At 38.3% G+C, this 144179-nt stretch overlaps 1 protein-coding gene across 1 annotated transcript; it reads right to left on the bottom strand.

Annotated features, from left to right (window-relative positions):
* Window positions 1-80007: 80007 nt before the first annotated feature.
* si:ch211-216b21.2 (heparan sulfate glucosamine 3-O-sulfotransferase 3A1) lies at window positions 80008-128956 on the bottom strand. The gene is made up of 2 exons (XM_052112928.1): window positions 128026-128956; window positions 80008-82228 (listed from the first exon to the last, which is right to left on the bottom strand). Exons 1-2 carry the CDS (start codon window positions 128613-128615, stop codon window positions 81607-81609), a joined length of 1212 nt encoding a protein of 403 aa, XP_051968888.1. The 5' UTR covers window positions 128616-128956; the 3' UTR covers window positions 80008-81606.
* Window positions 128957-144179: the final 15223 nt, after the last annotated feature.

Genomic DNA, 144179 nt, shown 5'->3' with positions numbered 1-144179 from the left:
TCTGTGGGGATTTGCCCGGCGAGACCGCCTCCATTGAACTCCCCTAATCTCCTGCAGCACTAGCCAGGCCGGCTTCGTACCCTTAGGTATAAGGCGTAGAGTGGGGGGCGGCTGGAGTGGCTTTCCCCCGGAAGAAGGAAAGCCACGACCGCAACGTTGCCATGGTCATATTCTCATAATGAGAACATGAACCATCCACAAATTCTGCCTCAGTGTGATCTGCCCAGACACGTGAGGCAGCACCCGTTGCCGTCAGAGGCAGAGAGATAACGACCATATCCAGGAATCACACAAAGACGGAAAGGCATCTTTATAAAGACGCATCTTTGTAAATACGTTCACGTCAATGTGTTATTTTAAAGAGGAAATATACTCTTTCAGCAGAAATATACTATCTTAGTAGCGCTGTCGAAGCATCCAGGGGCGTAATCTGCACAAGAAGGAGAGAAAGCCGCTGGAATGCAGGTCAAGAATAGTGAAGAGTAAAACACTCATAAAAGACCACACACTTTGTCACAGATATGATGATTGTTTAACAAGTTTTAGTCCCATTCAGAAACTTTTGGTCATCTTTGTTTAATAATAATAATAATAATAAAAAAGACAAAAGAAAAAAAGAGTAACAAGTAACCAAACCACTGAAATCTACTTTATCAGCTTAAACCAACCCTTGCATTTTGGCTGTACTTGTGAATTGAGGCAGGAAAAATGAAGCAAATCTTGGGTATAAAATATCAAGTTAAAGCATTTTAAGGACATAAAGAAAAATGGAATGACAAAAATTAAAGCTTATCTCATGGCCAGAATATTGTGTTTCTATACACCTGGCTTGAAAATCCTCTCTGGCAGCTCACACTCTGATGGAGATACAATGTGTTATTAAACAGATTCATCAGACTCAAACATGGCTAAGATGGCTTTTCACTACTGATCATCTGAGTCTGATTTCAGCAAGACTGTTGTCTTTGGTCAGGGCACTGTTTATTCAAACAGTAAAGAAAATTAAGCCTGTTTTTTGGACCATATATATATATATATATATATATATATATATATATATATATATATATATATATGTGAGTTGAAAAGAAGTGAGTTGTTTTAGCTATAATGTAGATTTGTATTAGTAGATTTGTGTATATATATATATATATATCTATAGTTTGTAATGTTATAAATATGGATGTTTTTCTTACAAAAACACATTGCTTCACTTCAGAATGCCTTTATTAACCCCCTGGAGCTGTATGGATTACTTTTCTGATGGATGGATGCACTTTTTCGGGCTTCAAAATCTATGGTTCCATTCACTCCCATTATAAAGCTTGGAAGAGCCAGGATATTTTTTTAATATAACTCCGATTGTGTTTTGCTGAAAGAAGAAAGCCATATACACCTAGGATGGCTTGAGGGTGAGTAAATTATGGGATAATTAAATTATTTGGATGAAATAACCCTTTAAGTCTTCGTTATCAAATATTTTCACACAAGATTAACATTGAACCCCTATGTGTTTTTGTTATATTACCATATGTGCGTAATTGGGTTGTTAATTGTCATCAATACATTCAAAATGCAAACATTCTTTTAAATAAAAATATATAAAAAATATATTTAAGGTCATTAATGCAAAATATAATTTATTTTAATTTGGGGGTGAAATGTGTCAGGTTTGTGAGATATTTGATGGCTGCTTTTGTACTGCAACAAAAAGGTATTCTTCCCATAACCATGCTAATTAAAGCCACATAATACATGTCTGTCTAATCCACAATTAATAGAATAGATGATCCCTGATGGTTAATTGCAGTCTTACTAGTATGAATTTTAATAACCGAATATGTCATTCAAAAGCTTCCTCTTTTAACTAGAATAACTTGAGCCCCCAACTTGGTTGCTCTGGTGAACCAGAACAAAACATTGTGCAGTGTATGTTCTTTAAGCGTTTTCCTGGAGATCTAGACATTGTTCAATAAGCAATAAGCCTTTGTTCTTTAACAATACCACCCACAGACCACGAAGGCTACCTGATGAGCAGCCACCATATACTTTCTCTGTCTCTGCAAATTCAGCAGTCTCGTAATGGGCTTTTACCTGTGATCAGGGCTGTCTGGGAAACAGGAAATGCTCCTAATTGCAGGGCAGCTTTGTACCCCGCATGAGTGGATGGCAGGCTTAAAAAAATTAGGATGTGCCATTGGCAATGTTCCACAATGTTGCTTAACAGCGGTGGTCTCAGCATGGACACGTGGAAAGTAAATATTGCCCTAAATATATATTTTTACTGGTTGTTGCAAAATGTTACAAATATATGTTGCATATACAGTGTAGCCTACTAAAAATAGCGATGTGCTACAATTTGTCCTATGCTGAAAAAAACAGGAAAACGCAGGTTGTCCTATTTAATAAATAATTTTTCATCTACACAACGAAATTGTGTTTCACTTCTAATCTTATTCTCTTTGCATTCTATTAATGTAATTCTCTACAATGTGCACTCTACTCGACTGCATTATATAGGGTGAATGTGAATGTGATCCAATCAAGTATGTTCAACTACATTTTTTATATTGTTTACAGTAAATGTGTTCAGGTTTAGTGGTAGGGTTGTATTTGACAGTCTAACATAACTATTTATATATATTTATATGTATATTTATCTATACGTATAATGAGACTAATTGCAGTTTAAAAACATTAACCCAAAGATTACCAAGCCTATAATGGAATCCTTCAAACGCAATATATATATATATGAACATTAGGAACAAATACCAAGGACAAGATTGATGACCTCAGGGCAAGTCTTCAGCAAAGATGGACAGCCAGGGGACAAATGACCTTTAAAATAGACTTTCACTAGCTTTTCATTGCTAGATATGTTTTTCAATTCTACTGTCTTCTGGCTCAACCTAATCCATGACAAACCCCAACTGGTATGATCACCCCAACCTGTTGATGGTGTATGCAAACCACTCCCTCTTCATAACCACATCAGAGAAGAGGATTCCTAAGGAGCATACTCAGTATGGGACTGTCATCAAGACCTGGATGAAAAACAGCCATAGACACAAGTGGCTGCCAGAGATAAATAAGCTTAGCATATTTAGGCAGGAGATGAGTGTGTATTAGTTGGTGTTAAAGTCATCCGTCTAGTCACCTGCTGCTAGCGTTGATATCCTGATGGTGTGCTGCTGTCTGGGTTCGGCTCATACATCTATGCATGACACCACAGGCTCTAATACATACATCAACCTGAACTGCTCAGATGATTGGGCTGTCAAGTAATCAGTCATGGCAGACCAGCGGTGGCCTAATGAGGGCTTGACCTCAAGGTCATGGCCTCCTTTGACCTCTGACTTAGCTAGTGAGCTTGGCTAATTATCATCACATGTAGTAAGACCGTTAAATGTGATGGGAGATTTTGAACATGAAAAATTTATTAAGATAAAAAGATTCTCAAATGCATACTATTTTTTTTTATACAAATTTCCCCAAAAATATCAGGATCTTTGAAAATATAGTGCATCAGTGCCCACTCACTTGTCACTCATTTTGGTTATAAACGTGTTTTCCCATTAATTTCTTTCCATTGAAATTTCATTGAATTCTTCATTAAAAAGTTCTAAACCAAAAATCAAATCAACCATCTCTGAGGTGAATCAGAAGTTTACAAACTTTTATTTAAAGCAAAAAAGTGTTTAAAAAAAATCAGACAAAAAGACATAGCCTTGTAGACTGTGTACTTAAAGGGTTAGTTCACCCAAAAATGAAAATCCTTTCATGATGTACTGACCTTTATGCCATCCCAGATGTGTATGACTTTACTTCTTCAGCAGAACCAAAGTAAAGATTTTTATAAGCAGATTTCAGCTTAGTTTGTCCAAGCAATGTATGTAAATGGATGTCATCAGTTTGCTTGATGGTTTGATGGTCCAAAAGGCACATTTTGTCCAAACAACTCCAGTCAATCAAATAATGTCTTCTGTAGCAAACCAATAAACAAATACATAATTCAAACTTTATTAGCTTAAATTGCTTCCTGTCAGCAGTTGACGCATCAGTGATGTAAGCGCAATGGCACATTCACACGAGAAGTCAGAATCGCATGTGCTTTGTATGCAAAAGAGGAACGAACATCACGTGAGCGTTAGTTCTTTTCAAACAGAAATACAGCACTGGGTGGAAGCAACAATTTAAAGTTAAAAACACTTTTATTAGCAATTAGTTTCTTACACCAACCTATCGGTTTGATCGACTGGATCGACTTTGATCCCTCAGACACCCTAAACCAACCACTACACCTAAACTTAACCATACCATATAAAAAAAATAACCATGGTTTTACTACATTAACCATAGGCTCACCATGGTATTTTGTAGAAAAATCATAGTACCAACAAAATTAAATATGGTTACTATATTAACAACATATTATTGTAGTAACACCATGGTTAAATGCATCAAAACTATAGTTTCCATCAAAATACATGATTACTATAATATTACTACAGTAAATAATGGTTAATTTTATCCAGGTCAAACCCTTCCCTCAACACCCGACCTTCACTGTGACCAAATCACTGCGATAAATAGTATTATATTAAATATTAAGACATGAGACAAAGTATGACAAAAGACAGGATTCAAACCCAGATTATCAGCATGAAAAGTCACATTCACACCATTTTTACACCTTGAGCCACAACAGCAACACACAGGGATGTAGTTTGTCTTAAACTCTTAAAGTGTTTGTCAAAAACGCTGTTGAACACGTCTACATTTGGTCAGTGCAATCAAGTTGCACCCTCTGCAGACCATTAGCTAAAAAAATACTTTTTTGTCTACCCACCCACATGTCGCTCAATATATAAACATATACTGCACACACACAAACATGTAATTTTATTGGGATTTAAAAAATAAACAACATGACACCCCTGATACCACTCCAGACTTTTGAAGTAACCACTTTATAACTTAATAAAGAGCCTTTGGTTTTGTCCACATTATCCTGACAAACTGTTTGTGCTTCTTGTCACTGTCCCTAAATTGTTCCATAAATTGAAAAAGTATTGCCTGGCAGACACTCACACTGTCTAAAACCAGACAACACTAGAGCCTTAATTACTCCAGACACCCTGTTTCAGCAAGTTATACTGCCAGAGAGAAAAAAACCCTCTTAATTACATAATAATGAGAAGCCCTGCTGTCACAGTCTACGAGGGACTAGACACTGTACCCATATCTGGTTTTGAAACAAGCCACAGATGAAAGACATATAAATGATTCTGGCTACTTCTCCATTTAGGCATATGCCATCAAATATGTTGTTTCTCTGAAATATATTAGCCGAACACATGGCCGATTTGCCTCATTCTATTTATTTTACAATTGCAACTATCTCTAGTGTTATACAGTAGGCAAGGGAAAAGGGTCAAGAACACACGTTTTTTAACAACAGCCAATACACTGTCATATATGTCATTTAATGATCATTACAAATATTTTTTAACCACAAAGACTACAATGTAGTTAGTCTTTAGTTTTCAGCACACTCTATATTAAGGTTCTATTGTGTGTTGTAAAAGGCACTATTCTTTGAAAAGCTGTTTTGGAATAATTATGTATTGTAAAATACGGTACAGAAATAAACACATTTTTAATTATTACTACAGAGTAAAAGCAAATTCACAGCAAGCAATACTCCAGTTGATAAAGATACCAAAAACTGTAAATATGTACAAATATAATTGGACTTTATTATTTAGATTTATAATTGAAAAAAGTGAGTTCATTTACAGGCACACCGATGTGCTGATAAATATAAAAATGTGCTTATTCAAAAAATCTGAAAACACAAAAAACATGTGTTTACAGGAGATTTTAAATCATCCATTTATGCTCTGCTTTTGACTTCAAAACAGAAACAGGTATGTGCACAACAATTGGGCACATGGGATAAATTGGTAAGAATGGAATGGAAAATCAGAGTAATGGTCAAAAATCTACCTGTGTTGATCTTCTGTGTTAGCTTTATCTTCAACTGTTTATGATCTAACCCAGGTAATGGAAAGCCGTTTCAGAGGTTTACATGACCTTACACATTGTCATCCCAATCGTGCATGTAAACACGCTTAATGTATTAAATTTGACATTATAAAACATTGTTCGTCAGGTTAGTTATATTGCAGGATATTTTAAATAAGGAGGCATAACTGTACAAACAAAGTATTGAAGGAATAAAACTCAAGAATTAAGTGTTTTTCAGCAAACAATACTCAAGAGTATGAGCTGTGATACAGAACAGTGGCTTATTAGTTGCCATTTTACAAAGCTGTTGTTTTATTTCTAATGGACCCCCTTGAGATACTGTCTGTTTATGCCTTCCACAGCTTGACATTTGAGATGAGGTTTACAAGTCCCCCACTTGTCTGTTGGCTCCTTGGGTAAACTTCAAGCCTGAGCTGTGGCCGTCTCAAGTTCATACAGAAACATGTTCTCCTTAGTCTAACCTTTAGCTGAAACCAATGATTGGAGATTGATCTCTTTGATTCCAGAGATCTGTAGGTAGCCATTGGCTACTGAACTTGTCCAATGAGAAGATGGGTTCCCACCTGTTTGTCCCAGCTGTTGGAGGACAAGAATGTAATCTGGTCATGTGAGAAGCATGTTATGACAAGGAAATCCAACAGACAGGAAGAGACTTTCCAGATTCCCCATTGTGGCATTGGAGATTTGCATGCTGGATTATTATCCATGCTTAAAGACACATATACAGTGTGTTCTTGTCCTTCTGGTTGTTTTATTTTGTCACATGTAATTAAAGGCCAGTGAATGGATGAGTTTACTGCGACACCCAGGCAGGATTTTCTGGTGTCACTTTTGCACAACTTGTCTCTCAGCTGTCTTGATAAGACCTTTTTTAAAAAGACATGGTTTAATACAGCTGCCTTATTCCTAAAACGCATACATTTCCCTGCCAGAATGCATACAGGTATGTACCATATACAATTAGATGCATATTCTAGATGCAAAGTAATTGTTTGTTTTTTACCAAGAAAATCAATTTGAATGATATCTGAGATTGTGTGTGTCCTCCCATTTGGGACTCAACCTGGGGGTTTACCCAAAAATGAAGATTGTCCTAATTTACTCACCCTCATGCCATTCCAAACCCATATATAAGTTTTCTTTCCTTCATAGAACACAAACTTAGATGTTAGGCAGAACGACAGTCTCATTCACCATTCACTTTCATTGTTATAAAAAAAGACGCAATGAAAGTGAAAGGCAACTTAGACATCAATCAATCCATCTAAAATGTAATTTTCTTTTCCACAAAAGAAAAGAAGTCATAGGGGTTTGGAAAACATGAGGGTGAATAAATGATAACAGAATTGGGTGAACTGTCTCTTTAATGCACTTTAGTTTTAAAACTTTGCAAATGAGATCAATGGAACTGAAATCTGTGATAATGGCTTTGTATTGACAAATTAAGAACTAATAAAGAAATGGTAGTAGCCAATAATCCAGAGCTAAAGACCCATTATGTGTTAAACTAATTGTTCATCTATCAGCCTCAGTTACATTGCACTTATGAGCATGGGCAAGACAGGAGGGGAAATGCCCTGTAAGGTGCCTGTACATTATACATCTTGGGACATTTTTACATTACGAGACAATCTGTGGATGACTTATAAAATATATCTCGCACTTTTTGCTTTAATGCAAAGAAAGCCACTTCCTAAAGATACTTTCCTACTTGTTTTCTAGGTAAAGGCAAATAAATATCTAACAAGTACAACAAAAAGGAGGAACAAATTATCGTGCAATGCTTTAAAGGTGCAATGAGTACGCTTTTGCTTATTATTTACACATAAAGATCTGATTTGCATTTTTTTTTTATAAATATTTTGAAAATGACGTCCTCTCCTTTGAGATGAAGACTCCAGTCATACCAGTAATGACATTAAAGCTGTTTAATTTTACATGAAGTGGGTCGCCCCCTCATGGGCGCTGCGATGTTGATAGCACATGACATGCAACTGACTTAGTTATTACCACTAGTAATGACAATAATAATCGCAAGTTTAAATTATAAAGCACTTTCAGCCTGTGCTCAAACAGATATATACAAAACAAGCAAACAATATAACAAAAAACACAGACAGACCTTATTTATGCTTTGATTTTTAATGGGAATGACAACGAGGCTATGAGGGATAGACTTACCATCTTTTCAATGTTACGAATGGTATAAAGCTGTATATGTCACAGTTTATCTCCACCGTGTTCAAGGACTCTTATTTTGAAGTTTTCTCCTACACTACATTTCCCAGAATCCACTGCCCTAATCACTTCCTCATTATCCCCACCTGTATGTCATTCCCTCATTAAGTTCCCTGTGTATATATACCTTCTAGTTTTGTTAATTAGTTGTCAGTCCTTGAATGGTAATGTTTGAATTTATTGTTTGTTTCCTCTCCAGTTAATATAATTAAAGGATTTAAAGTTTCTACTCCTGAACACCAAACTTTACAGTATAAAACTCCTACACAACTCATGTTTTCTGGAGTTCTCTGTATACTGAATGTTCTTGGACAGATATTTTATCAGTGCTTTGTTCACGGAATGACCCAAAACACATTTTTAACTGCAGTACAGCCCATTGAAGAGTCTGTAAGTCTATCCCTCACAGCCTCGTTGTCATTCCCATTAAAAATCAAAGATGGCGCTAGAGTGAATAAGGTTACGGAGCTAGAGTCAACAGGTGTGCTGTCTAATTTTGATTTTGTGAACTTGATACTTTTTAAGTGTATATACAATATATATATATATATACTTTTCAACTTTAAGAATTTAAACTTATAGAAACTACATAATTAAAATATTTCCATATCAAAATAAGATTGTCTCCCTAATTGAATTTATTTATATAAAGAATTGTGATTGTGTTCCTTGCATGCATTAACCATTTATAACTGTTTCTTCACTGCACATTGACTATTGATACTTTTACATATATTTACAGAGAACCAAAACCTACTGCAAGTTTACCTAAAATGTTTACTCTTTTCTTTGCTTCCCTCCAAGTACTGTTTTTCCCCTTCAAATCGAATTTATCTTTGTACTGTTTACCATACAGGCACATGATAAATCTGGTAAAACTTGGTTCTTCACATCTCAATTAACTTGCTATTTTTTCTTACATTTTTTCCTCAAAGATAAAGAGGCAATTAAAAACAATATGATATGTTCTGATACTATGAATACAAAATATAAGTAACTGTATTCCACTACAGTTACAAATTAAATCATTGGTGATTAGAATACAGTTACATTCAAAAAAGCATTTTGATTATTGAAGAGATTACTTTGCATTTTATTGTCATTTGTTTCATTTAATATTTAGTCCTTTCAGATATAAAATCATTTATCCATATAAATTATGCGATCCATAGTGCATTTGAACAGCGGTGAAACACTTTCTGAAATAAGCCTTGTGTAATTTGTCAGCTTTAAGAAATTTAAAATGCTATTTCTAGCCATTTTACATGTACTTTTTATTACCAGGCACGATCATATTTTTTTATCAAGAATATTCACGTTGGATAATAATTTCTTTTTTCTAGTAAGACCTTTTATATTAGCGCAAAAATCATATTCTTGATAATATTTTTTGTATCGTAAAATAATATCTAAAAATCCTTAAAACAAAATCAATTTGATTTAACTTGTTTTAGAAACAACACTGCATAAGATATTTATGTTTTTCTCAGAATGTATTTTTAACATGTGTATTTTGTCTTACTGTACTGGCAGAGTTTTTGTAGTCAAAACAAGTGAAAAAAATCTACCAGTGTTGAAGAAGTAATCCAAAGTATTTAGAATACATAACAGACCTTGAGTAATTTAACGGAATACATTCAAATGACATTTTACGGCATGCATTCTGTAATCTGTAGTGGAATGCATTTCAAAAGTAATCCTCTCAACCCTGGTTATATATATATATATATATATTAGCTTTCTGTAGTGAAGACCTCAGATCCAAAATCAACTAGATTACGATTTGTGGATACACACTAAGAGAGTTAGTTGGCATGAATATAACCAATAATATTGCAATATCACCTCATAACATAGGTAATTCTGAATAAGAGGAATTTAATCTCATTTTGCAATTTGCTGATGTAATGTGTGGCTCCATATACATCTCATAATCTGATTTTGATGTTTTACTCACTTTAGCTCCATTGGATTTTTATACCTGGAAAATATTTGAAAAAACGGTTTTGAAAGTCAAAACCATAAAGAACACAAATCTCTATCCTTGATCAACAGACAATGTTCATATGTTTGGCATGTGCAGATTAGTGAATATAATTCATAACACATTTCTCCTCAGTTTAATGCCTTCCCACAGAATGCAGGAGGAAGTGGACAGACGGTTGTCTGTGGGCAGGAGCTGTGTTTGATTTGGCCCAGGATGTGGTTCTTAATGACCCAGCTGGATGCAGGCAATGTGGGCTCCATTTCATCCCTGTCTGCTCCAGTCTCTGTGAGATGCTCCAGTGTCTGTGGTGGGTCTAGTATAGGAGCAAAGTGGTGTTAAAAGACCTGCACATAGCGTGAAACTCTCCAAAAAATACACAGTAAATGGGTAGAATCCACAGGGGTATCCTTTCATGCGACATGCAAGTCACATCCAGTTACTCTGATAGTGACGGCATGTTGTTGTGCTGCCTCTGCAATGCTAAATGAGACTTGGAAAGCTGCAAAAGCAACACTGGCTAAGTAGCAGCATTTAAATTAGATTTGTTGGAAAGCTTAGATTTTCCAAAAAACTAAACAAACAAAAAAAAGACATGAATGTGAAATGTTTGCTGATTCTTTACTGTACTGTAAGTTGTCCAATCGGAAACAGGTGATAATACAAGCTCTCGACTGCATTTAATGAACAATGGAGCTGAGTTCACAGAGTTCCACAAAAGTAACAGAAATGCAAACCATCCAATTGATAAAATTGTTTTGAAATTACACTTTGCCAAGGCTCAGGTCTGCAAAAACAGTCTGCAATCAAAAACATGTGCTGTTCGAGATCTGCCATTATGGTGTTATATTTCCAGAACAGATCTAATTGGGGTAAAGCCTAGACATCCTTGAACAGAATAAAAAGCTAAATTTGACAAAATAATTGGTAGATCAGAACTGGTGTTATTCCTTAAGCCTGGTGGAGAAAACCATAAATATAAATAAATAAATAAAACAAATAAAGTACCAGTCCAACATATGGACACACCAGATTGATCTGACAGTGAAATCTGAAACAGTAGGTTGACTTTTCTGTAGGTAAGTTTTGACTGAGCTTTTATTTTTTGAGCCAAAATAAAAAACACTGCCCCCAGTGGCCAATAGGTAAGTGTCAGACATACGGGCATGTGTGAGCTCCATTTTCCAGGTGAAATGTCCATGGAGTTTTCAGCTGTACTGGCTGTAATACAGTAAAGAGGAATGCATATTTTACAAACCCAATCCCAAATCCAAACCTAACCATAAGTGGAGTAACAATTTAATGTTAGAGGGAAAAATACATCCTCAGAATTGTGCTTGTAACTGATTAGGCAAGCACAATTACTTCCTGGTTTCCATGTGGTATCTGAACCTGCGTCTCCCATGCTGCTGAAGCAACACACTTCCTGTTATGCCAGAGGGGAAGGTAAACACACTGGAGCAGATGTAAAAATGTTTGATAGGAGATGATGCTTATCGGTGAGTTTGCATAATGTGGCCGATCCTAGGGTACTGGAACTCTCGATAACAACATGCTGACTTCTCGTGTGATCATGTTGGATACACCTGTATAAATTTATTTTTCTCAAGATCTTAAATGCATTGTTGTATCAAGGCTTATACTTTAATAATTTGTGACAAATGTTTGGCATTGTTGACAAATATACTTGTACATTGAGTCTATATACAGTATTAGATTTGACAGACAGACAGACAGAGAGATAGGTAGATAGGTGTGTCCAAAACTCCAAACCTTTCACTGGTACTGTATGTCTGAAATCATTCCAACAGAGAGTCCAATAGAAATCCCATCTGCACTAGCTGCCTGCAATTTAAGGGATAACTACCACAGTAATCATATAACTACGTGGTTAGACTCTCGTTCACACACTTAAAATCAGTTCTGCTGGTGATTTTAATGGCAGAAAATGGTGGTCTAATCATTTCTTAAACTAGCTCTGGCCTCTGTGTGCTCTCTTGTCCATAAACAATGCTTGAAGGAACTTGACACTGTTGTCATAATAACCGTCATTGATGGCTGGTCTCATCAGAGGATCCCCAGAGTATGAACATGTCTCTCCAGGCCTCTAAAGGATGCTGGCAGATGTGTGACAGGTCCCTATAGTGAACGAGAATGACAGAAACGACCCCCTCAGAGACGGCAGTCTCAAAGGATAGTCCATACTCATGACTGAGTGATAGGGGCCCAGCCAATCAGGATCCTCCTGCTTTTGACAAAAGAGCTTGTATATTTTAATCCCACAAATGATTTCAGAAATCACTCGATTTACCTTTACACCAGTGTAAAAATGTGGACATGAAAGCTGTAGGTTGTTTAACTTGAATAAAAAAAAAGTATTTTAAAGGGTTGTCGTTGAACCCAAATAAGCAACGGACATAAGTGCTTGGAGAGAACATTCCAAAATATATAATAGGTGGTGGCCTCTATCTCAAATTCTGACACAAGTGCCATCACTGTCATCGGCTTGTTTTGATTTAATTTTATCTCTCAGCGCAACCATTGAGAGCCATTGGCCCTCTCCAGTTACAGGAGCCCTCCCTGCATTTTTTTCCATGGGAAACTGGGGGCCGCATATCACAATATGAACGTGTGCATGTAGACACACAAAACCATGCTCAGAAGATTTTGAAACATTTTGTCTCTAACTCCAAATAGCATCAGAGGTCTAGAAAAGGTGTGTTGTACAATGTCCCTTCTGAGTAGTCATAGCCTTAGCCTTTCCATGCAAGTTTATAACTGTGGTATAATCTATTTCGGATAATCACATACCTAGATGGCACAAACAGTACAACACTAAACAAACTGTGATGCTTGTTATATGCCAATCAGACAGTATCTTCTTGTCTAAGGGACTGTTCAGAATGAATGCGCTATGGTGTTAAAAAAAAAAGCCAAATGCAGCACAATGAAAGGAACAGATTGCAGGTACATATAGTACATTTACATAATTTTTTTAAGTTTCAGTTATTCTACTTTGAGACATCTTAAATGCACGAGGCGCTGAAAAACAATGAGACATGGCGCAACGGTCAAACACATCTGTCTGGCGCAAGTTCAAGTACTGCTTCAAGTAAAAATGAAGTGTTTTTATTTACTAGAACATTCGTTCAAGTTCTTTCACTACTATCAGCACTTTCATTTACATAGCGTGTCAGGTTCCCTTACTGTTGTACCCTCTGAATGAGTGGATTAAGGAAAATGAAGTCGAACTTTGTTTGTCTGATCATTTTAATTGGAGATTTTAAAGGTGTTAACCAGCATTAACGTGTCTAGTCAGAGGGATTAGGACAGGGATCAAGCACATTTATAGCTAATGATGCTGCTTTGTCAGGTTAGCAGAGAGTAGAACTGCCAGACATGGATAAATACATGGTAGACAAAACACTATTTAAAGCACGGAACATTGTTACCAATGTATATAAAACAGAGCAATGAATTTAAACCAGATATTGTATATTCTTTTGGTATAATATATGTAACCTTTTTCATTGACTTAAATTTGAATTTCAGTGCACAATTTTACTAGGCTAAAATTGTAAAGTTTTCTCCATATTATTGTGTGTATATAGATCTTTTTCATATTTGATATGAGCTTCATTTGTTTTTTTTTTCATTATGCTAAAAAGCCCATTTTGACAAATGCTGCGGCGTTTAAAATGATGCATGTCATTATGACAACTGAGCTAATCTAAAAATAAACTATCTTTCCATTGCAGACAGGCACAGTCTTTCAGGTTTATTTGACATAGTTCCTTTAATAACCTTTTATTCCCTAACATGAATAAAAGGAACATGTACTTAATGTGGGTCTATACTGACAACCCATTCTTCTCCTTGGCTTGTGAAACATTTCAAGACTTCATGTTCCTGTTTGCAAGTAAATACACACAAATCAAATATAATATAATATCACAATTGATAGTCTATAAACATTTACATTTAGCAGACGCTTTATCCAAATTGACTTACACATGAGGACCATAAGAAACAATTAGTCATTAAATGGTCAGCAATATCTGCAGTATCACTCTGCCAAACTCCAAGAGTAGCCAGAATAGGCCCAGAATAGAAGATAGTCCAGAAGAAAGAGACAGACAAGAAAAGACATATTAATGATACATGATATTAATGCAAAAATATTTTTCAGATGCAAGGTGCATACTGTCAAAGCCAAACACCTCTGTAAGACTTATTTAGATGACACATTACTTGAATTTTCTCAGAATTACCATACTTTTAAAAATGATGGTATATCAGATAATATACAACAGTTAGTTCCAGTCCTCGAATCTGATTGGATGAGAGACGTTCCATGAGCAACAGTCTCACAACATCAACACTCCGACACTTCAGTGTGTATCACTCCGCTTGTGTTTGTGCCATTCTAAACTAAATTGTAAGAGCAGTGCATATGTGTTAAGAGCTACTGTATGTCTCTTTTTACATGTTTTTTTTTTTTTACCACCAGCAAGTGGTGGTAAAAGATAATTTTTGTGTGTAATATGAGCCAGTTAGGTGAGGTGAAGCCAGTGTTTACATACAACAGCTCTACATTATTTCTTGTATTACAACAACACTACTACAGTTGGAAATAGTTTTAAATGGATTTAAATGAACAACTTCAGCATTATGGCTCATCACAGATGAGAGACACAACAGACTGATAAATTACACAACTCAAGGTACTTACCTTTATCCTGGAGAGGACATGCTGAAGTGACATTTGAATTACTAATGGAGGCTTGGATGCATCATTTGTTTTGAACCTGCAACGGCAGATTCTGATCAGTCGCGTAAGAAAGTAGTTCCATGCACAAATGCGTTTTTATGACCGTACTCAGTTTTCCCTAATTTCTTTAAATGTACTTGTTCATTGAACTGTTGTATATAAGCAATATCACACTCGCAATCATGCTATATGGCCCTAAATCAACACTGCTGTGATTACCAAAGGCACTTGGCCACTCTTCTTTTTGAAGCAACATTTTGTTAATTGCTGTTTTTTATCACTATATTTCAACTCAGTAGTTTAAATTGGTATGTTTTCTAGTTGTATTAGTTTATATTATGTATACATTTTTGTGTTCATTCAATGTTTAACCCTTCTTCTTAATATAACCTTAATTAAATATATAACATGTGATGTTAATTCTGCAACCAGAACTTCCAGAATTAAATTTAATCGGATTGGTATATGTGTAGAAAAATATTTTCTTTTTCAATAGCTTTGTTGGATTATACATGCAGAAGAATTGAAATGACATGATTTGAATCTAAGATTTACCCAATATTATCCTAGAATTCCACAACGTCATAAATTAGACATCCCGGGCATCAGCATTGCTCAGAAAGGCCCCTCTGCACGACCTCCTGAACTTAGTTGTGGGTGAGTTAAAGCAGACTTCTCTTTGAAAGGTTTCCAAAAGACCATCAGATTTGCACGACTCGAATACTAACACATTTAATCTTAATACAGGAACATTCTACACAAAGTCACAGTACTTTATCGGTTTAACCTTCTAAAATGAACAGAATGCATTTAAATCCACAATTTATACAATACCAAGTCTTGCTACGTAATGCTGAAAATTGCTTTGAACTGTGGTAACTTGTATAACTGACAAATGAATGATTATAGCCTGATGTACCTCTTTAAAATTTGTGTAATGTTTTATCCATGTTGTATAACCATGGAATTAACCAGTATGATTTGTGACCAGGGATTTTCATGTTTTGTTACCTACACGTATAATATCCATGAAAAAAAGTGCATGTTTAGGATGTAAGCGTTCGCTGGCGTATGCAGAGAAAGGTGATGACAACGAATATCATGTCACTTGTACCATTCTCAAGATATAAAAGTTAATGATTAATTATGGACTATTTTTGAGCGGGAGATTTGTAAGAATCTGAAACAAAGGAACATAAATCAACTGTCAGAAAAGACAGCCCAGTTGATCATGCAGGACACCTTTGGGGATGCTGCCAATTTCAGTTCAAATGTTTTCAAACAGGAAGAACTTGCTCTCTTCAGTCTCTTCCTCTTCTGTCTTCACACACTTCATCTTCTGCTTGTCTGACTGCTCAGACTTCACTCTGACTCTTGCCTCGTGGTCTTCTCGGGATCTCGCCAGAACCAGGTCCATGCCATGTGAGGTCCAAGGGAGCTCGGGACTCAAAGTCCTGATAAAGCCTCTCACTCTCTATGGTCCATGAGAAGGCCTTGCATCAAAGCCAACCTCATCATTCATACAGTCAACAACTCCGATCTTACAGAGGTCAAAAACATCGATGGAACAAACTTTCGACCAAGAACCAAGCAGCACAAAGAATGCAAGGAAACACCACTACACGCAAGTACATCTCCAATATTGTGCTCAAAGCGCTGGTGTATTTATTAAATACTTTGGGTAATCCGATAGCAAATCTATGTAGACTTAAATAAGGTTAAATGGTTCTTAAGGCATTGTCAACAGACTCCTTAAAGTTCATTTTCACTGTATTGATAATTTATTTCACATTCTGTCACTCTTTGTATATATGTGTTAGATTAGATTTATGTTTAGAATAGCAATAAAGTTGGCCTGTATTCAAAGATGAATGACTGTGGTATATTTTGATAAATAATCTCATCCCTGTTTCTAAAATATTTCACTTCAAAGCTGTACCCAAATACGTTAATCACAATTCACTTATTAAAGCTAATTCCTTTGTGAAATTGTGAGCGGATTCAACGAAACATTGTATAGTGGAGAATTTATTCAGACAAAAAAATCTAGTTATTTGTCATTTATCTAATTTATAATGGTTGTTGAATGTGACTAATTCCATCATACATTTCATTGCCTAATAATGTACAATAAGGACAGTTTAAATTAGTTCATAGCTCACATATTTCGAGACCCTAAATTCCCTTCTAAATTCATCATACCAAATATCCTTTCATATAATGGTGTGAGAATGAGGGCACTTTAATGGTTCCCTTCTAAATGTGGCATACCAAATAGCCTCTCAGCTTCAATGCAATTAATGTAGCTACTCTGTGTTTGTAACCTCTAATGTAGCTAACTATTTGTAAGTGTAGCAAGACTGTATTTTGACTACTTTAATTATGATTAGCTTGTCGCTTGGGAAACTACTGTTTCAAAGTAGCTCAAATGTCCATTAATAGCTTAATTTGAATATACGGTGAGGCATTAACTGACACACTTAAAAAGTGCTTTTGTAATTTCAAAATGGAAGAACCAGAATAAATGGCAATGTCTTCTGTTTTCAGACAGCTGTCAGCTTCCCCTGGCAACAAGTGTCATAGAAGCGTGTGAAGGTCTCTCCACTGCTTATGTATGTCAGCATGCTCTGCTCCATGGTGCCCAAATCCCTGTGACCTTCCAAGATGGCAGCTGAGAAATATAAAAGGGTCAGTGTGAAAAGTCAGTTGAGATGAGCATGGCTACTGTGATGTCTTTGCTTTAATGCCCAACATTTCTATAAGAAATTGCTGTGGCTGGCTGAATAGGTGAACATGTGAAAACAAAAGGCTGCATGTTCCCTATTGTGTTCGTAGAAAGCACCATGGGATGTACATCAGGGGCGAACTGGGAAGAGAATTCGGCCCTGCATTTTACTAATACACCAGTGTCGCTGTCCTTTTCTGCATATCGCGGCCCCCTTCAGCATTTCTTGGCAGCCTGTTTCAGCTTATCGCCGCCTGTTCAGCCCCGTTCAGCCCACGTTTCGTGACCAGCCCACCGGGAAAAGTGCCGGTCCTTCATATGGTCAGTCTGCCCCGATGCACTTTAATACATGTGCAATTATCTTGAAAGATGTTATATGTTTCTTTCACACTCCTGTTTCATTCTGTGTTTCTGAATGTAGGATTTTTGGTGCTTCTATTTTAACCATAGACACTGTAATTGTCTGAACAAATAAATAAATAAATATATAAATCACTGAAAAAAGAAAACAAGTTCACAAATCCCTATAAAAGTCCAACACAGAGACACATTTCAAGCACCAGAAAGCATTTCATAACAATTAAAATAGTTTTGAGAATACAGCGTTCACCAAGAGATGATGAAGAAAGAACAGTAATAGGATGAAAATGAAGTCAAAAAGAAGCAGCTTGCACTAACAGATGATAAAAATACTTTATCTAGATGTAAGGTCACACAAAATGTGGAAATGTGAGCAAATCTGAGACAACAAACTTAAGGTAGCTTCAATCTCAGTGGAATCAGAGGAATGCAGTGGATGGGATGACCTGTTTGTCAGACCAATAGAAGTCATCATTATTTTTGCAATTCCATTTGGTGCCACTGCATCTTTAAAGATAATGCACCAAGAGGGGGAACAGATAAGAAACACACAATATTTAAATAATGGAAAATATTTTTCCATTTTCCATGGTGTTTTTGTCTTGGATTATTCAGATGTCTTCATGTCTCACAACTTTTGTGGACAATTATTCTCTCAAAGATACTGGCAAAACTATTTAGAGCTGCTTAGGTTCGATGCAGAGGTATAAGGTTTAAAGAAAGACAAAGAGAAAAATTTTGAAAATGCACGCCTTGAACCATGACACTGGGCAAGTGTAACTGTGTCTCACATTCGGGACACACTTACTGAAGGAGCCAGACTCTGCTAGGCCTGAAACTCCCTAAAGTGGTTTATTATAGAAATGGTGGGGATGCTCAATTATATGGATAGAAGACAGGGTTAAAGAGGGTGCTGAAGTCCCAAACAGGGGCTGGGTTATTGATTTCTGAGGCCCCAAGCAACCGATCAACCCGGGGCCCCATTCTGAAAACTTTTGCTTAAAAAATAACCTTAAATTGATTTTAAATCATAATTTTAAATTCATCCTATCAGCCGTTGTAGCCAAGTACATTCAAATTTTTACTGAAACATACAAATCTAGTTAAAGTTAATTAATGTATGTTTATATATATCTACATATATTTTTACAAAATACTATTTATTTATTTTTTATGAACATCATGTGCAAAACCTACTATACTCGCTAACATTTTGGAATTCAGTTTTTATTTATTATTATTATATGCCAACGATTATTTATTGTTGTCCAGTTTGTCATTATAATGATACAGTATTATTATTATTACTTTGATGTTTTGCTGTATACAATAGTAATATATTTCTGTCTAATTTACTTTCACCAGTAGCTTATATTCTGATGCTGCAGTGTATTGTTCTCCATGTTGCAAAAGGCTGTATTTTATGTAAACATCTTTGACAACATTTTACTAATATACAATCTAGACGCAGTGCAATGAATGAAACAGAAAGTTTTGAGTGAAACAGCGTTCAGGGAAACAGCGTTTTTGAGACCTGAAGTTCTTTTGAACTTTTGACACTGTATCTAAAAATGTGCCGGTCCTGTGAGACACTGAAGAAAAGCGAGACGCAGTGCAGCAGGCATGGACGTTCGTCCAGTGCGTGTATACATAGGAACACAATTGAAAAACAGAGCAAACGCCGTCAAAATACACATTCGTATGAACGGCCCCTAACTCATCCATTTGCACGTATGTAGCTGTGAGTGAGAGCGCGTGGGCAAAACAAGTTCGCAAGGCCTGTACATTTTTTTCAAAAATTACAAACCCGAACTAAAAGTCCTACTTGAAAAACTGCCCCAATCTGGTAGACTTGAACAGCTCAGAGAGCGCTTACAGCAGTGTATTCATGCATGACAACAGAACAACATGTGACATGCCACCCCTCAAGCGGTTTTTGTGGAGCTTTCCTACTGGGGCGGAGGTCCCCAGATGTCCGAGGCTCCATGCAATTGCGTGGTTTGCATGGTGGTTACAACTGCTACTGGCCCCAGTTTCTTCTTTATCAGTTTCATCAGTTTTATCAGTTTATCAAGAACCACCTTCAGCACAAAATTATATACTATATATATATGTTCAGCTGTAGGTTTGAATTTGAATACTCTACAAATTGTGCCCCAAATTCCCAAGAGATTATTTTTCCAAACTTTTCATTTACTTATGTTTTTCTTAATTTTCAAACTTACTGCAAAAGTTTAAAATGTGTTCCTAAAATCATCTTTAAATGGGTTGAAATCTTTAGACCAAACATGATAGAGGTCAGTGAGTCACCCCAATACAAGAAGCTCTGCAATAACAATTCGGAAATTCCTTTCCCTCTCTGTAATAATCCTTCTGGACGAAACTCCCATCTTTTTAATTGCAGAAGAAACAAACTTACACTGTACTATGACATATAGTGCTGTTGAGAGAAAAGGGAAGAAAAACAAAGAACAAGGGATTGTTCTAGTGAAGAGCAGGTGTTTGGGGAGTTCAAAAGAGTACATAGATGAGACAGTATTTTCTTTACCACGGGACTCTGCTTGACTTACCGATTCCTCTTTTTTTCCTCTCTCTTTTACTGTTCTGAGGGGTCTTGTTCGCTAGTCAGGAGTGCTGTTATTATCAGTAAAATGCTTTTAAATCCACTTTTGCTCAGCACCAGAATGTCTTCAGCATGATAATCCCTTGGAATAGACATCTGTTACTCCTCTGTGGATCTCCCTCATGCCTGCCGTGCTTTGAACAGCTGAAAAAGCAGTTCGGAGTTCAAGATCTGCACACTATTGGGGAGTTTAGCACTCTCGTCATACAGAGGCTTACAGTAATGTAGTGCTATTTTGATGAATGTAAGTTTCAAACAAAATGACCCTCAAAGTGCGCCAAAAATACAGTATATTATTAACACACACAAAAAACAAATATATATATATATACACGAGAAACAAAATTCCATACAAAATTAGATGTGTTTTTAGAGGATGTACAGCATCTTGAATTCAGTTTACTTTTCTCACCCCACAATTAGCATTTATTAATCATAATGTTTGTTTCAACCTATACTAATACATTTTTAAAATCAAATGTTGTGTTTATTAATGTTGGTTAATGCACTATGAAGTAACATGAACTAACAATGAACAGTTGTATTTTATTACCTAAGATTAATCAATTCTGTAAAAATGTATTGTCAATCTTTTTTTTTAGGATACCTAACGCATTAACTAATGTTACCGAATCGAACCTTGTTGTAAAGTTAAAGTTTTTTCTTGTTGTACGCATAAATGTCACTAAATTGTTAGATTTCTGGGTCAATGACTATGACTATATTTTTTGGTCCAGATCTATGAAGTTATTTAAAAATACTGTACAGTTAAAAATGCATTTCACACAAAACAACTAGGCAACTTGAAGACATGTTAAGATGAACAGTTTTCAGTTTCTGAAATCAAAGTCTTTTTGATATTATTCTGGGGCTTAAAGTAAAAAACATCTTAGTGGTGTAACTGTCCACAGACAGTTCAACAAAATAATTATAATAATAATCAGAAATTCTTGAAAATATAAAGCTTGGTATAAGTAATTTGGAATAATAATAATAATAAAATAATATCAAATATAATGTGTTTTAAAAATATTTTTTATATTAGAAAAAAAAAGTTTGTTCATCAAAGTCAGGTGGTGTAGCAACATGCAGGTATCCATTTGGTTGTCATGTGACAAATACAACAACAATAAAGAAAAAAAGAAGAAGAAAAAAAGACTTTAGACTTTTAGACCCTTATGACTGTGTGTGAAGTTTTTTTTAAATATCCCATAACGTTTTTATGAAAATGCACATTTTGTTCAGGTCAAATTAAGTATCCCTAAAAAACTTCTTAAAATATGTGATTTAAATGCATGATTTTAGTAATTTTTTTTTGTGCATTTTTATGTTTAAAAACCTTTTTGAAATGAATGAATGAATGAAGGTGTGCACACATGTGTATCAAGGTATGTTATCACATTTTACTTGATGGTTACATAGCTTTAAGTCATTAAATATATAATTTTATGTAGAAAGTGTTATGTTTTAAAAAAAAAAAATGAAACCTACATAGAGAGAAAGATTAAATTTCAACAAACTTGACGTGTTTTAATTTTTTAAAATATTTCAAATTTTTATCATCTTTGTCGTTATTATGCTTCAAAAAAGAAAACTTAATAAAATTAACACAAATCTAATGACTTATTTTTATTTAATACATTTTTTGAAGTAAGAAAATTATTTAGAAATGTATTTAAATGGTATAATTGTAAAATGATTCTTCCTTTGGATTGCCAACCTTCTAATCCAACAAACAGACATTGCAATTTGTCATTTATCACCATGCTTGAATACAAGGAGTCCTAAAATTCTAACAAGGATAAAACAGATTATGTGTTGACTAAATGCAGTTATTTAAAAAAAAGCCTTTATACAATCCAAACCTGAACAATGCTTATTAATAAAGCACTTATCTTTAAACTGTTACTTTCTTATCTGATGAATGGCTTTTGCTTTGAGAATTACTGACAAAGCTGAGGGGCGTATAAATCTCATCTGATCTAATCTAACTTTTCTGGACTCAACAGCTCAGCTCCAACCAATGATTACATGGGTGCATAAAAGCAATGTTTCCTTGTATACCAAATAAGATACAGACACACAGAGGAAAAGTACAGAGCGTTAAAGTTAATCTGAAAAAAAAGGGGACATTAAAACGGCAGACATTATCAATCAGTTGAAAATGAGAAGATGAATGAGATGAGAGAAATGAGGTGTAGAAAACATGAGCCAGTGACAACAGGGTTTAAGAGAGAAGTGTTAACACATTGGTAATTCTGTCCTTTGAGTGGTTTGCCATGACGGTCTCACACAGGGTTTGTTGTAGCAACTCTTATGTCGAGAACTTATAATGATCCTTTGATGTGGCGAGTGCATATCCAAAACCACTCTTTTTTTGTCTTTTATTAGCTAAATTAAAAAATGGTTTTATCTTGACTGCAAAATCAATGTGCCTGCACTGGTGGGCAAAAGAGCTGTGTTAAACTGTTGGAACATAGGGGGCAGTATCCACAGACAAAAGGCAGAATATGGAGCATTAGGGAGAACGTACCCCCCTGCAAATTCTTGGAGATCTTGTATATTTACAGAGACTGGAATAGTTGTGCATTATCTTGAGGAACCTTCACACCTACATCAGTGATATTGTCTAGCAGAATTTTAATATTGTGCTTCCTTTTAAAGGAACATTTCACCCAAAAATAAATTAATTTACTCTCATGTTGTTCCATACGGTATGAGTCAACTTGCTTATGAAGACTAATTAGTTAATTAAAAAACATATATATATATATCTTGTTGACTGGTACCCAGTTCTTTTCTGTTCACATTCATCTACAAAAAGTATTTTTTATTGATGTAAAGGGGTTAATGGAAAGGAGGAGGCGTAAATAATATTTTAATTATAAACTTAACCAAAAAGACACACACACACAGGTGTTGGACAGCTCTCCGTAAATCTCTCTCTCTCTCTCACTCGCACTGCCGTCCTCGGTCGGCCTTTATCCCTCTCGGAGGCTTGATTAGCATGATTAGGGGCCGGGTGTGCAGCATCACGACCTGTCCCCACCCTCCGCCCTGCCACAATTGACTTTCAACTTTCAATCTTTATTGTCCTCAAGATGCAGTTCAGTTTGTAGACAGCAGCAGAACACAACAACAATTAACATTAAACAATACAAAATAAATATTACAAGGAATTGTTTATAAAAGTGCCAGAATACCAGAACAAAAGGGTACTTTATTGTATTTGTTGGCCTTAATCTGAGGAAGTTTGTATCTCCGACCAGAAGGAAGCAACCAAAACTCACTGGACAAAGAATGACTAGGGTCAGAAAGGACTAGATGGGCCTTCCCAGATGCTCTAGTCACAAATTTGCAACATATCATTTAGATCAGTGTCAACTACCTTAAAACACATTTAACAATATTTTACTGTGATTCCTTGAATTAAGCTAACCATACCAGCAGAACAAAAGGGTTAATACAGATGCAGTAAAACAAGAATATATATTTTTTTTTCACAAAAGATATTCAAGACAGTCTAGTGATTACTGACTTCCCCCTGCTTCACCTGCAATTATGTTAATGAAGCTCACACCTGAAAAATCACTGGAAAGATTGGCTAGCTGACTTTATACGATTTTGGTGGAAAATTGCAGACATTTTTTCTCCTTTGGCATAAAGTGAACTGATAGAATGTACAAAGACCACAAATGTACATGACATATCAGGAAAGTAGGGTCAATTTGATTTTGACTGATTTCTTGTACCCAGTTTGTTTCTCTTCACATTAACATGCAAACAATATCAGTATCACTTTACAAAAAGGTTCCATTTGCTAACATTAGTTTACAAAATTAGTTAGCATGAACTAACAATGATCAATACTTTTACAGCATTTATTAATCGTAGTTGTGTATGTTTCAACACTGTATATGTGTTTGATAAAAAGCAAGGGGTTTTGGTTCTCTACACATCTACACATTTAACTCCTCTCGTTCTCGCACTCTGAGGGATGTGCAGCCTCTGTGTTAGGACAGAAATAGTGCTTAATAATGAAAGATTTATGTTGAGTAAGCTTGTAATTACATGATGCATTAGACAATTAGGTGCCTCCCCAACAAGCTCAGTGAATTCCTACTCTATGAAACCCACTTTCTGTCTGTGTTCTTCAGACCTGGTGACCATCCAATCTATCGATCTGTCTCTCTGTCTGTATGATTGTAGAACAATTATAATTGTAAATACATACAGGTACAAGCTCACTGGAGAAGTCCTAATGTTAAGGACTGCCATGTAGAAAAAACTTTTCTTTTTTTGACCAGTAGGGAATGGGTATCTAGTTACAGCCCTTTCTCCTCCCAGCACTGCTGCACAGCCTGTACCTGTCCAAGTAAACGGCCTGCCTCCTCTGACAGCTCAATAGACTCCTTATTCCCCCTTGCGATCAGCTTGCAGCTGGTAATTACAGACAATCATGTAGGATCAAGAATGTGTGCATGAGTAGTCCAGTGTAGCATCTGCTGTCCTGGTGTGCAGCACAGCTTGTGCACTCAGGAGTGGGACAGCTGTGCCTTACACACTGTTCAGAGAGCAGCGGATCTAATGTCAAAGGTAGTGTAAATATTGTCTCCTGGAAGCAAGTCAGTCATGAACACACCAAAGATAACCTAGATCTTGAATAGCTGTTTGAGCTGAAATATTGAATGTCTTTTTCAAATTATAAATAGGCCTATATATATAAATGATAGTGATATGTATAATTACTGCAATGTTATAATTAGGGTCGGGAACCGAGAACTGGTTCTTGTTCAGAACCGGTTCCATTTTTTTTAAAATACCAGAATCATATGATCTTCGTGACTTTCGCTTCCATTAACGGTTCTCCACTTTCCGCCGATGTGGTGGGAACACCGTCCTCTAATACTCTGAGCAGGGGGCCCCAAACTTCCCTATCCCGAGCCAAATTAACCTGCTCTGACTGGGGGACCCCGAGGCATTCCCAGGCCAGAGTGGAGATGTTATCTCTCCACCTAGTCCTGGGTCTTCCCCGAGGCCTCCTCCCAACATAATATATATTATATTATATAGATCAGTGGTAAAAACACACAGTTCTACCGGTGTCTTTAATTCCCAATCGAACGAGTCTCAAGCCGGCTCTTTTTTACAGCACGAAATATTTACGCTTCCGGTACAGTTCGATTCCCGAAATGATTATTCAAAGGAGCCGGTTCTTTTGAATCAACAGCGCAAAACATATGGTGCTTCTGGTATAGTCTGATCCCAAAAGAACCATTCTAATGAGCTGGATATTTTGAATCTACATTGCAAAACATACAGTGCTTCCAGTATACAAGTAATCTTATACTGATGTGCAAGTTATGAATGTCCAACTCGAAATGAAATAAGAACTGTTGAAGTCTCACAAGCCTGAAGTCCAACATTAGGCTACAAAACACAGTCTAAACTGTCACTGGAACTGTTACTGTTTATTTAATGTCTCTATTAAATATCAAGCAGTGCAGTTACTGACTGGTTGTTTATATGAAAATATATAATAAAGATACACAAGTTTTGTTGTAATAAGTGGAATTTTATAAAATAATAAATGAATTAATGAAATATGCCATCACATCTCATGTTGGTTAAGATTGCTTTATTTGAAATAGAGTAAGGATCAATTATTGGATTGTATTTGTAACGCTCGTCTTTAAGGAGGGATGGAGGACACTAGGAACAGGGCTTCCAAAACAGAGGTAAGGCTTTAATTGACACACAGCAGTGCTCACAGTCAACAGGAATCGCTCTTCAAACATAAACTTCGTAATAATATGTTGCTCTCTCATGCAGCATACGTCAACACTGGACTGATGTGTCACACTCTCTCCCGAGGCTCTGTGGCTGCTGCCTTTTTATGCCGCTCTCCCCAGGCTTACTGAAATTAGACACAGGTGTTAGACACAATCTAGCTGAGGTGTAAGCGCCCTTACCGCTTTCTCTCCCGGACGGGCGCTTGACCACGCCCCCGCTGCCACAGTATTTATGCCTCTAAAAAGTCTGCAAACACACCTTTTACAAGAACTGTATTAAATGTATTTATGATTTGTTATATATGCTCTTTACAAATCTGAAATGATCTCATCACAGACAGCAGAGTGTATATAGTAAATGCAATAAGAATTGCATTTCTCATTTCGAAATAATTATTTAAAAAAAGTATTATTGGATTCATTACTGGAACTGGAATCGTTAAGAGGAAACATTAACCGGAATCGTAAAATTCCTTACGATTCCCAATCCTAAAAATACATACATCTTCCCAAATTAATGTGTATAAAGACCATTGGTGGAAATGGTCTTTTATTTCCATACATAAAAGTAAATACTGCTAAATCAAATCTGTTCATCTTATATAATGCAACTCATTCATGTTGTTATTTTTAAAGCCTTATAACCAAGTCTCAATTGGATTCAGTAATCGATAGTTCAGTACAATAAACAAAGTTGAGTTGCAGGTGGTGTGACGAGGAACAAGGAATAAGTATCTACACGCAGCTTTATTAAACTAAAAAATAAACAAGCTAACTCAGACTAAAAGGAAACGCAAAACACTGGGAACCTAGCACAGAGCATAGACAAAATATGCAAAAACTGACAAAGGAAACAGGGGAAACAAGGGGTTAAATACACTAGAGAAAACAAGGAACAACTGGGGAATCAATCAGGGAATAAAACTACAAGGACTACAAAACTAACACAGGAAACAGGAAACTAAACAAGAATTCCAACATAAAAGCACAAAAACAAAAGACAACAGGGAATATGACAGGTGGATTAGGACAGCGCATCTTATTCAGAAAATAAGATATAATTCATGGAAATGAACATGAACAGCATATAATTAATTTAAATAGCAATATCAATATTTTTTATGTATACGTTTAATATATTTACTTATTCTGTACCTAAACAATTCTGAGTTAAAGAGGACAGTTTAGGAGAGCTTCATATACATGAATTGTCCAAACGAACCGATTCACTAAAATGAATCAAACTTCCCAATAATTCATGTGAGAGTGAGAGGACGGTTTGGGAGAGCTTCTTATACATGTATCATCCAAACAAACTGATTCACTGAAATGAATAAGACTTTCTAAAGATGCGGCACCCAGTTTTCCATTCATCGTTATTCTATATTTATAAATGTACTAAAATCACCACTTTACACCGCTGGTATAGACAACAATAAGTAAGCCATTTGAATGGCCATTATTGATGCAGAAATTACACTTCACTTATATATTACATATAATTCCTTATATATTACACCTTGTATATATTATATTTACTTACTGTATACAGTACACCTTATATACAGTTTATATTACAATATAAAAAAATAAAAAAACATTATTTATATTTTCAAAACATTTCAGCATCATTAGATAATTTGAAAGGGTTAGTTTACCCAAAAATGATAATTCTCTTATTCTTTACTAACCCTTATAACGTCTCAATTTTATCTTTCTTTCTTCTGCAGAACACATACAAATATATTTTGATGGAGAAACTGTATACATGTATGCAAGTCAGTGGGATCCAAAACGTTCAATCTCCAAAAAAGACATCAAGGCAGCATAAAGGCAATTTATATGACTTAATCTTCTAAAGCGATAAGATTGTTTTCTGTATTGATATAATTACATATCTCCATCATAATATCTTTGTTTGTGCAAGGGTGAGTAATTGAGAGAATTACAATTTTGGAGAGAATTATTCCTACTATTAATATCTGGAATGTCTTAGAAAATAAATATTTAAATGTAAAAATGATGTAACTAAGGGTAAAATGAGAGTGAAGTCATTTGTTCGTACATTAGTCATTTTATGTGTTTGTGTTAGGAGGTTACAGAGGAGTCGCAGGCCTAATTTTCATAACTTAAACTATGTGGTTTGCAAATCAGAAGCAATCAGAAGCGATTAACAGATTAAAGTGGAAAGCCTAAAGACAGTATAAAGTGATCAATGGAAAGGAGGAGGCGAGAACCGGCTTTTCAACATAAATAATATTTTAATAATAAACTGAAACAAAGGACAATCACACACACGACGGACATGTCCGTTAACGATCTCTCTCTCCCGCACGATCCTCTGCAGTCGACCTTTATCCCTCTCGAAGGCTTGATTAGCCTAATACGGGACCGGGTGTGTAGGATCACGACCCGGCCCGCCCTCCGCCCTGCCACAGAAAGCAATATAGATCTAAAGTCACTGTTCGCTGATGAATTCAAAATGACAGCCTCTGCTTGTCAAAAGGACTGTAACACCTCACAACTCATGAGCAGAATATAGCCAGTTGTATACTGTCAACCACAGAGTAAGTATTCTCTCTCTCTCTCTCTCTCTCTCTCTTCTAGTCTCATGTTGCAGAGTCGATATGGAAATGATGTGGAAGAAGCAGGCGAGATGGCGGGGTGATGAGCGAACGAAATTACAGGAAGAGGCACATGACGAACAAGAATGCTGTCACTTCTGTGGCCACAAAACAGCAGCAAGGCCCTGTCACCCCAGAACCGCTACCAAAATTCCTTGTAGATACAGTCAAAAGCATCTAGTCAGTGTTGGGTGTAATGCATTACTAAGTAATGAATTACTGTAATTAAATTACTTTTTCATTGAAAAAAGTAAATTAAGGGATTACTCTTAATTTTTAAGTAATTTAATTAAATTTACTTCTGATGTAATTGTGTTAAATACTATATAAACTACAGAACAATTCTATATATAACAATAGTGAATTTAATATCAAAATTTTACATCTAATGTTAAAATGTATGTTTTCTAATTGAATGCAGCCCCGGTAAAATCTTTGGCCAGTTCATGAATACTTTATTTGATTGTATATGAGTCATTTGAAGAATTAAAAGAACTGCCTGATAAGGGCTGTAGACAGTAATTAGTAATAAGTAATGCAATTACTTTTCAGACAGAATGATTAGTACTGTAATCTAATTACACTGTAGAAGATGTGAATTAATAGTTAGCAATTAATTACTTTTTTAGAGTAACTTACCCAACACTGCATCTAGTCTGTGATCACCTAAGATGCAGAATAAAAACAGGAAAAAGCCCTGCTGAAAGACCATCTTAGTGTTGATTTTGTGCTAGTGCTGCTGAGGCATAGCCATGTTGTTGACCAGCAAATGCTAGTCTTTTTAACAGGGAAGTGTCTTCAACATTTTTTGTGAGTGAAAACAAGTTGATCAAACTCAGAAACCTGTGGTTGGGAGACCAGCCCACTCCCTCTCCCAAAATTTGACAGAGATCACTCATCCCATTACAGATCTGTGGGAGCATCAAGAAGACGCACAGACAGACAATAACACCCAGCATGGAAATCTTGGCCTGAATAATTGCACTTTCAGAACTGAAGATTTCAGTTGGTGACAGAAGTGGCAGCAACACTGTTTCAATCTCACTTTGAATCCAAGAGTATGACGGCAAGGGACAGCTCACAACTGTGATAGCCAGACATGTTGTGCCTTTGTGCACACTTTTGGCCCTGGCAAATACTAAACTGATTGGAGATTTCTACAGATACTTTGGGATTTATCAGTGTATTGCAGTCATAAAACTTCTTCTGATGATAATGATATAATATTTACCTACATGTTTACCTTAAATATATTACGAATTGGTGATTATAGTGAAGGTTAGATCAATCACCGTATCCCATTAAAGCATGGAAAAAGCGAAGAGTGGGGTTTTAAATCCATCTACAAATTGTTAATATACTATGTTTTTATATCAAGTCAGGATTTCCCAACCAGGTTTTTTTTCATAATTATTATTATTATATATATATGAAAAATCCGAGGAGCATTTCACACTTTTTAAGACAATCTGACAACTTAGTTAATCAAAATAAGGTACTAACTAACTAACTTACTAACTAAATAAATAAAAGAAAGAAAGAAAAGTAACAGAAATATTTCAGAGGTTTTGAAATTCATTATATTTATTGACAGGTTAACATTACTTAAATGTAAGTAATTTAAGCGATAGGGGTTTAGCCTATAAAAAGACTGGGAACCACTGCATTATGCAATTAATTATGGAATTATGGTTTAAAATTTTACAGCATTGTGGTGGCTTTTAAGACTTTCCCCCTTTCTCTTTGATTTCCCTGAGTATCCAGGTTGTCAGTATGGGAAGTCCTTGGGTTTTGGCTCAGCTTTTGTACAGCGTGGTACCTGGAGGTCCTCCAGATACATTAGCTTTGGCTCTGGCTACAGTCCCATATATTAATTGCTCTAGTGCATTATAAACAGAGACATCTTTAAGGTATTACAGTGACTTAAAATAAGTTCAGGGATTTTTCTTATTGCAGTAACAGTGTGGAAAATGTTTCAGCAATCCCTCAGGTGTACTGAAGTCCACTATTTGTTTTGCTGGTAGCTAGTTGTCTCATCAGCCTCAACTCAACCAGGTTTCTTGAGCTCCATAACAATCCTTTCTCAATTCCAGATGACAACATTGCTCTTTTTGTCTTTGAGGGGGTCATCATGTTTTTGGGGTTTAATATAATTAAAATGTTTCAATGGCAACCAGAGTATAGGGAGGGCTGTTTTCATCAGAGGCTGGGCTAAGACTTTTACAGGAGAAAATTATGTTTATCATGACACCTCTGAGTCAATGATATTATGGTGGTAGACACGTTGGACTTGAGCTGATGATATCCTTGGGTGACTGAGGGCGTGTCATCAGAGCCAAGGGTGCTGCCTATACGTCACTAATGGGCCCCTGTGCTCTGGCGCATACAAAGCTGGAACATTTCAGAGGTTAATGGCCTCTGAAACCATATCTATAGCATTTCAATTTACCACAGCAGCATTACAGTCCTCGAAAGTATTCCTCAGAACATCTGTGAAAGTTTCAGCAAATCTTCTCAATTGGACTAAGCGGATTTTATGCAGCTTTGGCTGGGTCTTGTCACTTGATCTTTTTAGATTTCTTAAGGACAACATGTTCTGTTTAAGAAGTAATACTTTCAAGATGGCCATTAAAAGTTTTCTTGCCGTTGTACCAACAAGCAGGAGTTGAGGATGCTAACCAAAAAAACTAAGCAGGGAGCTAGAAACTATAGAGTCTCTTAGAGAACAGGGAGGGTATTTATTTTATAAAATAGTTTTGCATTCACTTGCAATACATTTGAGCTCTCTACTAAAATCATTCTGCAATCCCTTGCAAAATTATGCATTCCCTAAAAACAAGATATGTGTTCCATTGTAAGATTTGCATTAATTCGCAGTAGTGTGCATTCCCTTCCAATTATTATTATTATAGGGCAGAGGCATGGTCTGACAGCCTGGGAGGTGGCCTCAGGGCAGAAGGGACAGTGTGCTGGACAAGGTTCAGGGGGGAGTGATTTAGGGGGCAGAGTCATGGATGGCTCAGACGTGGTCATGGTTGGGGAACAGCGTCCATAGCCATGAGCACTAGCAGCTGCAATGGGGGAGCGGCCTGTGGCCGTGGCACCGACAGAGGCAGGGGAACTGTCTCCATGGCTGTGAGCACTGACAGAGACTTGGGAATGGCCTCTGTAGCTGTAAGCACATGCAGTGGCTGGGTAATGACCTCAAAGGACATGGGCACTGGCAGGGGCAGATCAAAAGCTTCCGTGGCTTTGAGCACAGACAGTGACAGGGGAATGGCCTCTGTGATCAGGGACACTGGCAGTGACTGATAAATGACCTCCGTGGTCATGAGCAAAGGCAGGGAAGGGCAAATGACCTCCATGGCTGTGGGTACCGACAGGGACAGGTCAACAGCCTCTGTGGCTGTGAGCATAGGAAGTGAAAAGGGAACAGCCTCCCTGGCTGTGAGCACCAACATGGACTGGGGAACAGCCTCCGTGGCTGTGAGCACAGGCAGTAGCCGGGGAACGACCTCCTTGGCCATGAGTGCTGAGAGTGGCAGGACATCGGCCTCAGTGACCATGGGTGCTGGCAGCAGCAGGGAAACGGCATCCATGGCCATTGTCAGTGGTAGGGGAATGGCCTTTGGCTCTGGCAGCGGCAGGGAAATGGCCTCCATGGGTGCTGCCTGGCTCCTCCTCCACCTCCTCTGGGCGGTGAAAGGTTCATCACAATGCAGCAGGGCTGGATTAAACACTCGGCAGAGCTCCGTGGCAAATGCAAAGAATGACGCACAATAAGGACATCCATTGTACCACATGGCGGTTCCCCAATAAGTGACCCTTCCATTGAGGAGCAGGATGATGTAAGCCACTTTCATTATCTCTGATAGGAAAGAAGAGGGCTGTGACGTGAAGACCAAGAAAAACTGTGAAAGGAATGTGCTACAGGATTCAGCCTCACCTGTAAATGGATCTGGAAGTGGAATACGAGCTTCTGTGCATCCAGAAACATGGGTAACTTCCAGAGCTGAGGAAGATGCTTCCTGAGAGGGACCAGCATCGTGAGGTAGGTGGAGCTGCTGTACGACAGAGGTGAGCTCGACAAGCTGCGAAGTCATCATCTCCAGAGCCTGGTTAGATGCGGAAACACAACATGAAATGAAACACAAGACAGACAGGGAACAATGCTGCACAGTCCTCATCAGACAAAATCCCAACCTGACAAGGTGACAGGACCATGACATCTCTGGAGAGTGCACAGCAGTAATTTGCACACGGCGGTCACTAACAACCAGAACCGTGAGCTCAAACAAAGTATGTACATGAAAAACTAGACAGACGGTGACGATGATGCCATGGTCCCATCAGACAGAAACCCAACCTGACAAGGTGATAGAACCGTGACAGTTTATGGTTATACTCCAAATTTCAAAGTAGAACTAATGTAGTAAAACTATGGTAAATTATCCAAAGGGATGGATAAAGCTTTTGTGAGGGAACCCAAAACTATTGGAATGGAACGCAAAAACCTAAGGGACAACTCAAAAAAGGGACAAATAATTTCCCTCCTTGTCCTCTTAGGAGCTTCATTGGAAATACATTAATTCAGATCATCAGAATGACAACTGACATTTCTTTAAGTAACTGACATAAGTTAAAGTAGAAGAATGTGCAAATAAGATTCAGGCACAAAAGTGCTTAATCTTTGGCGACAACAGCCTCTGTTCTCTCATCCAATACAAAATGGAAATGGCTTCAGCAGGTGGCATACTGCATTTCAAACTTGCTTTATGACGCATTTATCATAGAATCTAGGTCCTGCTATTTTACCCTAGCAACTGGCAGTGTGGCTCTTATGAAGAGTTATTTTCTTTCAGCTTCTCTGTCCTTGTGGTAAGGGATTCTATGCTAGGTTGGCTGCTCCTTCCCAAGTCCTAAAGCATTTCCACATGCTCTGGCTCTGTGGAGTATACTGTCGGCATTGTGCCAGTGTGAGGTCCACCCTGAACTTGGCCTTTGGCCACCTTTAACCCAGAGGCTTTAGAAATGAACCACCCTGTATTTTTCAGCAAGACCACAGGTATGTGGGCTCCACTACACTGGAGCCCCCCCCGCTCTGTGCAGAGTGGGAGGAAATATGTTGAACAACATTACATTTAAATGTGTCCATTCATCACCTGCAGTTCTGTAACTAGTAATCCTTGGCATTGAGAGAGATGATGATTATCTTTTAATCTCATAGTGAGCTTGATGTTTGTGGTCTGTGGATTGTGGTGTGTTGATTGGAAAGGGATACACACCAAGGCATACACACACTTGTCGATATGACATTGTGAGGTTACATGTCTGGAACATGTATGCTGGGAAATTCCCTTTTCAATGGTCCTGTATGCAAATAAATAAATGAACAAATAAATACACAAATCAGCAATTGCTATAATAAATCATCTGAAATTCAAACATCAAATATCATTGGCGTTCAATACATTAACTTCAATGATAATGTTACAAATCATGATTTCAAAAATGTATTAGTATACAATATTTTTTAATGAATATTAATCAAGATAAATAAGTGCTGTTAAAACATAGTTCAAGTGAACTGATGTAACTGTAATGTTAATGAACATAACCTTGTAGTTAAAACAAATATTTTATCGATTGACAGCCCAAATAAAATACACTGTATAATCATATAAATCAGAACATTTTCTGTTTATTTCATTATTTCTGAGGATGTCTAAGGTCAGAGTAGTAAAAATCGCAAGCAGAAACCTTTTTTTTCTTTTCTTTTCATTAAAGCTAAACTATGTAAATATGCGGAGGAACATTGTTTTTGTAATTGTGTGTGTTGAGCTTCAGCTCTGCTCTTCTGCATGAATGAATATGATGGTTTGAGGCATATTGATGTACCCATGGTTACAGATATTAATATAATCAGAGCAAAAGTCACTAACGACATAAAAAAATAAAATAATAATAAATGCAAAAAAACAACAAAACAAAGAAAAAGACGGATATTTGAAAAACATGTCTTTGAGCAGGCAAGTAGCATATCTTCTGCTGTTGTATTGACTTATTAAAAACATAATTTTTTTAAAATAAATAACAACATGAAACATAAATAATGTTACATAAGTTAGGCATCACAGACATAAAACCATAATGATGGCTAGTCACATCAGATAAGGTCAAACTGTGGAAACTATTATAACTAACAGGCTATTCTAGGCAAAAAGTCCAAGCTAGTGACTGGTTTAGAGCTTGGCATTGTTACCAACATAAAGTTCAAATTTTCCACTCTTCTTCGTCAAAAATTTTATCAAGCTCTGGGGCTCGGCGATATGACGATATATTTTGTGGCGACAGGCCCGCCCAAACTCCTGACTGGGCCTCTGAAAAATTTCCTAATAGGCCGCCCTCATTCTGGCCAAATGTGAGCATGCGCGTGCCGGTATACAATATGTTGGTGCTTCGGTATTTGATCACCGGTGGCCAAAAGCCAAAAGATGTGCTTCGCAGTAATTCCGTTTTTTATAAGTATTTATAAATATGTTGGAAATTTTCATAGTGTATTTTTAAAACCAAAAATTATGTAATATGTTCTTTGTTACTTTGCTTTGAAAAGATCTTGAGTTTCTTGAGGAAAGTTTATAATAATAATATTGGTCAACAACATATCAGACTGAAATGTGACATAATGTGTGTAATTATTACCTTGTCTTGTTTCACCGTTGCCCTTTGTTTACCATTTTTGTCACTTTTGTATTCCTTAGTTTTCACTTTTGTCCCTTGTGTAGCTCCATAGTCTCCCTGTTAGCGTTCGTGTTCTCTGTCATTGTTTTCACCTGTCCTCATTAGTTTGCCATTGGTTTCTGTTCATCACCTTGTTACCTTGTTTGAGTTCTGTTTGTTCATTGGCCCCTTTTTCCCTTGTTCATGTATTTAAACCCTGTCTGTTTGTTCAGTCTCTGTCGGTCGTTGGATGTTCGTGTTCCCACCATTCCTATGAATGTTGATGTTCGCTCCCATGCCTGTTTTCCCGTGTTCCCAGTTCCTGTGTTTTCGTGTCTTGTTTTCATTTTGCCCATCGCGGTAATTTCATTTGTTATGTCTGTTTATCTCCTTGGTCAATAAAACCCGCGTTTGGATCCTACCTTCTGTCTGCCTTCTCCTGATTACCCACATCGTGACAGAACGACCGACCACAATGGATCCAGCGGCCCAACAGGCCAACTACCAGCTGCTCTGCTTGAAGCAAGGGGACCGACCGATTGAGGACCACGTCCAGGACTTCCTCGAACTGGCGTTTGTCTCCGAGTTCCCGGACTTAATCCTGGCATCTTTCTTTCGGGGAAATCTGAATGCCTCACTAAGGGAGCGGTTGCCACCAGCGACGCTCGGCTGGACTTTGGAGGAGATGGTGGAAGAGGCTCTGCTGGTCAGTGGCTCGTCACTCACGGTGTACATGGCAGAGGAGAATCCTGCCTCACCTCCCGCGGTGGCGACCTTCAGCTCGCCCTTGGTTCTTCCTGTCACGCCAGTCCCACCTGTCAACGAGGTCACCCTCATGCCAGTCGCCTTCCATGAGCCAGCGCGGTCCACTTCGTCTGCCCGGAGGAGGGAGAGAAGACGGGCATCCGTCTCCCGGCCCGCGCCTGCCCCGGTCTGCGAGCCAGAGTCCACGTATGTCACTGTGAGCGAGCCAGAGCTCACGCATGTCACGGTGAGTGAGCCAGAGCCCACGCATGTCACGGTGAGCGAGCCAGAGCCCACGCATGTCACTGTGAGCGAGCCTGAGTCCTCGTCAGCCACGGTGAGCGAGCCTGAGCCCTCGACCATCCCCGAACCAGTGCCTGTAGCCTCAGACGTCAGTGAGCCAGTGCCGATAGCCTCAAACGTCAATGAGCCAGTGCCTGTAGCCTCAACCGTCCCTGAGCCAGCGCCTGTAGCCTCGACCGTCCCTGAGCCAGCGCCTGTAGCCTCGACCATCCCCGAGCCAGCGCCTGTAGCCTTGACCGTCCCCGAGCCAGCGCCTGTAGCCTCGACCGTCCCCGAGCCAGCGCCTGTAGCCTCGGCCGTCCCAGTGCCAGCAGCCATGACCGTCCAAGAGCCAGTGCCAGCAGCCATGACCGTCCAAGAGCCAGTGCCAGTAGCCATGACCGTCCAAAAGCCAGCGCCAGTGGTCGTGCCCGTCCAAGTGTCAGCACCTCTCGAGCCGCCCAGAGCTCCTCCTCCCGAGCCTTCCAGGGCTCCTCCTCCCGAGCCTCCTAGGGCTCTGCCTCTCAAGTCTCTCGAGTCTTCCAGGGCTACTCCTCCAGAGCCTCCCAGAGCTCCGCCTCCCGAGCTTTCCAGAGCTCCGCCTCCCAAGCTTTCCAGAGCTCCGCCTCCCGAGCTTCCCAGAGCTCCGCCTCCCGAGCCTTCCAGGGCTCCGCCTCTCAAGTCTCTCGAGCCTTACAGGGCTCCGCCTCTCAAGCCTCTCGAGCCTTCCACGGCTCTTCTTCCTGAGCCTTCCACGGCTCCTCCTCCCAAGCCTCCCAGGGCTCCGCCTCTCAATTCACTCAAGTCCTCCATGGCTCCGCCTCTCAATTCACTCGAGCCTTCCTGGGCTCCGCCTCTCAAGCCTCTCGAGCCTTCCTGGGCTCCGCCTCTCCTCGAGCCTTCCTGGGCTCCGCCTCTCAAGCCTCTCTAGACTTCCTGGGCTCCGCCTCTCAAGCCTCTCGAGCCTTCCTGGGCTCCGCCTCTCAAGCTTCTCGAGCCTTCCAGGGCTCTGCCTCTCAAGTCTCTCAAGCCTCCCAGAGCTCCGCCCCTCAAGTCACTCGAGTCTTTTAGGGCTCCGCTCCTCAAGCCTCTCGAGCCTTCCAGGGCTCCGTCTCTCGAGCCTTCCAGGGCTCCGTCTCTTGAGCCTTCCAGGGCTCTGCCTCTCAAGCTTCTCGAGCCTTCCAGGGCTCCGCCTCCAGAGCCTCTCGAGTCTTCCACGGCCCTTCTCCCTGAGCCTCCTATGGCTCCGCCTCCCGAGCCTCCTACGGCTCTGCTCCCAGAGACTCCAGAGCTTTCTAGGGCTCCGCCTCTCGAGCCTCCTACGGCTCTGCTCCCAGAGACTCCAGAGCTTTCTAGGGCTCCGCCTCTCGAGCCTCCTACGGCTCTGCTCCCAGAGACTCCAGAGCTTTCTAGGGCTCTGCCTCTCGAGCCTCCTACTGGCTCCACCTCTCGAGCCTCCTACAGCTCCGCCACCAGAGCCTCCCTCGAGTCCGCCACCAGAGCCTACCAAGCCTCCTACGGCTCCACCTCCAGAGCCTCCCTTGTCTTCGCCTCTAGAGCCTCCTGCGGCGCCACCTCCCTCTGCCCTGTCTCCTGGGCCTCCCATGGCACTGCCCCCTGAGCCTCCTGAACCTCCCACGGCTCTGCCTCCTGAGCCTCCCACGGCTCTGCCTCCTGAGCCTCCCACGGCTCTGCCTCTTGAGCCTCCCACGGCTCCACCCCCTGATCCTCCAGAGCTTTCCATGGTTCTGCCTCCCTCGGCTCTGCCTCCTGAGCCTCCCTCAGCTTCGTCCCCAGAGCCCCTCTCAGCTCCGCCTCCGGGACCTGTCCCTGTCCGATGGCCTCCTCCCAGGCCCCCTGAACCGGCCCCTGCTCTACGGCCATCTCCCAGACCACCAAGACATGTCCCTGTCCTGTGGCCACCTCCCAGGTCCCCTGAACCGGCCCTTGCCAATTGGCCAGCCCCAGGGTCATCTAAACCGGCCTCTGTCCTGTGGACACCTCCCAGGCCCCCCAAACCGGTCCCTTTTCCTTGTCTGCCCCTTGTTGCCCCCTGGACTGCCTGTCTGCCCCTCGTTGCCCCCTGGACTGCCTGTCTGCCCCTCGTTGCCCCCTGGACTGCCTGTCTGCCCTTCGTTGCTCTCCTTGGTCTGTCTGCCCACCACAAGCTCCCCCCCAGTCAATGGACATTTGTTCTTCCTGTTTTTTGTTATGTCACTTTTGAGCGTCTGGAATCCGCTCCTTTAAGGGGGGGCTCTGTAATGATTACCTTGTCTTGTTTCACCGTTGCCCTTTGTTTACCATTTTTGTCACTTTTGTATTCCTTAGTTTTCACTTTTGTCCCTTGTGTAGCTCCATAGTCTCCCTGTTAGCGTTCGTGTTCTCTGTCATTGTTTTCACCTGTCCTCATTAGTTTGCCATTGGTTTCTGTTCATTACCTTGTTTGAGTTCTGTTTGTTCATTGGCCCCTTTTCCCCTTGTTCATGTATTTAAACCCTGTCTGTTTGTTCAGTCTTTGTCGGTCGTTGAATGTTGTTGGATGTTCGTGTTCCCACTGTTCCTATGAATGTTGATGTTCGCTCCCATGCCTGTTTTCCCGTGTTCCCAGTTCCTGTGTTTTCGTGTCTTGTTTTCATTTTGCCCATCGCGGTAGTTTCATTTGTTATGTCTTTTTTATCTCCTTGGTCAATAAAACCCGCGTTTGGATCCTACCTTCTGTCTGCCTTCTCCTGATTACCCACATCGTGACAATGTGAAATTGAGTATTATGCTAGGGTTGAATTAAAACCGAGTGTTTAGTTTATTTTTAACTTTGACTGTTAATCAAATTCTAAATAAGGAGAAAATTATAAAAGAGGAAGTAGTTTGCATTTAATAAGTATTGTATTTATTTCACTGACTAGATTTAACAAAAATATTCATTACAATATGGTAATTTATTATGTTAACCGATTTATATTGATTTTCCAGAAAAAAATAATATTTTGTTATCGTGATATAAAATTAATCATATTGTGATATAAGATTTTGGTCATATCACCCACCTCTACATTACAGTACCACAATCTATAATAAAATGCCACATTAGAGCTGCTAATGCTATCTAATTAACTGCCACACTAAAGCTAGAGAGCTACCTACCTATCGGTGCAATAAAATATCTTATCAGTCAAGCAAGAGAAAAGCCATCTCTGGGTCGGTCTTAAATCCTTTCTCTGAGTTGTCGCCACCTCTGAAAAGCCAGTCCGATGTTGATTAGTGTTTTATTACGAGCTCTGTTGCTTTCCCATATTGCTAGCAGACTTGCTTCTCAGTTCGAGGTTACTTTATTTTTCCCACCAGGGTTGCCTTTTTGAATGATCCATGGTCAATGTCACTCATTTGTTGTGGCTACAAGCTTTCAGCTTCAATTTACTACCACACCTTCCAACACAACATACAAGCGCCGCAAATTATTTTATTATTTACGGACATGATGCAATCACACACGGACTAATGATATACGAAAGTATGTAGTTTCCCAGAAAATTTGTCCCGACAGCACTAAAATAGAAATCTTTAGTTCAGACCTACCATAGTGAATTGTGGTAAGGCAAAAACATGGATTGAAGATATATTTTTGGTGTACTCGTTCATTAGTGAATTCATTAGTGAAATTTTGTGTGACCGTGTGTGTAAAGTGTTAATGGAATTTAAAGTTTTTTTTTTATTTGTCGCCACATAGGCTATACGTTGTGTATTTTCTGCTGTAATGTTGGATGTGCAGCATGCATAAATTTTTTAACTTTACATTGCAATAAAAGAGAAGAAATGCATAACATAAAGAAGCTACCTCTGAAGCTACTGTGCTGGTATAATGTCAAAGCCCTACCTTTACCCTGCATGAACACACATTCAGGTAATACAGCCTCACAAGAAAACATCAACATGTCAGCTCCGGTTACTGTCAGTAGTGGTATTATGTAATACAATCTTTGCATAAAGAGAGGGAGTGCTGTTCCAGTGCTCTCACATAGAAAGGAGAATATCTTCAGCCCTGAAAAGAACAGAGTAATAAAAATGTCAGGAGACACAATTGGGAGCTTCTCTGGAGCTTAACAGTGATGTTCAAGAAAATGACTTTGTGAACTTTATGAATTTTTCAGGTCAGTTCTTGTTTGCTGCAGCTCAACCTTTGGCAGCCAACACTGCATATTTGTGAATGACTTGAGGGTCTTATTCTACTGAAACCTGTTTGCTCTAAATGTCACAGACTACTTAATGTCAAAAGACTAAAATGTATGTTTTATTTATGTTGCAGATACCTATTAGTTGGATGATAGATCTCTATTATTGTGAGACACAAACACTTCAGGCTCCTTTTAGTCTCAGCCTCGGATGGCAAAGCAATGGGCTATAGAGTGCAACAGTGCCCTGCCCACTTTTGCAGCATCTGAGTTCCGGAAAAGGAGGCGCAGCGTAGTTCTAGCGGGAAGACTAGCAGCTGTACATCATCACATCATTAGCTGAGTAACTCCTAGCTAATCGCATGTAAGCCATTGCTTTATAGGTCTGCACATTGCTGTTTCAGTGTGCTAACACAGCAACCTCCACCACCCCACCAACACCAGTTGAGCCCCGTCCCGCATGGGGGTAGGCTCCTTGCCCCTGCCTCCTATATCCGGCAGGATATGATGGTTCCGAGTACAACTCCCTCGGACCGCCAGACGGGGCCAAAGAGAGACATTACTTTTCTGTTTTACATTCATCAAATAAATGGCATCTTAAACCTCACTCAAGCCTGCGTGTCTTCCCGATAAAAAGAAATAGGCGTTTCATAAAAGAGATATAAGCCATTAATCAAACCAGTCAGCTCCGAGATGAATCAAAACATCACAAACTTTGTTTTGAGGCCAAAGAATATTTTAAAATTGGACAAAAAAGATAAAGGTACAAGGCTGTGTGCTTAAGGTCTTTCACAGGGGTACATACTACAATCTTATGAAGCATTGCGAATGATGTAATTGAATAACAATGGAAATATATAAAACTATTGGTTTTAGGTTGTAGATTATAAGTATAGAAACAATATATTTTACATTTATTGCAAAACATTTAACTGTTACAATTAGATAAGTGGTTTAAAGTTAAAGGGAGTCCAACTCGGTCACGTAATGTAGTTGTTTACCACTAGATGTACACCACTATCAAACATGCTATTTAAACAATGACATTGAAAAAACGCAGACGGATGGCTTAAAAAAAAAGCATATACCATAGATAAACAATCTTGGAACTCCAGGTAGGTTTGTTTTGAAATGTGTATATGCTATCGTTGAAAATCAAATCATCTATGGAAAAATGTTGTGGGGCTTTTACTTCCGGAACAAGACTGTTGTGCTCTATTCACTGTTTGTTTGATGTATACTGCACACAACAGTGTCAAAATGGCAAGCTCCAATGCGACTGGCTAGCTTCTAACCAATTTTGGGGAGTCAAGGTGCATTAAGTAGATCAAAGGCCAAATCTGCACAATTTTATTTTTCCGTTTCCTAACATCATTGTTTTGTAAAGTATAAATTAACATAATTCCAAAGAACTGTAGATGAGAGACATAAAAACCAACCAACCAAAAACTTGTTAGTGTAGGCATGGCCTAATATACCTGGAAAATCTTTCTCACTTTCCCAATCATCTCGATGGCAGTTTCTTGGCTGATGCATGCAGCTCTAGATTAGCTATGGCTACTTTTGAATGAATGTCAATGGAAAAACATGCTTTTAGCCTGTATAATGTTGTAGTTATGGCATTTACCAGAAATCTTTTTTTAGATTCACCCATTCCCAAATGTCACTTAAAAGGTGAATTGGTTTGTAAACTGGCTAGAAGACTGGTTGGTCATTTCACATGTCGGTTTAAATGGCCCCATCCTGTCTAATTGGTGGGCATTGGACAGAAAAATGTCCATGCAATGTAAACCAGACTTTATGCCAATAGTTAAAAGTCTGAGTAGGCTCCTTCAGACTGTACACTTTTCCGGTCATAACCACAAAACATGGAATACTGCTGTGCATGGGAATTGTGCCCTTCCGAGCTCAAAGTTTCATTATCTAACCTTTTCCAAAGCTCCTTGTCTTCCTACTTCCCTCCATTCTCAATTCCACCATCTCATAAACAAACCACAGTTTCTGGCAAAAGACATGGAGGCTAGACAACCAACTGCGATTTCACTTTAGCAGATTGCAAAACACTTTTTCCAGCTTTTTTGTCCACTTTGTCATGCATCAACAACAAGAACAAAAATATCAAATATGTGAATTTTATCCATTAAGTCTTTGACCTATTATGGTATGGTCACCAAATAAGAGGGAAAATCCTGTGTGGCATGCAATGGTGCACACCTGTTCCTGGACTTTCAGTGTCTATCAGTCAGTCATTTTCTGTCCCATTAAATCCAATTAATGAAGGATAGTCTGGACTTGATCACACGGGAAGACGGCATGATGTTTTCGAAAGTTCTAGGATCGGCCAAATTATGCCGATTTACAGACAAGCGCCATCTCAAATCAGACATTTTTACATCAGCTCCAGCATGATTAATTTTCCCTGTCAAGTGACCAGATTTTTCCTGTTGACCTGTATTTTTCTCTCTATAACATTGCAGATTTACTCCACTGATGGTTAGGTTTAGGTTTGGGGTTTGGGTCGGGGGTGTACATTTAGCAAAATACGCATTTCTTTTCACTGTATCAAAGCATGTACAGCTGAAAGCAACTCGCTTCACAACTCTCTTTTAGTGCTCCTCCATGGGCATTTCACCTGTTGGGCTCACATGTTCCCATACGCCCAACAACAGTTACCACTTTGACCACTCAGAGCAGTTTTGGTAAGCACAAAACGATTTCAGTTAAAGAAAAGTCAACCTACTGGTTCCGATTTCACTGTGAGATCAGTCTGCTTATTCACTAACCACCTGCAATCTATTTTAAGCAGGTGCAATCAGCACTGAAATAGTCATTCCTTTCTGCATGAACACTCCTTTCTATATAAATTAGGCCCAGTGCAGATTGCACTTCAATCACAGAATTGCCCACCACAATTTACATCACACTATTATCACCAGATTAAAGTAGGAGATAAACTGAATTTTATTTAAAATAGATGTCTGTGTACATTTTATATTGATAATGGCAGCAGTAGTTCATCAATTAATGATCAAATGATGGAGAAGAGCAACACAAATTGGCATAGTATATCCAGATGCATGGTGTAGTCAAGCACACTATCACCATGTTAAATGAGACGATTCAGGTGTCTGGATCACAGTAGTTGAGTAATTATTTACAGTCCCAACAGAATGTGTCAGATCACTGTGGTCTGCTGAATCCTCAAATGTGGCGAGCGGGGGGTGGGCGTGGCAGAGCGATGATGGGCGGCAGGGGGAGAATGATCACAATCAGCCTGGAGATAAGGTGGAGCCATAGCCGTAGTTCTAAAGAGAGATGCACGAAGCTGGCTGTGTGTGTCTGAATGTTAGTGTGGTGTGTGATGAAAAGAAAATATTTTGTGTACTGCTGAAAAGCGGTATCTTATTGTGTGACACTGAAAAGTGCAGCCATAAATGTCTGACATGGATTGTTCACCAGGTCCCAATGTCCTCCTTTCCACATTACTTGGTCTGTTACATCCACCCTATAGCGCCAAGACTCGGCAGGCAAGATCGTAATTGCATTCAGCAGCGAATACAGTATTTGGGTACTTTTGCACTGTTGCCTAATCTTTATAATTTCTTTAGTAAATCAGACCCTAAGCCAGTGCAAACAGTGCATGCAAATAACTGGCACTTTTACTGGATGCAGATTATTCTTGTTAACTTCACCCCTAAAAATTTTGATGAAGATTTGCTCAAATTGATTTGGCAAGATATCAAAGGCTGCAATCAAATGTATGAACCTAAACAACACATAACATTTTCAGACCAAATTATCAGATAATTAATTGTATATTTATGCTCTTGGGAGCTGTTGGAACACCTTTATAAACAGTTTGGGCTGTTTTAAAAAATAATTATGTGTAAACATGCACTAGACAGACATATTTACATCGTGCTGTTTTTTGGATGCTGTATCAGGTTAAAAGAAATAAAAATGTTTAAAAATGTGTATTGAGACACCATCTAGCTTTTTTAATGCAAGGGCTCATTCTGTGTGAACAGCCCCTAACTGTCAACAATTTTCTCATCTTTTTCTAATTTTATTTCTACTAAGGAATTTCTGGGAGAAACATCTGTGACAAAGTTGATATTTACATTGATAAACAGTTGTTTTTTGTATTCGGGTGTTTTCAGTATATGTACTGTATATCTCAATGGAATCACTTTCTGGGGTTGACAGTTTTGATTGAACAATGAATTCTTCCTCTGTGAAAGTTTCCAGTTTCCAAAACAGACACAGATGATAAAGAGTTCTCTTACGAGAGGTTATCTCGTATTGCATAAGCTAGCTTATGCTACGGGAAAGATTAATCTTTTCTGAGATATTGAAGCCAAAAAATTATCCTTAATTTTGTATCATTTGTCAACGCAGTGCAGCAACTGCAGACCTTGAGCGGGCTAGCTAGCGAGCTCATTGGTTGCTCTGCGGCAACTGCTGCAGCCTATAGACGAACTTGGGCGAACTCGCGTCCAATGAGAGGCGTCCGCGCACTTACTGCATCAAAGCCCGCCAAAATGGGCGTGACTAGAGTGCATATAAGCGTAGTTCGTAGGCTGGAACCCTGGTTTTCATTGAATGAAGCGGAAGTCGCTCGTGGCGCGAGCACGGCCGGCTACGCAATACTCGTTCCCTCATCTAGAGAGAACCGAGGTTACGTAGGTAACCGAGACGTTTTCACTGCACTGTAGAAGCACTTTTCACAGGTAATGGCAGAAACCACTTACTGGGCTGAGAAGAGCACTTACAACTCATCAGATTTGCTGGACAGTTCTTTGAAAAGTTCTGAGTACTATAAGTACCATATCTGAGAAACATGCACCTCTGATTTACAAATCAATAGAGCTTTGAGTGTTATTGACACAAGAATACTGGCTCTTGCTCCAGTAAATGAACCTGAAAGTCTCCAACTGTCTATTAAAAAACATCTCTGTAAGTCCATCGCTCCAGGGTAAAATGGTTGAAAAACCTTGATAACTGTTATTAGAGAAAAGCAAGTCAGCTCTAACAGAGAGAGTAGGTGAAAAACAGGCCAACACCCTCATGTTGTTAGACAAACAAAGTGTTTATATGGCAAATGACAGGGTATCATTTATTGTTTCATTTGTTTGGACTGTTTGCCTCTTTTGAACCTGCAAAAATTCAGCATGAAAATGTAATTTCTCTTCGGCTACGTTCACACAGTCAGTGTTTGGGTTTGACAACCATATTTACTTAAGCCAGGCGTACACTATGTGAGTTCTGACACTTGGGAGGTCGTGAGCCCCTGCACACATTGAGTCAGTTTATCTGATAATCGTACAGATGCGGTGGTACACGACATGACTGAATGACCTGGCAAATTCTGAAGCAATTGCACACTATTTATCATTAGAAGACTTAAAGCCAGAGGAGGACATTGCTTTCATTCCTTGTAGCTTGCAATTTAGATATAAAAAGAAGGCTGACATGGCCAGGGGCTGCATTAACTGCAAATCATCAGCCGATAAAAAAAAAGATTTTTTTATATATATATATATACTTTGATTTAATCTATATCGCCCTAGAACTAAAACTAATGCAAGTATGATGAATAAAAATGGACAATGATGGAAATTTTACAACTTTTTCCATGAGTGATAAATATTGTTTTGTAGTGCAACCTGTATTGCAAATGATTTGTTTGAAGAGCACACAACAGAATGGCATTTCTGTAGAATCCTTCCTAGTGATGTGGTCACGAAAAATATGGGAAAACACAGCTTTAACATGAGCATTTTCTCCAAATGTGTAAAAGCTTCATGAACACTCAGTTTCAGTTACATTTTTGGAATGTGTACAAATTAATCATGCAGAAGAAAAATGTGCATTAAAAAAGTTGATTCATGTTGACTTCTCAATTCAGTTCTCAAATCAAAAGCCTGCTTTTTCATAATTTTCACGGAAATGCACTCTAAACCTATTTTTCTACTGTGTCTTTTGCAATATAGGCTTTTATGAAGCAAACTAAAATAATGTAATGTTAAATTTGTCCATTGGACTTGATTAAAGTTCCAGATGCGCAAACACATTCTGTTCAATAAACCTGACCGAATCCAGATGATCTAAGGTTTTTTTCAGCTAATTATAGTTTGAGTTCTGTTCATGTATGCCATTTGAATCTAATGCAATCATTCTCCTCATATAAATTAGATTTCATTATGACTGTATCCAGAGATTGTATCCTATTGGTATCCATCAACTTTATTTACTGAATAAAACCACAGGACTGTCTCACACAGATGCAACAAAAAACTTTGGCTTACCTGATGAAGAAATCTCTGCATTTGAAATTATTAAAAGGTTTTACTCAATAAGGAACTGAATGTCCAGATGCTTAAGGATATTTTACACGGTACGTGGCAAGCGACAAGCTTTTTTGATCTGAAGTCCATTCACGACAAGAGTGAAAAAATTATTCTCAGATGATTACGGCAAATATTGTATTCCATTTTGCATTCAAAAGATAGTAAAAAAAAGCCCACAAACAAATAATATGGCTTTTATATCTCTATTAAATAGTTTAACCGCGTATGTAACTTACCCCTTGATATTATAGATCTACTTTGGGTGTTTGTTGGCTTATGTATTGTTTGCACAGTAGTTTTGTTGTCATTATTCAATCGAAAAATACATCAACACTTAGGTTAATTGATGCATTTTAGCCAAACCTAACTTCACCTCGACAACTTCTTGCAATCTGAGTTAATAATTTTTCAGATTACTTGATTAAGCGTCAGAATCATTTGATTACTCGATTACAAAACTTGAGTAAAGTTTGAATAAAATTTTGTAAATAAAATAAATCCCATACCAAAACAGAAGAGCTTGGCCATTGAATGTGTTTATATTAGTTTGACAGCAACAGTAACAGTGACAGCAACAGTAACAGTAAAGCTGGCTGGTGATAATCATCCTGCCCTATATAGACCATTCCAGTAAATGCGGACATTGCCATCAGGTTTAAGCTAAAGAATGAATTCATTCTACAATATTGCAGAGCTCATGGGAACATAGACTGCTGTTACTGTTTGCACTGGGAGCACACTACTAGACCTTTCAATCAGTAAGAGTGACAGTCCTGCCACCACAAAAGGAAACTGTGTAATATGAGGGTGGATTCTAGCCAGCTCTTTGCCAACACCTCATACCTTTGAACCCTTTGAGGACATCAATGACTCTGTTTTTATTTCCCTTATTTTCTAATTTATCCATCAGAAAACACCCTGTCACACCAACTGTCATTCTTAGGAACTGTAATTGTGTTGTTCTTGAGCTTCGAGAAGAAAATTCCTAGGCAAAAAAAAATGATGGTCAATGTTTTTGTGAGCTGCCTCCCCTCGTGCCCTGTTCTTGCTTGGTGTTGTTGTTCTATGGGCTCTATAATGGAGGATAACTGTCTAACAGCTTGTCGTGAAAGTCTGTAATAAAAAAGAGCTGCTTTACAGGGAGCTTGCCAATTAAACTGAGCGGCTTTCCTTTCTTCATTGGCCAAAGACTTGGAGCAGCCTCTACTTGTTGGGAGAGAGGGTACAGGAGTGGGGGGATGAGAGACCAAGAGACAGATGGGGCGAGGGTAAAAAATGATAGATAAAGAGAAGGAGAAAGACTTTGCGGTCATTCACCAAACAGCACGTCTGGTAAAAAGCACGGCAGCTGAAGAAGGAGCAAAGCAGTTTAGCTCTCCACAGTTTTAAACCTGGATAAAAAAACCATTTTTCCACGTATGCTCACTCCTCCTTAAAATAGCACAAAAAAAAAATCATATTTAACATTAAATGCATTTACAAGGCCTAACCAGATTGTACCATTTCCATTTACAAACTTAAAAAGAATAATTTGTTGGCTTCCTATAAAACAACTAAACTTTACTGCCCCAAAAACTTCAATCCAGGTTAAATTAGCAGGTGTAGAACAAAGATAGCTGTAGTGTGTTGAGAACAGCTGTGCTGGATGCCACAAAGGCTTGCTCCCACTGGAGCAGAAGAGCAGTGATTTCATTAGCTACACTGCCTAGTTTATTTAGACAAGTCACTATAAACAGGAACCAGTATGATTCAGCAAACAGGCTAATGCGACGCAGATGTCGCCAGCAGGCAGGTCTCATTAATCAATGATTAAAACCATCGCAAATCTCCTTTTTTATTTCACTGCCCTACTGCAGAAGGTGACAGAGTATGTTATAAAATGGAATCACTGTTCACAAGTGCCGAAGTGCGTAGTGGTGGTGGTGTAGTGGGCTAAAGCACATAACTGTTAAACAGAAGGTCCCTGGTTCGATCCCCACAGCCACCACCATTGTGTCCTTGAGTAAGGCACTTAACTCCAGGTTGCTCCGGGGGGATTGTCCCTGTAATAAGTGCACTGTAAGTCGCTTTGGATAAAAGCATCTGGCAAAATGCATAAATGTAAATGTCAATGTTACAGAAGCAACTAGATATCTCTTTCTGCATATTACTCCAGATAGTTTAGTGCTGATTTCTGGTTCGGCATAGCAAAACTTTGGCAGCATCCACACAAATCCATTTTTATTTGAAAACAGTTTTCTTTATCTTGACATTTCTACGTCCTGTCATTGTTTTCCCAAGTATACGTAATGGAGAGCATTTCAGATAGAGGGAAATGCTGTTCTACTGTGGATGAGAAGCGTAAACATAACCAAAGGTCGGTTGGGTAGCCAAAAACTGTACTCAAGTAAAAGTACAAATACTTTAAATAAATAATTACTCAAGTAGAAGTAAAAGTACTGACATAAATAATTACTTGTGTAAGAAAGTATCCAATTAAAAGAGTACTCAAGTAGTGAGTACTTGTTACTTTCACAAATGACATAATGGGCGTTAACTCCCCTATATTCCATTAAATAATATACATTTAACATATATTACAGAATTGTTATTGTTATTATTAATAATTGAAATTCTGTCATCATTTACCATCATGTTCCAAACTTGTATGACGTTCTTTCTTCCATAAGAGAAACACAATAAGGAGATATTAGACAGAATGTTTGTCTGCGTCACCATTTACTTTCAGTGAATGTGTTTTTCTCTCCATATTTTGAAAGTAAATGGTGACCGAGACTGTCAGTGTCTAACTTTCTGCCTAACATCTTTTGTGTTCCAAGGATTACAGAAGGTTACATAGGTTTGGAAAACATGAGGGTAGGGAAATGATGACAGAATATGAAATTATGGCTGAACTATCACTTTAATGGGGTATCACATTTACCCCCATCCCATCCCAGATGTATATGAGTTCCTTTCTTCTACAGAACACAAATTAAGATTTTTAGAAGAATATTTCAGCTCTGTAGTACAGTGCAATGCATGGGTGTCAAAATTTTGCTGCTCCAAAAAACACATAAAGGCAGGATAAAAGTAATCCTTAAGACTCCAGTAGTTGAATAAATATCTTCAGAAATTATATGCATGGGTGAAATCAATATTTGTCATTTTTTGCTGGACATTCTTCTCCCTGCCCAGCAGGGGGCGATATGCAGAGAATAATGTGAATCACCAAAAACACAAGAAGAAGAATGTGAAAGCGATCTGTTTCTCTGTTTCTTATCCACACTTATCACATCACTTCAGAAGATATTGATTTAACCACTGAAATCTTTTTTTTTAAGCACCCATTGACTTGCATTTTATGGGCCACAAGAGATTAAATATTCCTCTAAAAATCTTAATTTGTGTTCAACAGAAAAAGAAAAAAAAGTCATACACGTCTGGGATGGCATGAGGGTGAGTAAATGATGAGAGAATTGAAATTTTTGGGTGAAATATCCCTTTAAGGGTTATTGACAGATCTGGATGATTTTGTCAATAAAAGAGAGGTTTGGAAACCTTTCTAGTAATTATTATGGTGAAAATGTGAAAATGTCCCACAGGGACAATATATATAATGGTGAAATATAAACCAAAGCAAGAGCATGCTTTATTAATGCCTACTTTCAGGCGTACAAGCTGGGAGTTTGCTGCCTTCTTCACTCCTGCAATGTTTTATTTCATGCTGAATGTATTAAATTACTTTTTGACAAAACATTACTTGATTAAAATCACATAATAATATATAGAGAGGCAAAACATACAGATACATTTTAAAATGTGCTCTTTATTTATAAATAATTTTTCCATTAAGCTGAAGAATTATTTATTTACTAAATAATTCACTGAGGTGACATTATTTTAACTCAGGGGACTGCACACAGTGGACATGATCATTCTGTGGATGATTTAAATATTTGTTTATAACATGTAGGTTATGATAACTTTGGTGCTGTTTATTGTCGGATGAGGGCTCAATGCGCCCAGAAACGCTACCCAGCTTGAATTGGAGTTTAAAGGTGCAGTATGTAAGATTCAGAAACGCTTGTTATTAATGACACCGGTGGCCATTAAGTGAACTGCAGTCAGCTACCTGTTGCTCGTGTACACACTCCACAAGGACGCGAGCATCGTCCAAAATAATGATATAACGTATAAAGAGACAACGTGATTCATCGGCATCATGCTGACAGATGAGGTAGCATAATTAAAATTACACAGTTATGATTGTTTTACTACAAACTTTGAGACTGTATATTATATTTGACTCTCCAGAGCTGGAAAAGGGATAAAACAAAGTGTGGATATAGGTTTGACTATGCGAGACTGTAGTTGGAAGTCATCACTTTTCTTTGCATGAGACATTGACTGCATTTATACAATAGCCTATGCCAGCGTTAGGTAGCTAGCCAGCTTTATCAATAGCCGTTAGCTAAAATTGGTGGATGATGACAGTAGCTGTTTATAAAATAGACTGTACATTATAAATATGTTGACACAATTCAGTATTGATGTGATTCCATCACAACTATCATTTTGATATGGCGATGCGCTATTGTTTTATAATAATAGAATGTATATATTTTCAGTATAACCAAGTTAAATTACACTAACATATGGGTCTTTTTTGCATTATCTTGAATATTGTCTAGCACTCATTTCATTTGTTATTCTAGTTTACCTGCAGTTACTGTGCAGGCAAGATCAAGTTAGCTAAAATTACACAGATCAATCCTTATGGCACTATATTTCACATGCTTTGCAGTTATGTAAACTTACCTGTCCAATAAGAAGAACACCCATTCAGGGTCGGTTTTGATCCCCAAAACCGAAGGAAGGTCCCTCCAGGAATCATATGCCCTGCCGATGTTCACTCTAGTTTTCGCTCAACCACGATCACATTTCTGCTTAGCCAGATGGGATTCAGAAGGTACATTTTCTATTTTTTTTGGCTTACTCTGAGTTTGTATAGGAGTTGTGTTGTGCTGGGAGCTTGATGTTTGCTGGATTCCATCTCTAAGTTAATGTTGCCTAGTGTTGCAGACTGTTAATGCAGAAGAGAAGCTATTACTGAGGAAAGCTTTAATAGGCAACCTAGGAAGTCCGGGAAGGGTTAATTTTTTATGTTGTGTTACAAGCCGTTCACACCTTGGCAAAAAAATGCAAATATTACATGAAACATTTGGTGTATACCTCAGCATCCAAATTCACTCACTCATTCTATTCACTCACTGCTGATATATAGTGCACTCACTGCCATTCACTATATAGGAAATATTACCTCAGAGTGCTGCCATAAGATGGAGCTTCAATTTTAATCTTGAAATATTCACTTGTCTTGGTGTTAAATAGAGGCACTGCATGACGAACTATTCTTTTTTCAATGTGCGGAGTGAAGAAAGTGTTTCACTTTTGTAGTGATGGACAGTCTGTGACAATGCACGCATCTGTGTGAACTAACGCTGTCAAAAAAGTCCCATTCAATAATCCCTTAAAAGATCATGCATTAATTAAAATTAAACCCAGTCATGTAATGACAGGAATGCCACCCATTGTAAAGAAGTAAAAGAAAAAAGATTTATTAGAAATTTACTTGAGTGAGATTAAAAGGTTCCTAATTTTAAACCTACACTAAAAGTACTTTTTTTCTCAAAACATTACTCAAGTAAATGTAACAGAGTAAATGTAGCATGTTACTTCCCATCTCAATGTGTTTTCAAGCAAAAATGAATTAGTGTGGACATGGCCTCACACCCTGTCCATACCGGACACGGGCGGTACGTGACATCAAATGCCAATAGATCCATTACACTTAATGAAGCTGTCTAGACTGGAAACATCCATCATGTTGCATCATGTTGTGTAACACCGACAGTAAACAGATGCCGCATTGTATCGCAGACATGCTTTAGAGCTACGCCAGCCACTTTATTATTCCACCATCTGAAATAAAAAAATGTAACATTTAACATTGCATCTTTCTTTTTTTTTTTTTTTTTTTGCATTTTTAAATAAATTCTTAACTAGTCCAGGCTGTTATTACTTCACGACTGGATTATTGTAATTCCCTGTATGTTGGTTTGCCTCTGTCATCCATTTCTCAGTTTCAGATGGTCCAAAATGCTGCAGCTAGATTTTTTAACAGGGACTAGAAAAACATTACCCCTGTACTGGCTTCCCTTCATTTGCTGCCAGTCATAGAATTGATTTAAAAATTTTGATCTATGTCTACAAGGCGCTGTCTGGTCTTGATCCACAAAATTTTTGTGACCTTTTGCACCCATACTCACCTCCTAAAATGCTGAGATATGTTCCCCACTGTCGTTGCAAGTCCAAGAAAAATTTATAATTTGTGACAATAATAAAGGCTTTCTTCTTCTAAAAGTTTACATAGGGTGTTGGTTTAACAAGGAAACAAGTCCTGAGGTTAAGTTTGTTAAAGGTGCTGTTAACAAATTCATGGTTTTTCATAATTTTGATTGGATAAAATAGGTCAGGGCCATAGAGGTCTCACAGCAAACATAAAATAAAAAAATGTATCAGTATTTCTGTCTTGGTTTTTCAATAAAAATATCAAAACATCCTATACATAAGAAATTTTATTTAATTACAAATTGTAATTAACTTTATTTTAAAATAAAATAAACAAAACATGTTTTTCATGTTTTAAGCACAAACCCCACTAAAGTTTGTTATACTTCTTAAAAAAAGAACTAGTCTGTATATCTTGCTTCCCAGTTTAATGTATCTTGTTACAAGTGTTTAGACATTTTTAATGGAAAATCAAGACAAAATTGATGTCACAGAGACAGGTGTGATTTCTGGTGTGATATCTGTCTGATAGAAGGGATATTGTAAATGCATGATGTTAGTACTCAATAAATAAATACATTGTTTAAAGCACATGCAAAAGTCCACAGAGTAGCACCAAAAGTGAGTTTTAGGTTATTTTTATATGTAAAAGATGTGATAAATTCAACAGGAATGCACATTTTATTAACCATACACCCTAAACCAACCCCCAACCCTAAACCTAATTGTCATTGGAGTAAAACTATAATCTAAGAGGGAATGTGCAACCCATTGAATCCCCGTTGTGCTCACCATTGTTTATGTGAACACTATTATTTCCATGTTTCCATGGGACCAGAATTCCTTTGTCAGAGGTAGCTCGGAGTTGCAGGAAAATTTTAACAATTTAAATTGATGCAAAATCTTTAAATTTATGCAAAAATGTCTGATGTGGGACGGCACTTGTCAGAAATGGGCAGAATAGGGTCAGTTTCAGGGTACATGAACATTCAGAAGAAATGTTGATTTCCCATGTTGAAATATGATTTCCTGTAGTGTCACTGTATCTGTTTAACCTTTCCTTAAAACAGAAGCAATGTTAACATCAGTAATTGCTGGTGTTAAATAAGTTATTGTCTAGATGCTCTCTGAAGTTCTGCACAACATGACGAGGATTTGCTATCATTTCCCGTTAGTACAAAAAATAAATAAATAAATTCCAGACCTTTGTTTGTTCTTCATTTGCTCTCTTCATCTCACCCCATGCCTCAAATAATCAGCGTGTTCTTCCATTTCCTCCACATGTGCTCCACACACAGATGCCCAAATTGTTTTCACAGCCTCCCTTGTCTGCTTCCCAGGAACCACAACTGCCCAGACCCCAATCCTAAATCTTTCCTCCTCCTCTTCCCCTTCCTCCTCTTCTCCTTTTCTGCAGCTGGAATACAGGCATGGTTTGTTTAAAGCTCGTTCATGTTTTTTGGCACTGACCGTGTATGTCGTTATTGCTCCACTGTTAACAAACGGCTTGTATTCTGCTGCCAGGGAACAGCCCCACAACCTGCTCGAAAAATCCACTACTGACTCCCGTGCCACCCCAAAACCAGACCTCTCTCCACTCATCCACACAACCAGACTCATTCATCCATCACTTCTACTGCAGTTTGCCTGTTTGTATCTGTGGTGCACTATTTGTCATCTTTTCACTCTGTCCCATAATCCGCCATTTCATTCAGCTGCTTTTCGTTCCTTATGTTTTTCCATTATTAATTATCTTTCTGACTCTCTGTCTTTCTTTCTGTCTGTGTTGTTTTGCAATCTCTGTTTGCTCTTATCATATTTGTACACAGACTCCCCATCATTTAAATTGTTCTAGAGGATTGTCTTTGTTTCTGCAGTCATTGAAAATAGAGGGATGAAAGAACAAGTACAGCTGAGAATGAGGGAGAGCATCAGCATTAACACATCTGTTGTAGCGTTGCTGCTGAGCTGTTAAATGCTGCCAAAAAGGAATCACTGCTGACAAAAACAGAGAGAATGAGAAATGCAAGGAAGTGTAATGTATTTGTATTTGTGAGGGGATGCATGACCTTTACATAATGTATTGTAGTAAGGTGAACTGTATCTACAACCTAAGATCTACAGTTAAACAATAGAGGTAGTAACCAAGAAGATCTAAAATACCTGGAGAGGGCTATCCATTAACATTCCCACATAAACATATGTCTATTTCACTCTGTGAAGATCCTTCCAAAAATTGTTACTTGTGAAACATATAGGGTACAAACACATCACTGCCCATCCCACTCCCAAATATTCCACAAAACCAACTCTAGCCAATAGGAGGCATAAGCACCCAAAACGAGCAGATTTATCCACAAGCTGTCCCGAAGCAATTATTCTACATTAAATAAACCAGCACAAAAAGAAACGGAAAAGGCACCCAGCTTCCTCAAACAGTCAAGTGTATGTTCAATGGGACAGGTCTACTAGGCAGCAACATGAAAATCACCAAATGGCTTACTCACTCCAATGTCTTTATGAAGGAAAGTGCTTGCTGGGGACATGTAAATACTTTGCGGCCATCCTTAGTATCTATTTTCAGTTTGGCTGGAAATCAGTGCAAAAGCGATCTTCCATTGATGAAAGAGATTATTACATTCCCTGAATCATTCACATTTATCTCTTGTCAAATTTGCAAAGTCTGGGAACAAGAAAATGTTGTGGTTTTTCCAAGAATGCCTTCCTTTACTCCTCGCCTCACGTAACACAAGATCTTTATTGGATGATCTCAGAAATTTGGCCAGAATTGATCGGGACTCTCTCTGTGAGCCGAGACCATGCGAGATTGCTACATTTCCAGCTTATGGCCTGTTATGTCGAACAGACTTGGGAAGAGCTCATTTAGGAATTTCACCAGATCTCTGCCTTCCTCATGCTCAGGAATTCCAACAATTCGGATGTTGTTTTGTCGATTACGATTCTTCAAATCCTCCAGTTTTTCCCAAACGCGTTCCAAATCTATCTTGGTCGCTAGCAGATTAGCAGCTAATTCCCTCTCCGTTGACTCTGATAATCAATCCATTTCTTGACATACGACAATCTTTTAACCAAAGTTATCTATTGACGTATTACAGCAAGATCCTCCAAGTCTACAACAACCTTTGTCAGCATTGCCGACAAATTCATCAATTTGTGACTAATTTCTTTTGGTTCACCGTCCAAATTGAGTCCAGAGCTTTCGGCTGTTACTCAGGGGCTTCAGCTTGAGCGCTTAAGTGTCTTTTAATGACTCCAGAGCCCAAGGATTTTTAATTTTTTGACATATTGTCTTCCTAGAACAGTTATGAATCAGGGTGTATCGAATCTCAGTCTAATAAATTAGCAAAGTTCGCAGAGCTTGTCATTCACACGTCCACTCCTTGCATGGTGTAACTTGACTCTACATGTAAGTTTTACATTCAACAACGCTAAGCATTCATTCAACCCCACCACAAACTTCTGCATTCTTTCAACAGTATGTCCTCAGTATTCCTGACAATGTCTCTCGGCTGACCCTGTGTCTCAGACATTTACAATACAGATATGTTAGCAATCGATATAACAGATTGATGAGCTTACCAATCATAAATCTATCACGGGGGACCAGGGAATGATTTTGGAGTGGGGATCTAAAGGCAGACAGAATTAGAAAACCTGCTCCATACTGTGAGTCCTATTCATCATCTTCCAAATATTTCTTTTCACCGCCATCAGAAGAATCCATTGCACTCTGCCTGTTGAAGGTTCATCAAGGAGCTGCTAATAACTCTTTGAATCGGCGGCCTAAAAGAAGCTGAGAAAATGTTTCCACAGCTGTTCCCAAGCTGTACTGTTAGTGTGTGCTGGACCTTATTCTAAACGACTGGATCAACTCTCTCCAGCCATGGTCATTCATAAAACACACTGTACACCCAAAGAGCATTAAGCCATCATCTAGGAACTTGTCACCACAGAAACCTTACCAGTAAGCCAGTCAACACTTTGCAATTGATGAACTGAGAATATAGGGATTGAACACGTTTTTGGAATGTACATTATCACAACAGTTGCTTTTAGAATCAATATTTTAGATGGAACTTCAATATCATGTCGGCTCTATGTTTTTCTGCAAATGAAAGCAGTACAGTTGACAATATCTTTTCTTGACTGACCATACGTGTAGTATTGGGAGCAGCCAAGGCTTTATCAGTGGGGTTTAACAAAACTCAGCCATTTTTAACGATCTTGTCTGTAAGAAGACTAGGGATCACTTGGATCACTGTCAGCAAATTAGTTTATAAGAAAGAGCTGAAGGGCTCTTTAAAAATCCATACGATGCTTCATTGACCAAGATTTGATAGTGTTCCACACTCTACCCTTAGACTTTTACCTCCCTATATTAAAATTAACAATCTAGAACCACATTAAATTTTCGGGGCCACGAACCCCAAGAGCACAAACTGCAGAGAAAAATTGATGGTGTTCCAACATTTTGTAGCACTCTGTACTTTCCTGGAAGTCATTTGGAAAGTTGGGATCTATTTGTTAAAGGTGTATTTTGCAGTTTTCAACTGATATACAGCTTTTTTATTGCTATATAGAATTCTGAATGTTTTTCTGTCCAATGAGCAGCATATTTGGATGCATATTTGGATTGTAATAAAAGATTTTTTTACTTTTCTGTTTCCCTTTTTATCCACAAAAAGACTATAATATTTTGTCTCCTCTTTTTTTCGAAGAAAATAAATTTTTGGTAAAGATAAAAAAATGTAAACTACATTTTAGTCGTCTTTTATCATCAACAATATGATGATATAGTCACAGTGAGTGTTTAATGACATCGGTGCTGTCGACGAACATTTTTTTAATAGTTTTCATTAACAAAATTAACACTAGTTCATTATGCAGCAACTAGCTGGGTTTCCATCCAGTTTTGTTTATGCACATTTTAAAATTGTGCATAAGAAATCTTTAGTGGAAATGCTTGACATGCGAATTGTAACAGGGTTATGTGGGAAAGGAGGAGGCAGGAACTGGACAAAGCATCAAAGTAATATTTTAATGATAAGTTAAACAAAAAGACACAAAACAAAAATGCACACGGCAGCTGCGTGTGGCTCTCTCTCTCCCAAACTGCTGCATCCAGCTTTATCTCTCTCCTCGGATGATTAGCCCAATTGGTACCATGCGCACTGACGGCCTGGCTCCGCCTTCCTCCTCGTCACCTGAATGAACTCTCTGAACTTTGATTCAAATGTAATGCACTTGGAGGAGGTGGATTTTCTGGAATTTCGCATTAGTTAAAGTGCGCATTAAAGTGATGGAAACAGTTTATTCGCAAAAGGGTTACATGTTTTTGACCATTCGTGCATGTGTTAGGAGTGTGTGAAAGCTTGATATGACTGATTCTGAAAGCACCTAAAAATCCTTAAGTAATATTAAGATAGTACATAGTAAGATCTGCTGTTCTTACTGTTGTCAACAAAAGTTATGCTGCCATTTGTCCGCATCAGTCCCATCTGACTGGAGTCCATGGGAAGAATTGTATGTTTTTTTTTTACTTTACAATATAAGTTTATCACATCACTCTAAGAAAGACTGTAAAATTCCAGACGAGCAATGATGAACTGAATGAATCATGCTTGAAGAAAAAAATATATACAGTATACAGTATATACAGTATTCTGTATGTCTTTTAGGCAGAGCCACAGAGTCTATATCATTGTACAAATGGCTATATTTAGGCTATCTGATACTCCCACTCCTGGCAATCATTTGGTGTCTGACTAAAAATGCACACACCTTATTAAACCATTGCTTGCTAGCACCTAATGCACATATGTTTATGGAATCCTTTCCTGGGAGTCTGTTGTTGAGTACTTTTGGCATATGTATAAGGTTTAAGAATAACCATGTACGATTTTATAGTCACATCCTTCTTCCACCTATCTCATCACAAAGAGAATACAGATACATTATGAACAACATGTCCAACTTTTTATGGAGTGCTTGATCAGAGCCTCAAATCTTTATAAGCAGGTTAATGTGTTTACAGTATAACTGTCCCGTCAACTGGATGAGCTATTTGATCTTCATGTTTGATCTTCATGTTTTGTCTTCATAAGTTCTTATCAAAAAGTCACATTTGACCTTTGTGTGTTTGTTGTGGATAATATGGGATAAAATTGGGCTGATTTCTAACCCTGTCCAATTAGTAACAGCGTTAACCCTTTTTAAAGGGATAGTTCACCCAAAAAAGATAATTAATTCATCATTTACTCTCCTTCATGTTGTTTCAAACCCACATGACTATCTTTCTTCCATTAAACAATAGGAAATGTTTGGCAGAATGTTCAGTTCAGTCACCATTCACTTTCATAACATCTTTTTTTCCATACCATGAAAGTGAATGGTGACTGAAACTGAGCATTCTGCCTTTTGTGTTGAACAGAAGACATATGGTTTTGGAATAAAATGAGTGAGAAAATGAGAACAGAATTTTCCTTTTTTTGGGGGGGGAACTATCCATTTAACCAGCAAGACCTCCATCAACCAGCTTCACCAGAAAAATAATACTGGTTGACCTGTATTTTACTGGAGAACAGCATGGCTATGACCAGCATAAACTAACCACCAAGTCTGTCTTTTCAGCAGTAAAGTCACTTCCTGGGTGTGTCATGCATGTCAGCCAACTTTCCATTCCTCCTCACCTTGCTTGTTTTGCATACAAATGCATTTGCAAGTAAAAGCTTCTTTGAACACTGATACCAACTGCAACCTTTGATGTAACCAAAGACTAATACAGCTCATCTTTTACCAAAGGCCAGTTTGACTTGCCTAATACAGACCACTGTCAATGACTCATCATACCAATGCATTTTATAAAGACAGAATACCTCTGATAGAAAATGTCCCACCCTCATATGATTGTTCATAAGATCATACCATGATCATATGCGTCATATGATCACACTAAAATCTTCTTTGCACACATATCGCTTATGTTTTGTGGCTACATTTTTGAAAAAGTGAGTATTATAATGTTTAAAAAATAATAATTTAAATTGAAAGAAAAGGTCAAATAAATGTACATAAAACATTGATTTGTGTTGAAATTATTTTATTTGCTTACTTGTAGAGATTGCACAGTGATCTGATTGGCAATACCTGGATGACCGGTCTGATACATCTTTATTCCCAGATGTGCAGATGTTACTCAAAGATATTAGACTGCTAGATGGCACCATTGACCAATCATAATGTAGTAATCCAGAGTCCCATGTAATAAAGAGTAAATAGTTGACATCTCTGCATTAGTCAAAATTACAGCACTTACATCATTTCCAGTGCCATTCGCCTAGAAGATTGCTCCATGTGTCCAAAGGCAAGTGCTCTTGAAATGAGGATATACTACTGTCCAACTGAAGCCCTCTGAAATACAGATGCTCTGTGGAAGCTGGGCCCATCAAGCTGACAAAAAGCAATGCTTTAAAAACGGAGCTGGACTGCCCTGGTGATCCAGAGCCAGGAGCACAGAAAGGTTAAAAGCGCCTGAGCCACACAGATACATTCTTCAAGGGGCGAGTAATGGGATCAGGGCTTCCATAACTCTCATGAAGAGCCAATCCTCCCTCGTTTTGCCTGGTTAGGCCTCAAAGGGAAGTCTGTATGTCAGTGCGGACTGGGTAGAGATTTTAACGGCATGCTTAATTTTTTTTTCTTGGCCTGAAACTCGATTTCCATGGTGTGCTGAAGAGGACACGATTTGAAACCAGGGAATAAAGCTTTTATAATATGGGCCAAATAACCTGCTCTGGCATGAAGAGATATAATGGTGATTGAAGTGGCTGAAATAGTCATCTTGGAAATGAATATGGAGTCCCATAGGCTCCACAACAAGCACCAGGTCAGGTCCATTTAAGTGATTTTAACTCTTGTTCTAATGACATTGCATGTTTAACTTCTTTTCAATGAATAGTCCACATAAAAATGAAAATCCTGTCATCATTAAATGCTGTTTCAAGGCATTATGACTTTCTTTCTAAAAGCTAATTTATACTTACTGGGTGAACAGGGTTTTTTTTAACCTAGTTTCATAGAATGAAAATTACATAACATACGTTTATGCAAACTGACTTTTACGTGTTGAATTCTGCTTTGTTGCAGTTACCTGGTTAAATTAATACTAGAGGCACTAAAACAATTGTGGTTTTTGTTCAATTTCACACAAATCACAACTACAACATCTGATTGCAACTTTTAAAACACTTATTATTTTCACTATTACTCACACACTGCTATGTTATGATATCGAAATACTTGTACTATAATGCATTATTTTAATACTTGTATTACAGACTCATTTACACACTTATTTCAATGTGATCCACTTCTGCGGTAGCTCACCTGATAGTGTTGGACTCTGGACTCAAGCAAGTCAAGCACACATGGGGACACGTGAGACGAGCGTGTTATAGAAGTGACACAAAATGACGTGGTTACTTCAGAAAATGGGCTTTCCATTTCTCACTAACACTATCGGTTAGGTTTAGGTTTAGTTTAGGGTAAGGATGTCGGTTTTGTGTCTACCTCTCATTTAATTTTAGATCACTATTGGTTGGGTTTGGGCTAAAGTTTTATCCATTAAAACCTGTTTTATAATCTAATAATATTTAACTTAAAAAACCTTGTCTTATTACAACAACATTTCTCTTGCTTCTGGCAATTTTAAGTTTATAAAACCAAAATAATAAAAGTAGTATCATTAACGTATTCTATGTGACCCGTACATCATATCCCCAGTCTTCTGAAGACATATGATAGGTTTTGGTAAGAAACAACACAACATTTATGTAATTTTTCTGTGTAAATCTTGGGTGATGTTCATGAGCGCTGCGATAGAATGTTGTTCACAATTGCTCACATGGGGCGTTTTCCAAACGCTAGTAATATTTTTATTTTGCATTTTACTAATTTTATAGTTTATTTTTAATTACAAATGATATTATCAGCTTAACAATTTGAGTGAAAAATGTAATATAATCATGATCCTGCTTGTGAATTTTCACAGAGCATCTAGTGAAAGTGCTTTAATGAAAGAAAACCTGTTCTTTTGTACAAAATGAGTTAACACAACTTTAATGTCACAAATTTGTTTATTTGATTACTGATCATGAAATTGTGTGGAATCTTAAATATTTCTTTTATTATGTCATTGTAATCATGTAATCACTAGCATGCAAGCAACAGCGAGAGAGGAGCAGTCTATTTTATATGTATGACGTTTTTCGCACCTGCATTCCAATCTATATCTTGATGTAATCCTTCCTCATGATCACACAGTGTATTTTCATCAGCTGAATGGGAGGCTAAACACAACCACATGCAACCATTCACACATCACAAGCCGATCAACTATTTAGCCTTTTTCGGTGAATCGCAACTCCAAAATCCTAAAACTTTTTTTTTGAGGTTTATATTATTATAAACTATAATTATAATATATAATATTAATTAATATGTTGAATACACTCATGATGTGGGTTTATATTTTCTCTTTTAATCGTTTAATGTCATTCTGAGAGTGACCATTTTTTAAGGATGGTGTATCTGTATGCTGGGTTGGAAATCTCAAGGATATTAGATTGGTGCCATTGACCAATCATAATGAGGTACTCCAGAGTCCCGTGTAATAAATGTTATTTATTATTAAAAAAATACAAAAAGTTCAATACAAGTTAAGCTTAATCAACAGAATTTGTGGCATAATGTTGATTACCACAAAAAATTATTTAGACTCGTCCCTAATAAAAAAAAATAAAAGAAAAAGAAAGAACATTTTATTAAATTAGAATAAGCACTAATAAAACAATTACAATGGAAGTGAATGGGCCAAAAACATAGACATTAAAATACACACGGTTTCAAAAGTATAGCATATCCAGTATTTCAACTTCATTGTCATGACAACGTAACCATGGCAAACCCTGTAATCTGGTAAATGCCATAATGCCAGTAAATCTCTGATTTTATTGCACTAGATTCATATTAACACATATAATGTTTACATCTAGTGGCTATACTTTTGAAACCATGTGTATTGTAAAGTTTATGGACTGGCTTCCTTCATTTCCATTTTTAAGTGCCTTACTTTAACTGCAATTTTTGCTCTTCAAATAAAATAAATTCAACCAGGGAAATTCCTTTACAAGTGCAAATATGGCACTGTCCCTTTTAGAGTGCAGAGCGTCTCACAAACTGGTGCAGATGTCTTGGTTTATTAAGGAGAGAGAAGTCTCTTTTTTTTAGCACATCCATGATATTTGTGATTAAAATGTATATTGTGTTTTATCTGACTGCAAAGAACAGAATGGATATTAAACGACATTATTCAATGAAAGTGGAGTGTGGGATCTCATCTTCGATGGGCACATTACACAGAAGAAAACAAGGTGATTTTCAACAAAACAAGGGGATTTTCCAGGTATTCAAGTACTTGCACATGTAAAAGTTAAATTCAAGCACTTTGAGAACTTCAAGGACTTTGTGTGAACCCTGCAAACAGTGAAGAAATAAGTGCAGTAGGGGTAAAAATATATTTAGAAAGATTGTAATATTTGATGTTTGATGCAAATATATAAAATAAAAAAGGTGAACCATTCCGAACATCAATGGTTTGTAATATATTGTCCCATCACTAGTAGCTTGCTAGCTAGCTAACCCAGCTAACTCAATAAATTAAATGCTACTGAACCATATCTGACATGTAACAGTTAACAATCTCAACACACCTCTGTGGGTTTTCAGATGCCTCACAAAATTGAATATTGTTGTTAAAGAGTCAGTCATTTTTTAACCACAGGTTCTACATGTTGCAGTCCTTTTGATGCCTTCGATATTGTATTCTTTATATCCAAATGATATATAACCAAATGATATAACCTTTTGTGACATTTTGGCTGTGTAGTCCTTGAATGTGTAGTCTGCAATCTTGGTCCTGCTCTCGTGAAGTTGATTGGTTGGTTGTCTGATTGGTTGAATGTGGAGTGTGAAAATGCAGATTTGAAAATCAAATGAATTGTTTATTGGGGAAATGAATTGTTGATTTGCTGCAGATTTTTAAATGTACAACACTGATCTTTGGTTTTAAAAAGTATAAAGTCAGTCCAAGTCATAGGGCTTGAGTCCTAGTCAAGTCACAAGTCATAGTTGTCCAAGTCTAAGTTAAGTTGCATGTCTTCTTTGATTATGTTGAGTCGAGTCGCAAGTCATGAAATTTGTGACCTGACCCATCTACCCCTGTTTCTTCTGTGAGAACCTCTGTGTCTGTTTTGTGACCTACTAGTGCTAACAGAAAGTCACCCTGAGCTACTGTATACCTGTGATGAAGGAATGATCTCAAGGGAGGCCCCATTTGTACCTTGTTGGCATATGATGTTAATCCAGTGCCTCATTCGTCAAGGTGGTCCCAGGTGTTGCTGTGTAATGTAGTGGGGGCAGGTTTTCAGATATAAGTGTGGGAGGACTGCTAAACTTGGGAGATGGAGAGCCAAAGGCCCAGTGGGTGTGTCAGACTTCCGCTGTTGAAAGGAGCCGTGGCGTGTTGCTCATTATGACAAGCTGTTTTAGTAATGTGGGCCAGAGAGAGAGAGAGAGCTTAAACAAATACAGGCTCTCTGTAACCTCAGGTTTAGAGGTGGTGGCAGGCCCTCTCCATGTACCATGTCAAACTATCTGTTTCAAAACATTACTCTTCTCTGAAGAAGGAAATGCACAGCCTTCATTGCTGACTCAAGTTAAGATAACCAATAACTATTCCAATGCGGGAGAGCTTTAAAGGATCGTTAAAAGGGAAAATCATGTTGTTGCAAACCCGATTGACTTTGTTCAATTACAATGGCAGTGGATAGTGCTTCAATTTTAAGTTAAAAAAAATAATAATAATAAAAGTAGTATCATTGAAGTACTCTGTGACTCGTGCATCATATTCCCAGTCTTCTGAAGACATATGATGTTTTGGTAAGAAACAACACAACATTTATGTAATTTTTCAGTGTAAATCTTGTTGTACCACACGAAAGGGGATGTTTAGCAGAATGGCAGCCTCAGTCACCCTTCACATTAATTGGATGAAAAAAAGTTGAATGGTGAGAAACCAACATACTGCCTAATATCTTTCTGTGTTCCATGGAAGAAAGAAAGCCATACAGGTTTGGATTGTTTTTTTACTTACATTTTACTTCATTAATCTGAAAAGGGATATTCATTGTGGGAAAATGTATGTTGGGAATTGATTGGACTTACAAACTAACACCTGGCAATGGCTCTCTCTGTGTGTGTGTGTTTATTTTTTGCTGAAACGTGCTGTTTGTGGATTTAAAACACCTCTTTTGCCAAAGATTATTGATGATATGGCCTTCTTTCGATTTTTAGCATGATACGTAAATCAGAACAAGCAATAAATCATGGATAACTTGTTCAATGTTATCGCTTCTTCCATTTGACCCGCAGCTGCTGTTGGCAGATTTGAACTTTTCACAAAGAAATCGCACAAACTCAAATTACAAACAGCTCTTTGTGACATATACTGGACAAGCCTAAAAATGATCAAATTATGATTTTATGCCACCATTCAAGATCTAATGGGATGAACCGGACCTGTCTGTTTGTGACAGAATATAAGAATACAAATAATGTATAATTTCAAAATATGTCTTTGCATTTATTTTTGAATGCAGCAAGGTCCTTGTTCAAATGAAAATGGCTGTTCTTAGGTTTGTATTATTTTCTGTATGTGGGCCAGTAATTTTCAGCAGTAAAGAAGAATATTGCTTTATATCTGGTGGTAGTATTAATTTTTATATGCCACATTTCTCGGCTTTAAAAGTGTGTTAAATGTGTATTCATCAACTGGTTACATCTACGGCTAATGATGACAGTTCAAAAATAACCTGTATGCATTATTTTAAAGAATTTGTTCACTTGAAACCAAGGGATATATTATAACTTTTCTTAAAATTAACAAGCATTGTTGCATTATAACAGGTTATAAAATAAGGCAGCGCTGCCCATATACACCACTAAAAGCTGCTGCTCTGAAAAACCAGTAAGTACGGATGCCTGCGGTGAGTGTGACATCACAGTAACTTTATCTAGTCCAGAATGGAGCCAGGCTGTTGGAGGGGGAGAGGTTGAAAATGAGGGGTTTGTGACATCAGATGAGAAGTAAAGCTGTTTCAGAGGCAGAGCAAGATTATTTTGTTTTTACATGAAATAACATGCACTTATATTGTGCACAATAAGAATATGATTTAAGAAAGTAAATAGTGTCAATTTTGATTTCATGTTCATTTTACTATTTCACTACTGCTCCACATTCTCAAATCATATCAGCTGATAACATGCGAAATATAGAGCAATTACTGTGCACCTTGTGCTAGTAGTGATGCTCGTCTTTCATCAGCTCCTCTTGAGCAAATCCCGTGGTGCTGCTAATTAAAAGAGCTCCACTGGATTGATCTGATCTCGCTTTTCACCTCACTTTGGATCAGGTGACAAGAAAGAAAGAGAACGAAGAATAAGCAATGCAAAAACAAAGCTCTCTAGCATGTCCCCCGGGTGCTCCTGGTTTCCCACCTGGACTCTGTTATCTAACCCGAGAAGACATACGTACATACCACCACACTTACCTAGATCATATTCCCTGTATCACCTGGGCCGCAGCTATAGAAGCGGTACAGAACATGCTTTTTTATTTTGTTTGATTTTACTCCTCATTAATCATGCAATGCTGTGCACAGTGCTTTTGATTGAGCAGACGTGTAAAAAAATTAGGTTAACATGCCATTTATATACAGTGCATTAGTTGAAGGCTACGATATAGATGTTTGTTTACCCATAGATCAGTCTCCTGAGAGAATATAGCAACATAATTCATGTCCTTTCCTTGATTTAGCAAATTGCCAGACTGTAAGTGTAAGACGTAAAGCCCACTATAAATTCCATAATTAAATGTGCCTTGCTACTCATATACTGTATACTGTGCTTTTCAGAAAAAGGTGCCTTAAGAAAAACAATGGCACATTTCACATCATGCTAAAGCCAAACATCAAATGACTGTGTGAAACTGTCTGGCAAACATTGACTCAACTGACAGCTCAGACGTAATATAACCTGTTTACACTGTCATCGCGTTTTAAATGAATTCATCATACAGGGGACCCTGAGAAAGCCCAGTCCTGTGGAAAAATAACAAACTGCCATAACTGCCTTATTTATAATACTGCAACTGGGTCTTAATAGTCTCAGACTGCACTTCACAGCAGTGTATTTGTCATGAATAGAGAAGCAAGCATTAATGAGGAAGTTATTGAATGACACAATATAGAAGAAAGTGAAAAAAAGGTTCCAGGGGATATTGTGATTGCACAGAGGTTGCTCTTTCATTGCTCATGAGACTTAATGGAGTATCAACGTTGTCTTAGATGTTTCTCCTAAAGGATAGTTTACCCAATTCATTGTTTACTCACCCTCATGCCATACCAGATGTGTATTACTTTTTTCTTCTGCAGAGCACAAATTAAGATATTTAGAAGGATATTTAAGATCTTTAGGTCCTCACAATGCAAGTGAATGGGTGCCAAAATGTTGAAACTCATATAAGTAATCCAAGTGGTTAAATCCATGCATTCAAACAAGATATGAGAAACATTTTTTGTCATAAATTCTCCTCCCTGTCCATTAGGCGGCGATATGCAAGAAGGATGTGAATCACCAAAACAGAAGGAGAACGAGTAAGTGAAATTAAAGTGTAAATTGACTGAGCAGGGAGGAGAATTTATAGTAAAAAAAAAAGGACTTAAATATTGATCTGTTTCTCACCCACACCAATCAAATCACTTCAGAATATATGGATTTAACCACCAGAGTCATCTGGAGTACATTTATTTTGTCCCTTATGTGGATTTAGGAGCTTCAAAGGTTTGGCACCCATTCACATGTATTGTATGGACCTAAAGAGCAGAGAAGTTCATCTAAAAATCTTTGATTGTGTTCAGCACAAGAAAGAAAGTCATACAAATCTGGGAAGGCATGAGGGTGAGGACATGATGAGAGCATTTTTATTTTTGGGTGAAATAACCCTTTAAAGGGAGTAAAAATGGAAACAATACAAGACAATTGTTGATCTACATTTAGAATATAGTCGATATATAAAGGATTATTAATAATTAATTACCAGTGGGATTTTCTTGGAGTCTCAGTTTACGAGTTGGAGGGCGTTAAAGAATCACGGAAAAAATCTCTCTCAGAGTCTCTCTCTCTTTCACTCTCTCTCTTCAATCACTCTCTCTCTTTCATTCACTCTCACCCTCTCAAAAACAAATATTTTTTCAAATGGTCTGTTTCACCTTCTCTCTGAAGGAATATTGCTGTCATTTGGCCTCTACCACTCAAGCAGAATGTACACCAATCAGCCACTACATAAAACCACCTGCCTAAAATTGTGTACTCCCCCCTCGTGCTGCCAAAACAGTACCAACCCGCATCTCAGAATAGCATTCTGAGATGATAATAGTCTCACCAGAATTGTACAGAGTAGTTATATTCTTATACAGAGTTACCGTAGACTTTGTCAGTTCGAACCAGTCTGGCCATTCTCTGTTGACCTCTCTCATCAACAAGGCATTTCTGCCACAGAACTGCCACTAACTGGATGCGTTTTGTTTCTGGCACCATTCTGAGTAAATTCAAGAGACTATTGTGTGTGAAAATCCCAGGAGAACAGCAGTTACAGAAATACTCAAACTAGCCCATCTGGCACCAACAATCATGCCACGAATCTGAATGCTGTTCTGAGATGTAGGTTGGAGCTGTTTTGGTGGCATGAGGGGGACCGCCACAATATTAGGCAGGTGGTTTTAATGTTGTGGCTAATCGTTGTATATACTCTCCACAATGTCCATCGTAACCACATGCGACACTCCCAAGAATATCTCCTGAGATGACACATTTTCCAGATTAATCTTCACTCCCAGAGTGAGTGTGGTCCTTTGTGATGATGGCCGGGATGGCAAACAAGCGGAACGCTTATGTGCCACCCTGCACATCCCTGCTGTTTTGTTCTTGATCTAGGGGTCTGCATGGTGGGTTGGGGTCATGAATAATTCCTGCTGAAGTTGCTGACTTTGCCCCGCATCTGTTTGCATGTCATCTGTTAGCATGGCACTTTGGCGCTGGTATGGCATTAATTATTTAAAATCTTCATCATCACTTGCTTTGCTTGACTGAGTTGTGTCGTTCATATATGTGTGTGGGGGTACAGTGTGTTTTCATGTGCTGTTTAGGTTTGTGTGTGCGCGTGTTCTACCCGTTATAATGAGGAGAGGGTAAACACGGAACTTGTCATTTATTTATAAACCAAACACAACCTGCCCACTGAATGGACAAACTTGTTTATTACTTATTCAAACCATTTGTTGTGGGCCACCAGAAACAAGACAGTCCCACTTGTCTCACGCTGAGCTCCCTTACTGTCCCTATCACAAGGACAAGTCATTTATCAGCATGTATATTTGATAGAGTAGCTGACAGTGTACTTCATGTTTGCTGGTTTTGATAGACTGATATATATATAATATAATACAATATATATAACATATATATATATATATATATATATATATATATATATATATATATATAAATATGCATTTATTATCTCATGAACATTATGTGACTGTGGTGATATTTTTACAAAATTATATGACTTGGTTCCTTATCGTATCACAGCAGCTCCGAGGTGAAATGTCCACTGAGTGGCGCTAAAAGCGAGTTAAATTTTCTTCCAAATAGATGAGGTTTTTAAGGTTAATGCTCTATCAAATTTTAAATCAACAATACTCCCTAGGGAACTCCATACCCCAAACCCTAAACCTAAACCTTACATATAGTTTCATAAAAAGTCGTCATTTTGTGGTGTTCCTATGACACATTCAGCTAACGTTTCGACTTGCATGCTCTTCAGACTTGTACCCCAGTCCTTTGAATTGCAAGAGCATCATTTTATCAGTTGAGCTGCAGAGCTATTTGTTCACAACCAGCACATGCCCTAAAATATATGTTTAGTTGTCAGAAGATAGCACTGTGTGAGAATTCATGTTCATGAATTCATAATCCGCTCTTCTACTTGAGATACAGTATATGTGAGAGGGAATAAAAGTAATTGTTGTTGTAGCACCTGCTACGATGTGTACAATTTGGCACGTAAAAATGTTGCTAACGCTGTTTGATGCTGAATGTCATGTCATTACTTTGTTCATTGGTTGGGAATATTTTTGAATCTTTACTACAAAAAAGGGTGCAGCTTTCATTGAGAGTCAAAAGCAATATGAAGTCTTTTGAAGAGGTTCTGCTCTTTCACTTCAGGACAGACAGATGTATTTATACCCCAAGTGTTATGCTTAGAGAGTGGCCTGCTCTCAACCCCTGCTAATAGGCCCATTTTGTCTGTATTTATTTTCTCTCATACTGGCACTTGAAAAGAAACTTCTCAGTAAACAGCATATTTCCAGCCCAGAGTAACAGCTTTTCCTTTTTAATCATATCCTAAAAACAATTGGCTGTTTAATGACAGCAGCAAATGAGTCAATTAAACGCAGCTTTTGGTATGTTTACCCAAGGCATTTGAAAAAAATCAGAAAAATAACTTGCTGTTTGTTTGGACTGTTCGTCCACACAAAAATTAAACAAAACCTTTAAACTCACATTCAAGACCAAATATGCAATGCTTTGTATTAATACAGGCTTTAGGCTGTGCCTTGGAAGTGTGTTTGCTCAGACGATTATGAAGATTATGCAGGCAATTCATAAATCCAGTGAAAACAAGATGTATATCCCACTGATGGCCAACCACAGGTATGGCCACACTTTGTATGTGCACATATGCACAGTATGATGTCAGAAAACTTGCGTGTCAAACCAAGTTCTGAGTCGCAAAGACCACCATTACTTTACAACATCAAAGGCTGATTACTGATCTCCCCCATCAAAGCCCTGCTTTATTGCACGACCTGTTCAATGAACCTTCATTCACTCTTGTTCCTATGCGCTGGCTGCCTCTACCTGTCTCAAATCCATTTTTTTCACCTCGTCTAATTGATCCTGGTGTTCAGACTGAGAGTTCCTTTCCTCTCTGTCCCAAACTTTAACTAGCCTCTTAACAGTATATTTTAAATCTATATGCTACACAATCTCAAGGTGAAATCGTCAGGAGTCGTACGTCTTTTCTAAATTTGGCTAATTCATATAATATTGTGTGACTGCTCTCGTTTGAATTCCTACGACTTTCACTACAGCCAATGATGTCACTGGATATTGTTTCCATCTAATATGCAACAATTACTTGCTTCTGTCACACACAACAGCCTCCTATCATGTTTACACACTCTACTGATTGGTTAAGTTTAGAAAAGGGGTTTGGGTGAGGGCATAATAGTAATAAGAATGTCCTTTAACGCCTCGTGGCATTAGACATCTGGAAATGTTCACGTGACGAAGTCATACGAGTTTATGCAAACAACATTGTGCAAGACCATACGAAATTGCCAACTCCTAAATGATGTATGAATTTTTATGAAATCGGGTCTACATTTGACATTTTTTAATCAACTATGATTCCCATTCTCTTTATCTCTGTCCTATATTGCAGAATGCAATATGCATGCTTGCTCAGCAGGCAGTCTTAGTGTAATCAGAGCTAACAGGGGACTAAAAGAGGGTAATTGTATAAAAGTGACTACACACAGGTGTCATCACCTTCCCAGTGTTGAATTGACAGATAGACAGATGGGAGCAGGTACTAGCAGTCTTTTAGTTTGTGTGGATGTACTGTATGTATTAAACATAGCTATTATTTGGGGGCAAAATCAGAAACTCTAAAAAAAAAGTCCCTAGAAGTTCCGACAATGCTCTTTTGGTGACAAGTATATATATATAGAGTGAGAGAAGATAGTTAGAAGAGGAGTGTATGGAGTGGTATATATATATATAAGTATATATATACATAAGCATATATATATATATATATATATACATACATATATGGTATATATATAGCATATATATAGAGATCTTAGAGTCTATATGTCTATATATAAGAGACATATGGTATATATATATATATATATATATTACACCACCACCAGCCTGCACAGTGGTAACAAGGCATGATGGATCCATGTTCTCATTCTGTTTACGCCAAATTCTGACTCTACCATCTGAATGTCTCAACAGAAATCGAGACTCATCAGACCAGGCAACATTTTTCCAGTCTTCAACTGTCAATTTTGGTGAGCTCTTGCAAATTGTAGCCTCTTTTTCCTATTTGTAGTGGAGATGAGTGGTACCGGTGGGGTCTTCTGCTGTTGTAGCCCATCCGCCTCAAGGTTATGCGTGTTGTGGCTTCACAAATGCTTTGCTGCATACCTCGGTTGTAGCAGTGGTTATTTCAGGCAAAGTTGCTCTTCTATCAGCTTGAATCAGTCGGCCCATTCTCCTCTGACCTCTAGCATCAACAAGGCATTTTAAGCCCACAGGACTGCCGCATACTGGATGTTTTCCCTTTTCACACCATTCTTTGTAAACCCTAGAAATGGTTGTGCGTGAAAATCCCAGTAACTGAGCAGATTGTGAAATACTCAGACCGGCCCGTCTGGCACCAACAACCATGCCAGCTCAAAATTGCTTAAATCACCTTTTTCCCATTCTGACATTCAGTTTGGAGTTCAGGAGATTGTCTTGACCAGGACCACACCCCTAAATGCATTGAAGCAACTGCCATGTTATTGGTTGATTAGATAATTGCATTAATGAGAAATTGAACAGGTGTTCCTAATAATCCTTTAGGTGAGTGTATATATATATATATATAATTAGTTTTTTTATTAACATTTTTTATTAAAAACATCACTGACGAATTCATAAACGAATAAAAGAAAAGATAATGTTTTTTTCAAAATTGCAAAAAGGTTTTTTTTTATGATTATGTTTAGGGATCGGATTAGGGTAAATCTAAAGTAATTTATAGATGGCTTTATTTATAGTCTATCTGTTTTTAAACTAAAAACAAATTCTTGAATCACAGACTGATCTCACAGTGAATTCGGCAACAGTAGGTTGCAATTTCTTCAGCTAAACTGTGCTGTCTGTGCTTACCAAAATTCAAATCACTGCCCCCAGTGGCCGCAGCGGGAAGTCTTTCTTGAATGAATGGGCATGAATGCATGATTTTGCACAGAGGGACACCAAAAGTGAGATGTAAAGTGAGTTGTTTTTTGTTGTTGTAAATTATGTAATGCTGTAAAGAGGAATACATATTACACCTAACAATCAGTGGAGTAAAAATTTTACCTTGGAGGGAATATGGAACTTACATATCACACTGGTCATTGATCATGCAAATGTGATTACTTCCTGGTTTCAACGTGGAACGAGAATCAAGATCTCTGATGCTGCTGATGTAACGTGCAATCAGTTGCACCATAGGATAAGGCAGGGGTTGGGATCCTATGGCTCACGAGCCACAAGTGGCTCTTTGTTAAAAATCAAGTGGCTCGCCAGGTGTCTCACCATTCACCAACACATGACCATTTAAAACTTTCTAGAGAAAATGTTCCAATGAAGTGTGGGTGTGATTGCAAAGCTTGAAGTCAATGGCACTGTTTTGATTTCCTACTGAATTTGTTGTACAGCCTACTCCTGGTGAACAAGGTTTGAAATGATAGCATTTCTCCAAGACATGCACATTCATAGAGTTCTGAGCCTCGTTTCTCAATAACTATTGATCTTAGCTGTTAAGAGCATTTTCTACAAACGATTTTATGAACGTTCATTATTTTTTATGTGCACCCAGGGTGTGATAGCATCCGCCACCTGCAAAATGTGACGAGACTCAATCCAGTTCACGAGCTCCTCGTCCAAATGTATTTCATGCATGAGTAATTTTGCTCATCTACCCACAACAGGCGGGGCACATGTTGTTAATCAGTTTCGAGTCAGTGAGAGTTTCGCTTTATTTCCACGGAGCAGTTCACTCTTACGCATTGTGAACACAACTCTGCAGGTTCAGTAATATATATATATATATATATAGGTATCTGTGTATTAAAGAAAAAAATAAAAGTGATTAAATCATAAAGTAATACAAGACACGTTCACCTTAAACCTAAAATTGAGTTCTATTTACTTTTCTTAAGGAAGCATTAACTATTACCAATACGCAATAAAAACACATTCGATAATAACAAACATTTGGCAGCATTTTTGGTAAAACAAGGGAATTTATTAAGCTTATTTTTTATGATGAATAATATAATTATCTTTACATTTTTAATTGTCTTTACAGACCTGCAAACACACAAGAGGTGAAAAAGGTGACATGTTTCCGAATTAAAACCCTTTAGAGTGGTCTGGGGTGCATCATCCCCCAGAAGAAAATGTTTGTGATTTTAACATGTAAACGAAGCATTCTGGTGGACTCTGAAAATAAAATAAAGGGAAAAGACAACACCTACATTTATTGACACCACTTCACTTCACTTTGGCACACCAGCCACAACTTGCTGGTCAAAAATGTATTTATTTATTTATTCAGTCTTTTGGCATGCACAAGTCTTTCAAGTGCCCGTTTTCGCTGCTTAGCGATGTGCCTCTTTCTTACAACATTTTCCTCCTCTTCGGCTTCAATGCTTTTCTCTGCAGCACTTGTAGATGGCTGGCAGTCAAACTTCATCCTCCTCTCTCAGACTCTGATCAACTTCTTTTGTCATTGGGCCTTATCTCTTGTTCCTGCTGAATTGATGTTGCTGTACAGCCTCCTGTCTACTGCCTCAAATTTAACATAATCCCTACTGAACATCTCTATGGCACTCTGCTTCCTGTACTACAAAGTGTATTTCACAGTCTGGATAGCATTAAATGTAGCAATGTTCATGCTGGTGCTTCTGGGGTCTCTGATGTCGCTCATCAGATTGAAAGATGATTCCACCAAGGGACCATGGAAGATGGACTTGGCAGCTTTTACAGCTTGGCACAGGCCTGGATATTTTCCTGTTTCAAAGACAGAGACCCACCATGTCACAACATTATCTCCCTCTTTGAAAGTGGGCAGGGTCTGGTCCACATGAGCGGCAGCATCAGGTGGCAGCATGAGACTCATCATTTGTGTGAGCTTCATCAGTTCAAACCCAGTCTAAGAGTGCCCTCTCACAACTGGATCCATGGCAGACAAACACTGCAGGGTCTTGCTCTGCAAAGGCAGCTTTTTCTGCAGGTATTTGGCACCTGTAGTGTATGCCCTGGAGACCTGTTGAAGGAATGGCTTCAGCAGCTGAAACAGAGATCAACAACAGTAAGCACACATACACCGTACTGTACATATAATCATAGAAACCCAGCAGAGGCTCCAAATTAATCATTCTATTTAGTCACAGGGTGTTGTGGATGTGCCACTCTGAATCGATCAGCATCCTGCTCCACATACATTTCTTTCACAGGTAGCAGTTTGCCATCAAAGTCCAGAGTAGCCAGAACTTTGGGTATTGGGTTCAGGTGTTCAGACTGAACAAAGCAGGCAAGGAAGTTTGTGAAAGCTTGCCGCTGTTTGTCAGGACAAGTGTCTGACCGCCCTTTGAGGAAAATAATATGAAGTTATGGTTTAATGTACAAAAATGCACACAAGGAATACATAATAATTATAACTCAAGACTTCTGAAAGGTAAGTAATAGGATTCACTTAGCATCATCTCAGTTTGAAAAAGCATAAAAGAACACGTCTAAGGACCTGCAGACACCTTGTGCTCAAAGAAAGTGTTCTTAGTAATTATTATAAATGAGATTGCTATAATTGCTTTTCTGGAGCCAGCCACCACAGAATTGTTACATTTTTATCATTATAATCCAATTGTCATAATTTGGGATTTTAAAACATATCAGATGGCTTCAGAGCTCCTTTTTCATCATAATAAAAGTTTGGTAAGGCTGACCCCAACTGCATCCGTTAACTTTAAATAATCCACCAGAGCCGGTATTTTGGTTTAAAGCAAAGACTCCAGCGCGCTTGCTAATTATATGATATATGACCAAAGTGAAGATTATACGTAAATATTAAACACACAAATTATTGTTTGTGACCTTGAAACATAAAACTGAAGAAAAAATGCTTCACTACTTTTACATATCTATATTGAATGCATTAGCAAACAACACTGATCATTTTAACATGTAATCATGGTCAACATGTTTACTCATTAAAACACAATGGGTCTTGTTTCATTGTGTTCGTTTTTATTCCCCTTAGACCTTTTGACAAAGACAGACATTAAAATAAGATAGAAATACAGATGCAGTGGGAGTTAGCCTTAAACTCTGCAATATTATTCCGATTCATTCTGAACTGACATTGTAATACACTACAGTTAGCTTGTGTGCTAACAAGCTTACCAACAGGTTAGGAAAAGTTTGATGGTGTAACGTTAGGAAAAATGTATCACGACACACTTAAATTACTAACCGACAAAGTAACTTGATTTGGCAAGTTAACGTTACTGTAGCAACTAGTTATCTAACTTTAAGTTAATTAAAAAGCATTTCATCATTGGCAGCAAACTTACCTCAGAATTGTAGTACCGCGAAAAGTTGTCTTGATCCATGGAAATAAAGGCGATGCCGTTATCTTGATTCTGATTGGCCAAAAAAGTTGAGGTGCTGCACCAAAGTTTTTATTGTGAAAAAGGTCGAGACAGCTCTATGGTCTCGTCTATGGTCTCACTCCAGTCTAAGGGAAATTAGCCCATTTCTGATTCTTGTGAGGTTTAATGTGCTTGCAATTTAAAAAAAAGTTTCTCCGAAAAGCGACTAGTTTGCAGGTATGCTTAAGTTCTTAATTTGTAAGCTATTTGTAATTTTTCACCTGTTGCCGCATACTGATACTTGCGTGATGGCAAATGGGGGCCGTTGGAGGTGGTTATATATACGATTTTTTTATCACTTCGTTATTTAAATTGCTTTTTTTCATTTCGTTTAAAGTGCAAATTTAATTTAGAAATGTCTTTTGTTTAAGTTTTTCATGTTTCAATAAATTAATTATTTTGTACATATCGGCCAGCCCAAAAGGGATGGGACAAATGTACAAATGTAAAATGAAGTAATATTATGAAGACCCAAGCAAACACGTGTACTCAATTCCATATTGCAACATGTTACCTATTCATTTTTACATCCCTACAGGGCAATATAAAGATTTAACTTTATTGAAAAACTTTTTGAAAACTTGTTTTTGAAAATAGTAAATTATTCGTTTGTGGTATGGCTCTTCGAAAAAATTAATCAACAAAAAATTACAAAAATTGGCTCCTTAGTGAAAAAAGGTTCCTGGCCCCTGGGATAAGGTAAGCACATTTGAATTGTTGCAAATATGTCTGATGGGTCTGATGCCGCTTGTCAGTAACTCAGCAGAATGAGGTCTATGTCAGGGATCTGAAATATTTGGTAGCAACATGACTTCCTGAGTGATCATGTTGGTAATTACCATATTGCTTTCAGTTTGATAAAGGCAACACACACAAATAAACCCTTCCTTTCCTTCATTGCCTAAACTGTATTAACTAAATCTATAAATAACCTTACCTGCAATACAGTGAATATATTTCAGAAAATGGTCATTCAAAAATAAATAAATGCTGTGCCTGTATAATTGACTCTCTAATAGGTCTAACCAGACCATAATAAATTGAAATAGATGTTAAATTCCAACAAAAAGACAGAGATTATTGTTTACTCTCATACAGATGACCCACCACACCCTTAAATCTACTGTAAAACCATAGTAAAATTAATATGGGATAATTTGTTCTAACAGAGCAAAAAGCTTTGTGAATCTTTGTCATTTTAATTTCAATTATTTTTTTTTAATTCAATGGCAAGATACCACCGTTGTATTGTAGTAAATGTAACTGTAGTAAGTGTCGAATTTTAACAGAAACTATGGCTACTGTGGTAATACTTTGCAAGGGATGTACCCGGTATTCAAAGGATTAAATATAACAGTGAATCCGTTTATTTACAAAGCAATAATTACTGATTTACTATACTTGAGAACATTTTACAGAAAGCATTATAGATTTAGATGGATGATTATTTTAGCTTCTGGACTACTGAATGTGTTTAAATGCTTGTGGGCTCATTAGTAAGTCCTCAAACCTAAAGTTCTATAGCTTAAATTAGATGCACTTGATTAAGATTGTGATGTGGTTGAGCTAAAGAGTTGGGAATGAAGTCTCTGAGAAACTCAACCTGTGGAATTTAATTAGGATGTGAATCAGGTTAACACACTGTCAAAATATATAATGAACACTGTCAGATTCCAGTCGGACTGCAGACTCTCTTTTTAAAACAAACCCACTGAGAGGATTGAAGGTACTCGGGGGAGCACAGAGGCCATTGAGAGATTCCTTGTGAAAATTAAAACAAACAAAGCCAAGGAAAGAGGAAAAGAAAAACAGATGGGTGGATAGCTTGTGCTAGTGGCTGCCTTAAAGCAGAGACAGTTGCAACTGATAAACTCAAGAAAATGGGAGGGTTAGCGAGAAGGACAGAGAGAGAGAGAGACAGATAAGGGTTGGGTAAAAAAATCGAATTCCTCCAATCAGTTGCTGTGGTTGCTAGTGCCTGTGAATCATCCAAATATCCACTTTGTCATGTCAGTTTCCAGTGGTGCTGAATAGAAAGCTGTTAACCAGCCAAATTAGCCTCTTCACTCGCTGAAAACCAAAGTCCCAAAAGGCTTATGCACAATCCAAAAAATAATAAACCCACAATGAGGACCATCTTCTGGGGCCCTTGGAGCATCCTGCAACCGCCTGGCATGGAGGAGGCAAAGAGATAAGCTAAGACAATGAGACTGGATGGAGTTTGACAGATAGGAGAGCAGCCAGGGTCTGGGAAGCACTGGGATGAGGACTGCTTGTCTGCCAGTCTTTAGCCCTGCTTGAGCCACATTGCACAGTGTACATTTGATTATTTATTTTTTCATTTAATTTGTGTTGCATTAACTAAGTGCTAAGGGTGTGAGAAATAATATGACTGATAGAGTCTGTGTTTTGCTCATATTGATGTAGGAATTAAATAAAGTCACTCCATGTTATTCTTTTAAAACATGTTTTTCATTTTATTAAAAATGTGCTTTAATAAAACCCATAATTAAAATTTTATTTAAATAATTTTAACTGCATAACATGACTGATAATATTGCAAAAAAATATTTGTTATTGCTCCCTCTGAACATAAAGGTGAAGTGTGTGATTTCTGCGCCACTACAGCATCACCAAATAAAAATGCAAAATAAAGACTTATTTCAAATAGATTTCCCAATTGATTCATTGGTTGGAAAGCAAAGCCACTGTTGCTTTGTCAGGCTGTTTAGAATGTTCAAACAAACATCGTGTTGCACTGTTTGGGGAAATCAACCTACGAATGGCTTTGTTAAAAATGTTTATCTTCATATTAAGCTGGGATAGGAGAAAATACCTAAAATGACACACACCACCTTTAAAATTGAGCAACACTGATTAATGAGTGTCTTTTGGAAACATGGTGCTGCTTTGTAACAAAGTCTTTCTCTTAGAATCTCTCTCTGACTCTTGAAAAATATATATATTTTTTTTTGCAACCTAAAACCCAAACCTAGGGGAAAGTGATTCTGTATGCTTACCACATTGGGGTCCTATTCCGGTCTTTGATCCATTGATATAAGATACATCAAGATAACTTTGAAATCTTGTATCCCAACTAAAAATCTCCAATAATAATAATTAAAAAAACAAACATCTTGAGTACCTTTACATAGTCAAATGCAGACCAAATTAAGAGTTTAAGTAAAGGCATTTGTGTTACAAGGTTCAAAATACAAAAGAAATCGTCCATCCTCCACACATCAAAAAAAGGGAAGCGAGGAAATAGTGAATATTATTCAAAATAGATAAACTGTATATGTGTACATATTTTAAAATAAATACATTTCCAAAAAATACACTTATTTTATATTTTCTTCAAGATAATTGTAAAGGTATATAAGCAGCTACTTCTTTTTTACATTAAATATGGCAGAATGTCTGATTTGATCTCCAAACCCTAGACAGACAGTGGATAATTCACAGTTCACAATCCCACTGAACATTGTTGCATAGTTCCAGGTTTTATGTATGAGAAAGCCCTGAGCTTTGGGTTAGCAGTGCTTCTCTGTAACATATTGAAATTACAAAAATGTCCATAATCAGACTGGGAAAACGTTTCCATGCACTATTATCTTAACTCAAAATTTCATTCAACCAATGCAATGTTTCTATCTCCATTTTCTCCATTTAGATGAAGACCTAGAGTTCAAAATGTCAAAAGTTTTGAATAAAATTTGGATTTTTAAGATGTTCTCCTATCCTGCCTAAACTGGTCTACAGCTTTAGCTGGTTTCCACAAGTACCCAAAACCCCTCTAAAACTAGCAAGGTTTCTGAGTTTAGATTTGCCTGCATTGGTTGCATTGTGTTCTGCATCATTCAGTATACAACTTGGGTTGGATTTGCACACTTATTTATTATATTTTCTCCATATCCTTATTGGACCACTTTTAGGTATTTTGTAGAAACATAAGCTGTTATTATGGGTAGGTACATATTCCTGTTGCTGGTGAGGTCACAGTAAGCCTGGTTCTCCCTTGTAGACCGGGAAAGGTTTTCCAATAATTCAGGGTCTTTCTCAAGGTTTATAGTGTTACCCCATTGTTCAAGTGTTGTCAGTCATCCCAGCCAAATTTCCTGCCTGTCATCTGGTAGAACTTCATATTGAACGGTCTGTAGAAATCTTTAAGTCTCTGCACTACCTCAGAGTTAATGTTTGGGTGGGTCCTTCCTTTGGTTTTGCCTAGGCAGTGGGGCTTACTGCTGCCTTCAGCCTTCTTGAGACAAGGGAAGCCCTTGGTCTGGTTGAAGTAGAAGTGTTTGTCTGTGATGATCCTCTTGAGTCCCAGGAAGTCCTGTACACGGCCCAGTTCTCCGGCCGGGTCGCTGATCATTCGTTCTCCACTCACAAACAGAATCTGACCCATGGGGAAGAACTGCAGCCAGTTGTCCAGGTGCTTGGCATAGATGCCGATTTGAATGGCGCTCCACGAGGTGTCTATCAACCCTGTAGTCCTGTTTTTGAATGTCAGGCTCTCAAAAGTGGGAATGTCAGGCTTCTTGGACAATGTTTGTGTGTAATCAGAGATGGCTCGGGTGACGGGGTCCCGAACCACCACAATCAGCTTAGTGTCATGGGACATGGCATAGACTCGAGCTGGAGCTTCACGGGTCACAAAGTAGCTTGGTGTTTTCTCCATTGTGATCTGGCCCTCTAGGGTCTTAGGCATCAGGTCCCTATAGTATAAGACAAAAAGGAGAGATATAAGTTTGGAAGTACATATGCCATTCTGACAGTATTGAATTACAAAGACTTGTTTGTCCATGTTTCTAAACTTCTACTTTTGATCTGTTATACGCAACACAGCATCGTACTCTAACAAGCTTTGTGCTCTAGCTTCAAAACAGCATCCAACACTCAGAGTTGTTCTTAAAGCTGACCTCTGCTAACCTCTGAATGGGAGATTGCTTTTCTGAGAGGATCTTATTGTTGCAGAGGGTCATGTGAGTGATATAACAATACTCCATTAAACCAATGGACCCAATATCACTCTAGATACTTTCTATCTTATGTTTGACTATTTTCTTTGCATCATTCATATTTCTCTTTAGGCAGACTTGAGCTACAAAGACAAATTATTTGCATATAAAATCAACAGTTTCTGTCAACTGCCTTCAACAAAGCTCACAAATTTGTGATCTGAAGTCCAGATCTTGACCCATAATTAGTTCCACATGAACTCTAAAAAATTTGTATAATTATAAACATAGCCATTAACACTAAGAAATGAATAATCTAAAGTGACATATAGCCTATTAGAGGAAAAGGTGTGTTTTATGATGTACTAGAGAATCAGTTAATGAGTATCTACTATTGCCGATTCTCTTCATTAGACAGAAAAGACACACGTATTTAAGGCACATTGTATATATAATTTCATAGCCATATAAATTGTCTCCTGGAACAGAAAGTTAATTTTAGACCTTTCATTGTTTGGACCTTTGTTGGGAAGGAAATAGACTCTGAAGTAGTGAAGAAGAAAAAATCCCATAAATTTTCTCTGTAGGCAAATAGATTTATAAGGATGAATTTAAACCTTTAAAGACAGACCTTACGTGAGCTCTGAGGATGTTTATCGATGGTGTATGCTTCAATCCATGCTAATGCAACTCGTTAAAAAAGTGTTTATTAAATTAATTTCTGGTGAAGAACTGAACTACCTTTCCTGAATCCTGAAAATAAAGATCCACCAATTAGAAAGTCAATAAAGTTAAAATTATTGTTTATATACTTGTAATCAATAGTTTTACATTTTTATATAATTTTTAATTTGCTCACGCCATTTACAATTAGAATACCTTTATTGTCATTGCACAACTGTACAATGAAATGTAGTGCTTCTCCTCAGTGGTACACACATATATGAAAACATACATACAACAAATAAAGACTATTCTGGAGTCTGGAGGTGCGTGACTTAAAAGACTTCCAGGTGGCAGCAGAGTGAAGAGGTGGTTGCCGGGGTGAGAAGAGTCCTTTATTATGTTTCTGGCCCAACATAAACATCTGGTTTTGTAAATGTCCTCAAGTGAAGGCAACTGTGAGCTGGGGATTTTCTGTGCTGAGTTGATGACTCCGTGCAGAGCTTTTTTCTCAGCCACAGTGCAACCAGCATACCACACCAGGATGCCATACGCTAGTATGCTTTTGACAGAACTGTGGTAAAAATTCACAAGAAACTGCTGGAACAGATTGGTTTTCCTCAGTGTCCTCAGGAAGTACAGCCACTGCTGTGCCTTCTTCACCAAAGATATTGTTTTTACAGTCCATGTGCGATCTTGGGAGATGTGTGTGCCAAAAATGTTAAAGGTGGTAACCCTCTCCACCATTTCTCCCCCGATGTACAGAGGGGCAGGTTCCTCCTTCTGTTTCTGAAATTAATAATGAGCTCCTTTGTCTTGGAGGTGTTAAGTGTCGGATTGTTATTGATGCACCATTCTGAAAGTTGAGCAACCTCCTCCCTCTAGGCAGACTCGTCCCCATTTAATATTAGTCCCACAACAGTGGTGTCGTTTGCAAACTTAATTATTGTATTTGTTCAGAGTGGAGGAGTAATGGGTCCCCAGCCAGACAGTCTATGAAATACCTCCGCCAGCTGATTCGCACAATCTCTGAATGCCCTCCACGGAATACCATCCGGGCCGGCAGTCTTCCTGGGATTGACACTACGGAGCACTTTTCTGACATCAGTTGTGGTGACAGAAGGTGCCAGGCTGTCAGTAGATGGTCGCAGTGCAGACCCGGTCTCATCCATCATGACTTCAAATCGTGTGAAGAAGTGGTTTAATTCTTCCGATAGTGAGTCAATGTTGCTGGTGGTGGTTGGGTCTTTACTGCCTTTGTAGTTTGTGAGGTGCTGGATACCTAGCCATACTCGTCGTGGGTCACCATTACTGAAGTGTCATTCAATTTTCTGCCTGGTCTGCTTTTGCCTCCTTGATGCCTCTCTTCAGGTTGGACCTGGCTGTACTATACAGGTCATCATTACCAGTCACAGTCTCTCAGCCAGAGCTTAATATCTCGTGTCATCCATGGTTTGTTGTTCGATAACATCTAATGTGTTTCTCAAAAGTGACATAATCATTGCAAAACTGTAGGTAGGACAGGACAGTAAATGTGTATTCTTCTATGTTTTGTTGTGCAAAAAAAATCCCAGTGAGTTTGCTCAAAAAGTTCCTGAAGTTGGGTGAAAGCCCCCTCAGGCCAAGTCCTTATGATTTTCACAGATGGCTTTATATTTCTGATGAGAGGTTTGTATACAAGGGTAAGAAAAAGGGATAGATGGTCGGACTGACCCAGGTGGGGGAGAGTAGTGACTTTGTATTGATCCCTTATATTACTACAAACATGATCCAAAGCATTCTGTCCTCTCATAGGACACGTCACATGCCGGTAAAATGAAGGGAGGACAGTTTTCAGGTTAGCTTGATTAAAATCTCCAGCTATGATAAAAATCCCATCAAGGTAAGCAGTCTGCAGTTTGTTAATGGCTGACAACAAAACAACCAGTGCTAGCTTGGTATTCACACTTGGTGGGATATATACAGCAATAAAAATAACAACCGTGAACTCCCACAGCATCTAAGTGTTATGTAATCTAATTGTGGTGAACAGTGTCTGTCTGTGATGGTAGTATTTGTACACCACTTATTATTAGAGAAGATGCATAGCCCCCTGCCCTTGCTCTTACCGGACACACTGTTCCTGTCGGCCCGATGCGCTGAGTGGCCTGCTTGCGCAATGGCCTCGTCTGGGATCCCCGAGTAGAGCCAGGTCTCTGATATTATCATAATCGAGCAGTCTTTCACCCTTTTATGAGCCTCGATGATCAGCTCCAGTTCTTCTATTTTGTTGCTGAGCGATCTGGCTTTGGTGAGTAAAATGTTCAAGGCTTGTGAGGTGCTCTCTTTAGCCTTGTTTGTAAGCCCGCCCAGCAACCCTGCTTCTGTCTCCTTTCCCTCCATTGCCTCCTGTGTTTTTCAGCCAGTATAATAATCCATAGAGACCCCGTTGGATGAACGATCTGTTGTAATACGGAACGGAAGTTGTTTGTTGTAATAATTCCATATAAAGTCTTTAAAACACGACACCCCGATCTTTAACAGAATATCATGGTTGTATGTTGAGTTACTTAACGACAGACAGGCATACAAAACAAGCAATGCTTGATGGGATTGTAGTTCATGATTTAGAACTCTTCTTTGAAGGAGATGAGATCCAAATGGGAAAAATAATAATGAAAAAAAAAAACCCTCTGGAACCAAGATGGCTGAAAAAGTGAGCGGGCATTGTTGCTCTCCATTGGGAAGCACACTGGAACTTTAAATGAATACTTGTCCATGAGAACAAAGACTGATATTTTAGTTTTTTAACTTTTGCTCATGGAACTACAAACCAAGTATTGTTATGCTAGCTTTTTAGATAAATAAAAAAAAAATTCTCCCAAAGTCCCCAGTTCTCTTTAGAAAAATAGCAGTCCATTTAGTCTACACTACAAGCAGCAAAAGCTCCAGCTAGCCAACGGGTGCAGTCATAACATTTGGCTTGCAGTTTTCCCCGCCTTCTACCCTTCATCTCTAAGGCTTTTTCTGCATTGCATTCTAGCTCTGTCGGATGTTTAAGAGGAAGAAAAAGAGTCTAATCTATTTGTCCATGACAGTGTCTGTCTCCCTTGCTCTCGTGCTCTCTCTTTCCACCGCTTTCCAATGCCTTCTGGACAGTGACCTGAACCAAAGAGGATAAAAGCAGTGGATTAATGATTTACTGCACTCCACTCCACCATTTAGAGCCTCATAAGGGTTGTTCGCTTTAAATTCAGCCCAAGTGCAGTGTGCAGCCCTCAATTATTTATCTCCCTCCACTGGGGTTTTAAACTCTGACAAAAATGGCCTCCCCTAACTCTGGTGGTGGTTTAAAGGCCGTAATAGCATTAGTCGGCTAGGGTCAGCGGCTTTAGAGGGCCCTTCAAGTAATTCTCAAAATGGCACCTCTATTTCATTGGCAATTGTATTTCTTCTCGAATGCCAACACAAATACTTGCCCTTTGATAAGAATGTGAGCCCAGTGAATTTGGGAGTTTTCAATATGGGTAGCGTGTACGTGCTATGCAGCTGGGCTGATAGACAGTCTCGCTCATGTGTAGACCACAATGTGCTGATTGACTTGCCACATATCTTCCCTCAGAGAAAAGAATGTGAGCTTCACTTGTACTCAGAGATGACAGTGAGGTTGTGACAGTAATTATTGATGGGTAGACAACCAGCAGCCAGGTGGACCCAACCTCATGCTGATGTGGCAGCAACATTTCCTTCAGTTCATGGGGTCGATGGGGACAACCTTCTAGCGCATTGCCATTACATTACAACATTGCCTCCTTTATGAAATAGGCATGAGTCCGGTCCAGAGACACCATTCATATTTAATAAGATGCATCTTGTTTGTTGTAAATGCAATATTTGTGGTGTGTGTGTGTGTTTTCTTAATGAAACATAAAGTAGAGGATCAGAATACAAATCCTCAACCAACCTTTGTCTTCTGTTTTGGAGAAAATTCCAAACAACCACTTTGTTCAGGTCAAAAATTACCCAGTAGAGTAAAGTAGATATACAGCACCTCTCTTTTAATTTAAACATGAACATTGCCATTAGCTTTTTTTCACTCTAAACACAAGCATTTTAGAATATAATTTCATCCGGAAAGAGTGCAAGCTATATAGTAGTAGTGGTACTTTTCTTCTACAGTAGATGTACAATAAACTCTCATTTTGAGTAAAACAAAATTATAATGATAATACTAATATCAGAATACAAATGTCTGCCTGGCTGAAAAAAAAAACAGAGAAACTTCCATTGAAAAGGTCACCACACATACTGTATCTCGGGATCAGGATATCATAGAGACATGGGGATGGTTTCTTTTTACTTGGGCCAGTAATCAACCATCTTACAACCATTTAGTAATACCCTAGCAACCAACTAGCAACACCAAGTAATCACCCAAAATACCATGACACTGTCTAAATATAGTATCATAAGATTGTAAAAAATAATATAGTATTTTTCAAATGTTTTCATGTGTCCGTTGTTTTGGAGAATCCAAAGGAGTTGTAATAATGATTTATGATCAAATTTTGATCAAATACAAGATTAGTTTTTACTATTTTTAAAGAAATATTTCAGCCAAAAATTACAATTCTCTCATTATTTACTCACCCCAATGCCATCACAGATGTGCATGACTTTAGTTCTTCAGCAGAACACAAAGATTATTTAGGAGAACATCTCAGCTCTGTATGACCATACAAAGCAAAGCAAGTTTTTTTAACTATTAAGATTTGCTTCTGGCCAGATCTCCTATGCACATGCACAAGAGGGTCGAGTTTACATTGCCCTTTCGCGTCACGAAAGTGTGTTGGCATGTTCACGCAAGAAGTGAAATACACGGAAGTGCAGCCAATGAAGCTTCTGTATTGCGTTCCTCCTCCTCCTCTGTTGGAAACATCACTGAACTTCAGTATTTTTTTGAGCATACTCTGGTTCTAGCATGAACATGCCAATGCGTTTACATGATGCAAGAGGTCCCGTGAACTAGATGAGAGCTAATTTAATGATTCTAATTTGATAATAATTAATGATAATAAAAGAGAGCAGAGTGAGCATTCTGGTAAATATCTCGTTTGGTGTTTCATTGAAGAAAAGTCAAATGGGTTTGGACCAAAATAAAGATGATTAAACCATGAAATTTTTTGTCACATCTCAAAATATTTTGTGCTCACAGAGTGTTTATAACATAATGTAACATACATGTTATCAAAACGTTCCTTTTTTAAGTACAAAAAATTTGTCTCAAGATATGACTGTTTGAAAAAGACCAGCAATCTCAGATAAATCTTTCTGTCAGACCACAAGGCCATTTCTCAGAGGCCATTTCTCAGAGACATTACAGCCCTTAGAGAGTTTAAATGTTAAACACACTCTTGCATTCTTGTAAGTCTCAAACACATCAGCAAGAGAGAGGGAAACAAGGGAGACCTGGGAAGACAGAGGGAGAAAGAAAAGAGAACACATGACAGACAGCTTTCACAGCTTTAGCATTCTCATAGGAACCATATAAATGGGAGTATGCTGGAGGGAGAATATTTTCCTCCGTCCCATGGCAAGGGAAATTGAGGCTTTGTCTAACAGATGTTTATTGGCAGTGCAAATTATGTAACACTTGAAGTAGCTTTGCATCCAAGCACACATTATTTACAGCCCTTTCAGAGCAGCTTTTGATGTCTTCTTCATGCGGTACGAATATGACTCCCTGTACACACATTCAGGCATTTAATACAGGCAGAAAGCCTCAGCCATTAAACACATCCGGTTCACTGCAAGGTCCAAAATGAACCAGTCGAAATCCAAAGAATAACGGCCAAACGCATTGTCTTGCATTTCAACAATAAAGCAAATAATATATTAATTGGATCATGCTATGAAATGCATGCACAAAATTAAGCCAATAAAACAACAGTAATGTATAATTTATAATTAAAGCTGAAGCATGTATTTTTTTATGTTAAAAGGATAGTTTATCCAAAATTTTAAATTATGTGATCATTTCCTCAACTTTTACTTTCTAGTTTGTAAAATTGTCAATCCAGTTTTCTCAACCAATGGTGTGAGTTTGGGGCGTAACTATCTGTTTGGTTGATCAATGAGAGACAGGGGCAGTGTTTAGAAAATCTGTTTGAAAAAATATTATTTTTGCAATTCCGTTTGGTGATGCTAGTGAAATTAAAGTGAGATGCTAGTGAGATTCGCTTTAAAATCTGTGCAATACATTTTGAGCAAAACACCATTCAAACAGCTCAAAACAGTCCTTCCAACATGGACTATGCAGATTACACAAATTAATTCAACCTTTCCTTGAAGCATTCTGTCCATATGCCCATTTGTGTATAATGCAAATTATCTGCTGCCAAGCAACTCTCTTCAAACTAGATTTACTTCTCCCTGCTGTGGCGTAAATGTGGCGAACAAGGAGAGACAGAGGGTACGGCGAGTCAAATGGATGGTAATCACAAAAGGCACAAGGGCACATGGGCCACACCGCCGTAGTAGATTTATGTGTCCCAGTAGAGAGGTATAGCACACATAAATATCTGCTATCCAGAGCAGATAATCGCCATCTAATTGGCTCAATATTTTTGCCTTTTGGCCAGACAGTCGCTTTCTGTGCCTCGTTCTTTCTCTCTAACCACATTCCTCACGTGTCATTTTCCAGCTAGTGAACTACAACTAAGGTCAAAGGAGTATGTCTGGGATTTACAACTATTGTCAAGGTCTTTGTGTGTGAGTCTGTGTGTTTGGAAGTAACACAACTTAAATAAAAGTGCTGTACAGTTCTGTACATAGCTACAAGGTTCACCTGTCCTAAAGCTGTGATTGACATTCTGGTTTCTGACAGGTATGTGAGTGTTAATTAATGCTGATGGCAGCAGAGCAGGTGAATGAGACTCTTTTCTACTCTGAGATCACTCAACCATCAAGTAGACTCTGGCTGTTGAGAGAGATCAAAGCACAAGGATCGTAATCAACTGTATTGTTTGTGTATGTGTTTGAAAGTGTGTGAGCTTTTGTAATTAGCCTTCCACAGAGTTTAGGGTCCTAACCTATTATTATAGAGGTGAAAATTGTGTTGATCAACCAATAAGTGATCTTTCACAATGACTTCAACAAACATTATGGTTTTTCATTCCAGGCATAGAGCAACACCTGTCTGTGCACATTGATGTGTGTTTTAATAGAGTGCAAGTCTGGTTTCAGAACTAAAATAATCACATTTTTCCTTTCTATAGATAAATAATGATAACTTATAAACCTTTAAAGACAGATCTACTGTGAGCAACTTAGTCATTAATTGGTGGTTAATGCTCCTGTTGAAGCCACCAGTCAGCATTATTTTAACTTCCAAAAATGTTGTTTAAAAGTGCAATTTATGGTAAAGAACTACACTATTCATGATACGTTCTCAAACTACTTATACAGTTTATTTGTATGTATCTGAATACTTTGCAATATGCTCAAAATATTTTGGTTCTATACTTATAATAAGTTTTTTAACTTAAAAAAAAATCTATAGTTTTATATATTTTTTTAATATTTTAAGTCATTTGCAATGCTTCATTGGATTGTAGCTCATTCCCTCATGAAAGATGTAAAGCACACAGTTTTGAACATTCGTCTTTTGGTCTGATTTTTAAAGCAATGGGCAAAAACAATGTTTGTAATGGTGTGTTTCACCCCATAGCTTGTTGGTTTAGTTCATGGCTTAGAACGCTTTAATGAAGGAGTTCAAATAATGATTTTTTTTAAAATCCTTAAGGACAAAAAAAGATTGGTAAAAATCCTCTCGGAACCAAGACGGCTAAAAAAGTGGATGACACGGTTGCACCCTATTAGCCAAGCTTGTGCATCATGCAATGAAAAAAATTTTAAGCAAATCAGATGCTTTGAAAGATTGGGCCCTCATAGTATATTGTATCTTATTACATTGTTATTGGTCAATTGTGGTATTCTGCAGTCAGATCATTTGACTATCAACAGCTAAACTGAATTGCTTGTTGTAATTGCTTCATGCCTCTCATATCTCATATTTGTTGTTCTCACATAATAAATTTGACTTAAATCATAATTTGCTTTGTTGTTAATTTGCACAAATTTTTAAAAGACAGTAATTGAACATCCTTATCACGTGATTAGTATTAGGATATTAAATATTAGGAGAAAACATATGTCCGTATGCCCTTTTGACAAGATTATTTGACCCCCACGAAAAACAATATTTTGTGTTAAATAAACATTTCTGGAAGTTTTATGCTAACCTAAATAACATGCTTCTCACGTTAAGAAAATCTATATTTTTACGATTCTAAACTACAATTTACATTAATTAGTTCATTGTAGCTCTGGCCATGTAGTAAGTACAATAATATACAGTTATCCATTATTATTATTACAATGTGATCACCATGCTTTTTTCAGCCTGATCTCATGAGAATTATGTGTGTATATATATATACAGGTCCTTCTCAAAATATTAGCATATTGTGATAAAGGTCATTATTTTCCATAATGTAATGATAAAAATTAAACTTTCATATATTTTAGATTCATTGCACACCAACTGAAATATTTCAGGTCTTTTATTGTTTTAATACTGATGATTTTGGCATACAGCTCATGAAAACCCAAAATTCCTATCTCAAAAAATTAGCATATCATGAAAAGGGTCTCTAAACGAGCTATTAACCTAATCATCTGAATCAACTAATTAACTGTAAACACCTGCAAAAGATTCCTGAGGCTTTTAAAAACTCCCAGCCTGTTTCATTTCTCAAAACCGCAATCATGGGTAAGACTGCCGACCTGACTGCTGTCCAGAAGACCATCATTGACACCCTTAAGCAAGAGGGTAAGACACAGAAAGAAATTTCTGAAAAAATAGGCTGTTCCCAGAGTGCTGTATCAAGGCACCTCAGTAGGAAGTCTGTGCGAAGGAAAAAGTGTGGCAAAAAACGCTGCACAACGAGAAGAGGTGACCGGACCCTGAGGAAGATTGTGGAGAAGGACCGATTCCAGACCTTGGGGGACCTGCGGAAGCAGTGGACTGAGTCTGGAGTAGAAACATCCAGAGCCACCGTGCACAGGCGTGTGCAGGAAATGGGCTACAGGTGCCGCGATTCCCCAGGTCAAGCCACTTTTGAACCAGAAACAGCGGCAGAAGCGCCTGACCTGGGCTACAGAGAAGCAGCACTGGACTGTTGCTCAGTGGTCCAAAGTACTTTTTTCGGATGAAAGCAAATTTTGCATGTCATTCAGAAATCAAGGTGCCAGAGTCTGGAGGAAGACTGGGGAGAAGGAAATGCCAAAATGCCTGAAGTCCAGTGTCAAGTACCCACAGTCAGTGATGGTCTGGGGTGCCATGTCAGCTGCTGGTGTTGGTCCACTGTGTTTTATCAAGGGCAGGGTCAATGCAGCTAGCTATCAGGAGATTTTGGAGCACTTCATGCTTCCATCTGCTGAAAAGCTTTATGGAGATGAAGATTTCATTTTTCAGCACAACCTGGCACCTGCTCACAGTGCCAAAACCACTGATAAATGGTTTACTGACCATGGTATTACTGTGCTCAATTGGCTTGCCAACTCTCCTGATCTGAACCCCATAGAGAATCTGTGGGATATTGTGAAGAGAAAGTTGAGAGACGCAAGACCCAACACTCTGGATGAGCTTAAGACCGCTATCGAAGCATCCTGGGCCTCCATAACACCTCAGCAGTGCCACAGGCTGATTGCCTCCATGCCACGCCGCACTAAAGCAGTCATTTCTGCAAAAGGATTCCCGACCAAGTATTGAGTGCATAACTGAACATAATTATTTGAAGGTTGACTTTTTTTGTATTAAAAACACTTATTTTATTGGTCGGATGAAATATGCTAATTTTTAGGAATAGGAATTTTGGGTTTTCATGAGCTGTATGCCAAAATCATCAGTATTAAAACAATAAAAGACCTGAAATATTTCAGTTGATGTGCAATGAATCTAAAATATATGAAAGTTTAATTTTTATCATTACATTATGGAAAATAATGACCTTTATCACAATATGCTAAAATTTTTGAGAAGGACCTGTATATATATATATATGTGTGTTTTGCAATGGAGAAATGATATGATTTCATTTATTTCACAATTCAAAATTACAAAATGTAGCCTTCCAGAAAATAAGGTAATTCAAATTGAGTTTTGAATAAAACAGTTAAATTAGTATAAAAACGCTGGATTCATAGAGCATAGCTGCAGGTTATGTGGGGAAATCTCACATAACCTGCAGGTTTTCTGAATTTCTTTTCAGAAAACTGGGCAAAACTATAGAGACTATTTCTAATTCAGACTAAATAAGGGAGATGAAAGTTTAAACAAATTCCTCATTTCATGACATTTCCAAGAACACACACACACACACACACAAGGAACTTTTCACCAGCACCTTATGGTATTAATTCACTCAGTGATCTAAACTCCTGCCGTAATCCAATAAAATCTCATTTTGGCATTTGAGCAAAGTTTCCAGACCTGACACACACACATACTGTACTTTATTCAAACCACTGCCAAACGGGGAAAGACCAGGGGGAAATAATCGGCAACCGTAAACTTTTTTCACTGTAAGCCTTGCCAAGAATTTATCTCATTATGTCAGAAATAAAAAGTAATCAACAAAGCGCTATAATAACAATAAACAATATTCACTATATATTCAACTTAATTTGGACTATTAAGTCTTATATTTCCACATGAAGTGGCAGAGGAAGTTTTTTTTTTCCTTTTCTATTTATATTTTTCTATACCAACCACCTTGGCACAATTTAGTAAAAAAAGAAATTATAGAGATAGCTTTACAGTCTGTTCTTATAAATTTATCAGCAGGATTTTAAGCATGGCAGGGATCTCTCTGTCTCTCGCTAGGCCTTAAGTAACTTCCAAGTTTATTGTGTAAGAGAGGAAAAATAAGCTATATCTCTGTGGCACCCTTCTTGTGAATTATTCACCCTCACGTACTGTAGAGAAAAGTGGACTGGAATGGAAAAAACTCACTCACAGCCATCATGGATGAACAAGCATTCATCCGCTTCATTCCACCGGTCCACACACACTCACACAGAATCTTGTCTGTCCCTGTTATAGCCTTCCGTTACTAGATGTGAAACCATTAATGTTGCATTCGCCTTGAGGGAAACCCTGACCACTCCTCTGATCCTCTTGATAGCTAAACTGGGCTGTGGTTTGGAAAGTGAAAGCTTAAAACGAGCTGAGTGTAGCTGAAGACATTTGTGGATTGATAGTACTGATTCTCCACCATGCTGTAGTCACAGAAACAGACCAAACAGCAAGGGTTACTACCGCAGAGATAGATTGCTATGAGTGTGTCTATGCCCTGGAATGTGATAGCCCATGTCTTTAAGTCTGAAACTGGCTTACTTGGCTTGTTGTATTCAGAAAGGCATATATATATATTGAATAATGACTTCAATACGAATAACAAATTCATCCGAATAATAGATTAAATACTGGTTTGACTGATTATCCAAGAAGCACAACAATAAAGCAACATGTTAAGCATATCCAACGAAATTATGAGTCTGTGAAGTCAAAAATACTACTATAAACCTTATGAACGAATGATTTCAAATCGGATGGTCGTGCTAACATCTTGATCTTGTCAAGAGTGACATTAACTTTAACTATATAGACATAAACTATATCATATACATATTCCACTTCTTAAAATGTCTGTGTTAATGTTGAATCTGTCCATCTGTTAAAGTTAACCACATTTATACCCACATCACCGATTAAGGTAATTATGGTAAAAATGGTAAATGGTCTGCACTTATATAGCGCCTTTTTTAACCTTAGCGGTAACCAAAGCACTTTACACTTTGTCCCATTCACCCAATCACACACACACTCATAAGTGAGCTCTGGAAACGCACTATATAAATTAAACTTATTAATATTAATATCTTTATTATTATGAGGTCTGTGAATTGATCAAATGTTTTAAACACAGTTTTCTGTGATTAATCACAATTAAATTATGGTACATAATTCATTACAACAAACATTAAAAAATTATCATAAATATATTTACTTTATACCTTGTCTCAGAAATTAAGTTAGTCATAATTTATTTTATTTAAATTTGCATTTGTTAAAGTGTTCTGTTTTTGTTTTTGGTGGATAGAGTAAATTAGACAAATTTTTTAAAGGTATTCATCTTTGATACAAGTATATGTGTACATGCCATAAAATCAGTGGACGTGTTGTAATTACAATTTGGACTAAATATTCTGGCATTTTACAGTGGATGTTTTTAAATAACATTTATATGTGTGCATTTGGCAGACGCTTTTATCCAAAACGACTTACAGTGCACTTATTACAGGGACAATCCCCCCAGAGCAACCTGGAGTTAAGTGCCTTGCTCATGTACACAATGGTGGTGGATTTGGGGATCGAACCGGGAACTTTCTGATTAACAGTTATGTGCTTTAGCCCACTACACCACCACTCCTACGTGTCAAGCAATTTTGGATAATAGGATCAAATAAGCAGATTCATATAAAACTTTCTTGGCAAGATAAACTTAAGTGTACATTGCCAACACATTATTAGATACTATACATACAGATACTGAATGCTGAAATTTAATTTGCTGAAGTTTAAAATCTCAAAACTTATATTTTCTCAGGCTATTGCGCACATGCTGGGTCTCCCTCACGTGGTTTCGCTTTTGACACTGGTTCAGATGAAAGTGAGTGAGTGTTTTCAGTTCACCGCTTGTGGGTGAAGTCTTCATTCTCTGTACAGTAAATCACACGAAATTAATCAGCATGCACTGCGGCACACAATCAGTTTCTGTGCTAGGTTGCACAGTTGAGTCGAGGGTGCAATATGTTAAGTCTTTAAATTTCCCAGCCCTAATTATTATTTTTCTCTTCTAAAACAACAACCAAAAAATGTGCACAAATCAACCTTGAGTGTATCGTACAAAATTCTGATTGATAGACTTACACTGCTTTTACCTGTTTGTAGACTATATTGATTTATTCTCATATTCTCAATGTTTGTATTTCATATTCGATGCAAAATGTGTGCTTGATATTTCAAAATTGCTTGACACCTTGTGCATTCATAATAATGTTGTTATATATGCACACATATAAACGAAATGTCTGTTTCAGCAGATATTAATGTAAAAAATACCAGGAGAATTCACAGTAAAAAAAATACAAATAAATTCACAGGTAATGTAGCCTACATATTCATCTTCATCTTGTAAGATGAAAACAAAAAGTAAAATAATAATTTAATTAAATAATAATTATTCTTTTTATGCTATAATTATTAATAGCTTTACTATACAAGGCATATTTTAATTATAGAAACTATAAAATGTAATGGAGATACATTTAAAAATAGCCATTTCATTTAGTTTTGACGCATTTCCGGTTTAAGTGTGAGTAGTAGTCTGTGATGCTCAGGGTTTTGGTGTGAGTTGGAAAACACACTTCAACATGGCATCTGCATTGCTTTTTAATGTCTTTCTGACCCACTTGTTTCTGAGTCGCAGTGAGTTTTAAGTCAGAGGATTTACAGACACTGCGTACAGTGACAAGATTGTAGGTTCTGCTTCTTACTTCACACATCTCCCTTTCTCTCTCTTAAACTCTCTCTCTCAAATATCTCGAAAGCTTGAGAGCAATAAGACACCTGAACTTAATGCCGAGCTCATTTTGGAGATATTGTGTTGAACATCAGCTTGACACCAAAGTGGTGCTCCACTTGATTAAAATTTCAAGACATCACTCCACGATTACTTTGATTCTACAAATGTTTCTTCGTAGAAATGTGGCAGAAGCAGCTATCGCAGTAAATCTGTTTCTGCAAAGTACTGGAAAAGTACGTTCATATAGTGGTTATGCAAAGGGTTTCATTCAGGAGATCTCAGTTACACTTCAGTTACACTAGGGTACAGGAAGTCAAATGTTTATTTAGTCAGCAAGAATAAATGCCTCACTAATATAAAATTAAAACGGTTTTATCTTTTAGTGCTGAGCTGTGCTGAGATTAGTTGGCTTTAAATGGCCTATTCTTCAGTCTATCCTCTTTCCTATAAGCCCTTCAATGATTCTTTGCCAAATTCGTTTTTCTGCCAGCCGTAGATGTGGTCCCTCAGGAGGCAGCTGGGGAAGTATTACTGATTTGTGTGTCTGTGTGGTGTTGTGGGTATCAGAGAGACAACAACAGCTTGTCATTTATAGATATTAGGGTTGAGGACCAAGAGATTATACATTACTCCATCCTTATTAAAAATCTCTTACAACAATCACTCCTTCGCTATCTCTATACTAGTTTATTTCATAATGCTTTAAAACAATGTATTAGATCTTTAACTCCCTTAAAACCATATAATTGAGAACTTCAACATACTGTGTATGATTTGCTTGATTTATTTGTTTTCCACAAAGGTCATGCTTAGGGCATCTTATTTGTATGCCCTAAACATTCAGATAAAAACATGCCAGAAAGGTTCCTCTGCTATGTCTAATCCCCGTTCTGAAAAGGCAAAGTAGCGTTTCTCAGAGGGAGAGAAAATCATCAGAACACTATACATCAAAGTTGGTGAGGATGACATAAACAAGCTGCTCTGTGTTCTAACTCCCCTCTTGTGTGTGCGGCTCTGGTAACAAGGCTATAAATTAGACATTCTGCCCTCACTACTTCTAATATGGACCAGTGGATCTGAAACTAATGCCCTATGGCTGTGAAATCAGTGCATGAGGCTCATTGATCATCTAGATTTTTTTAATTTTCTGAAAAAAAGAGACTGATAACACTGTATGATTATAGTTTCATAATTCAATCCAATCCAATACAGTTTGCCTTATCGGCTTAGGAGAAACCCAAGTAATAAAAGGTGATATAATTTTGAGTAAGAATGACTAATAATGTGGCATATGCTTGTGTAAATGTAAATATGCCAGCTCATTGCACATGTGCAGTGGAGGAGGGAAAACACACCACCTTTTCTAGCACCTGGTCCTTCAACACCATAAGATCCAATGAACAGCAGCTGTATAAAGACAGCCATTGTTCTGTTTTAAAGGCACCAAAACTCATATATGTTGATGCCTTTCGGCTGATTCAGATACGTCAACTGCACCAATGGAGTCAATGGAGGAGATGCCTCAGAGTGCAGTTTAAACTGCTTTTGTGCGGAAACAGTTTATCATATGGTAAATTGACTGTGATTTTAAAAATATTTGCCATGAAATAATTATTTGTAGAGGACTTAATTGTAATGATCTAAAAATGCTGTTTTAGTTTAGAAGAGACATCACAGGAATTTGGTCCGGTTTGGATTTATTTACAGTACAAAGTATTGTAAAACTCTGAAAGTGTTGTCTTATCTATGTTTGTACTTATAAAAAAGACTAGCTAGCTTAAAGTAAATTATGAATACTGCACTGATATTATTTAAGATCTGTGTAATAAAAACTCATTTTATGGTAAGATAGATGATTGCACAGCACTTTTATTAAAAACTATTATCTTAGTTTAAATCACTCCACCGTGTGTGGTGGTGGCGTAGTGGCTAAAGCACAGGGCTGTTAATCAGATGGTTGCTGGTTCTAACCCCACGGCCACCACCATTGTGTCCTTGAGCAAGGCACTTAACTCCAGGTTGCTCTGGGGGAATTGTCCCTGTAATAATTGCACTGTAAGTCGCTTTGGATAAAAGTGTCTGCCAAATGCATAAATGTAAATGTAGTTTAATAATTTAGTTTACTAGTTTAATATCCCCAGTACAGTCAAACAGTGCTGTGATTTTCAACATTTATAAGTGTGTTTTTACAAATATCCCATTTATTTTTGAATTTTTATATCATCTACAATATTGTTCAGTATTTATGGTAAATTAAGTCATATGAAAGTTGGCTGGAAAAGACTCCAGACTGTCAATTCACTTTCATGTGTTTGCGGACAGCTTTTGACCTTTCCAATATGACGGATGCATCGATGTATCACGGACCATAAGAACAGCTGATAATTTGGCATATGTGTATGTACTGTATATCTATACCAAAACTTAAATCTTGGTGTGTCCAAATCGGAACAGGGGACATGGTCAGTCTTCAAGACCAGTTAATATATGCATACCAGGATATAATACATGCAAAATGGGGTTCCAGTCCTTGTTTGCTGACAGAATGATCGCACTGTGAATTGGGCAACATTACTGTTGGTCGAAGTGCTCCAGGTGAAATGTCCACAAAGGGGGAGTTGTAAATGATGTAATACAGTCAACAGGAATGCACATTATATTAACCCTACTACCAAACCCCTACCCCAAACCTAAAGGTTACTGTCAGTGGAGTAAAAAAAACATTTTAGTGCAAAAAAGCAACCCACAAATTGTTCTGTGAATGTGATTACTTCTTGCTTTCTACAGGACCAGAAACCATGTCTCGGAGGTTGCTCATGCAACATGCTATCAGTCGTGCTTGGGGGAAACGAATTGATGCAAAAAAGTTTAATGGGCGATGACAATTGTTAGTAATTTGGCTAAATGGGGTTGATTTCTGGGTATATGAACTTTCGGAAGCAATGTGTTGATTTCCTGTGTGATCATGTTGGTGCAGAATGCCTGGATTTCAGAGTTAAATAGTTAAGTAAGCCTGTCTCAGACACAAAAAAGCATACTGTATGCTCTCTGGCACTATTGGACTCGGTGAGCGAATCAATATAAACTTTCCGGAAAAGCCTCACCCTGAATTTGTGCAGGGTCGACCTGGTCATGGTATTTCTACAGAAGCCAGAGATTTAATGGCTTATTAAATTAGAATACAGGCATCTTGTGTCAGAGCAACATTTATTGACCTATTTGGGCTTCCTTCTAAGCTAGAAGCTAAGCTAGAAGGAAGCAGAGGCAGATGAGTGTGGTTTGGGCAGAGAGGAAAGTAGTGAAAAGAGAGGATGATATAGAAAAAAAAATGAAGGCTTAGGGATGAGCCATCAGGCACTTTGTGGAAGGGCAAAGCTGATTACACAGAGTCTCCTCTCTCTCTAAGTCCTTCCTTACCCTTTTTGGTTGTCTTAAACTTTCTTCTCTTACTGTAAGCTATAATCTTTATTTCTTCCTCATTAAATTTCTGCTCTCTCATCAGCCCTGTACTTGCTCTTCACTGTCACTCGCTTTCTTCTCTTTCAGAGCAGTTTCCATATGATTATGCCTGATTCTGTTCTTCACTCAGTCTCTGTTCCTCTCTTTCCATAAGACTCTTCTACTTTGAGCTCTGCTAGCACAAAATACTCCCATCCTGCTCTGTCTGTCATGGTGTCAAGCTGCAGTGTAAGATGGAGCTGCTTCAAGCTCAAAACTCCTGCCCTGTTCTGCTACAGCTCACCATCATATAGACTTCACTGCTCAGATTAGCATGCTTAAAATTGGCATTTTATCCCTTGCTCTATAAAACTTATTACAGTGCTTGCAAGGCAGCATTGATAGTCCTTTAACAATTTTGGTTAGGGCCCTGGGTGTATCTTGTTCTACGCCCCTTACCTACAGTATTAAACCTCTGCAATTAATTCAGCCCAAGCTGCGTAACAAACAGACTCCCTCCCAAATTTTTGTAAATAATTTCAGCCTTGGGTTTTGTAAACTTTAGATTTTTTACAGCCTGATCTCATTAAAATTATGTGACTGTGGTGACATTTTTTGATAAATGAAATTAGGTTAATTCCACGTATTTCGCCAGGTAAATTTTCCCATATGTGGCACTAAAAGTGAGTTAAATGGGCTCAGAAAGGTTTTTATGTTTAATGTTCTACAGCAGGGGTCGACAAACTTTTTGACATGGAGTGTCATTTTATTTTCCTGGTCAATGCATAAACAAAGCACGAAAAAACATGCAAATGTATGCGATTTCCCCAAGTATAATTCACTTGTTTTTCGAATTTAATAATTTAGTTTTCATTACAAATAATATAATCAGCATATTCTGTACAAAAAGACAGGTAAAAAACAACAGGTTTTCTTTCATTAAAGCACTCAAGATGTTTGAGTCATGTCATACAATATTGAGATATCAACAATACCAGTCATATGGAAAACTTTATTTTGAGGTTTAATTTATATTTTGAATAGACTTGAAAAGATTTTTGAACACCACTTTGTGAGCACTATGTTTTCTCTTTTAATAGAGAATAATGTAATTTTGAGTGTGTCCATGGTTTAAGGATGGTGTATCACTTTGCTGGGTTGGAAATCGTCTCAGGTTACGACTGTAACCCTAGTTCCCTGAGAAGGGAACGAGACGATGCGTCGATGACGCTTTGGGAACGCCTTTGCGTGAACACCCCTGAAGCACGCATGTCAACTAGTCCAATGGAATGAATGAACGCCACGGGCGGGTGACGTCATGACCAGGAAAGGATTTAAGCACATCCGTTGCGTTACTCGCGTTAGCTTTTAGAGCCGAAGCAAAGTCGATCGCAGGGATGCAGGAAGTATGGCAGGGCGACGCATCGTCTCGTTCCCTTCTCAGGGAACTAGGGTTACAGTCGTAACCTGAGACGTTCCCTTATGAGGGAACTCGCGATGCATCGATGACGCTTTGGGAACGATAATACCCAATACGCCATAATTACAAAATGCCAGATGATAAAAACTGTCGGCAAATCAGTAAAAAGCACCTGGGATCCTGGGGCAACTTCCAGGTCCAGGCTATAAAACCCCACAAAAGTTAGCGGCGAGGACCAACCTGCCGCCTCAGAAACCTCCTGAAGGGAAACTCCTGATACGAGGGCTTTAGAGGCCGCCATACTTCGAGTAGAGTGAGCTCTGACCACCGAAGGGCACGGCTGGCCAGAGGACTCATATGCAAGACAAATAGCCTCAGCTATCCACTTACTGATTAGATCTTCTCCACGGGGCAGCCCTGTGGACATAAGTGTCCAGTGCTCGACTGGACACAAGAGATTCAGTTTTTCCTGGTCCGAAGATGTAAACGGAGGAGGACAGAATGCCTGCAGTACAATAGGCCTTGGAATATTGGTTGGCACCCTAGTTCGAACCACAGGCCTCAGCCTCAAGGTGCCACGAAGGAAACGAATAATCAGGGGGTCTCGACTCAAAGATGTCCTACCCACAGGGGCGTGGAAGGCCGCAATGGCCGCCACGTAAACCTTTAAGGTAGAAGGACATGAACCTGATGTAAAACGATACTGGAGAAACTCAAGTACTGTGTTGACTGAACAGTTAACTGGATCTCGCTGATGCTGGTGACACCAAGACGTGAAAAACTTTCCACTTAAGTGTATATAATTTCCTCGTGGCTGGAGCTCTGGAGCTAAGAATGGTCTCACCGACCTCAGTCGAGAGACCACTCTCTAAAAGTTGGGCCCCCTCAGAGGCCAAACCCATAGGTTCCAAATCTCCGGTCGGGGGTGAAATATTGTGCCCCCTGCCTGAGACAGAAGGTCTCTCCTGATGGATACCTCGAAAAGAGGGCTGTCGAGGAGATGAATTAGGTCCGCAAACCAAATTCGACTCGACCAGCGTGGAGCTACTAATAATAGACTTACTCCGTCCTGGCCCCTCAGATCTGGGAGGAAATGTCTCAACTAATTGAAGACGGCCATCATCTCCAGGCAATCCAAGAGAGATGATGGTTCCTCCACAGACCCTGAGCTGAGCGGCCTTCCATTACCGCTCCCCAGCCGGTGAGAGAAGCGTCTGTCGAGATAGCAACTCGATGGCAAAGAGCTCCCAACACCGGGCCCTGGGACAGGAACCAATGTTTCCTCCATATAATCAAGGCGCGGATGCACCGCCGCGTGATCTTGAACATACAAAGTGGGTTCCCCCTCGGGGAGAACCCTCTGGTCCTGAGCCACCACTGCAAAGGTCTCATGTACAGCAGGCCAAAGGGGATCACATTGGACGCTGCTGCCGTGAGGCCTAACAGTCTCTCGAACTGTTTCACAGTGCGTGACTGGCCTAGCTTCAACTCTTTTGTGGCTGTGAGGATAGCAGCTACACGAACGGGCGATAGTGTGGCCCGCATCGTGACTGAATCCCATACCACACCAAGAAAAGTGGTTCTCTGTAATGGAGAAAGCACACTCTTCTTGGCATTGAGTCTCAAACCCAATTTCTTCGTATGAGCGAGAACGACATCTCGATGCCAAACCGCTGACTGCTCTGATTCCGCCAGAATCAGCCAGTCGCCGATGTAGTTCAGAATGCGTACGCCCTGCAGCCTGAGCGGGGCCAGAGCTGCATCTACGCACTTCGTGAACGTGTGGGGTGACAGAGCTAGACCGTACTAAGGGTACCAGTCTCTCGAGACTGGCCTCTGGTGTTAAAGGAACAGCCACTTCGGCGACCTGAAGCATATTGGCAGGAAACAACCAAACTGACTGTTTTTGAAGCCCCCTCAGAGGGCTCACGTCCGACGCAACATCGAGTCGACATTGCGGCGAACTCTCGCTGGATACCACTGCGCCCCGAAGCACCAAGGGTGGCGGGGTTGGCAGACTGGTCCCATGAGGACCCCGAAGTGGAGCGGGCACCGTATTCTGAGGTGTACACCGCTCCACCCTGTTAAAGGAACAGCCCCTTCGGCGACCTGAAGCATATTGGCAGGAAGCAACCAAACTGACTGTTTTTGAACCCCCCTCAGAGGGCTCACGTCCGACGCAACGTCGAGTCGACATTGCGCCGAACTCTCGCTGGATACCACTGCGCCCCGAAGCACCAAGGGTGGCGGGGTTGGCAGACTAGTCCCATGAGGACCCCGAAGTGGAGCGGGCAACGTATTCTGAGGTGTACACCGCTCCGCCCTGTTAAAGGAACAGCCACTTCGGCGACCTGAAGCATATTGGCAGGAAACAACTGTACTGACTGTTTTTGAACCCCCCTCAGAGGGCTCACGTCCGACACAACGTCGAGCCGACAATGCGCTGAACTTTTGCTGGATACCACTGCGCCCCGAAGCACCAAGGGTGGCGGGGTTGGCAGACTGGTCCCATGAGGACCCCGAAGTGGAGCGGGCATCGTATTCTGAGGTGTACACCGCTCCACCTCAGTTGGGGCTGTCCTGGATGGTCTGACGTGCATAGCATCAGGACCTTTTTTTCTGAGCCGAAGCCTTCTTAGCCATAAGTACAGTCCTCAGATCCGGCTTAGACTTAGCCGACTTCAGCTGAGAGTGTTGGCTCGGTCCCCAAGATTTCGGGGTAGCACGAGACGCAACACTTATTTTCTGTTGCACACGGTGCGAGGAGCTTGGCTGGGGATGCTCACGCCCAGCATCCCCAGGGGGATGGACTCGGCGAGGAAGGAATTTTTTAGAAGCCTCAGATTGTTTTCTGTTTTCTAGAAATCTTTCAACAACCGTTTTCACCGAGTCACCGAAGAGACCAGAGGGAGACACAGGGGCATCTAAAAGAAAAGCCCGCTCTTTATCTTTAATCTCTGCAAGATTTAACCAAAGATGTCTCTCAGTAGCTACGAGGGCTGCCATAGACCGCCCAATAGCACGGGCGGTCTCCTTCGTAGCTCTGAGAGAAAGATCAGTAGCTCGACGAAGTTCTCGAATTTCGTCCGGACTAACTCCCTCACTCCTATCGATATCCCCCAGCAGATCTGCTTGATAGGCTTGGAGCACTGCCATCGTGTGCAGACAGGCTCCAGCTTGACCTGCTGCCGTATAAGCCTTACCCACTAAATTGGATGTGGTTTTTAGTGGTTTATTCGGCAACACGGGATCCTTCAGGGACGATGCTGACCCAGGAGACAGATAGCTCGTGAGCGTCTGTTCCACTGGGGGCATTGACCCATAACCAAAATCTTTCAGCCCCTTAATATTTGAATATGTGTGAACAAGGGGACTAAAAAGACGTGACGAATATGGTTTATTCCATGATCTACATAGCTCACTATGTAGATCAGGAAAAAATGGAAGGGCCCGTGATTGAGATGAAAGATTAGATGCTTCTAGAAAACGCTCATCTAATTTGCTTTTAGGACGAGTATCTCTTTTTTCTGCTGGCCAGTCAATATTTAATTTACCAACAGCACGAGTTATCACCTCAATAAGCTCCTCATATGCTGGGGAGAGGGATGGCGAATCCTCTCCCCTTATTGTGTAAGTGTTTGTGTCACTCTCATGAATGCTCATTAACTCTACCTCAGAGCTAGAGCACCGAAGAATCGGGCTCTCTTCCCGGGCGGAAGAAGCCGCAGCACGGGCTTCCGACACCGGCAAGAGAGCAATGGATCCCTTGGGTAAAGGAGGAGATAAGGCAGAGCCCGTCTCCAACCCCGCAGAGAGATCCATTTGCGAACCCCATGAGAGCCTTCTCCGAGCAGCCTCGGCAGCCGCGGGTCCAGAACCCTGACCATCATCCTCAAATGCGGACAGACGGGAGCGGAGCATGCGGAGCGGCAGACGCTCACAATGGTGACAGTCAGCCCCCTCGAAAGCTGACATCGCATGCTCCACTCCCAAACAAACTACACAAAGCTCATGTGTATCTCCACCCGTGATATAACAAGGGCAAGGAGAAGCACAGGCTTTAAATAGTTGTTTTGCCATAATATTGATCAATATATAGAGAGACAGACAACAATAAATAAGACAGACAGTTTTGACACAGAGCGCTTTGCTGAGGCACAAAAGCTAACGCGAGTAACGCAACGGATGTGCTTATATCCTTTCCTGGTCATGACGTCACCCGCCCGTGGCGTTCATTCATTCCATTGGACTAGTTGACATACGTGCTTCAGGGGTGTTCACGCAAAGGCGTTCCCAAAGCATCATCGACGCATCGCGAGTTCCCTCGTAAGGGAACTCAAGTATTAATAGTGGTGTTTTCCCTAATAACATCACATGTTGTTCTGAAAGCAAAAAGAAACAAATGAAACACGTAATGTAGGTAGTCATCCCTGCAGCCTGACTGAAGCAAAGCGGGCGCCTTTACTCGCATTAACTGAATTTTTTTTTCTCCCCAATTTAGCATGCCCAATTCCCAATGCGCTCTAAATCCTCGTGGTGGCGTAGTGACTTGCCCTAATCCGGGTGGTGGAGGACAAATCTCAGTTGCCTCTGCATCTGAGACCGTCAGTCCGAGCATCTTATCACGTGGCTTGTTGAGTGCTTTACGTGGAGATGTAGCGCGAATGGAGGCCCACGCTATTCTAGGCGACATCCACGCACAACTCACCACGCCCCACTGAGAGCGAAAACCACACATTATCGCAACCATGAGGAGGTTACCACATGTGACTACCCTCCCTAGCAACCGGGCCAATTTGGTTGCTTAGGAGACCAGGCTGGAGTCACTCAACATGCCCTGGATTCGAACTCGCGACTCCAGAGTTGGTAGTCAGCATCAATACTTGTTGAGCTACCCAGCTACCCAGGTCCCTTGGCTTGTGATGCGTGAATGGCTTTCCCTCCTGCTGCACGAGTCTGATGGGTATACTGCAGTCTCGTCACATTCACCTCAAGAAAACATGAAAACATGCTGTGTGATCATGAGCTAGGATTACATCATGATGTAGACTGGAATGCAGGTTTATATAAATAAATATATATATATAAATACTCCTCTCTCGACATTTCTGGCATGCCAGTAATTACCCCTCAAATGCTGGCACGCGTGCCATAGGTTGCCGACCCCAGATCTACAGAGTTTTAAATCATCCCAACTCCCAACCCTAAACCTTAAACCTAAACATAAACCTTACTATACTGTCCTAAAAGCAAATGTAATATGGACAACGTAATTGCTTTAGCAACCAATCATTATGTAGAGCTTCTATGACACTTTCTGCTTGCATGCTCTCCGGGATTTGTTCCCTGGTCCTGTACATCACACTTGCAACACTCATATCACTCTTATCAATTTGATCACACTCAAACAAGCTTGTAAATGTAGTTGGTTATGTAATGCGACCATTAAAATGTATTGCCTGACAAGTCATGCACCGTAGTAGAATTGTTTATATATCATAAGATGTGTGAGGAACAGGGCAAGTTAATAAAGTTAATAAAGTTTATTAACTGATCATCGGCCGTTTTACTCGTGATTTCTTTGAAAGGGAATACAATTAATTGTTGTTTTAGCAGCTATAGTGTTTATTTCAACTGCCACGATCCATACAATGAGCCATGTAAAAATTATTTTACAAAAATATAAGGTATAGGAACGGGATTCTATAAGACAAGCTTGACTAATAATTTCCACATTGTCTTACGTAACATTTGATCGTAACATTTGCATATTGAATTGTGATTGGTCATGTTTCTTTAATTTATTTGCATACTGAAGTGTAATTGATCTTTACCTGTTGACATCAATTCAACCATCAAAGACGGTGTCACGTTCTGTTGATTTTTGTACGCAGCCAACTGAAAACAAAACAAGCAATCGCGCATCACAGCGACAAAACAGCACTGATGCGGCAATTCATTTTCACAGAACCAACACTTTAACCTAGATTCACCTAAAATTAACACTATCCTTTTGCTGCCTTACAAGCACTGATTTCCTGCTCTGTATTACCATGTGTAGAATCAAACAGTGTGTTGCCCGGCCTGCTCTCAGCATGAGGTCAATTACAAGACTGTCGCTCTTAATATTTGATAGGATTTTGCCCCCTTCCTCTTATATAATAGGCTTAACAAGTAATGTGCCTTATAATAACGTGTTAGCAAGGTAATTTCTCCAAACGAGGAGTACACACAGAGGCAAGAGGACCGAAAAATAGGAAAATGGTTGGGTTAATGTGCCATTTCCATTTTGGAGGCCTTTTTTTGCATTAGCCATTAAGTTAATAGCCCAAAAGAAAAGATAAAATGGAGCAGCACACACCTCGTTCACATCAGGAAAACGACAGTGGAACAGTGCAGCACAGGTGACCGTGACTGTAAAATGAAAGAGCAAGGCTTTCTGCAGCGGCTGTATTAGTAAGGCTAATATGCAGAAATATTGAAATAGAGAAAGAATAAAGGAATGGGGAAGAAGTTGAGGAGAAAAGATGAGCGGGGCAATGAAGAAAACCATAATGGTTTGTCACAGTGTTTAAACTGATATGCATCGAGAAACAGGACTGGCCTCGAGCCCAGATTTGACAGAAAAATATGCGGCAACCCCAAATAAAACGAAATCTCTGCCTTCATAGAATATAAATATGTAGAAATATATCTTCCTCCTTCCTAGAGTAAATGTAAATCTGACCATTGCGTATAGGAGGTGTGACTGAGGGTTGTGTGAAAAGCTGTCAACAATGATTAGATTTCTGTTCTGTACTTGTATTTAAATGAACTAAAGAAGATGGGGAATGGATTACAGAAGGATGCTGTTATAAGACTAAAAGGATCTATTGAGAACTCTGCCTTTGTCTTGGAACAAAATGGAGAGATTGTTTTTTTTTTTGATGGAGTGACTGTTTACAAAATGAGCTACGTTTGCAAATAATAAAAACAATGAAAGAAGTCTTGAATGTTGGCAAGCTCAAAAGTCAAGAAGCCTGTTCTGGCAAATGAAATACTGTGAAACATGAAGTGATTGCTAACACAAACAAACACACTCTCACACACATACACCGAAGTCTTTATGCTACAATACTTCTCACACAACCATTATGGCAATGATTACAAATGAACTTGGGTAATGGCATATGGGGGTTGTCTGGGTGGGGCATCCCAATATGATGACTCACCAATCAATCAGCAAGACTTCACTAAATTTTTCATACTGATGCAATCTCTCCCCAAAACACATTTGCACAACTGGAGAATGCTGAAGGGAGATACTGTGTGAATATTTGGGGAGTAGCTTAAATAGCAAATGCCTCGTACATACCAAACCGAGTGTATGAATCAAAACAAGAGTGTGAAAAGCATGATTAGAGAATGAAATAGTTTGTAATGAGGAAGGGATAGCTGTACAAACATCGCTCATAAAAAGACATTTGCCGAAGCATACGGAATAAAATGCATATTAGCGGCATACATATTCACAGTGATTTAACATCTTATATTGCCATCTGATTTGCATATACAGTACCTTAGCTATCATGAGCTGTACGATGTATGAGAATTGCTAAGAAGGCAGTTGGTCATTTAGTCTGTGATTTGATGCAGCAGGAGTGGGTAGATTAAAACAACCATACGTGTGTATGTGTGTGAGAGAGAAATAGAGAGAGAAAATCATGATTTTCCTGCAGTTATGTGGAACGCAACACCCTGCCAGCTCTAAATCTTTTAGTGCAGTAGTTTGTAGTAGCTCGGCATTACTGTGTGCGTCAGAGTGAGAAAGTGTCTTCAGACGCTTGTAAGCGAGCACACGTTAGTACCACAGAGCTCCCTATCTATTATTGTGACTCATAAACATTTTCAGAAATTTGTACAGATGAGAGAAACTCCAGAAATAGATTCAAGTATTCCTTAGCAATGCAATCAAAACTGGATAAAAAAAACAACAACATTTTATTGAAAAGATTCTTCAGTGATTATTGCTAAATAACTGAACCAGGATTTTTCCTCTCTTGAAAACACATTTTTATTGTCTAATATCAACAGGGAATATACAGCTGTCCTCCACCTGCACACATTCCATTTATCTATCTAATGAAATAAATCACTGTGTTAACGACACATCTCTTTCTCATCTCGCTCATGTGTAGGCGCATTTTGAGATTTCCTAACTGAGCAGCCTTGTCCCTTATATACTCCAGGAACGGTTCACATTCTACAAATATAACAAAGAAATTAAACAAGTAAGAAAGAAATCAGATTTTGACATTGTCTGAAGAAAATGTGAGTGGTGCTTGCCCGCTGCGAAACTCACAGACACAATTCTAGGGTGTAGTCGGTAATTGCCAGGCCATTGCTATGCGATTGCTAGGGTATTTTGGGTGGATGCTATGGCATTGATTGGTGGTTGTGAAAACCCATAATCCTAAGTATGAACAAAAGTCATAGTGATGCTTGTAGAGGAATTCTGCACGCTTTCCTCCCTCCCTTCTCAGCATCTGTGGTTATTAAGTACCTCAGGGTCTGAGTCTACTGGATGCCAGAGCATGAACTTGTGGGATTGCTGTGTGTTGCTTGTATAAGAGTGAAATTAGGTGTGGTGGGAGGGCCTGGAGTCTCATTTGTATTAATAAAATGTCTCAAAATAGTTTTTTTAATAGCATCTTAGTTGTTGTAGGGACTCTGGGGGACATCAGTTTAGGTGATAAGCAAATTAAAATAAATCACCCACAATGGCCCTCCTGTGTGTACAGTAAACAGCGGGAGGAAACAGGAAGTGATCTGAAGGAGAGATTTTAAAAGAGAACGTAAATCTCTCTGATACTCTACAGAACTCTCCCAAGCTGTTTTCCCAAAGGTCTCTCGCTCCAAACAAAAGGAAGATTTGAATCATCCTCCTAAATGAGGAGGAGCATTTTAAACTTCCAGAAGACTTTGGATACAAACAACTTGAGTTATGAGAGTTTGATAGACTCATGTGGATAAGACAAGGCCATTGCCTCTTGATCATTCTTAACATTTACAGTATAACATGATGATTTAGAACAAGTTGCCAGCAGATTCATTTTTTTACTTTTGATTTGTGATTCTTCTCTGGCCTTTTTTCCACAGTAATACTTGCCATTGTGTGTGTGTATTTTCACGAGTCTATACACTGTAATATTCCTTATGAAGTGACATGTCATAGTTAAAGCGAAAACGAATAAAACATTTTCAAAACAAAGTTGAAAGCTGGGAATGATATGATCTCTAACAATCTTGCAGAAATCAGACCAAAAACAAGACGAGCAGGGACAACTCCAAAATAAATGAAAAATAAATTTCCGCCTGTGGACCACAACATGTACAGAATATATCGACATCACAATTAAATCTCTCTACAAGAAAATAATTAGTGAGGTAGTACTTATAAATAAGTTTGAAGGAAATTTCTTTGACTTTATTCGTGATTAAATATTTATGGGTAACTTTCAAATTTTGGGGGACCAGCCACACCCTGCGACAGACATGCTTGTGTAGTGTCTCGGTTGCATTGCATCATAAACATAAAATGTTTAGTTCACTGTGTCAAGTTAAATATAGTTTAATACTCAATCTTTAAACACATCTTGAGATCCCTTAGTTCGCATTTGCACTCCTTCAAGTGTTTTGAACGCAAGAACGTAACGCATGTTTGTGTTGTTCTGCCTACTGAAGTGTTTTCTTCAATGTATAAACTGCGCGTTGCTCATAGAGCTGAAATTTCACTTACTGCCCTCTGGAGTAAAGAGGTGGTACTACAAGCTTGCATTTCTCAGGACTCCTCCTTATTATGGTCTGGGGGAAGTGCGATTAATTGCATTGATTTTTTTAATGCGTTATTGAAAATGGCATTGGGAAAGTGAAAGACATTCCTTTGGAATCAAGACCACTGCAATACGGCAAAATTCAGTCAACTGCCAAACAGAAAAATGTTTTTTGAAAAAGAACTGTACAAAGTACATGTATCAACCAGCAACAGAGGAAATGTCAGTACTTGAGACAGTAGCTCAAGGGCGTGTATCTCAAGAGGATGAAGGAATGAGAGATTTGAAGGACCTCAGAGGCATCAGCAGTTCTCAGGGTGTCCCGTTTCAGAAGGATGTCATTAAAAACATTCTCTTCCTGACTCATCTGTAACAGACGATCTGTCCAAGTTTTTAAAAAATGCTGTCACACTCACTTTCATACGAGTTGTCGAATGTAATAGATATTAATTTCTAGTGCACGATCAGAGCATTGTTAAATGTTAGCCGAAGTCATATATGTCAGAGGCTTCTGTTTGACTACATCCAGTATTTGCAGATGAGTGAATGAAGAACTAGTTCATTTTGATATAATGCTCATGAGTCCAGATGTTCAAGCAGTGTTTGTACTTTACAGTTGCACCTTGTGCTAAACAGGTACAATGCAAACAAATGCTCAATCGACAGCATTTGTTCTATAATGTTGACAACAAAAATAACAACATAATAATAATAATGATAATAATAATAATTGACTCTTCTCTCATTTATAAAAGAAAAAGAAGCAAAAATCCAATTACAGTAAGGCACTTACAATGGAAGTGAATGTGGCCTGTCCATAAACCTTAAAATACACTCTTTTTACAAAAAGCTAAAAGATGTAAACATTATATGTGATAACATTATTTATATACTAACCTAATCTTTTTTAAAATATTTGCAATATAACAACTTTGCTCTAATGATGCTAGAAAATCCCATTATATCATGTTAACAAGTATTACAGCATGTTTACATCTTGTGGCTATACACAAGTAACAGCGTGTATTTTAATGTTTATGGACTGGCCCCAATTACTTCCATTGTAAGTGCCTTATTGTAATCATGATCGTTACTTCTAATATATATATATATATATATATATATATATATATATATATATATATATATATATATATATATATATATAAATGGGGGCAAGTCACAAATACTATGGATTGAGTTTAATTTGTATTTAATCTGGAATATTCCTTAAAAAATTACAGCAAATCAGAACATTTAATGCTTAATGTACAGCTATGTGGAGCAGGATTTTGGACCAGTAAGGTTTCACTGTGGGCTCAGGTACGAATTATGATACCAAGTAAATTAAAACAAGACAACTGACAATGTCTAGCCACACAGCTCTGTTGAAAGTCATGGCTGTTTTGGACAAAAACTCAGATTCACATGGACAATTTTTAAACACTCCCCCCACCACCATCTTCCACAGTTTGGTCAAACAGGTAGCCCCACCCCAGATTAACTCCATTGGTTAATATGTCTGGCCCAATAAAGAAAAGATTCTATCTGGTGCCACAAGTGGTGCAGGAATTATAAAATCCTTCCCTTAAGTGTTGTTCTTGTTGTTTGTTTTATTTATTTATTTATAAAATGTTAAACAAATACAGCACCCTTTTCACTTAGTTGTGAGTCTAATCAATGTCCCCCAATGAAAATAAATCATGAACAAGAAAGCAAAACAAGCAAAGAAGTGCTTCTCTTCCATCATTTAGACACATCGCTCTGTCAAAGTTTCTCCAGACTGTTTAATGGAGAGTCAGGTCTTGTTACAATAGCAATTAGCAAGTGTTCAGTTTGGGACTCATTAAATTACTGGACCACGTCTGCAGAGTCTGTGGTTAAAGTATCCATCATAGTCCATTCAGAGGCTTACACTCTATCTTTATGCAAAAGAGTGGAGCTCCGCCAGTGGGCTTCATTCATCAGCGCTCCGGTGCCAAAGCAGGCCACCCTCTCAGGATGACTGATCTGTCTGAGAACAGCACCAACTAGCTGTAGAAGTAGGGTCGCTTACGTCTGTGTCTCTCAGTGCTGCAGCTGAACGAATTCATAAAGAGAATGAATAATTTTCATGATGATGCCAAACATACACTATGCATATATACGGTTCATGATATCTGTCTAGACTGTGAATTATAGAGAAAAGCATGTCTAACCTCTACTTGGTCCTGAAACGAGTACAGTAAATAGTGTAGAATGTCTCTCCAGGGAATTAACAAGAATCATCACTTGAATAGAAAACATATTTAATGCGCAATACAGGCTTTGCAAAGGAAAGAATGTTGGAACATCCCAACCTGCTAATTATGCATCATAAATCCATGGATATTGCGGTGGGGATTATATGATATACAGACTAGCACCTTAAACATTTAAACATGTTTTATTGCACTATGTACAGTCTTTAGCTGTCCGTACAGTGCTTGTATGTTTATAGAGACAGACAGTGGCCACATGGGACATTTCACCTCAAGAATAAGTATTAATGCACAAAGCTTAGAATTCATACGTGAGGCAAGACCACAAATGTAATGAATCTATTCATATCTGGTCTCTCTCTCTCTCTCTCTCTCTCTCTCTCTCTCTCCCTCTCTCTCCCTGTTTTGTGTGTTTGTGTGGGAGATCAGCCGAGTTGTGCTGGGACTGCCAGCCCTCAAGTGTCTTTTACTGGGATTGTGGTATGTGCAAGTGTTCTTGTGTGTTTCTGGAACACTAGATTAGACTGCAACTGCAATAATGCATTTCCCAAATTCATTTCTAAAGTCAAAACAATATGGCTCAAACACGAACACATAAATGGCTATGAATAAAATCGATCTGTGCACATCAAAACCACAGATGGTAGATTATGTTCCCTGTAATTGTGAAAGGCAACAGTATTATGACAAGGGTTGTCTACTGTCTCATGCTGGTTGGTCTAACATCCATGTGTTATTTGACTGTACTGGCCATTGAATTCATGGTGTGTTCACGTCATGTTGGAGTTACCGTATATGAGATTGATGGTGATTGTTGTCCTCTGATGGAAATGATTATTATTATTATTTTTAATTTTTTTATGGCGATACTTATTAAGCCAAAATGTATTGATGTGCAGCTTTGCAGACATGAAAATGGTTAATCTTTGATTTGTCTCTGTATTCTCTTGCAAAATATTGAGGAACTAAGTGTATCAGATATCAGAAATGACATTATTAACAGATTAATTTGTGTAGATCCCTACCTAACTACATTTTAAGCCATTTCCTATTGTTTTAATATGATGCCATAGTAGAGACAGTTAATTAGAGACTTACCACTGGTATTGAAATGAATGGGAGAAACTGGAATGCCCAGTGGCCAATGAATGTAGAAAAGGAAGTCCTACCTTACAGATAAAAGAGCCTTTTTAGATACAGTCAGTAAACTCGAAAACTTGCAAGCGCACTAATCCAGCCTGAAAATAGCTTTTTTTTTTTTTTTGCATAATTTAAGCTAAAGAAACACAATTTATGATACTTTTGTTATCATATTTCATTGCTGATTTGAAATATGCTCTTTGATCATAATCTTGACACTTTTTAGATTTAAGTCTTTCCTCATTCAAGTAGATAGGAGCTGTACTTTTTCGCAGCTTGTTTACATTGAAATAGACTACACAGCCAGCCCGGGAGCATTTCAAAGATGGCCATTGAGTGGTATGACTTGCAATAGCAGTCAAGAAGTGGGAACTTTCAAAAACATTACGAATTTGAAAAAGATGTGAATAACTTTCACAAACCAAGTCTCATGAAAAGTCATAATAGTGATACGAGATGGCAAAACCATAAGAAATTGTATGAGTTGGCTTGTAAATAAAATGTGTTTTTTTACTAAGTTTGACCCCTAATCTAAACCTAACCATGATTTTAATAGGAAAATATATAAAGCATTTGGGTTTGGAACAAGACAAGGGATCTGTATTTCAGGTTATTGACATTTATAGGCTATTGCATAATAAATATGGGATGAGTAACCAAACTTATTTACAGATGTCTCCTTTCTTAGAGGAACATTCAGGAAACAGTCAACAGCATTTGTGGCATGATGTTGATTACCACAGTAAATTAATTTAACTCTTCATACCTTTTCTTTAAAAAAAGGCAAAAAGGTTGCAGTGAGGCACTTACAATGTAAATGATTGGGGCCAATTGTTGTATGGTATAAAGGCAGATATGTGACGCATATAATTTTATTAAAGCACTTACAATATTTCTTATTTTAAAACTTGTGTATTATTTGAGCTGTGAAGTTGTTTACAGCAGTATGTTGTCTTGTTAATGAAGTTATAAAATTGGATATACAGTAGCTTTACACAGAAAAGTTTAGTAAGTGATTTTATCACACTAAAATCATGGTAACACATATAATGTTTACATCGTGTGGCTATTCTTTTGAAACAGTGTGTATTTTAACATTTATGGGCCGGCCCCATTCACTTCCATTGTAAGTGTCTCACTGTAACAGCTTTTTTAAAGAAAAAGAAGGGACCCGTCTAAATGAATTTTTGTGATGATTAACATTACACCACAAATGACTGAGCTTAACTTCTAATAAAAGTAATACTTTTTCATGCAATTTCTTGCGATTTCGCCAACACATACAAATTATTACAAGTTGTCATGAGACTATGTCGATTTTTATTCCTTACTAAACTTAATGTGAATGCATTGCACAGCAACCCCCCCCCCCCCCAAAAAAAAAACGACTGCTAAATTTGAAGTTGCCTTTAAATTGCAAATAGATTTGTTTGTCAAAAGTGACCACATCCATGGCTGTGGTCCAGACTGGCCACTTGTATGGTTTTGTCTGGGTTTTTCAGAGCCTGCAGGCCTGGCAGAAGTGCACATGTGGAGAGAATGGGTTAAACTGGGCTGACCCACACAAATACATTTTATCTTGGCACAATTCTCTTTGTCTGTCTTGTTTTCTCTTTGATTCACAATGACATAGGGACACCACAGAACTGGCATGGTTTGTGCAACTGGCAGAGTCCACTGCTTCTTGGAGAGATAACACACATCAGCGCTTAGGACACCCACCGTGTTAAACAGCTAACAATAACAACCACATCAACACAAGTGCTAACTAATAATTTATGTGCACTTATAGTATTTAAATGTGGTTGAGAAATAAAGTATGCCAAAGACGCAAGAAAAAGATTACTTATGTGGTTGCTTTGCATTTTAAAATAGGCCTTTGTGCCTTAAAATGCTACATTAACTCTTAAGGCTTTGAAATGGAATAAGTGGTTACAATGGATCTGCACTTAGTTTTCACCAAAGGCTTTAGACAATAACATTATTAATAACTAATTTCCAAAAGCATCATCTAAACTCATTTGAACCATTTAACACAGTTATTTCAACACAGAAATTGACTACCCATTAGGTGAAGTTTTTTTATGGTTTCCACAGTTCTGTCTTTCTCTCTCTCTCTCTCTCTCTCTGTCTCTCTCTCTCTCTCTCTGTCTCTCTCTCTCTCATGGCTGTCTTTGGTTGGAGAATTGCTCTCTCCCTCTCCTGTGATAAAGCTGTTGCCTGTTCGCTGGGAAAGTGAAATCCATCATGCAACGGAGAGGGTTTATTCCACCATTCCACTCCATTGAGACCCGTAACATGTATGTGCTCTTGCCATGCATCATTTACCCACAACACTCCTTTCTCCCTCTTGGTTTCTCCTACCGCACGACGGCTCTCCATACCATCTTTGGTAGTTTGCAGGGAGGTTTTTTGGGTTTAGCTCACGGAAAACTGACTGCTCCTTTACATTGTCAGATGCCTTTCGCATTGTTCCAGCAGGCTCTGCACGGACATAAACCTACACATATTTCTACTGCCAAGTGCTTGGTTTACTATTTCAACATCTTTCTGACAGGACAACACTTTGCTACCACTTTGGAGATTTTTTTAAGAGAGAGAGAGAGAGAGAGAGAGAGAGAGAGACTGAGCAATCTGTGTACAGGAAGGTGAAATTACACAAAATTGCTGGGAGAGTTGAAGTCTGTTTTGAGCTGCTTCAGTTGATACATTGAGAACCGCCCCGGGTTGCGTATACATTATACAAAAACATCACCCATTATACTTCCACAATGCCTGGAGCGATTAAACAAAATTTACTTTCACAGTCATGCCCTTAAAAGCTTTTTTTTATTATTATTATTTAATTTTGTGGCATAAAACACCTCCACTTCCATCATCCCTGTTCATTGAAAAAACAAGACTGAGCAAACACTGCCACTGTTTAATGTACACCAAAACAGACTTGTTGCATTGCTACTCAGTAATTCAGAAGTTTTGATTACTAAGTAAATTAAGTAAGGAGAGTTTACACAGAAAGTGATTACACTTACCTGGACATTTTAGATGGATCGGGTATTGGTCTGAAGAGCTATGTATCGTCAAAGGCTGTGTTAAGTAAATATATAGTATGCATGCACAGCACGTTAATGAATGGCAAGGCTCCGTTAACACACATACATAGCACATGGATGCTGTTGATGTGCTTGCGGCCCTCAGAGCAGTGCGCAATATGTGAGCGCTACACACAAACAAAACTTCAGATGTAGATGCTCAATAGTTGGTTTGCTTATAGCATACATTGATAACGGCCCTGGAGAAGCATTTTACCAAATTCTGAATAAGAAGCTAATTAAACTGTGAACTATCCCATATAAAGACACTTTCAGGACTTCCTGGAGTGTTCTGACCATCAAAATAAAAGTCCAGATGCAAGTTTTAAAGAATGTACAATGAAAACTGGCTTAAATTTCTGTTAATTTTGCTGCTACATTATCCAGTAGACTAGTCAATAATAAAGTTGGATGGTTATATTGATATTATATGCAGTTAGAGGTTTGTGTTTTTCTTTTTACATATACAAGTGTACCCACAATTATTGGTATAATTGGTATCAGCCAATACTGAGATTGCAGGTATCGGAATCGGATCGGAATACATAAAAATGGTATCGTGCATCCTTAGATTACATTGCTAAATGTTGCTATTGCTAGTAGGGTTCCTTCACTGTCTTCACTCCTATTGACCATTTTCACATTAATAAAAATTTTAAAAAAGCAAAAGCATTTTTCTTTCTTCTGACTGACATAACCCTAACTAAAAAATATATATATTTTACTATTGTAAAAGGGTAAACACAAAAATAATATTTGATGTGGGCTCTCATTCGCCATGCAAGCTTTCTCTGCACATCTAAACTGTTGCAAACAACATAAAAAGTTGCTTAGACACCATCACTGTGGTTAAAAATGGATCAAAGCTTGCACAAATGGAAGCACATAAACAAGTTGTGACCCGACCCATGAGTAATCGATCCCTTGCATTCTCATCGGAGTCTCCATGTGGGATGCTCTAACAGCAGGGAGCTCAGAGGGTCCTACAGACATCTCTCACCTTTAGGGTTATCCCCAATGACCTTTGACCTGCATATCATCAATTTCCCTTTCTGTCCCTACACTCTATCTTCCTAAAGCCCTCTGATCTAAGTGACCAAAAGTTACAAATTAGGGCCATGCTGAGATGTGGTCAGGTTGTGAGTTAGCCATGGCAGGTGTGAGTATCAGGTGGGTGTGTATGTGCGTGAATGTGTTTATATGTGGACGGATATGTCTGGGGAACTATCTACACCTGCTCTCACTCTTCAGCACCCACTGGGGTCTAGATTCCCCAAATGCCTTTCAGGCAGCTGTTGACAGCCAGCGCTGTGCCCTGGCATCCAAAACGGCTCTGGGGATCAGCTGCTTAAGAGAGTGTTTGTGTGTTTGTGTGCTTGCACATTTGAGGGGGGTTAACACAATGTATGTTCTGGTGAGAAAGTCATGAGACACTTGTTGTTCTGTGTCCTTTGTTTGAGTGTTGGTGGGGATCAGGATGTGGTGATATTGTGTATGTATACATGTATAAGAATGTATGCATACACATTCACCCAACAAGAAGTTTTTTGAAGTGGTCCAAGTCCACTTTACAGATCCAGTTACTGACCCCACTCACCCTAAACATGACCTACATAAATGGCCTGAACCCTCCTCTGACCCTCGTCCGTATACACACACACACACACAACCAAATTATTACACCCAGCCTCTCCTAACTTCGCTCAAACTTTAGTCCTAGGCCTCTTGCTTCATAAATTAAATAAAGTTCTATTCTGTTCTGTCTTAGTAAATTACAGGCTCTCATATGGTATCATGCCGCTCTGTTCTTTTACTTCTCATGCTCATTTTGTCCTTATTTCACATTCTCTGCCTTTTTCATAAGTGGTGGGTCGGGTCAGGGATTACTTGACTGCCGTAGGCCGCAATTGGAAAGCAGAGAGAGGAATTTCACGGTCAAAACTGAAGCCCTGAGTGTCATTTACAATATGATGAACAAAGTTTAAAGGAATTTTATTCTATTATTCATATTCCCTTTTGAAGCATTTTTTGCTGAAGTCCACTTATAATGTTACTCATGGTTTCTGGAACCAAAAACAGTTTTTTTAGAGTGATTATATCATTTACATGAGTATTTTCCACCGTATGTAAGACCCTAAACTACACCAGCAGCTTTTACTACTGTACTGACTTTATTGACCTCTGTTGTGGTTGGCTACACTCTTGTTGTTCATCAGAAAAGGCCAAAATACTGAATACTGACAAGACATTGATATGTAAATGTGCCTTTCATGTGTTAATATTAGTTGTTTTGACCAGTACGTTTATATATTTTTACTTTATTTTAATCTTTATATATATATATATATATATATATATATATATATATATATATATATATATATATATATATATATATATATACAATATGTGGACTTTTCAGACGACCCCTTACTCACCCTTACTATGAAAAATGTCCAACTTGTATCAATGTTACATTTATGATCTGAAACCACTTCACCATGACACCATCGGACCAGCTTACGGGACAAATTGCTTCCCATAGTTTATTGATTTGATTCGGAAAGCATCATTTAATACTTAAAGACAGGACGATCCCCTATTTTACGGGACAGATGGCAACACTATTTGGAGGCCTAATACATTCTCATAAGCAAAGTGTGGATGCGGAAAATCATGAGTTTATCTGGATAAATTGTAAATCAGGAGTACAGCGGGAGGAGGGGTGTATAAACGGGAGAAACCCCCAGTAAATGGTCTGGATAGACATGGCAAGGAAGCTGTTGTATTATGTACATCAAAACCTTTTATTTCAAATGAGCAAAAACAATCCTATTTTCCATGATATATGCCAAAGATTAAGTGGGAGGGGGACTGGAACTAGATTCAGAACTAAAATCAAAATAATATTATACGAAAGCCACAGTTAACAGAAGTCATGGGGGTGCAACATTACCAGTGCAGTTTAGTATCACTGTCGGTATCTTAGGAGTTTTCTAAAAGTGTTTCCGTTTTAAAATTGTAATTATGCTGTCATGCTGTTTAAGTATCTACTGAACTGAGATGAACTGCATAAGAATGGAAGAAAGAGATGTGGGTGCTTCTTCGAGTATTTGTGGTAATTTGAGCAAACATGTCACAGCAGTGCCCCTTGCCAAACCAGATCAAAGACCTCCACACACAAAAACACACATACATTCACAGTGGTGTCTTTGTTCAGTGTGATCTCATGTTCCAGCTGGCTTCTGTCATCCTAGCACTACAACATTACAGAACAACCTGCCCCCAGGCTGAATCAGGTATAGAGAAGACTATAATGATCTAATAAAGCACATGCAGGTGTGTGTGTGTGTGTGTGTGTGTGTGTGTGTGTGTGTGTGTGTGTGTGTGTGTGTGTGTGTGTGTGTGTGTGTGTGTGTGAGAGAGAGCAGGTGAATGAGACATCACAAGACATGTAGTAGAGGTGTGAATCTTCACTGGCCTCACGATTCGATTAGATTATGATTCAAAGGGTAACGATTTGATTATAAAACGATTCTCAATGCATCACGATGCATCTTGTCCTTCAAAATCTTACTTTTTTCAGTTCCTTCAAAAAAAAATTTTACTCTCTGTTTTTACCCTTTCAGCATTTTATTTAACAGCTGTTTTAAAAATCAAAAAGAGTCACATTACATATACTAGGCTTTTACATTCAGATTGAGCTGTGAACAAAACATGGAACATCCACAAGATTAAATAAATGGTTCAATAGTTTAAAAGAGTATCTATTTTTCAGTTTCTTTCTTTAGAACCTTATAAAAAATCTCTTAAAAGCACAAACAAAATACTGGTTCTCCATGTTTAAGCATTGTAAATCATTTATTAGTATTACATTATTATTTAAAAATAATCTATGCCATGTGTCACGATTCCTTGTTGTCTGCCCCTTGTTTTCCGTTTCACCCATCACTGATCAAATACCATGTCATGTTTTCCTTGTTGTCCGCCCCGAGTCTCACTGTCCTTGTAGAAAACTACAATTCCCACAATTCCCGGCCTCCCTCACTGCCTGCACTCATCATTGTTCTCACCTGTGTCTCGTTTAGTCTTTATTGTGTCCTTGTGTATTTAAACCCTGTTTGTTCCTCCATTCCCTTGTCGGTGGTTGTATGTGATGTTCCATGTTTCCAATGTTTTATGCCTGCTCTTGTTCCCTTGTTTGATCGTTCGTGGATGTTTCGTGTTCGTGGATGTTTCGTGTTCGTGGATGTTTCGTGTTCGTGGATGTTTCGTGTTCGTGGATGTTTCGTGTTCGTGGATGTTTCGTGTTCGTGTTTGTGTTTATTTCATTTTCCCATCGTGGACTGTTTATTTTTGTTCCAGTGTTTTGTGTTCCTCTTATTATTTAATAAAACCGCGTTTGGATCTGCACCTCTCGTCTGTCTTGTCCTGCTTCCACACCATTTGTGACACCATGCAATTCATCTTCATTTTTAAGCACAAATGGAAGTTGCTGGTCCAGGATGAGAGATCTATCTGCTTCTATGAGAGTGCAGCTGTCAGCTTCTACTCCCCTCACCTGCACAGGTGATAGTAAAGCAGTTTAAATAGCGCAGTTGTTGCTTCAGAAATGTATAAAGCCTCCCGTATGCACTGTTCTATCGGTTTGCCCTGTGAGTAGAAGATAAAACCTTAATCATCTGGTGTGCGCACTGTCCTGACAAACGAGTGACCGGCAATGACAAAAGCCAATGAAATGGAGAGTGCGCAAGAGTAGAGAAAGGCATTGGGGGGAGGGGTAGAAAAAAATTATTAAATGAAAACATCACCAACATCTCCCCAACCACTGCCACATCATAATTTTCTTTTCGGGATTGTAGTTTCATTCAGGCACAAATGGTCATGTGTTTGATACAGCTGGTCTGCAAACAGTTGTCTTTGGAGAGTGATTTAAACTGAACTCAGAATCACGATGCATCACTGTAATTATTTTTTTCCAACATCTCTAGTGTGTAGATTTGCATAGTGTTTGATTTGCATGTAAGTCTTTACTTTTAAATATAAATGTGTTTTTTTTTTTTTTTTTTTTATAAATGGCTCTTTGAAGCACCTTCGGGTCACTTATGAAGAGCTAAATTTTACTTAATACAATTCTTGAGTTGGCTATATGGTTCTTTGCAGATTAAAAAAAAAAAGTTACTGCTTTTGCAATACATTTAACATTCAGATCAGTATATTCGTTCCTAGGAACTTTAAAGTCTAAACAGTATGTGCAGCCTATATTACTTCCACAATGTGACATATTTCCAATTAAAAAGGATTTTCAGCAAGAAAAAAAAAATAGAGCTGGATCTAATTTATCCATCAGTAATTGATCGTATCTAAAAGTGGTGCAAATTTATTATATTTTGATTAAATGTTAATCGACAAACTTCATTTTATTCACTCTCAGATAAAATGGTAGTGTTACGGTACAAGAGCCGTCACTGGGGTGGCCTCAAGCGGACATTTTCTGTACTTTATTTATCACTTGTTTTGGTTACACGATTGCTCCCTAATGACCTTTTGTCATTGGGAAACAAAACAAATGTACGTTTTTGTCTCCTTAAAGGTACAAATATGTACCCAGAACAAGGGTGGAATGGGCCAGTGAATGCCTTGCATCATAAACAGTACATTTTCGGAGAGTGTTTGGAATAACGTGAACCGATTTTGCACAATGAGAACAGGAACTTGTTGTTATAAAGTTAATAGATAATATAAATTATTATTTCATGTTGACTATTCGATGTATTTCATAAAATAACTAGAATTAGTTTTCTAGTTAAGGAATAGTTCACCCAAAAATGAAAATTCTCTCATAATTTACTCACCCTCATGCCATCCCAGATGTTTATGAATTTCTTTCTTCAGCAAAATACAAATTAAGAGTTTTAGAAGAATATTTCAGCTCTGTATGTCCATACAATTCATGTGAATTGTGGCCAGAACTTTGAAGGCCCAAATAAGCACATAAAGGCATCATAAAAGTAATCTATATATAGTAATAATATTTTAAAGATAATAATATTCTGCAGATCACATTTTGGATGGCATGAGTAATTGATAATTGAATTTAATTTTGTAATGTGAACTATCCCTCTCATCTGGCATCAGGCTGTGAAACCATTGTAAAAACGTTTTGGGTTCTAATTAGAACCCTAAAGAGTGAGGAGCGCTCATTGATAGAACTCCTTGGAAAAATACACCAACAGACCGAATGTGAAACGGTGTGTATGTTAAATGCACATCTGCATGTTACTGACAGTCAGTTTTCACAGTACTCATGTGAGTCTGTTCATATTTCCATTAACACAAGCGTTTTATTTTCCCAGCCTGTGGAGCAGGAACTTAGCCACTGCTTAGTAGACCAGTTACCACAGGCTGTCTGCCAGTGTGAAACGAACAACACGTTCAGCATACAAGAAACAGAGTCTGTGCTATATATCACTCCAAAACTGCAACATTTCCCTCAAGCGTGGTTCTCACTTTCCACCAGCTTGCCAGCCAACCTGCCTGCAAGTGCTCCAGCAACTTCTGCATAACACCTGTGTGGAGAGATGTGTCTAAAAGGTCTGAACAGAGGCATGTTTGAGACGTTGCTACCCACTTAATCAAAAGCCAGCAGTGCCAAGTCATAGTTCACTTGCTCAGAATACTAGTTCTGAGGGACTTGGTGTTGACAGACCTTGTGATGGGCTGACCCGTTTATTTTTTAAATGTATTTTCCCCCTAAAACTTCAGCCTCGGATCGATTTAGATAGAAAAATTAGAATTATTCCAAGATTAATTCATAAAGACATGTGGTCTAAGGATATTTCTCCAAATTTTCTGGCCCCAATTTTAAAGAGGTTTTAATGTACTTTGAAGGGCTGCTCTTTGATATGCGTTCCTTGAATACAGTCCTCACCACAGGGGCTCCCGAGGGGGAAGGGTGCAAAGAAACATAAGTGCGCATAAACTCTCACAGGCTCCCCAGATGTGCAATTACTAAATTTCCTTGCATATAAAACAATACTTAAAAGAAAACATCCAATTTTCCACAAGTAAATTGTTCCAAATAATTTATGATCATAACAAGTTCAGTGTTTATGACTATTAGTGAAATGCCAAACATTATAACATTTCAAAGATGTATCACCAATTTATTTTCCTTCATACACATTTTTGGTAACCGTTATACAGTTTTGTCCATGTTAAACGTATTACAAGTTTCTATAATTACTTAGTGTAGTAAAACAACAGGCCTATCAATGTGAATCTACAAGCGGCTCCACAAAATAATCAGGCTACACATTAAATAGTACATTAATCTTCTTCCTTCTTATTTACTACACAGTGAACATGAACACAAATGTAAAATGTGACAAGTGAGAATTCTTGGTCTGTTTTTGTGCTTGTCTTGTAAACTAACTTCAAAATGCCTCTTATCATTGCATTTATAAATTTTGAATATTTAGTGTGATTTTGGCCACTGCTGGGAATTATTGGCTATCTACAGGAGGAACATTGGTGTTTGAGACCTTAAATTGGTATTTCTATAGCAGATGACTGTGATATTTCATCCCACCCTTATACTGGATCAAGCCATCACAGAAAACACAGCACAATAAACATCTGTGTAAGTTGAAGATGAGTTGATTAACTGTCGATAAAAAAAAAAATTGACAGTTTTCATTTGTAGCCATATTCAAAAACCTGTGCATTTCAGATATTACAGTATATAATCTAGTAATCAATGTTTTAAACAGAGTTTCTGGTTGTGATTGATTTAACTATTGAGTTGTTAACTAAACATGAATGAGTAAGACAAAACAACCACTACACTGATTGGTATGTATGTGCCTCTATCCTTTTGTTTCCCATCAGGCTCAATGAAATCTTAGATTTTATTTGCCACACAAAGAAACATGCATGTAGTTTTTGCACCACAAATATGACCAACTGGACACGAGCATCTTAATTGATCAAACACACATACAGTACGTCTAAAATTCCCACAGAGTAAAACACAGTGTGTGTATCAGCCATTGAAACACACAAAGAATGAATACTCAGTGTTTAAACATTCACTGCCAAACCTGAAAAGAGTCATATAATTCCAGAAAATTGGACACAGTGATTAGTGCAATGAGAGAAAAAAACAGAGCCCATTCATAACTTCAACAGTCAGGATCAACACAATTATTCCTAAAGGTTTTGACAAAGGGTGATAATTTATGCCGCACAAGTTATTTTATGTTTGTCTTCCTCATTTGCACAAATCCATCGAAATGTCGCAGCTTTTACATAAATTTAGGACATATCTTTCTGCTCACTAGAAAAAAAAATATGTCAGCTTAATTTATTTTGTAATTTGTTCCCTGTTTTGTGGCATGCTGACTCCGACCAACCCAAAGATGTTTGAGCTCAAATGGAGCACACTTCCTGAAATGGGTTCCCAGTACCTTTAAACCAATTACCGGAAAGTAACCTGATGGATAATCACCTCACAACACCTTTTCGAACACATTTGCTATTTATACCCAGACAAGCAATATGGCACAGATGCTGTATTTTTTTGTCTTGTGTCATTTTAAGTTGAGGGCCCCTCTCCTTCTAAAACGGGGTTTCTAGTTTTCAATCGCATTCCCAGAATCCTGCCATCTCCTCTGGATGGATGGAAACAAAAGATGAATAGCAAAGTAGATGGATGTGAAAGAGTGATGGTAAAACTAGAGAGCACATGCTGGTGAAAAAAAGTGTTTTTGATGTTTTTATATATTTTATCTATATGTTTTTTCTTGAAGAATTTCTGAAAAGCTTCATCCAAAGGAAAAGAGGAGCGAGGTGGGAAAGAGAGTATTATAGGGCAAGTTTCTCTTTGCACATATTAATGAATGATTCTGTATGTTAACTAAATCTGGTGGTGAAATATACCTGCAGAGACAGACAGGTAACCTTTCATTATGACCGTAATCCCTCTTAACAACAGAGCTGTGATGCTGCCCCATTAAACTGAGCACCAAGGAAAAGACAAGCTGCTCTTAAACACTAACAGCAGACTGGATAAATGTGATTGAAAAACACCAACACACACAACACACACACACACACACACACACACACACACACACACACACACACACACAGATTCATAACACATATAAATATATAAAAGTATACTATAGCTAGAAAAGTTGAATATTTCATATTTTCTTGGATGTGTACATGCCGAATAAAATAGCCTACTACTAGACCATAGACTTTCAGTTAAGTTCTCCCACTTTCAAAAACACATAAAAGCGTTACATTTTTACTCCTTAGTAAAACGTTTGTAAGTGAAATATGTAAATAAAACCATACCAGTTATAACAATTATTGGTATTTAATTGTTATTAATGTCATAACAAGTTTGAGAGAAATAAGTGTATTTTCTGTAATTCAAGGAACTATTAATGCAGATCGAATTCGTCCCAAACCAAGTCCATCACTAAAGATTGTTTAATTTGCAAGTTAAATTTTGTGCATTTTTTGTTACTTTATTTGATTAGCTTATTTTTATTTATATAAATAAATTTACCTTTTTTGAGAGAAATTGTTAAATAGGCTATTTGATCTACAAACAGCTCTATAATTAGGTTAATTTTGCTTTTTCAAAACCAGCAAGTCTATAATCTATCAAAATTAATATTTTATTAATTGAGTTACAATTACATTCGTGTCAGTTTGTGTATTGCTTTTAACCAGTGAGAAGCCTGAGGAGCACTTGTTGAAGAACATTCACACTGTCCATACATACACAAATAAACACAAGTTTAAACCACAATTAAATAATAATAATAATAATAATAATAATCATACGTCATTAAATATTGCAAATGATGATAGTTTAATCGTGAATAGGCTCATTATGTTGTTTTTTTAGATCATCGATGAAAAAATAGTCACAAACGCATTCTGTTTATTTCTCTAATTTAATACATCTCAGTTTTAATAACGCATATCAAGCTGCTGTGTAGACTGTTGTGCATACATAAAGGCCATGTCCATCTTACCTGTACCAGTCCAGTCCGTTGTCATAGTTACGGTCGAAGAAGTGAGGCTCCGCTCCGACCGCGCGAATATCAGGATGCACGCGCAGAAACTCCAGCAGCGCGCGCGTTCCGCCCTTCTTCACGCCGATGATGATCGCCTGAGGCAGCTTCTTGCTGCCCTCACCCAGTGAACTTAGTTTACTAGTATCAAAATACGAGCCTCCAGCCTCTAAATCTACATCCTGAGAGTTTAACACGTTGGTGTTTGACCGAGAAAGGCGTTTATCTGCCTCAAGTTCAGGTAAATCCTCTTCATCAACACTCGCGAGCCGATTGATTATTACACCGTGGTGCCTCATCACCACAGGTTTGATGGAGGTCCATTTTGGAAGAAGTCTCTTTTTCCTCAGTGACCCAAAATCTTTTTGTTCCACTGCGTCAAATCGCTCAACCGGACCCGTGTGTCTTTTCTCAGTAGGTATGCAGGTCCCGTATCGGTCCGTGAGGCAGTGGAGAAAGTAAAGAGATGCGAGTATGGACAGCAGCATTACCGCGAATGTCTTGAAGATGCTTTTGGACGGAGGGTCCGAAAAGACGCGACTATATGCCATGTCGGTCCAAGGGTGGCAAGAGTTGAAGAGAGAGCCATGCTAGACTGGCATTATTCGGTATTGCCATCAAAAAAATAAAATAAAATAAATATATATAATAAGGTAGAGAGTTTTGGAGCTGGAGAGCTCGAGGAGGTGGATTGGTGTTCGCACGCGCCGCTCTCCAAAATAAACTCTCTTGCGCATAAGTGGTCCTTATATTAGCTGTTATTAGTCTGGAATAACTATTGAATAAACGAAGAGTAGACTGTAAGGAATTTTAAATGAGAAGAGTACGAGAAAAATGTCTCACATTAAGTTCTTTTGTTCTTTTTAACCCAATAGATATGAGAAAAAGCGGAACCCCATCAGCAAGTCATAAATAAATAAATAAATAAAAATGAAAGATTCTTTCAATCTACTTTTTTTTCCCCATCCAAAATTATTTAAGTTCTGGTAAACGTGCGAGTGTGATCTAACTTCAGAATGACATCACCAAAAGTGATGGGCATGTTGTGGTCCAATCAGATAGCCAAACCCTTTACGAGCGAACGCAATTTGCATGGGAGAGGCCAATGAGATGCAGGGTGGGCAGTAAGGCTCCACCTACCTGTCATGCCATTATGAAGAACTGTCACGCTCGTGTTCAAAGCAAATGTCACTTTCAGCGCCTGTGGCTGCAGACAAACAAATACAAACTTTTTATAGGGTTGTTGTAGAGAAATTAAAAACTGATGATTTGGTGATTCATTATCAACGCAATAAATAACACATAAACACATATTGGTACAGCATAGCTCTAATATCTAAATGTTTAATCTTATTAAATCCTATAATAATATTCATGAAAGATTTTAAACATTATTTTGTAAATCACTGACTATATATAATTAGAAATCAGGCCAAATTCTCCATTATTTTGATTGGAAAAATTACTTAGAACTTGAACTAATGCTAAACAGATTAAAATGTAATAAACCAATTGATAGTGGAAAATTGTATTATGAAATTGATAAGTTGTTTGATCTCATAAAAAACAAATCTGGCTCTAGTGCAAGTGTGTGTTTACACAGTCTCGGTAATGGTTTAATAAGATTATTTCAGACATGCATTACTGCATGACTAAATCTATAAACACTATCTCCAAATCTACATGGTGTGTGCACTTCATCATGTGTGCATGAATAAGAAAGAGACAAAGAGAGATTGTTTTCGATACTCATGTGGGTGTTTGTTTCATCGTCTCTCAACAATTTTCAGTGCTTTTTCTGTTATATGCATTACATCATTCTAACAGCTCACTGACAAATTTCAGAGACATCTGGCTCTTCTTTTGCTTATTCAGTTAATCTGTCATTCTTCTTACTCAAATTGCACTCAAACCTCAGCACACTTAGCCCACCAGGGACGAACATCCTTTTTTTTCACATTGTTACCATATTCTCTTTCTTTTTAATATGGAAAAGAACACAGCATGGTAAAATGAAAGTAAAAGCAGCACATTATTTCTTTACAAGTGAACAAGAACAGAGCCAAATGTTTCACATCTGCTCCTGTAGTTTGCGCCATTTCCATGATAAAGCCAAAGGAGTGTTTCAATGCAGCACAGCCCACTGCTTCAGAATGGAGATGGAGACCTCAGTCAAAACACCGGCTTGCTTGTGCCAGATGTCCCCATGATGAGGACACAATGCAGGGGCTGACTTGCATTTAACAAATCACACCCTGGCCCTTTCTGCCATCCCAGGAGAAAGAGGAGGCAACAACCATAGCCGGACCATCCCCTGGTGATGCCCCCTGGGTCAAATGTTTTTACACAACCATTATCGGTTTCATGATAAAGGAATGCATGGAGATAGAGGTCCAAACAGAGAGCAGAGTAGGTTAGTGTTGTTGCTGAGTGGACATGCCAATTTACTGAGATTTGAAACAATTTGAGAGAGGATGGTTGTGACACAGGCATTCAGTCAAGAGGTTAGCCTTTTCATTGTGCAATATCTTGCCAGTATTTGTATATTTTGGGGTCCTGTTTTTTTTTTTGGGTAAAGTTTTGTTACTGCAACTTTTGTGCAAGTATGTGCTTTTTTCTCGTTCTCTTGAGTAATACTGAAGAGAAAAGTTCTGCACATAATTGTACACCGATCTCAGCCTTTGGTTGAATAGAAAATGAAATATAAGGGTATGAATAAACAATTCATAACTCACTTTAATTTTTGCTATATTTTCTGTTGATACATGTGCCCAGAATTGATAATGTAGACTCCAGGTTTACAGTAAGTAATTGCAAGCATCTGCTGTCATCTGTTTATATAGTTTAGATAAAGCCATTATTTACTTGTTGTAGTCGATGTTGAAATTTCGCTTTTTTTTTTTTTTTAAGAATGCAACACAGATATTTGTGAGGTGAACAGCTGACAGTACTATTTTCCTTATTTTTGTAATAGGATCACAATAGTTTTATGGCCAGCAAGTGTAACCTCAAGTAAATAAGAAGACTTATGCATCAGAGATGGGAATCTTCAGCCCCACAGCTTGCTGGAGAACTGCCTGTTTTCTCTGTACAGTGGATTTGTGAGATCTCAGCATGAGAGAGACATATTTATGGCCAGTGCAGAGTGAAGGAAAATTAAAACAGATTAGGTAATGTTGCGCAATCACAGAACTGCAGAAGAAACATAGGGGCATGTGAGGTAACTATCTCACTAAATGATCACTTGTGCACCAGGAAGTGTAGTATTGTTCCAAAATGTGAAAACTAATGTAAATACAGATAGACAGACGGACGGACGGACGGACGGACGTATGGATGTGTAAGTGTATATGACACATTTCATCCTCTAAGACAGTGTTTCTCAACCAGGGGGCCGGGACCCACTAGGGGGCCTCACCACACTGCCAAGGGGGCCTCAAGTTGACTTAAAATGTATTTAAATTAATAAATATAAAAATCATTAAAATAATTCAACTTAATTAAAATGCTAAAAAAATACTTTAAGATGTATGGCTACAAATTATAAACAGACTCTCTGAAACTTCAAGAATAAAAAAATGATCCGTGATTAATTCTTTTAATCAGACACATGTAGTTTCGGGAGAGGGGGCCTTCAAATATTGTCTTGGACAGTGGGGGGGCCTTGGAGTCAAAAAGGTTGAGAACCACTGCTCTAAGAGGCAGCAGGACTCAACCCAGTTTAGATAAGTTTGACTGGCAGATGAGATGGACAATACTTTGGAGATGAGTCTTGCAACCTCACCTTGCGACTTTCCTCTGCGCTTCAGAATTGTAGAGAGACTGAAACAAGCCATTTATAGACCAGCCAGAGTGTAACTGTTTATTAAAAAGCAATGTGAAAAAAACAAGTTTTTCATGTCTCTTCATAATTTGAAGAAACTTTGGATTCAATATGTCCAAACTAAGTTTTTTTTTTCAAATAAATCCTATTCAGATAAACTTATAAAATACACATACAGAACACAAATGAATTATGCATCTTTAGGACTATAATAGTATCAGTTTTTCAGTTGTATATTTGTGCATTACTTGAAAGCAAATAACTTGTAACACTTTGCATTTTGAAGCGAATAAGCAGAGAAGCACAATTACATCCATTTGAGCACTTGGAATTGCTACATTCCTCAAAATTGATTTTGAGCTGTGCCAGATGTCATTCTTCTGCTAAAGTGAATATAAATGAAAATACCACAAATGGAGGAGCAATCCATTCTAATGGATCCCATACCCATAATTGACATGTTCTGTGATTTATCTCTGTGTAGATTGGAAGCAACAGAAGATATCTTCACACTTGCCATGTTTATGACACCTGCAGAACAGACTAAGGGCAAGGTCAACACTCTTTCTGGTGTTAATGCAAATGGGTAAGTTTACATAATTGTGTACAGTATGTGTAAAATTGTGGAAAGAACAAGCATACATGGCAGACAAAAACAACTATTTGTTTCAATGGACATGAATGACATCTCAAATCACGTGAAATGTGAGGATTGCTAGGGCATTGCATGGGTGTTCTGGGTAGTTGCTACAGTAGCTTCTGGTCAAAAGCCTAAGTATGCAGGCATATGTATAATTTTACTTAATTTTGCTAATAATTTAAATTCATATTTAACCACTGTTTTATGAGGCTATAATCTTGATTAAGCTCTCATTCCTTTGTAAGGACAGTGGGGCTATATTATATTCTTTAACCCATCCTTTGAATAACTTTGTTATAATATTTCATAAGCCTTTCCTGAATTTTTTCCAACAGGGGATAAAGTAGCATGCATTTGATGCAATGAACAGCAACCAGAGTTTATAAAATACAGGTTTTGATAAGTGAAAGTACAATAATCTTTTTGTGTTCATTTCTAATTGATTGCCATCAGATATTGTGTCATTTTTCATTCTTAAGCATGTGCTTCCTTCCCTGTTCTGATATTTACATCACAGGAAGATCTGACCCGGTCACGTGGAAATATGTAATGAACACTATTTGTTAATGTCAGCGTCTAGACTAATGTAATTAACCAGGACATAAGCAGAGCTCTCCTTTATAGTTAGCAGTTTTATTTTATTTATTTATTTATTTATTACACTGCATAATCAAAGAGTGAAGACAAATTGGACTGATTTTGTTTCTGAGGAAAGGTGGAGCGAGGTTGAACAACACACATTAATGCGGAGTGCTTGGTGCTGCTCTCTTGACTTGTATATGCTTTTCAACACAAAGCCCCATAGGTCTTTAAGGGAACCAGACTGAATTCCTGTATTACTGTCTTTTACTGTATTACAATATTTTATTTCTAAAGCACTCAGTCTTAACTTAGATCAGTTTTTTACATTTTAGCTCCATAAAATCGCCCAGTTCCAAAAAGACTGAAGTTTTCATGTGTTACTTCCATTTATAACCTTAAAGTAGCTGAGAAAAAAAGGTCCCTTTTAAAAAAAGTTTTGGGTTTGACATCAAACGACTTCTGCACAGTTAAAGATTTTCGCAAGTGCCTAAATAGCCCCTCTAGTCTCTAAAGTGACATGTGTTTAAAAAAAGGTGCTGATGGAGACAGTGTTGTTTTCTGTTTTGTTTGCTTTAGTACAGCACTGTAATTGATACTCTGCTAAATTATGCTGACCCGTTGGTCTCATGGAACTTTGTTTTTAAGCAAGAAATTACAGTCTGGAGAAGACTCATAGGCGACAGACTCTATTTAGTGACTCTGGGTGGGGTCCGAGGTGCTAGTAGGTGTTTGATAAAGCTTTAGAAGGTATGAGTCACACAAGAGTTTAGATATGGTTTGAGTGTTTGTATGAGTGTGGTCTGATAAGATATCTGTGTTTAAAAATAGTAATGGGAGACAAATATTTAGCTTCTCATTCACTATATTCTCAACATCCTTAAGTCCCCTTTTTTTAAGTGATTACCCAGTGCAATTAAGGTACAATTGAATAATTCGTTTCTTTTTGAACACTTTAGAAATGTTACTTTTGTCTTGGAGTGGTTTGCGATTACACTTGTCTTACAAAATGCACCATAGCAATGCTGTTTCAAATAATTTAAAAGCACTTCCCCTCAATAACACAGTTATGTATGCCATTTTCACACATATCTCTTTCAAACAGTCACTCACTCACTCACTCACTCACTCACTCACTCACTCACTCACTCACTCACTCACTGACTCACTCACTCACTCAATCACTCAATCACACATGCATGTATACACACATCTATTTCCCTGCTCACCTCCCTAAATCTCTAAATGGTGCAACATTCCTCCCTGTTCTTCGCTCTGAAAAAGGAAAATCTTCTTTCCCCTGTACAGAACAGTACAGATAGTAGCCTCACTACTCATGTTACCACCTCTGGGACAAGAAGGTGATAAAATAGGACTCTGGCCAGCCATCTCATCCTCCCACATCTCCTCTAATGAGCACAAAAAAAGGAAGAGCTGGGACATAGGTTGGACTCCTTCTCTTTGAGTGCACTAATTATACTGGATGATTTACACATTTGTTTTCTTAGGAATTTCAAGGGAGGATAGTTTGAGCGCCAGTGTGACCCTCCTGTTGAATACTGAGTTGTCTTTAGAGATTAGCAATCGTGAGCTCTTTTACGCCAAACCCCCCTACACCTAAATTACTTTTGCTGCCTTTTCCGACATTAGAGGTGGCAAAATTGTACCTTTCCACAAAGTGAGAGGGGGTGAATCAAATATTATTTAATGAGAAAATCTTATAGTTATCGCTGAGCCCTGGTTTGAGCCCGGTTTAACGCAGCCCTCCCTCCCTCCATCATCACTGTGTCAGTGCCACCTCATTTCAGTGGTGTGTTAGGGGAGACAGGCCACCACCACAATTTGACACTTCTAATTTAGACTCAGGCTTTTATGACACCACCGAATGTATTACCTCCCACTGGCATAATAATAATGGAGAAGCATCAATCAAATGGAACCTGTGCACACATTTTGCAATAAAGCTTATCTCTGACAACCACAGTCTGTCTGACTCAGCCAGGCTCTGTAACAATGAGTCTGTGTGCAGTTCTCTGGCATTAGCTCAGTTAACACAGCATAAATATGCAGTTTAAGGGTCAATGACATTTTAATAAGCTTTTGGCTGACGTATTGAGCTGTGGTGTTTGAGAAAGTTTGGGTGTATGGCAGAGGGTGTACAGGGTGGGTTTGGAAAGAAATATTAATATTTTTTTCATGTTCACATAACATGCACACACATTTGCATTGGTGAATTTCATGAAACCCATCAAGAACATATAAAATATTATAAAAATGTGTGTGTGTGTGTGTGTGTGTGTGTGTGTGTGTGTGTGTGTGTGTGTGTGTGTCGTGTTTTTGTGATTTACGAGGACAATTTTGTAAGTTACAAACAGGTAATTACAAGGTTATTATGCTATAAATGTGATTTATGAGGACATTTCTAGTGTCCCCATAATTCAAATCGCTTAAAAATCATACTAAACAATGTTTTATTGAAAATGTAAAAATGCAGAAGGTTTTCTGTGAGGGTTAGGTTTAGGGGTTGTGTTAGGTTTAGAGGATAGAATCCATAGTTTGTACAGTATAAAAGTCATTATGTCTATGGAAAGTCCTCATAATGATAGGTAGACCAACATATGTGTGTGTGTGTGTGTGTGTGTGTGTGTGTGTGTGTGTGTACATTGTTCAGTCACATTCTTCAGAATTTGGGGGGGACGCCCAAATCCATTTTACAAGGACGCACGCCCACGCATTGGGACTTACAGTATTTGTTTCCATTTATCCATTCACATTTCATTAGAGAGAATTGTCATTTGTAAGTCTTTTTATGCAGACGTTATGAGCTAGCATCATATAGGCTACATATTCAAACAACTTCCAAAAACTGCGAAGACTCTAAACCTGTGCTTTTTTTGATATGCTGATGGGCTAGTCCATATTTTCTATTTTTTAAACAGGATTATCAAAAGTGAATTAATTAATTTATATGAGAATTATTTTATCATACTGTATGTTATATTATCTTGGCAATAAAAATGAAAGACAAAGTGAACAGAATCATTCTTCATGGAAGCATCAAATTAAATATTGTATAAGAATCGCAATTTTCCATTATATGTATTAGGCTGGAAGTGTTGTGATTTACATTATTTGTATAATATTTGTCTCAATAGATGCATTTGAGTTTTATGTAATAACCAAAAATGCTATGCAGTTTAAAACTGTATGTTACGTGCTTTGTTATTTTGTCTGGTATTTTATTAGCGGTTGCTATTAACTGATGTTGCCACAAAGCTTGATAATATTTATTATTTTTCGGAATTAGTTTTTGCACCCATGTGTAAATAGTGTCTACATTTTACTTCAATTTATGAAATATTGGAGTTCTCTGGTGACAATCGAACACTTGAGTTGGCCTATTATCTACCCCATCCCCTTAAAAACACATACAAAGGTAATGTGGCGGGGGGTTGTAACATTCCAAAAGATTTAAAAGATTTGTCCATTTACATTTTTCACCCAGATCTTTGGAAAAATATAAGTGAACTACCCTCACACTATTGTTCTGCATTAATGTAATTAAGATGAAATATAATGTGTACTGCCTATGGGTTTACCTTTTAAAACACAATTGTTGCAACAAATATAAGGTTAATTGTAGGAATTGTATACAGTATAAAACCAACAAAATTCTTAAATGACACAGAGTCAAATCCAGCCACAGCATAAAGTCGAACTAAATGCAAATAAAACCATGCAATACTGAAATAATGTCTACATTATTTTCGACTGTTGAAATTCACTTCAGCAATATCACATTTTTGTTACTATATATGATCAATTGTGTATTTAATATAAACAAACAATAAGATAAGAAAAGCGAGATTCAATCCGATCTTCTGCTATAGTTCCGAAAACACTGCTGACCTATCAATCCAATACAAATATTTTTTTCTCTAGCTACTTTTTGTTAATAGCTTATAGTGTAAATAACTACATTTTGAAAGGGGCACTTTGTAATTTAACTACAGTACTTCAAGTTATGAGTAGCTTGGGGAAGCTAGATTTCGAAAAATAGGTTCCCCAGCACTGCCAGTTAGATCAGTTATGGCTCAGACTGGACATAACATGAGTTGTTGGCTAATGATATAATCATGTGTTTGTGTCTGTGGGTGTGTATTTTAACACCCTTTACACAGAAAAGTACAAAACCAGCTTACAGACAATGCAATCATGGATTGAAAGCATTCCAGCCATTCCAAACATCTCAAGCAATGTTTTGTGCAAAATGCAGGGTTTAATGAGTTTAAATGTGGTTAGGCTAGTATAAACTAACGTGTCCTCAGTGTGATCCCTATGACATGTTGAACACTGTCTGTACATGCTTTTCTGTGATTCTTAGGACTCATGCAGTCATTTAGCACTATTTTACACTATGCACCAAAACTTTCCGATAACCAGTCTACCAGACAGCCTTGTTCAACAATGTCACATATCCCAGCTGTCATGGGCCCTGAGCTTTAGTTAATGCCCTGTCTGGAGGTATATGAGCAGCCACAATGCCTGGCTTGCAGACTGTGGAACAGAAGAGATTTTATATTGGGGGTCTGGCAGGTTGAGGGTGGCTTAGAGCCCATCACCTGCAGCGTGCTTAACTTGTCCATAAAGTGAAGATTAGAAATGGCCAAAATTGCAGCATGGCTGGTTTAAAGCCCATGTATATGTGTTTGTTTGTTTGTTTTTTGTCAATTTGCCTTTATGTTGGAATGGTTCATTCACACTTTGTTTGGGTTGCACTTTCTTTGACACATCATGTTGACCAGTCCAGTGTAAACCGAATGGGGAGTAGTAATAGGCTTTAATAGTGTTTTTAATTTGTCTATTAAAACTTATTTGTTCAACAGTCAAACCTTTCTGAACCATGTAGTGTGTCTCTTGAATGACCTGCAATACACCACTTTGCTTTGTTCTTATAGCTGTTTAAAGAAAGATTTGGTGAAAATTTAAGCACCATGGCATTTGAAATAATGAAAAACCATGCTGGATCGTGAATTTAATAGAGCATAAATCATGACAGGAAAGGAAATTTAGGGACCCATACCTAACAATGCCAACTAAAGCACAAACAGTGACTTTGTTCTGTGGGTTTAGGAAAGTTACGACTGTCGTGCATATTGAAGACATATGTGGTTACTGTAAAGGCTTCTTACCATTGTTTACAAGGCTGGAGAAAGGAGGGCCTAGATGCATGGCCTCAAATGACCCAATTGTGTCATTTCTACCAGGCACTGCTTTGTACACACAGAATATAAAGATGAATACAAACCATAGTGTTATGTGTGTTGATGCATAAGGAAGCTTGACAAATATTACATGCACTTGACATATTCATGTTGAAGTCTATATTGATGCCTACCATATAAAAGATTTTCTTGACAAACTGGTTAATGAACACTCTGTGTTTACTTTCACAATATGGTGTCTTTTAATCTGTGCATGAATGATAATGTTACTGATTGATGTGTTTGCATATGAACTAAGCTTATTTGTTTTTTCTTTTGTTTTTTAGTGAGAGCTGGAACATATTGTAGATTTGTCTGCCTTACAAACTGAGAACCAGTGTAGGTGTGTGTTCCTTCATTCATGTTTATGTGCCAAAATATTTAAGATTGATGTGATCCAAAGGTAAATGTGGAGCGGAGGGGGGCGGGGCCGGGCTAGAATGTCGCACGCCCGGTCCCCAATCGGCCTGATGGGGCGCGTGAGGGATAAAGGCGGCCGGTGACGACGGTTCGAGAGAGAGAGAATTACGGGCATGTCCGTCATGTGTGTTTTGGTTTAAGTTTTCATTCAATTATTATTTATATTGACAAGCCGGTTCTGGCCTCCTCCTTGCCCATCTTAACCCCCTTACATTGGTGCCGAAACCCGGGAAGGAGGAGGGATGCCTGTTGCAGAGTCCTCGACACTACCGTCCACCCAGGGGAATGCCACTGCCATCTGCCGGGTGACGGAGCCGTCCACGGGGCGAGTGGGGACTGGATTCCCCGACCTCCTGGAGCGATGGAGCCGCTGCGAGGGGCGGAGGAGTGCCCTGCCATCCCCCAGAAACGCGGAGGGGTCGAGGGAAGACCATTGTCCGCGAGGGGAGGAGGGAAGTAACTCCCCGATCGCCTGTAGCGGTAGGGCCGCTGCCAGGGGTGGAGCAATGTTCCCAGGTGCCACCAGAAAAGCAGAGGGGCATTCTGTCCGCTGTGGGTCAGAGGTTTGACTCCGGTTCGCCCGGAGAGGAGGGGCTGTTGTCCGCCGGAGAGTGTGGCAGAGTGTTCGAGGACCACGCAACGGTACATCAGAGAACCGGTGAGTGAGCTTCTTCTCTCTCTTCTCTCTCTCTCTGTCGCACCGTGTTGGCCTTTTCCCTCTCCTATTTTTTTTATTTATTTTTTTTCAATATAAATCATAATTTAATGAAAACTTAAACCAAAAGCACAAACATAAACACACACATGACGGACATGCCCGTAATTCTCTCTCTCTCTAACCGTCGTCACCGGCCACCTTTATCCCTCAGCGCCCCATCAGGCTGATTGGGGACCGGGCATGCAACATTCTATCCCGGCCCCGCCCCCCTCCGCTCCACAGTAAAATTATAAGAATCTGTCATTGATAACCCATATTGACTAACCCCTACTCTGTGGTTTAGTGGTTTATTTTGAACAGTACACCTTATACCAGCATGAATTTCCAAGCTAGTCCAGGCTGTTTTTTTAAGTTAGTGCTGTTCTAGATATTGAACCAGCATAGTTATGCTGTTAGCTGGTGGACAAATATGGTCTTTCTGATGATGTTATTGTTGACAGAGGAAGATTTGCTTGCTAAAATTTAAGTTAAGAAGTTGCTATTCACTACCAAAACTTGGCTATTTGATCACCATGGTCTTTCTAGTGAAGCTAGTTGAGTCTTGCTAGTTATCATAGATAAGAAGCCTGCTGGAGACATCATCATGCATCATGCAATGCTGAAGACCAATGTCAAAACATAACATACTGTTGACCATCTTTGTTGGTCTTTTCAGCATATTTTCCCATCTTATTTATCATGCAAGATCCGATTCTGTGCACCAATCTTTGGCACTCAGTGGCATATCTGGTCTTTATAAGAGATGAGAATAATTTATAAATGCCTGATTAATATGGAGGAGGGGCTGAAGGCCTGTCGGTAGAGGATAAATGTTCAGCACAGGCTCAGTCAGAGGGACATACAGAAGACAGCAGTATGAAACCTCTTGAACTCTCTTTTCAGACCGACAAACTGTCTTCAACCAGGCATGTGCTTAGAGATTAACTCACGCACTGCAGATCCAAAGGAGCAATTTCATTTCAAAACTCAATACGCCAGCTTGAGGATTTGCATGGCTAATTAGAGACACTGGCTCTCATTTTTTCCATCTCTCCACCCTTCTTCTCTCAGCTCCTTCATCTATCCTAGCAAGAGTTATCCTATTTTGTGGCAGCACAAGGAAAGAGAGCCGCAAACTAAATTAAGCCGACCTGTTAGACATATAAATGATCCCATTACATAGTCAACATAAACGTTCATCCACTCTTTAGCTGTACATATTTAATGCATAAGTGATGTGAATGGTCACAGCAGTTATGATATTTCAATTTATAAGATTAATGATGGGCGGACACGGAATGGCTTGCAGCCATTTAGCTCACTTGGCATAGTGGCTAATAGGAAACAAGAACTGAATAAATTATAAAGACATAAGGATGTTAATTTCCTATTAAATATATTGCCTCTGTTGATTTGTAAAACAACAGTTCTACTTTGCAACAAATGTACTATTTAAAAAGGCTGATGTTTAATGTCTTGAAAAATCTTCAGGTTTATTTTTCCCTATTAAAAGGTTCTACAACTGGTTTCTAAAAGGTTATAAAGGGGTTTTGCAGCCTGATACCATAGGAGAACAAAGCACTTTTTAAAACTCCGGCACACTCACAGTGAAGTGCTTCTTTGTTCTTTGGTCACAGCTAAAAAGTAGTTAGAAACACTTGAGCAAAGACATACTGTTTGTGAACATTCAGACACCCCCCACGGTACTGTAGAAAGCTTTTAGAGGAGTATTTAAATATGAGGATGCACAAGACTATGATATACTGTACATTAAAATGTGTTATCAATGAGTAGAATTCACACAAGATTTGTAAAAGAAGCTGTTTTGACCAATCGATGATGATTTAACCTTGTGCATCAATTTAAAAATGTTACTCGGAGGTCGTTTGAGGACAAAAATGTATCGAAGTTCGCACAAGGGGAAGTAATATACAGTACAGTATATGCAGTAGTTAATGTGTAATTTGTAATGTTTACCTTTTGCAATCATGGCACTAATGCGCTAACATGCTATACTCTACATGGTCATAATATGCACTGATTACACACTGCATTATAATTCATGATGACACTGATACTAATAAAAAGAATGGAATATAAAAGAGTGTAAATGGGTAGAATACAGATAAAATAATGATGATAGGCATATCTTACATTATGTGAATGGCTTTCAGCAGCATGTGAGTGAAGCTGCCTTTAGATAGAGTGAATGTGCACTTGAGTGTATTTCAGTAGATTTGGTTTATTTTGTAGACTAATAAAAATTTTTTTATTAAATGTTCTTGATAAATGTCTCTATGCAAACGATTATACAGATTTAGGTATATTTGCATCAGCATGCTAATAGCTCTGTACGCCGGTGTGTTCATGTTGACTGATCTTTACTGACTTAAATGGAATTAGTTGGGATCAAAGTAGGTGAAGCTCCAGGTCACACATACCAATGATGTGGACCAATGGCAGTAAGAAGGTGTTTTCCAGCCTGTTATAAGTTTATTCTGAAAGTATGCCCTGGCAAGATGTTACGAACCACTGAAATGATCTCAAAAGCACCTTTTTGCCAGATTTTGTTCTAAATGACATCACACCTGTTCATTCTTTGATTTCGTAGGATGTGTGCAGGGGCCATTATTCTCAAGTTCTTTAGAAAACAATCTACAGGTATGTGCAGAATACTGGAACCAATATGCGTATCAGAAGAACTTATAATATAACATCAATAATATTTTACACTTCAAAGAACCATATTTCCAACTCAACTCTGAAAACTAATTAGAAAAATACAATAGCCAAAATAAGCTTGTTAGCTCAACCTAGGGTATTGCAAATAATCATTAAACAACCTTGATTTTTAAGAGTGCAGGCCTTGAATGGACTTGACTTTGCATCTCTTGATGGTCTTCTTTATTTATTTTTTATTTTTTTCAAAACAGTGAGACAGTGAGCAAGAATGAGAGAGCATGCTGGAAAGTGAGAGCACATACAATATGATTACAGTGAAGTTCGTCTGAGTGCAGTACGCAATGACAGTGCGTGTAAATCACTCTGTAGATGGGATTACCCTCGTACACCTCATCCAATTAGATAAACTGCCTATAAAAATTCAACCTTACCCACCGTTCCAGAATAATGAGTGAGATAATACTGCAGTATCTTAAGCACAGATGTAATTTATTGGAGGGAGAGCAGCATTTATGGAGAATGTGATTTTCTAAAGCCGGACAATGAGAGTTCGGGAGTTCACCACAATCTTTACAGGCTTGATGCCTTTGGAAGTGCAAACTGTTGCTATGAGGGTTGTTAGTGCTTTTAGATTAGATTGTTTTTATAATTGGTTTATTTCTGCAAGGTAATTGCTCAGATCAATTTGGTTGATAAAAATAACTTTTTGTTATTATTGTGCTGTTGGACCGAACTTTTATGATCACGGTTGTTAACTTAGTCATTTGCCTTCTCTACGATATTAGGAGGTCTTGCACGAAAAGAAAATATGTTGGCTTTAAAAGAGAAAGGTTAATGGCTAGTATGGAAAGATACTGTTGTGGGACAGCGTTTTATGGTTCATTTATGACTGTATCAGTTTAAAGGGACTGTTAAAGGGGAAAATTACAATTCTGTCACAATTTACTCACCCTCATGTTGTTCCAAAGCCATATGAATTTCTTTGTTCTGCAAGAAAGGCATACAGGTTTGATGAGGGTGATAGAATTATGCCAGAATTGTCATTTTTGATTGTCATCTTTAATATCTGTTAAATTGACCTCTCCTTTTCTGTTCTACTTTTTGGACACGTTTCTTTTCATCTCGCTCTCTCTCTCTCTCTCTCTCTCTCTCTCTCTCTGCTCTCTCTCTCTCACTCTCTCTCTCTCTCTCTCTCTCTCTCTCTCTGTTCGTCTTTCACTTCAGTGTCCTTTACCGCCTGGCTCCTCCTGTAAACAGTAAAGGAATCACATCTTGGCATTCCTGAAACAACACTGGATTCTGATTTTACAACCCAATTAAAGTTATGTTGTAAATCAGTAAGAGCAGTAAAGCCTTTTTTTAAAGCCACTCTCTTTTCTGCCATTTTCCTCGTTGTTTCGCTTAGCACCTTCAGTAGAATTTAGTATCCCAGGAGGCTATGAACCAATATCATGACAGCTTATAAAAGCAACATTGCTGAGAATAGAGGCAGGACTGATGAGCGCGCTTACAGGGCAGCCAAGGATGCCACACCCTTGAGGCACCCTTGAATGCTCTGATGGCTAGCAAGTATCTGCATGGCTCTCGTCCATGAAGACTTGAACTCTTTCAGAATTTAGCTGTAAATCATCTATTGATGAGCATGTGTACTTGCAAACCTCTGTAGCTTTATCTGACTTACTTTGACTTTACAAGCACTAACAATATTTCTAGAGCTCATGTTAGAGTTTATATTAGTGTATGATAATTCTCTTTTCAAGGACCACTTAAAACAAATTGTGTGCTTATGTTTCCATATTTCCCAATGACCTTCTAAACAAAACAATACTATTTTTATAACATGTTTAATGTTTATAAAAAAACATGTATTAAATCAAAACTTTTTTTACATTTTGTGAATGTGTATCTGCTACTCTTAAAATATAGATTTGTCGTATACCATTCAGTTATTAAGACTAAAATTTTGATTCATTAGACTGATTCTTTAAACCTTAGAGACACAAGTATTAT

The sequence above is a fragment of the Xyrauchen texanus genome, chromosome 40, assembly GCF_025860055.1.
Source record: "Xyrauchen texanus isolate HMW12.3.18 chromosome 40, RBS_HiC_50CHRs, whole genome shotgun sequence".
Lineage (NCBI taxonomy): Eukaryota > Metazoa > Chordata > Actinopteri > Cypriniformes > Catostomidae > Xyrauchen > Xyrauchen texanus.
Note: the sequence above shows the minus strand (reverse complement) of the source record. Positions and strands in the feature narration are given on the sequence as shown.

Coding starts and splice junctions, on each gene's coding strand:
- si:ch211-216b21.2 (XM_052112928.1), bottom strand. CDS start 128,615: ATGGCATATAGTCGCGTCTTTTCGGACCCTCCGTCCAAAAGCATCTTC. Junction 82,229..128,025: donor AACGGACTGGACTGGTACAG/GTAAGATGGACA, acceptor CTTATACTATAG/GGACCTGATGCCTAAGACCC.